This window comes from Stegostoma tigrinum, unplaced genomic scaffold (assembly GCF_030684315.1).
Source record: "Stegostoma tigrinum isolate sSteTig4 unplaced genomic scaffold, sSteTig4.hap1 scaffold_162, whole genome shotgun sequence".
NCBI lineage: Eukaryota > Metazoa > Chordata > Chondrichthyes > Orectolobiformes > Stegostomatidae > Stegostoma > Stegostoma tigrinum.
Window position 1 is genome coordinate 390,223 of NW_026728103.1, and position 144,179 is coordinate 534,401.

Genomic DNA, 144,179 nt, shown 5'->3' on the forward strand with positions numbered 1-144,179 from the left:
ATTTCTCCAGGAGACATGATGTTAGTTAACATGCTGTTAATGACCTACGTTTTCTTTTCAACGTGTGAAATATGGGGTTGATCAGAGGAATACAGTTCATGTTTGTCCAAGACTTCCAGATAGTATGTGATTCAATGTTATTGAGCTGACCCGTGAGCTTATGTATTTGGGGAAAATAACTACAATAACAATACATGTACAAAATTGGCTGAGAGAAAGGAAATACAACAGTGGCTTTGGATATTTTTTGGGATAGTTGAATGAATCTATTGAAATTCCCTCGGTGGCAATGTTGAGACCCTTGTGTTTTCCAAATATATATTAATGCTCTAAACATAGGACTACAGGGAACAGGATCAATATTTGTGCATACGTTAGGATTTGGAAACAGAGAAAAATGTGAGCAGAATGGTACAAAGAAGAACAACACAGCAAAGGAACAGGTGCTTTGGGCCACCAAGACTGTGCTGATACATGATGCCTTTCGAAACTAAAAACCTTTTGTTTCTGTGCAATCCATATCACTCTATTCTCTGCCTATTCACCTATCTCTCATATCCACCTTTACCACCCCCTCTACTAGTGTATTCCAAGCACTTACAACCCACTGTCTAAACGCTTGCCTCTTACATCTCCTTTAAACATACACCCTTTTGCCTTAAACTTAGATCCCATAGTAATCGACATTTTCACCTGAGAAAATACTTCACTCTCCATTCAATCAATGCCTCTCGTAATTTTCTGGAAACTTGTGTAAAGTTAGTGGGGTGTGTGGATCAGAGGTGGATGAATTTCAATGTGGAGAAGTGTCAGGTCATACATTTTAATGGGATGAATGTACTTCAGCAATATAAAATAAAGGGTACATCTCTAAAGGGGTTGCAAGGATAGAATGACCTGGGTATATATGTGCATAAGTAATTGAACATAGAAGGACAGATTAGAAGAGAACTTAATAGAATCTACAATATTATATTATTTAATTATTTATTAATTACATGGTTTATTAATTTACTTATTTTTTCTCAACGGCAATGACCTGGGTTCTGTTTCTAGGTTTCATTCAGGCACATTAGGATTGCAGCACGAGCAAGTGGCCAATTTCTGGTTGGGTGGATGGAGAAGCCTGATTCATTCATATGAAAACCTAGGATAGAAACTTATGGCCCTGAGGAGACGCTATCCTGAAATTGAGTGACTGCTGGCCACGCTGAGGGATATTGTACAGCAGGGAGAATAGTCAGTCATCCTGAGCTATGAAGAGGGGATGTTGTGAACATCTGTACTGGACTGATGGATGGATTTTTGAAACTCCTTTTATCAGAGCTCAGAGTGGCTGGTACACACAGCAAAACCCAAATCAATTGAAATGATTATCTCTTCTGAATGGCTCGCTCTGGCTGATGGAGATTGATTTTACAAACTAACTCATAGAATTTCCACGGAGTAACCTCAGTTACATCAGCCAATTCCAAGGGATTTCCTTAATTTTGAAACTATTCTCTGACATGGAACTTTTGAAATCTTTCCAGCTGCAGGTTCCAGCAGATTGTAATATTGTAATCAATAAGACTGTTTCAGGGCTAAATATTTTTTAATGAGTCATTAATAATTTAAGGATTTTATTGTTGTCCTGTGTTATTTGGGAGAGGTTCAATGTCTCTGCATCTGGAGTGACACCTTTGCTGTGGGATCTGAATCCATGTTCATCTATTGCTCTCTTTCACTGATGTTTGATGACTAGCATCGGAATGGTGGGCAGACGGCACACTCTGTGCTGTAAATCTGTATAACTCTGTCCATCTGTATGGTTTTATGACCCTTGCTTTCCTTGATCACCTCTCTGCCATTGTCGAACTTCCACTGCCTCCAATCCTGCATGTATTTTAGATTCTGTTTCAGGCTATACATTTACTGTGTCTTCTCCCACTGCCCATCCCCTCACTATGTGCGACTGGCTTACCAGCATGATGTTCCCACATTATCTTTCACAGGAATTGTTTCTTAAGTGCAACAGTTCACCTGTTTTCCACTTCGCAGACAATATTAACAATCACATTCTGCAGCATTCCTCACCTCCACCTAAAGTTTGGGAGATTTTGGCAAACAGCATTTTCTTTTGTCTCTTCACAATAGATAACGCATTAGCCACAGCCAACCAGTTTGTGCTTACAGTGCTCAAATATTAATAGTGCCCAATTAATATTAATAACACCTCCTTCAACTCAACCAGACAGGGGCCAGCCCTTCTTTAGTTGAGGTCTCCAGTGATACTTTGAAAAATCAGAGTCAATCTGTCTGCGTGAAATTTAAACAAAGTTTGGTCATCATCTAACTGGTGCATTTTCCTTTGCAATGCCTTGACCAATCAGAGTCTATTATTCGCCCAGGTCAGTACAGTATAAAACGTTTGCTCCCTTTCCATTGGTGCTTATTGTGAATGAACCGAAATGTGCAAGACAAAAAGCTTTGATGAAACTTGCCTTTTTTGCATACAGTTGGACATTATTGAACTGTTGTACATTGTTGTGGCTCGGCCTCTCTCACAATGCCACCACACAAGGCCTTATAGATGATTATGGAGGAACAATGTGTATTGTGGTTGATTAATTATTTCAATAAATAAAGAGAGGACAGAACTGTGAGCATCGGCCCCTTATAAAATGAGCTTTGTAAAGGGTAACATTGAGGAGCTAGGAAAGGGCAGGAGAGTTAAACAAATACTTTTCAACAATATTCACATTAGGGCATTCTTGCAACTTTAAAATCCACAAATATAGTCAAGCAGCAAAAAGGGGAGGAAATAACCATAACAGGAGAAAACATACTGTGGTCAATGAAGTATTTCAAAAGATAAAAAGAGAAGAGAGCTGTGAACATCGGCCCCTTAGAGAATGAGATTTGTCAGTGATAATGAGGAGCCAGGAAAGAGCAGGGGAGTTAAACAAATAATTTTAATCAATCTTCACAGTAGGGAACACTTACAACATTACAAAAAAATTAAGCAGTTCAGCAGCACAAAAGGGGAGGAAAGAACCATAATATTGATCAGAAGAGAAAAAGTATTTGGGAAAATAATAACCATTGACAAAGAAAATAGAGGTCGGCCGTTTGGTCATTCAAACCTGCTCCAACATTTAACACGATCATGGCTGATCATCCATCTGTTCCTGCTTTCTCTCCATACTCTGATCCCTTTCACCCCAAGGATTATATCCAAATCCTTCTTAAATACATTCAATGTTTTGGCTTCAGGTGCTTTCTGTGGCAGATAATTCCAGAGGTGAGGAAATTTCTTCTTATCTCAGTCCTAAATAGCTTGTCGATGACAGGTTAAAGAGACACTAGGATCCCATCTTTATGCTCCCATGTATGCCCATATCCTAAAAGTCATGGTTCTGGACACCCTGTTTATTGAGAACAGCCTTCCTCTGTTTATCCTGTGTAGCCCTGTCAGAATTCTTTTGTTTCTATGAAAGACCACTCTTCTGAACTCGAGTGAATATAGTCCTAACTGATCCAGTCTTTCTTCACATGTCAGTCCTGTCATCCCAGGAATCATTCTGGTCAACCTTCATTGTACTCCCTTCACAGCCAAAGCATTCTTCCACAAGAATAATGAGACCAAAATTGCACACAAGAATCCAGCTATGGGCTCACTGAGACCTGTGGAATCACAGAAGGACGTTCCTGCTCCTGTATCTGAATCCTCTCGTTAAGAAGGCCAAAAGAAACTAACTTGTGCTTGGGACATTTGAAAACAAAGTGTAAGTTTTGTGTTAAATACAAAGCTAATTTATTTGCCTTTTACTCAGAAAATAAAAACCTATATTTTCAGGAAAGTCAATTTAACATCAGTAGAAACAGACAACAATGAAATGTGTTCATTACCGAACATAATTAATAGCAAAATGCAACCACTGTGGTTATTTGTGAATTCACTCATGTTTTTTTTTGGGGGGGCAGCAGGGGGCGTTGTCGGGTGTTTGAGTGAATCCCTTCCCACATTCAATGCAGGCGAACGACCTCCCTCCAGTCTGAACATCACTGGCATACAATGAGGTGAAATGATCACCTGAACCCAGTTTGAAAGTGAAAGCACTGGAACGGTCTCTCACCTGTGTCAACACATTGATGGATCATCAATTGTTGAGGACTTTTAAAGCATTTTCTGCAATCTGAACATTCAAAGTTATTTCAATAATGTGAGCAAGTTCATGGAGGCTAGTTGTTCAGAATCTTTATACCATTTCCCACATTCTCTGGTCAGAATGAACTTGCTCGTGTTTCAGCAGGTACAATGATCTGACGAATCTCTTCCTGCACATGAAGCAAGTGAACGGTATCTCCCCTGTGTGGATGCATTGGTGTACAGCGAGGTTACATATTCATCTGTACCCAGTCCCATCATGAGAGTATCTTATTGGGCTCTCAACAGTGTGAACATGTTGATGGGACATCAGTTCTCCAGAACATTTACAGCATTTCCTGCAGTCTGAACATTGAAAAAGGTCGCTCATTAGAATGAACTTTCTGGTGTTTCACCAGGTCAGATGAGTGAATGAAACACTTCCTACATATGGAATAGATGAACGGTCTCTCCCCAGTGTGAATGTGCTGGTGTATTGGGAGTGTAGATGATCGCTTGAACCGAGTCGCACAGTGAGAGCACCTGAATGGTTTCTCACTAATGTGAGATATTAGTTCTCTCGAACTTTTCTCGCAATTCCTAGAGTGTGGATATTTTAAAGGTCTCTCCCCAGTGTGAACGTGCCGGTGAGTCAGCAGATGGGATGAGTGAGTGAATCCTTTCGCACACTCAGAGGAGATGAACTGCCTCTCTCTTATATGAACTTGCTGGTGTGTCAGCAGACTGGATGATCAAATGAATCCCTTTCCACAGTCAGGGCTGGTGAACGGTCTCTCTCCAGTGTGACCACACTGATGACTTTCCAGGGAAGATGGATATTTGAATTCCTTCTCACAGTCCTCACATTTCCATGGTTTCTCAGTGCGAACACTGGTTTTGGCTTCCATGATCAAAGCCTGATGATATTCAAGACATGATGAATTCAACATTTCGTTAGAATCTGCAGCGAGATTTGAGTTCACTGACTGCAAATGCTCCAACTTCCTGTAAAATGAATGACAGACAGTAAGAACGAAATGTGGCCCAGAGAGAAAAAGGCAGAACTTTAAAACTGGACTGAATACATCTGATCATTTGTGCGATAGACAGTGGACAATGCGACCATGAAAGCTCTTGGATTGTTATAACAATAGGACTGGTTCAGCATTAAGCGTCAGTGAAAGGAACTGGCTGCCAAATCTGGGGCTGCATAAAGGTGTTCTTTGTGGGAAAACTGAGAAATACGGAGAGCATTAATGGAGATGGGCTTCATATGGGCAGCACAGTGGATCGGTGGTTAGCACTGCAGCCTCACAGCACCAGGGACCTGGGTTCGATTCCAGCCTTGGGCGACTGTCTGTGGAGTTTGCACATTCTCCCTCTGTCTGTGTGGGTTTTCTCCCACAGTCCAAAGATGTGCAGGCTCGGTGGATTGGCCATGCTAAACTGCCCATAGTGTTCAGGGGGGTGTGGGTTATTGGGGGATGGGTCTGGGTCTGGGTGGGATGCTTCAAGGGGCGGTGTGGACTTGTTGGACCGAAGGACCTGTTTCCACACTGTAGGTAATCTAATTCATCTGCCAGTAATTCTAACAACCTCCCAAACTCACCAGACAGAAACACAAGATCAGGTGGTGCATGGGAAAACCATCACTTCCAGGACTCTTAGCAGCAGATTCAGACTGGAAAAGATTATTGACTTGCTCAATATGTCAGAATGCATTTTATTAAAAATTAAACCTGCTGAAAAAATAGGGACTCTGACAGTCAGAGTTTATTTTAGCCTCTAGTTCAGTTAGAATGTAATACTTTGCCAATGATTTTCTGTATCATATAACCTACTCTGCAAATAACATCTTTCTTCAGGCTATTTTCAAGGTTTTGCAAGAAGAAAATAAATGATGAATCATTTGTACCTTACACATTTTAATTACTGTCCTCACTGCTTATGACAGGGACTGTACCACATAGTGAATAGAAAATACAGATTGGGCTATTATTCTGCAGAAAAAAAATCCATTCCGTTTGCAAGCTGCGCCATGACTTTCATTTTAGCTTCCCAACCCAGACAAAATCCTCTGTTGAGAACAAAGAACAACATAGCACAGGAACCAGCCCTTCAGCACTCCAAGCCTATGCCTGCACATTCTAACCCTCCATGCTAAAAATGCCTTGATTCACAGGATCCACATTCCTCTCTTCCCTTCCTGTTCATGTATTCAGCCAGGTGCTTCTTGACTGCTGCTGCTGCGTCTGCTTCCATTGCCTCCTGTGGCAACACATTTCAGGAACTCAGCAACCTTTGTGTGAAAAGCTTGTGTTGCTTATCTCTTTCACACATTCCCCCTGCAGCTTGAACTTGTGTCCTCTAGTAATTTATCCCTCTGCCCTGGGGGAAAAAAGTCTCATACATTCCGCTCTATCCATGCCATTCACGATCTTATAAACTTCTCTCAGGCCACCCTCTCAACCTGCTGCGTCCCAGTGTAAACAAACCAAGTCTTTCCAACCTTTCTTCAATGCTAAACTCCCCCATAACCATGCAACATCCTGGGAAACCTATTCTATACCCTCTCCAAAGCATCCACATCCACATGTGGTGTCCAGAACTGAATGCAATATTCTAAGTGTGGCCTAACTAGAGTTCTACAAAGCAGCAGCATAACTTGCCTGTCCATATCGCCATTGCACCTTCCAATGAAGGCAGTCATCCCAAAGGCCTTTTATACTAAATTATCTACCTGCACCATCACTTTCAGTAGCCTGTGGACCTGCACACCCAGATCCTTCTGCATATCAATGTTCCTAAGAGTTCTGCCATTTACTCTATAATTTAAACCTGTACCTGACTTTCCAAATTACATCCCCTCATATCTGTCCAGATTAAACTACATGTCATCTTTCTGCCCATAACTCCAATTTATCTATACTCTGCTGTATCATCTGACAATCCTTCTCACTATCTGCAACTGTACCAACCTTTGTGTTGTCCGCAAACTTATTGATTAGACCAGCCACGTGTTCTTCCAAGTTATTCATATAGACCAGAAACAGCAGAGGTCCCAGCACTGATTCCTGTGGAACACCACTAATCAAAACCCTCCATTCTGAAAAGTATCTTTCCACTGCTACACCCTGTCTTCGATGTAGCTATCTCTCCAGCTCATGTGACATCATCCTTTGTACCAGTTTGCCCTGATAGACTACTACGCCATTCTAATGAAGCTCCCACGACTTGAACGCACAGCTTTCTTTCAATTTGACACTTTCCAATCTTCCAGATTGAATGTGGAATTCTGCAGTCCCTGAACCATCAAACAGTTATAAAGATCTGGAAAACTTGACCTGGAAATATGCTGGTACTGATGTCATGTTCAGACTGTTACTGCTCGTCGTCAATTCCCCACTCAGTGGAAATAGTTTCTCTGTAACTCCGCTAACAGTCACTAATCATATTCCCAAGACTTTGATCAAAAATATTTCTTATTAATCAATTTCCAGGGATACCTCTCACAGAATGAAGTGATGTGTTTTAGCAGAAGGGATAGGAAGAGGCAATAACACAACACTAAAGAGTGTGCAGAGTCTGAGGGATTCACATGCACAGATATTTGAAAGTAATAAATAGATTAATTCATCAAAGCAAATTTGATGTTGATTGATTTCAAAAAAATACTGAATCAGCATTTGAGAGAAAAATGCAAAGGTGCAGGGATAAAACAAGGGAATAGGACTGACTGGATTGCTCCAGACATTTGGCATGGGCTAAATGGTTTGCACTTTTTGATTTTTTTTAATATGGGCCTTCTTGTATTCTAAACCTACAGATTCAGTTATCAATCAGGTGAATCTGTGCTACATCCACTCCATAGTTGTTAGACCGTTCCTGACAGCAAGTCCGAGAACTAAAAACAGCTAATCAACTGTAATCTAACCACAGATAGTGTATCTCATTTTCTGATATCTCAAATCTTTTCCCACAGGCGCACACACACACACACACACACACACACATACATACATACCTGAAAGCTACCACATTCAGATGCTGATAACATTCAGATCCTCATCAATCGAGTTACTCTTTCACTCTTTCTGAGGTTCAAGTCTGCCAAATTCCTCTGCTGACAGTGATCTGTAAGAGTGTAAAATCCATCACGATCAATCCAGGACAGAGATTCAGAACAGAAAAAGAAAAGCATTTCTCTTGGTTTGAAGTTGCTGTTCGTAAATCCTGCTCCCCTTCCCCTCGCCCCGTTCCCAACAAGTAAAGGACATGCGCACTCTCCGCTTCCAGTTGGCCCCGGATAAAGATGGCGGGCTCACACGGCTCAGAAAACATTCGCGGCGCCCAGCCCTGCCTCGGCTAACAAAGGAATTCAGCAATTCCAGTCTATTCGTGACAAAACCGGGGTCGGTATTTTTCAATTCAGTGACGGTAGCTACTGTCAGATTTTATAAAGCCTCTCCGCCCACTTCGTGGAATACTCACTCACTTGATTTCTAATTTTCACCTTTCAAATCCTTATCGCGCCTGCTCCTCATTCGATTCCTCCGGCTCTCCTTTGCCTCCGGTACTGCGCATGTTTGAAACGCTTCAGATTGCGCGCGCACAAGTGGGCGTATACATTCAGAGATAATGGGGACTGCAGATGCTGGTGAATCCGAGATAACTTGTGTGGGTCTGAAACATCAGCTCTTGTGCTCCTAAAATGCTTCTTGGCCTGCTGTGTTCATCCAGCTCCACACTTTTGTCATCTGGGCAAATGCATTCCCGCCCAGAATGCTGGGAAAAAAACACGCTGCCATTGAGCAGCAATATTGATATAACGAAGATATGAAGGAATATGCCAGGACGAAAGATACAGGAATCCATTGATACAAGTGCATGGTCCCTGTCTGTCCTGGTTCTAATAAACAGCAGAACAAAGAGATATGAACACACACTCAACGGATAAAGTGAACAAAATATACACCTTTCCTGTGTAGAATATTTGAATTTCGCCGCAAGAAGAATTCATTTATTGGTGATAAAATCATTACAAATTTCAAAGCTGAACGATGTCAGGTAGAAAACTAAATAAATCCGTTCTCACACTGAAGTGTGAAGAGTCTTCCTGTGCGGTGACTGTGCTGATATGTCAGTAGTTTAAGATGTTCAGGCAAGCGTGAAATGTTACACACGAGCTTCAGAAGAGACTGAGATGTCAATCACTTCCTGTAATGAGTTTCATTGTCTCAGCACTCTTTGAATAAACAAAAGCAGACTCAATCAACTCGAAATATTCAGCAACAGTTGAAAGAGAAATGCACTTTATATTACATGACTTCTCTGCATCAGTCCACAGAAAGGGAAAATTAACTCTTTTTCTCAAGCCAGGGACTTATCATCGAGACTGAATATTTCCAATATCTTCTTGTTTTATACTCAGTCAAAGAACTGATTTCTGAATTGTACAATCAATTCATTTGTGACTCGTATCTTTTTTTTGTGTCCACACATTAGTGGAAACATCTTCCGTGTTTAATCTGTCCGTCAGGCTTAGCACAGGAGTTAGATGACAGCTCCAAGAACAAATCAAATCAGCACGGCTATCCTTTGTTTTAAGATGTTACTTTTCTTTTCTCTGCAAAGAGAAAGAGCGTCCAGAAATGATGCTTGCCTTGTGGGGAGAGAAGATTTCGGAGACACAGTAAAGGAATACAAGTCCAAAGAACTGGACACTATCGTGGCTTGGGCTAACAAGTGACAGGTATCATTTGCTCCATATAAATGGCAAGCAATGACATTCTCAAATAAGACAAAATATAATCACATTTCTTTGACATTCAATGGCATTACCGTCACTAAATGCCCCACTGTTAACATGCAGGTGGATCCCATTTACCAGAAACTCAACTAGACTTACCACATATACACAGTGAATACAAGTGTGGGTCAAAACCGATGAAATACTGCTGTGAGTAACTCACCTGCTGACTTCCCAAAGCCTGTCCATCTTCCATAAAAGTGAAATGGAATAACTTCCCACTGGATGGGTGTAACTCCGTTAAGACTGAAGAAGCTTGAGACCATCCAAGACAATGCAAACCACATCACTGGCACTACACCCATAAACATCCACCCCCTCCACCACCAACCTTCAGTTACACCAATGGGTTTTGGGTCAGCTGATACACAGGAAAACCAATGACCACCATTCCCCCTGCTGATCGCTCAGTATCCTGACTTGGAAATGTATCACAATTCTTTCACAGTTGCTGTGTCAAAATTCTGGAATTCCCTCCCAAACAACATAGTGGGGCGAATTATAAAACTAAGACCGCTGCAGTTCAAGAAGGCAGCTCACCACCACTCCCTCAAGGACAATGAGGGATGGGCAATAAATGCTGGCTAGCTACCAACATTCACATCCCACAAACAAATTAACAAAAAAACATTGGTGGGCTGCTATCTAAGATGAAGGAGTAGTTTTTTTATATTAATGCTAAATATATTGATGGTCAACAAGAGAGTCAAAAGGTTATTATGATAAATAGCTTGTGGAGTTGAAGCTACACTCAGTTCAGACATGATTTTATTTAATGACCAAGCAGGCGAGAGTGGCTAAATGGCACATATCTGCTCCTAGTGCTGACATGTACATGTATAGTCATATTGAAGCTATTCACAGACATTCGGGTGTAAGCTCAAAAGATCAAAATTTAAGTAAAAGCTGAGACATTTGACTGAATGAAATGAGACGTCTGTTATCTGCTTGGGATGCTTTTCCTAAATGGGTCCCTGTTAAGCAAGTGTGGTGTCAGGAAGAGGCCGTGAAAACAAGAGCTGGAGATCAATTTATTTTGAAAGGGAGAGAAAAAAGGAATGCACTTCCAGGCATTCTCCAGGTGATGGTGTTTCTCCTCATCTCAGTCCTAAAATATTTACCCCATATCCTTAAACTGTAGCCCCTTGTTCTGTAATTCCCCACCATTGGAACATCCTTCCTGCATCTAACTTGTCCAGTCCTGTTTGGAATTTGGAGATTTCAATGTGATCCCCTCATTCTTCTATACTCCGTTGAATACAATTTTAACTGACTCAATCTCTCTTCATACGTTATTCCTACCATCCCAGGAGTCAAGTTGGTAAACACGTGCTGAACGCCGTCGAAAGGAAGAACACTTTTTTTCAGATAGGCATGCCAAAACTGTACACAATATAACAGGTGTGGACTTACTTAGGCCCTGTGTAACTGCAGCAAAGCATTCTTGTTCCTTTATTTGGATCCTCACTCTGTGAAGGCCAACAGATAATTTGTTTCCTTACTGCCTGCTGCACTTGTGCACTTACTGTCAGCAACTGGTGCGCAAGGATCCTCTGGTCTCATTGACACTCCCATGTGCCATTCACACGATAATCTGCCTTGTTTTTTTTATTGCTACAAGATGGATAAGCTTACATTTATCCAAATATAACGTAACCAATATTAATTTTCACTTACAAAGCTTCTCCAAATCACACTGCAACATGCATGCACCCAGCTTTGTGCCATCTAAAAAGTTTGAAAAATTATATTTAGTTTCCTCATCTAAATCAGCAACGCACATTGTGAACAGCTGGGGTTCAAGAACAGATCCCTGTTATACCCCACGAGTTACTGTCTGACATTGTGAACAGCTGGGGTTCAAGAACAGGCCCCTGTTATACCCCACTAGTTACTGTCTGACATTGTGAACAGCTGGGGTTCAAGAACAGACCCCTGTTATACCCCACTAGTTACTGTCTGACATTGTGAACAGCTGGGGTTCAAGAACAGACCCCTGTTATACCCCACTAGTTACTGTCTGCCATTGGGCAAAAGACACATTTACTTTGAATCCACGTTGACTACGTGCTGACCAGTTTCATAACCAACTCATTACACTCACCCCAATCCCCTGTATTTCAACCGTACACATTAATCTCTAATCGCTTCTTCAAAGGTCTTCATAAAACCTAAGAAACACATCTACTGGGTCACCATGATCAACTCCACTTGTGACATCCTGAAAGGCAGTCATCAGATTTGTCAAGAATGATTTGCCTTTTGCAAATCTATGGAGACTGTTTGCTTCTGTTATTGTATTCTGCGTACTGTGCTCCAAAATTCTTTGCAATGGAATTGTGCATCTTCCATAAGATTTATCTCAAACTCACTGGTCCATAATTAAAGGGTTTTTCTCTTCCCTTTTAAATCTTATGATTACAGTAACTACCCTGTAGTCTGGAGGGACTGTCAAAGTGTCAAAGAAATTGTGGAAGAGAGCCAGCAATGCATCCATTATTTTGAAGACCCCTTCTTTCAGTCAACTGGGAATGTATGAGCTTTTGATCCCATCAATTTGTCTAAAATCATTTCTTGTGCCATTATAAATTCCCCCGTTTCTGACTGGAATAGACCTATATTAGTTACAACCAATCCTTTCCCCTTTATATACACACAGAATGTTTCCAGTCAGTTGTTACATGCCTGCAAGTTTACTCTCATACTCAACTTCCCCTTTTTATTTAATCTCTTGGTCTTCCTTTGCTAACTTCTAGCCCGGTCCCAATTCTGAGATCTATTTGTTTGCTTGCCAATCTGAATGCCTTTTTTTGCATCTAACATTGACTTTAACTTGCCACTTACGCCATGGTTTGGCTGTTCTTTTTCCTTGTCCTCTTGCAGCATACAGGAATGACATTTTTTTGTCGTTCACTGATTCACTCTTTGAATGTTTGCCATTGTTGTATCACTATCATGTGAGAAACATTTCTCAATCCATTATACCCAACCTCATGAAGAATTCTGTTATTTTATGGTCATTCATCCCCAAATGGTCTTTCACGATGACATTGTCGATTATTCATTTCTCATTCTTTAAATACCCCAATCTAAATGTACTTTTCACTCGTTGGTTCCACAAACTATTCATCAAGAAAACCATCCTGTACACACTATACTAATTGCCCATCCATGGTATTGTGGCTATTTTTATTCACCATATGTGTGAAGAGTAACATCTCTGACAACGATAGATATTGTTTTACCACATGCATTTCTGATTTCCTGCTTAAAGCCATCTCAACATCATCACTACAGTTTGGTGCTCCATATAACACTCTTACTTCCTTGTTTCTCAATTATCCACACGTTGATTCTATCATGCATGAGTTAGTATCTTTCATCAATAATATGTGCATGTCCACTTTAAACAGTAATACAATTGCATCACCGTTCAGGAACTGGATTGCAATTACTCTGAACGAATTACACAACTTTGGAGACATCAACAAGGCATACTACCAAAAAAAAATTGAAGCCAGAGGGATCCAATACATCCCGATTCTATGGACACCCCAAGGTACACAAACCAGGGGTCCCTCTCAGACCCATTGTCCCACTATCAGGCACACCAACATATAGACTTGCCAATGAACTACAACAAATTGAAATACTTTGTGGGCAATGCTACCCACTCACATTCACTCATCCCAGGAATTCCTCAATATCATTAAGGACAGCAGGAGAGAAGATGATAAAGTAGGCAGGCACCCCAGAGACCGACAACCTCAATAAAGAAGCCAACATGAAACTACTAGATCTGTGCCTCACAACACACTTCACCGTCAATGACAACATATGCAAAAAAAAAATCAGGACTGATTGCAGAAGCAGTAATGCAAAGGTTAAAATGGACAGCACTCCCCATTGGTTCGAACTAATTGGCTGATTCCAGCTCGTTGCCAAAACATCAAAACAAGCCTAAGGTTTCCTATCACACAGTTAATTGATACACGTTTCCGTTTTAGAACTGGCTGTGCATCATCAGCTACATGCAGACACATTTTTTTCTCTCTCTGTATATATCCCTAAGCTAAGAAAAGCACTTTACCTCTTAATGAGGCCATGCACACTTGACCCATCCATTATTTTACAACAAATTCCAGATGCCTGCCTTCAAATTCACGATTTGAGTTGGTGAGCTTTCAGCTGTGATGAGTGGAAAAAAAAATCCACACTCTCTCCACTGTGGCTGCATTGGTGTTTTGACATTTTAGACGAATCTTCACAGACTCTTCCACACAGAGAGAAAACGTGTGCTTCTCCCCAGTATGAATGGTGTTTCTTCCTTCAGTGTTCAAAATCTTTTAACAATTTGGTTATGATAAAGACAGAGACTGTCAGATCTGGATATGGTTTCATCTGCATCTTAAATTGCAAACCAACCTTTCAAACAGAAAAGAAAAAGACAGGAGAAAACAGAAGAACACACACGGGTTGCGAAATTGAGAGAAATTAATCTGGCCATTTGTGAAACCAAGACTTGGGGAAAAAATTAAAATTTAAACTGTATGAGTACCATAAAAATCAGTCAGTATTTACAGAAAACTACAGAGGTGGGAGATTCGGAAGTCAACGAGCTTTCTCCCCAAAAATTTGATCCCTTTACTCCTCAGAACTAAGAACAAATGGAGAAACAAAATGCTGTAAATACTCAGTAGTTCTGGCAGCATCTGAAATTGTCCTTTTCCATCGATTAATAACCTCGAGCTTCAGTCTCAAGTTCTGTAGTTGCCTCCTTAAACATCTCCAACTCTCCCTCCTTTTCAAAATTGCCCTTCAAAAGCTGATACATGGAACAAAGTTCTTGATCATCAGCTTTATGTCTCTTGGTGGCAAATCCTGCGATATCATATGTCTGTGAAATTCCAGCGAGCATTTCGTTGTACTGAGATTGCTACATAAATGTCAATTTTGTTGGGTAACTTATACACCTATCAGTGTTCGTTCATCATTACGGTGTGAGAATTCTCAAAAGAATGTATATGGATGCTCATCGTTCACGTGGCCCGCTCTTACCTGCTCAACAGACTCCTGGTGATTGACCATATTCCCTGGTCTCTTGCTCCTTAAACTTGTCCACATTCAAGAATGGAATTTTATTTAAAAAATGAACTGGTGGAGCAAAATGGAGTTAGCAGTTCTTTTATTTTTAAAGATTTGTTACAATAACTGCAGAAGAAACATTGATAAAACATCACCCGTTTAAAATTCTATTACTCACAGTGACCACCTACAGGTACTTTAGAAGGATGCAGGGAGAAAAGAGTTTAGAAACGCTTACCAACACAGGTCCAGTAAAAGAGCCATGAGAGGAGGAGGAAGAGGAGCAGGGAAGATGCCTACTCTTATATCACTCAAAACCTGTTCCTGGACCCACTTCAACCCCGCCCAGCTGAGAGAGCCATTTATCAGCTGGCAACTTCCTGAAGCTTGACCCAGTTCTGTTCAGGAGTGGGTCAGACCAAGATGAGCCTCTGTAACCAGTTAGGTGGGACGGAGGAGTGGGGGGGAATCGGTGTTGGATAATCTCCTGCCCTGTTTCTTATCCCAAATTGACCCTCCCTCACCATCCCGATGGCCCTGTAAACACAGACTGTAGATACCTGATGGGCCTTGGTGTGCAGACTCAGTCTGGGCATTTCTGGTACAGAACAACAACAACTGTTCTGTCCTCATTCTCTGGATTGTTCCCATTTCTCCATTCCCAGTGAGTTATACATTATGCTGTTGCTCCCCCCCCCCCTACTTATTCTGGCCGCTCTTCTCCATTTCTGTGGTAGTCATAGAAACTTCAAAACTAGCAGCAAGTACAGACCACTCGTCCCTTCATGCCTGTTCTGCTCACCAGTATGATTATGGCTGATTGTCCAGGTCAGGAACCCCATATCCTTCGATTCCTTTGGCCTTCAGAACTATACCTAACTCCTCCTGGAAAACAGTGAGTGTATTCGACTCAGCCATGTCCTGTTGCAAACAATTTCACGCACTCGGCATTTTCTGAGTTAAAAGAAAATCTTCTCACCTCAGTCCAAATGGTTTTCATCTGGTCCTTTTCTTTCTGTTTTTTTCACTGATTGTCTTTACTTTGCATTCGGGGTTGCTAACGGCCTAGTCACGGCCTTCATCTGGACACTTCTTTTATCTCTTTACTTCTGCACCATCATCCCCTCTGATTTTGCAACGTGAACCCTTTTGTCAGTCAATAATTCCTGCTCTTCACCCACTCATTCCTTTTGTTCACTGTCACCCTCCACTCCTTGCTCACTGGCCTGAACATTCACCCAGTTTCTGTTCCCACAGACGTGGCTGGATTCATGGTCCACATATCCAGAGCCACAAAAGGGACCCTTCGACCCATTGAGTCTGTCCCAGTAAAAACGCCAACAGCTAACTGCTCTAATCCCTTTTCCAGGACCTGACCCGCTGCCAATTCTTTGGCATTTCAAGTATATACCTGAATACTTCTTAAGTGTACTGAGGATTTCTGCACCTACCATACTTGCAGGCAATGAGTTCCAGATTCCCATTGCACTTCGGTGAAAAAAAGTCTCCCATTTTTGCTAAACTTTCAGTCCTTTACTTCAGTTCATGCCCCCAGTCATTGATGCCTCCAACAAGGGGAGCTATTCGTGCTGCCTCTTCTGTCTATGTCCCTCATCACTTTCACACATCTCAATTATGTCCCCTCTCACTTCTCTCTGCTCCAAAGAAACTAACCCCAAACTTTGCGGGCTGTGTAGTTCCCTGCTGATGGAGAGTGATTCGATTCTACCCTGCCAGACATTCTGGGGAGGAGGATCTGCCATTGCCAATAAATACTTCCTGCACACCCAAATCAACGCTGAGGTAGGCCATAGTCCCTCATTCGCTAGAGACCTCAAGTCTGCATCCTGTAAGTGGGAATGGGAGAAACGGCAAGAAAAATGGGGAACGAAATAAATTAACATTTGCAGACAAGTGAAATCCATCAACCCGACCAAAACAGGGCCAGACAGTTCAAAAACGCTCACCAATTCGAAATCCCAGGCTCAATATCCCCACAGGCCTGTCACCCACACCCGAATTCCCGCCCAGTTCAGAGCAAACCTCCATCTCCCAGCTTCCAGATCCTCAATGCAGCCATGCCGAGGAGTGGGATAGTTCAAAGTGAGTACCTCAATACCTCACTGTGAGATCTTCTTTATCTGAACCAATCATGTGCTTTTTTTCCCCATTGCTCCCTTCCTAGTGATTCCAACCTCCTGCAGTTGTCCCTGTCTCGCAGTTTAATAAAAGAAAATCCTCCCCATTCCTCTGGTGATCTTGTTGGAGTCGGGGGAGAGGTGCATCAGACTGTGTCTTGATTTGCTGATTGTCACTCAAATTCACGATTAGTCTTTCAGATTTAAACCATCGGCAGTGTTTTCCAGTTCTCTCATTCTAAAAATGGCCTAAATCATTTAATTTGTCCATAATTTTTAGCCTCCTCAGAAACTGTGATTAATTTTCGAGCTCTTTCTCAGTTGGAAGATGATTCCGATATCGTTGGAATGTAACCACCACCCCGATTCGATCACAATCTTTGCTACTAATAGGAAATCCTCAGTAAACATAAATGGAAACTGTGTGGAGGGTAGAAGATAGATAGAGAACAGATATAATGCAAAATAATTTTTTTAAAAACTGGAGGAACTGTGGATGCTGTAAATCAGGAACAAAAAGAAAAGTTGCTGGAATAGTTCAGCAAGCCTGGCAGCATCTGTGAAGAAGAAAAAGAAATCAGAGCTAACATTTTAGGTCCAGTGACCCTTCGCAAAAATCTAAACAACTGCAGATGCCATAAATCAGGAACAAAAACAAGTTGCTGGAAAAGCTGACCAGGTTTGGCAGCCTCTGTGAAGAAGGGTCAGAGTAAACGTTTCGAGTCTGCTGACCAGAGAAAGGGTGAGTATGGATGGACAATGCTTTTCAAAATGTGAAATATCTAAGTGGGTTTGTATCGTGCTGATGAAGATCAACAGAATCCTGACTCGTGTGGAATTCTGGGTCAAAAATCAAGCTCTGATCAAAATACGAGCTGGAGCAGAACAGCTACTGTAATAAACTGAAACAATTTCATTTCTGACAAAGAGCCACTGAATTTGAAATTGTAACTTCTTTCTCTGTTCTGATGCTGCCACACTTCCAGTATTTCCCTGGCAATTTCTTTTTCTGTTCCAGCAAAACGTTTGCTCTGTTATTGATAATTGGCCAACAGCTTCATAAATGCCTTTGGTTGGAGAGAGACCTTCACCTGAATAATGCTGAAAAATGATCCATTTTCTAGCTTAAGATGCAAATACCAAGTCATACTGGCTGATGGCTGCAGAAAAACCCACAATTCCAAAAGGCACAGAAACCGCTCTCAGTACAATAGTCGGCTTCCTGTGTGGGTAGCACATGCTCAAAGCGATTGCAAACCGTGCGGCTGGATCTGCAGAGAAGGTTATCAATCAATTAGCCCAACCAATGGGAGTGAAGGAGAGGCGGGACTGTATGGCCGCGCGGGAGCGGCTGGTCCTCCAACCAATGGGAGTGAACGAGCTGTGATTTGAATGACAATTCAGCCGCTTTCACGACAAATTTCACGACGACCAGCCCCGCAAATATCGTTTCATTCAGCTCCATTTCACAACCTGCCCTTTGCTTTTGTGTGCTCTCTTGCATTCTATTTTCTAGTTTTTTATTAAATTTCAGATTAATAAGCTACAGACAATATTAGAGGAAGGCAGCACGGTTTTTCAATGTTTTGCCTTGCTGCCTCAGACGGCCAGGGAACCGGCTTCGATTCCTGACTTGGCTGACCGTGTGGGTTGTCACACTCACCCCGTGTCTGCGTGGGTTCTTCCCACAGATCAAAAATGTGCAGGCCAGTGGATTGACCATGCTAAATTGCATATTAATCCCAGGAGTGTACAGGTTAGGTGGTTTAACCATGGGAAATGTAGGGCTATGTGAATGGGATAGGAGGTAGATCTGAGTCGGATGACTCTCGACGGGTTGGTGCAAACGTGATTGGCCAAATGACCTCTTTCTGCATTGTAAGGAATACATGATTGGATGTGCAGTTGGGAAACTCAATCCAAACAGCAGATCAGAATCTGACAGACAACCAATTCATAGTAACCTGAATATTCCTGGATTTTGAACATTAACGAAATATCACTGTTCACTTTGGAGAGAAGCTATACACATGTTCTACGTTTGGACAAGAATTCAGCCGGTCAGGAAGCCGATCAGAACATAAATGTACTGTTGACTCAGAGAAACCATGGAAGCATAAGGTATGTGGAAAGAGATTCGCGTTCCCATCTGAAATTGGAAATTCACTGACATAGTCACAGCAGAAACTGTGCTTTGACTGCAGGGAAGGAGTCACAGTGAGTCAACCTGCTGATACACCAGAGCTTTCACAATGGGAAGAGACCATTCAAGTACTCTGACTGTCAGACTGGGTTCAAACTTTCATTTCAACTCACTGCATACAATTGTTGTCAGACCGGGAGCAAAATGGGAAATGTTTGCCTGTGATATGAAGGAAGCATTGGATGGAGTGTCGTATCCAGGACCAAAATTTGAATGAGTGTGAAAATATTACATTGGTTGGAGTACTCCTGATCAAAAAAAAAGGATGATTGTGCTTATTGGAGTCCAATCATCTCAGCCCTAGGGCATCTCTGCAAGAATTCCTCAGGGTGGTGTCTTCAGCCTCTCACGCCTTCAGCTGCATTATCAACGAGTTTGCCTCTTTCAGATGGTCAGACATGGAGATATTCCCTGATGATTGTACAATATTCCAGGCTATTCAGTTTGCCTCAATCACTGAAATGGTCTATATCCATGTAGAGCAAGACTTTGACAAGATCCAGTCTTGGAATGATTACAGGCAATTGCCAGGCAATGGTCATCTGCAACAGGAATGAATCTAAGGAACTTGCAATGACAATCAAGGGAATTTTCATCATTGCATCCTGCACGATCAACATTTTGGAGTTTTCTTTGGCCACATACTGAACGTAACCAGTCATATAAACTTTGTGACTACAATAGGTCAGAGGCTAGGAAATTTACAATGACTTCACAGTCCGCCCACCATCGACAAGGCATGTGTCAGCAATGTGATGGAATACTCCCCACTTGCCTGGATTAGTGCAGCTTCAAAAATACTAAGCAACTCAAATCCATCCTGCACAAAGCAGACCATAATCTTTGTCCATGAATCAAATGATTCAATAAGGGAATTAGTCTATTAGCTGCAAAGGAACAATGTACAGGTTTAGAGGCAGAAGGCAGGAGAATGGTATTCGGTGAGATATTCTCATTCTGAAGGCTAGTGCAGATAGTATGGTCAAATGGTTTCCTTGTGTGCTGCATCAATTATGTGATTCAAACTCCAATGACAACATTCAACATTCTCTCCCTTCAACACTGGTGGAAAGCAGCAATAGTTTTGACCAAGACCAATATGCACTGAAGTAACTTCTCTCGGATCATTCAACACCAATTCCTGAAACCAAACTGCACTCAGTTGGTTTGGTTGTAGAGAGAACCGAATTCCCTGTGTCCTCCATCACTCCTCCCTTGGGGAGCAGTTACCTCAATGTCCCCACTCTGCTGCAGACCTTTTCCTTTTCCAAAAATATACCTTATTCTTAAAAAAAGTCTTGTGTGTGTGTATGTGTGTGAATATGTATTTACACAGCAGCACGTCAACCAAACATACATTACCCAACAAAAGGATACTAAAACTTTCACTAAACTAGTGACTGTGGGATATACAGCCCATTCGAATGATGCAACTTCAATTTATGTGAAGGTTGAGCCAGAAACTGATCTAATTTTCAGACTGCATACACTTTTTGTAAAGACTCAGACTTTAGTCAGGCTCTGAATTTGACAAATTTCCAACATTCATGTTGCATCTTCATAACTGATAATACATTTGATAAAATAGCGTGAAAAATTGGAATGTGAGTTTTTAGTAATTATGATTGTTGGATACCAATCATATTATTCACATTCTTTTTACATTGTGAATTCTGAATTACAATTAACTTTACAAAAGCAATTTGAATTCCAAGGTGCCACACTGAAATTAACCTGAAACTCAAACTTTGAATCATGTTGATGTTTGGCACAAGGCTGTGGTGTGATATCACAAAATGGGACTCACTTGAATTTGCTTGGCATCAGGGAACACTAGTAAAACTGAAATTAATGATGATACAGGATTAAACTAACAAGTGGCTGGTCCATACTGGACATTAAAGATGAGGTTCGTAATTTTGAAGACCAATTGCCTGAGAAAATTGCTTCAGATGAACCTAAGGGCAGTATAGTGAGGAAGGTGTTTGCTACACTTGCTGTTATTAGTCATTGCCTTGAGTATAAAATTTGGAAGGTCATGTTGTTGCTTCACAGCACATTGGTTAGTCCACTTTTGGAATACTGTGTGCAGTTTTGTTCTCCCTGCTACAGGCAGGATATTGAAAGGGTTGAGGAAAAAAAAATTGCAATGATGTTGCCACAGTGGCTAGGTTTAAGCTATAGGGAGAGACTGAATAGCCTGGTTGGTGGGGTATGTTTGTCAGAGAGGCATCAAAGACTGAGGGGTGACCTTATCGAGGTCTATAAAATCATGAGGCTTATGGATATGGTAAATAAACAAGGTCTTTTCCATGGGGTGAGGTAGTACAAAACAAGACTGTATCCGCTAAAGGTGATGGGGAAAGAAATAAAAGGTACATATGGGGCAATTTTTCGTGCAGAAGGTCTGCTTGTATGAAATGAGATAGCATGGGACATGGTAGAAGCTGCGGCAAGTACATTCAAAGGCATCTGGATGGGTACATAAGGAGTAAGGGTTTTGTTGTGGGCCAAATGGGGGTAGTTTAATTTAGGATATCTGATTGGCATGGATGGGTTGATTGAAGGGTGTGTGTCCATGCAGCACAACTCTATGTCTGTATCCAAACAAACCAAAGGCATTATTTACTTCACCCAACCTGTATTTACATGCATTCCAGGCACCAGGAGGGTCCACTACCTGAATGGACACCCATTTAACTTTAGCAGGTAGCCCTGTACAGTGGCTGTTGCCCACTGCACCTTGGCAGCAGTTCCCCCCAAGCTTTATTGAGTCCTCATCATGAAGTCCTAGACTTTGATTGTGCCAGTCTACAACGTTGTGTGGAGGTCAACACCCTCTTCTGGAACACCAGTAAGTACCGATCAGACCAAGACCTCTTTGCCAGAAATCAGTGACAATTTGTAAGGGCATGATGCAGTACCTGTTATTAACACAAAAACAGAATTTGCTGGAAAACCTCAGCAGGTCTGACAACATCTGTAGAGAGAAATCATGGCTAAAGTTTCGGTTTGACTGACCTGTCCTCCGAACAGTATCCATCACATTGTTTCAGGCAGCGGACACCTCCTGTACAGCTGTGGCGTCTGTTACAGTTTCTCTAAACTCCTCCGGCCTTAAGGCCCAATGAGTTCCTGGCAATCCCTTCAAGTACACTTGCTACAAACATTGTCCGAAACCCCATTCTAACACAACATTCACCATTTTCAGCTGTGGAGAGTACAAGCTCTGGAATTCCCTCCTTAAATGTCTTTAAACTTCTTTAAGATAGACAATGTAAAATAAACCTTTTTATTCAATGCTTGAAACATTTTAGCTTGATAAATATCTGAAACTTTCCAAAATAATGCAAATCGTTGCTTTTATTGGCTTACACTGAGAGGAACAGGATTATCACTCAAAGGCTTTACATTCTCAGACCATCACGGCCACAATAAATTTCAAACTGGAAACTTAATCTTGACAGCCCGTTTTCAGCATTCCCGTTGTTCTAACTGTCTGCAATGTTCCGAGTCTAGGAGCTGTGAACCATGGACGAGAGCAGCTGAGACACATTTCATCCCCACCTCACAATGAACCGTCACTCCTGAACAGAGATAATGGGAACTGCAGATGCTGGAGAATCCAAGATAACAAAGTGTGAAGCTGGATGAACACAGTAGGTCAAGCAGCATCTTAGGAACACAAAAGCTGACATTTTGGGCCTAGACCCCTCATCACAGAGCGGGATGGGGAGAAGATAGGGGGAGGGGAGAGTGGAGGGGGGGAGGGGAGAGATCAGTCTGGAGAGGACGAACAGGTCAAGGAGGCGGGATGAGGTTAGTAGATGGGAAATGGAGGTGCGGCTTGAGGTGTTCGTCCATCTCCACACTTTGTTACCCTCACTCCTGAAGCTGAGCTACAACAGGGAAAACGGGAAACAAGAAGCATACACTCCACAATAATAAGATAAGAAAATGTGAGGCTGGATGAACACAGCAGGCCAAGCAGCATCTCAGGAGCACAAGAGCTGACGTTTCGGGCCTAGACCCTTCATCAGAGAGGGGGATGGGGAGAGGAAACTGGAATAAATAGGGAAAGAGGGGGAGGCGGACCGAAGATGGAGAGTAAAGAAGATAGGTGGAGAGAGTATAGGTGGGGAGGTAGGGAGGGGATAGGTCAGTCCAGGGAAGACGGACAGGTCAAGGAGGTGGGATGAGGTTAGTAGGTAGATGGGGGTGCGGCTTTGGGTGGGAGGAAGGGATGGGTGAGAGGAAGAACCGGTTAGGGAGGCAGAGACAGGTTGGACTGGTTTTGGGATGCAGTGGGTGGGGGGGAAGAGATGGGCTGGTTGTGTGGTGCAGTGGGGGGAGGGGACGAACTGGGCTGGTTTAGGGATGCAGTAGGGGAAGGGGAGATTTTGAAACTGGTGAAGTCCACATTGATACCATTAGGCTGCAGGGTTCCCAGGCGGAATATGAGTTGCTGTTCCTGCAACCTTCGGGTGGCATCATTGTGGCAGTGCAGGAGGCCCATGATGGACATGTTATCTAGAGAATGGGAGTAGGAGTGGAAATGGTTTGCGACTGGGAGGTGCAGTTGTTTATTGCGAACTGAGCGGAGGTGTTCTGCAAAGCAGTCCCCAAGCCTCCGCTCGGTTTCCCCAATGTCGAGGAAGCTGCACCAGGTACAATGGATGCAGTATACCACATTGGCAGATGTGCAGGTGAACCTCTGCTTAATGTGGAATGTCATTTTGGGGCCTGGGATAGGGGTGAGGGAGGAGGTGTGGGGGCAAGTGCAGCATTTCCTGCGGTTGCAGGGGATGGTGCCGGGTGTGGTGGGGTTGGAGGGCAGTGTGGAGCGAACAAGAGAGTCACGGAGAGTTTGGTCTCTCCGGAAAGCAGACAGGGGTGGGGATGGAAAAATGTCTTGGGTGGTGGGGTCGGATTGTAAATGGCGGAAGTGTCGGAGGATGATGCGTTGTATCCGGAGGTTGGTAGGGTGGTGTGTGAGAACGAGGGGGATCCTCTTGGGGCGGTTGTGGCGGGGGCAGGGTGTGAGGGATATGTTGCGGGAAATGCGGGAGACGCGGTCAAGGGCGTTCTCGATCACTGTGGGGGGAAAGTTGCGGTCCTTAAAGAACTTGGACACCTGGGATGTGCGGGAGTGGAATGTCTTAACGTGGGAGCAGATGCGGCGGAGGCGGAGGAATTGGGAATAGGGGATGGAATTTTATTCCAGTTCCCTCTCCCCATCCCCCTCTCTGATGAAGGGTCTAGGCCCGAAACGTCAGCTTTTGTGCTCCTGAGATGCTTCTTGGCCTGCTGTGTTCATCCAGCCTCACATTTTATTATCTTGGAATTCTCCAGCATCTGCAGTTCCCATTGTGTCAGCATACACTCCACAGCCTCCTCTGCTCGAGGGACGTATCTGTGCTCGGGTTCCCACAAATTCAGCCCTGGTTTCCCAAACGTCCTCAGATACGCTTCATCAAGCTCTTCTTGACCTCCAACAGCACTCTTCTGTCGTGTGGACTCTTTTTCAGACATCGCTCTTTATTTCCCTGAATTTACTCGTCCTTCCGTCTCGATAAGGCAGAGGGTTGTGGGTCTGCACAGTCAGTACTTCTCTCCTGCCCAAGCACAGCGCACGTGTGATGGCGGTGGCTTCGGTCCAATAGAAAGGAGGGGGAAGGGCTGGAGGACTGAGTTGGAGAGGTCTGTCCTCTAGCCAATCGGATACAGCAAGGGGCGGGGCCGTGCGGCGACACGTGATCAATCTTAACCGAAACAACTGTGGATGCTGTAAATCAGCAACAAAAACACAAGTTGCGGAAAAAGCTCAACAGCTCTGGCAGCATCTGTGAAAAAAGAAAAAAAATTAGAGTTAACGTTTCGTGTCCGGTGACCCTCAGAACAGCAACGTTCCGGCCGGTGTTTGCACGCAGGCGCAGCGTCTTTCTGACCGCCGTAAGCTGCTGATTGCCGGTTTTGTCGGAGCTGTTAAAGGAACAAAGAATAAGCTGCTGGGGAAAACAGTGAAGGTTAGTGTGGTCTGGGAGACTTTATCACCGCATGTGTACAACTGTAGATCCCAATTAGAACTTCTTGGTCATGCGTTTTTAGTAAACTGACAAGGGCTGCAGGTTTCAGGCCGCGAGAGGCCCAGGTTACCGCCAGAATATTTGTTGGCCCCAAAGCCTCGCGTGTTTCGGACAGAATGGTCCCTGCTTTGCACTGAGGACCTGTGGGTTGGAAGCGTTTTCTTTCTCAATGAACGACCACGGTAAATCTGTACTCCACAACTTAAAGGGCTCTCGTATCTTTTCTGACCAGAATTGGATGCAGTGATTGACTGTGACCCTCACCAGAGCTTTATCAAGGTTCAGCATCTTTTCCGTGAGTGTGTCCTCATTATCTCAATCATTTCTTGAAGCCAGAGTCATAGAGCCTTCAGACCCTCTAGAAACAGACCCTTCAGTCCAAGCTGAACATAATCCCAAACTGAACTAGTTCCATCTGCCTGCTCCTGACCCTTCAAACTTTTCCCATTCATACACCTATCCAAATGCCTTTTCAATGTTGTAATTATACTTGCATCCACCACACCCTTATGAAGTTCATTCCACACACAAGCCACCCTCTGTGTAAAAAAAAAGCCTCGTGACTTTATTTAAATGTTTCTCCTCTCACCTTAAAAGTATGTCCCCTAGTTTTGAAATTCCCCATCTAAAGACAACTACCATCAACTCTATCTATAGCTCTCATTATTTTATAAACTTCTATCAGATTGCCTTTCAACCTGCTACACTGCAATGAAGAAAGTTCCAGCCTATCTTTATAGTTCAATTGTTCCAAGCCAGGCTACATCCTGGTAAGTCTGTTCAGAACAATGTACAGTTCGATAATATCCTTCCTATAACTGGACACAGTATTCCAGAAAAGGCCTCACCAATGTCCTGTACAACCTCAAGATAACATCCCAACTCTTGATACTCCAAGGACTGAGCAATGAAGGCAAGAATGCCAAATGCCTTTTAACCACCCTGTGGGTATATGTGATGCAATCTTTTAAAAACAAATGTACCTGCACCCCTAGGTCCCCTGTTCTCAAACACTACCTAAGGCCCTACCATTAATTGTATAAGTCCTGCCCTTGTTTGTTACACCAAAATTCACCACCTCACGTTTATTCCGATTGAATACAATGTGCCATTTTTTGAGCCCATTTGATCAAGATCCCTTTGTAATCTTAGATAACCTTCTTCACTGTCTATTATGCCCCTATTTTGGTGTAACCCATAAACTTACTAACCGTACCTTCTATATTCTCATCCAAATCAATTATATAAAATGACAAAAGAGGATCCAGAATTGATCCTGCTGGAACCCTGCTGGCCACAGGCCCCCAGTCTGAAAAGTAACCCTCTGCCATTACTCTCTGGCTCCTGCTGTTAAGCACACACATGCACACACACACCCCCTTTCTATTGTTCCTACATCACCTAAAACCTAGAACAGTGAGCTGCCGGTTTTGTCCATCTCACAGACAAGTTTCTGTCATAGCTATGAGTTCATCAGCTTTAACTTTTAAGACTCGTCGCATTGAAAAGAAAAGTTCTTCAGAGTTACTACATATTCTGATTCTCTCGTCTTTCTTTTGTAATTGCTGTGCTCTCCTCACATTCAGAACGTTCCTCATCAATCCTTCTGTTTATGCTGGTATGTGTAATTCCCCCACTCCCCATCTCTGTCAGTATAAAGTCTCCTTTAATGGAATGAGCAAAGCTCCTTGCTGAGATATTGATCCCTTTCCAGTTTACATTAGACCCATTCTTTGTCTTTTCTACCCCGAAAGACATTCCAATTGTCCAAAAACCTGAATTTCTGAACAATACACAAGATTTTCATCGATTTTGTCTCCTTTAACCTTGTTCTCCCTACCTCGTTTGGCATTGGGTGTAAACAAGAAAGTATGACTCGTCAAGTTTTTAAAAAAAATATTTTACCGAACCGATCAAATTCACTTTGTAGTGCTTTTAACCTTTTCCCAAAAAATGTCATTGCTATCAATGTGTAGAATAATTTCTGGCCTCTCAATCTCACCTTTGACAAGAGATTTGAAATGTTTAGCGACGTCCTTAATCTGAGCACAAGGCAATTAACAAACCATCCTAAATTTACACTCACTGCTATAGAATTTCCTGTTTAAGCCTCTGACAGGAGAGTCCCCTACAAAAATAATTCTATTAAATCTCCTGAAATTCTGCATAACAAAAGAATCATTCCAAGTGTCGAAAAAGTGACTGGCCATTCCGTTTTCCTCAGAGAGACCACGTCCTTCAACAGTTCCAAAAGCTGAATATCTGGCAGAGGGATAGCCACCGGAGACATTCTTACTTATCCTAACAGTCTCTCATCTCTCCTAACAGTGCTGGGTCGTACAGCCGAACACATGTCGAACTCTGAAACTGCAGGTTCCATTAATGAAGCCCAAGATCCTAGACAGTCTCCTCAATGCATTTTAGTTATGTTCTCTCTCCGATAAAGATTTGTACATAGTAACTCCCCGCTCCCTGCTCTTTGCATCTGTGCCATTCAAATATATATTCCCCTTCCACGTTGTTTCCCTCAAGATGCATAAACTCACTGTGTGTTCTAAAGAAGAGATGTTCACTCAAAATATTAACTGTGGCTCCACTATTCCTGCCACTTGGAAAACAGGACAGTACAGCACCGGAAGAAGCCCTTTGGCTCACCACATCTGTTCTAATATTGATGCCACTCTGAAGTAATACAATCTGCCTGTACATGATCTATATCCCTCTCTTCCCTGCCTGTTCATATGTCTGCCTAAGTGCCTCTTAAATGTCGTGATTGATCGTTTCTGCTTCTATCACCTCCCAAGAGAGTACATTGTGGCCGCCTATCACTTCCTGTATAAGAAACGTGCCTCATACAACTCTTTTTAACCTTCCCCCTCTAACCTTAATCCATTTGCCCCTAGTATTTGTCATTTTCACCTAAGGAAAAAGGCTCAGACTGTCCACTGTCTCCCTTTCAGGTCGCCCCTCAGCCCCTCGCTCTGTATAGTGATAACGATCCAAGTTTGTCCAAGCCAGGCAAAATCCTGGTAAACCTCTTCTGCAACCTTTCCGAAGCCTCCACTCCCTTCCTGTAATGTAGTGATCGAAACTGCACACATCACTCCAAAGGTGGCCGAATTACAACTTTCTATTCAGCCCCCTGACAGAAGAAAGCCAGCATGCCATAGTCCTCCTTTACCACTTTATGCATAGGTGTTGCCACTATCAGAGAGCTATGGACTTGGACGTGAAGCTCCATCTGTATATCAGTGCTACTCAGGGTTCTTCCATTTATTGTTTACGGTCCCCTTGCAATTGGCCTCCCAGAATGCATCCCCTCATAGTTACGTGTGCGTGTGTGTATGGTCTCAGGTCTGATCCTTGTGGGACAGCGCCAGCCCCGACCTTCAGTCAGAAAAACACACTCCACAACTGTTGGGTGAAATATCAAACAGGAGTCTTGTGTTCTGTGTTCAGCAGCAGGGGCAGCCTTTATGCGGAGCTCCTCAGCAGTGCATTGTGGGAGATTTTCTGGTGCTGTTTCACTCCCCCTAACCAAGTGCAGCATTTTTATGCATTTCACATTACAGCAATGACATGGAATGTTATAATGTAACTGTTAGCCACATTTGCCTAAGCGATACATCCAGTCCAGTAAACACATGGTTAATGGCTCTACAGAACTTGGTGCTCCCACATTCTGTTGATGTTTACCTGATTCCTTTATTATTTGCCTTTAGAATACCTGTTGTTAAATCACATTTCAATCCTGACAGTTTTATACTCCTTCCCAAACATTTACCAGCTGCACCACATTAATTACCAATAACCTCAATACTCCCTTATCACTGAGGGCTCTTCCAAATTTTGTTGGGCTTTATTTTCGCTGTTAACCCGAACGCATAAGATTAGAAATGATATTAATTTCTACTACTTAGTGTAAGTTCTTCCAATTGGGAACATCCGCTCTCTCACTTGGCCTGAGAAATCAAACAAACAAACAGTCTCTCTGAATTGCAGTTCCAGTTACACACCCCAGCACTCAGATGTGGCCAGTGAGTTTTGAATCAGTATTTAACTCATGGATAAGTCTTTACTGCCTCTTCTCGAAACACTCTGCATCACTAATTTTCTTTACTTAGTGAGAGAGCATCAATTAGAATTCCACAGATGAGAGTGAAATTCAATCTCTTCACAAATTTACCAAGTCATTAAAAGAAATTTGTTTATATTCTTCAAATTTCTAGGCACCATAACCGCATCTTCACTCTATTTTGTAATCTGTTTCTGCCACTTTTCCGTTGATCACTGGGTGGTTATCCTTCTGCAGTCCTAATTACTGCGTTTTTACAGCCATCTTTTGTCCCCACTCCTGGCTATGTAATGAGAAGGTTAAATTGTGAAATGTGTGCAGCACATGACTCTAGGAGTGATAATGATAGAAATAGGCTTCATGGCAGTATGGAAAGGGAAGGGGTGAAGCTGGCTGTGGCAGGCATGCAGCAAACTGAAATAAGAATGAAAGTGAATTGATTAATATGGACCCCAATAAGTATTACATATAATCAAGCCTGAATTATGGGCTTAGGACAAAGGCCATTGAGGTTTGAATATGAATAATTCCCAAAACGGGTAATGGCGGTGGCCACCAGCCTGTAAAGAACAGGAACCCAACGCAACTTGCCATAAGGGTGAATGATCGTGTTTGGACTTTGTATATCTTCACTTGGGACCACTGCTTCCACTTTGGCCCCCACTTTTTCATATCTACAAGAGTGCATATCTCACTGTAATAATCACCTAGTAGGGTCTGACCCATCATGGTCACAGTGGCACATGATGGGATAATACTTTCACCAGGACCTGATCTCCTGGATTAGGAATGCCAGCTCGAATGTTGCTATGCTCCCTTTCTAAATCTCTGATTCTCTGTCCGTCTCCGACTTCCCCTCTCAGCTCATGCAGCTGTTTTGCCAGTTCGCTCTCAAATTGTTTCACCCTATTATTTCCTTCGCACATTTCCAGTTGTTCTCCTACCACACCCTCCCGCAGCTGCATAGCCTGTCCAGTCACAAATTCAAAAGGGGGTCAACCTCAGCCGCTTTGCTGGGGTTAACCTCAGTTTCATTAGAATGGTGGGGTGTACTCTAAACCATCCTTACCTGGTCTCTTTCAGGGTCTTAGACCAGTTTCCAGTGTTAGGTTAATTTGTTCGACGTGAACTTTGGGGCTGGTATGGGAGATGGAACCTCCATTCAGTACCGAGCAGCACACATACTGTTTAATTACTTTCCCTGTAAATGTGTCCCTTTTTCAGAATTTGCAGGGGAATGCTTCCACCCACCCAGTAAATCTCGGGTGAGGCGGCCATGCAAAATTACTGATAGCGTGCGGGGATGTGCAGGCTCAATCGGTTAACCATGGTAGTTGTGGGGTTACAGGGTGGACTGGGTCCCTCTTCAAAGGGTCAGTGTGGACTTGATGGGCTGAATGACCCATCCCAAATGTAGGGATTCTACAATCTATGATCTAAGAAAAGACTGGATCAGCTGGGTTAGAGACCGGATCGACAGGATGTGTACTCATTGGAATTTAGTAGAATGAGGAGGGTATGGCATAGAAACATAAAATTCTCATGAGCTTGGACGGACTAGGTGCAGGAAAAGTATTCCGGATGATGTGGAAATCTCAAACTGGGGGTCACAGTCTAAGAATAAAGCCTTTGGGACCGAGATGCAGAACAATCCCTTCACCAAGAATGTGAACCTGTGGAATTCTCTCCCACAGAAAGCTATTGGGGCAAATTAATTAGATATATTCGAGAGGGAGCTGGTCGTTTCCCTTATGGCTAAAGGGAGGAAGGAGTATGGAGAGAGGGTAGGAATGTTATGCTGAGATTACACAATCAGCCATGATCATACCGAATGGTTGTGCAGGCTCAAAGGGTCAAATAGCCAACTCCTGCATCTACTTTTCTGTTTCTATATGCTTAGACATTTAGCATTTATTTTTCTGGGGTACGGAACCCGTTGAATCCATCTGCAATTGTTCCCATGAGCCCCCTGGGTTATGGCTGCTGTCTGCATTTAATCTTGATTTGTTTTCCCTGACACTGTGTGTCCAGAGTCTTTGATTACATTTTATTATATTATCCCCTACTCCAGGTCACTACCAGCAATGAGGCATCTGATATTGCATTTTATACCACCCAGCATGGGCCAGCCGATGGTATGTGGTGGCACTGTCTGATCCTATGTCTTCCTGATTCCATCTTGTCCTCTCAATGCCCCACCCTTTTCCCATTCACATTTTTCGTGTTGTGGGGCTGTTTCTTGAAATGTCTTCAAACTTTCTTCTCTTCCTCCAGTAACTGCTGCCACTGCCACTTCCTCAAATATCTGTACTGTTTCAGTAAGTATTTTAGCTGCCTGACCCGCACACTCATTGCCCTGTTGTGGGGTTTCTCCTTTCCTGTGAGCTCGAATCTTCATTACTGCTGCTTCAGTCACAAAATTAGCTGCTTCCATCAACTCTTTAATCTGGCCTTCGTGCTGTATGTGGCCCCCAGACAAGGTGACATACCCATGCTGAGGCCAGGCCAATGTATGATCGTGAACTATACCAAAGACATCAGGACTGTGTGTGTATATGTTGACTCTCTGGCTCCTGGCTGATATCAGGTCTTTTAGTAGTTGTGCCAGTTCTGAACATTTTCCGTATAATTCCTACAATAATTAAACAACCCTCAAGTTTGCCTTACTCCTTTCACGGTGTGTGACTGGGTCGTTTAAAATCACATTCTTTTGTTTTTACGGGACTATCCTGTGTCCCTACCTGACTGATATCGCAGACACATCATTCCCTGTCATTCCAATTTGCTTTGTGTGGTTTAATTTTAAGCCCTGCCTAGCACATGTGACTCAATACTCTATTGAAGATCCAGATATGCTCTTTCTGACTGACTAAGGTGATGAGGTCTTGGTAAGATCAATTTGGCGAATTCCATGAGCCATACGTCAGTGGAATATGGCTGGATTATTGTGGAATTGCCAGAACAACTGGGAACATGTGTGCTGTTTTCCTCAGAGTAAACAACAGCTTATTCTGGGATTCCAGGTCCACGGGAACGGACCTGGACTGAGATAGTGCCCTGTTGCGATTTCAGCCCATTAAGTACAGTGTGCTTTTGCTACTATAGGATACACTTCAGTGACAGATGTGTTCAGGGAGGTATAATCAATAGGGAGGCAATCTGAGTCATCAGGCTTCAGTGAATTAGTTTGGGATGCTGTCGGCCTGACCATTACCTGCTTCAGCCAATTGTTCATGATCACAATTGCTGCCTCCTCAGCCCCAGCTTTGATGGGGTATTGTTTTTGTGGTGGAATGAGAGGCCCCTTGATCTTTTCCAGGGTTTACAGATAATAACCCATGTTCCTGCTTGTGAGTGGGTCCCAAGTGGAACTTCCCAGATTGCCTGACTGTCCCAGTCTCCCAACAGTGTCGCTACTCTGGAGACGCAGCCTTCTTTTTCCTCCTTCCCATGTCCTGGCTGGAGGGTCCCCAGTCGTATTTCAGGAAGCTACAACATGAGATGCTTCTCATTGTTTTCAGAGATCAACCCCCAGAATGTCACATTCCCAATCTGCATCAGAAAAGGTTCGCTTCCTCTATCACTGAGTCATCGAGATGTGCCGCATGGAAATGGACCCTTCAGTCCAAGTCTTCTATGCCAAGCAAACATCCTAAATTCATTTAGTCCCATGTGCCAGCATTTGGCCCACATCACTTTAAACCGTTCTTGTTCATATACCCATCCAGATGACTTTTAAATGTTGTAATTCTACTTGCATCGACTGCTTCCTCTGGCAGCTCATCACATACATGCACCACCCTCTGTGTGAAAACATTGCTCCTTTAAATCCCTTTTAACTCTTTTCCTCTCATCTTAAACCGATACCCTCCGGTTTTGGACTCCCAACCCTGGGAAAAAGATCTTGACCATTCACCCAATCCATGCCCATCATGACTTAGAAGCCTCCGTAAGCGCTGCCCCCCCCCCCCCCCCGCCAACCCCAGCCTACAACATTGCAGGGAAAATAGCCCCAACCTATTCAGCTTCTCCCTTCAGATCAAACCCACCAATCATGGCAACGTCCTTGTAAATATTTTCTGAACCTTTCAAGTTTCACAACATCCTTCCTGTAACAATGAGATCAAAATTGAATGCACTATTCTAAAAGTGGCCTAAGCAATGCCCAATATGTCTGCAACGTGACACACTAACTCCTAAATTCAAGACTCTGACCTATGAAGGCACACGTACCAAATGCCTTCCTCCCTCCCTTGTCGACCTGCAACTCCACTTTCAAGAAACTATGAACTTGCACTCCAAGATCTCGTTGTGCAGCAACACTCCCAGGGCCTTACCATTAAATCCATAACTTCTGCACTGATTTGCCTTCCTAAAATGCAACACCTCACATTAATCTAAATTAACCTCCATCTGCCACTCCTCAGCTTATTGACCCATGTGGTAAAGGTCCGATTGTACTCTCGAAATAACCTCTTCACTATCCAGTACACCACTACTTTTGATGTTATCTGAAAACTTTACCTCCTATATTCACATGCAAATCATTTACGTAAATGACAAAAAAAAACGTCCTTTTGTCCGTCACTGTCTGTCCAAGGTTTAACTTTGATCCACAACGGTGCCATAGGCACTGCCTTCTCATACTTCCAGGTCATCCCACCCATTGTTGTCCCTCTGTCCATAAGTGGGTGTTTTGTCATCCAACCCATTTGAGTCGGTGTCATCGTCCTTCCCTTCCTATAACTACCATCATGACCTTTCGCTTTGAGCCCTCATGTAAGAGCTGCCACCTTTGCTTGTTCCCAATTCTCATTGGTCATATTTCTGATGGAGGCTGTCAGAGTTACAGCTGCCTTCTCATATTGACATATTTTTCTTGTCTATTCCACCAGGGTCTCTGCTCTGGTTTTAGGGCACCCAGGTCTTAACCCTTCCTGATCATCTTCATGATCAGTTTCTTTTTGCAATCCAATACAATTTGTAACAACCACCCCTGGAGGCCTTTTTTTCTTTTTGTTGTTGTCCTTAGATAGGGCCCATTCAGAATCCGTTTTGGCCGCCTTGGGCTTATGCTTCCCCTCGTGCACCACTTTTCCACCACGATATCCTGCTGTGTGGTTCAACACCTCCCAGGTGTGGATGAGGTCTGTCAATTGTCCACTGAATTCAGCACAGCTCCCTTCTCCCTCGTTGTTCTTTTTATATTGCCGAGAGCAATTCTGGGGTTTACTGTCTGCCTAAAGTGTAGTAAATATTGAACGTACTTAAGTGATTAGGATCCACACAGCTGATCACTGACCGGTTTAATAAACTGCTCACAGAGCAGATTGTTGGAGGAGAAAATAAAAGAGGGGCCGAGAGACAATGAGTTGATATTCATGGTGCCTGTTAAACTGTACAGTGAAAAATATTTACTTTGATTCGTGGATTTGATAATAATGAAACATATTCTATGATTTTTAGAATACAGAAGAAAAAAGTGTGACATTTTAAACTTCACTTAATAATAACTTGACATTCATTTTATATATCTACAGAGCTGAAAGTAGACTGATTATTAAAGTGATATTAATGTGATCACAACAAAAAAAATCATTAGGAGCTAACAATTATTAATAAAATAAGCAATATGATTATTTGCACTAATTCTTGTATTGAAAATCCAGCCTTGTTTAATGCTTCTAAAATACTACGCTAGTCATTGTAATTCAAGAATACAGTAACAATGATGTCAATTTTAAAAAAAGACTTTAATTTTAGCTTCACTGTGATAATGGACCAATGCAATAATTGGATGACTGCACTGTAAACTGTAAAGATATATAATGTCGGCTCTGAGAAAAATAATTTGGTTTACAAGGTGTTCTGTACTTGGAATAATTAGAAATTATTTGTGATTATGAATGAGCCATTTAAAAGATCATTACTGTAATTGGCTAAAAATATTTACATTTTGCTAAGATAATTGGACCAAGGAGCATACAGGTTGAAAATGTGTTTATTCAACAGAATACACGAGAGAGTTTTCCCCAGGAACTAATTGTAAATACACAGCTCAAAGTAGCTTGAAAAATATATAGAAGCCAAATGATCATTGAATTGAAAAAGATTACATAGTTATAACTGACAGTTTAAAAGTCCAAGTATTTTGGCTACATGTTCATGTTGTTGTTCATAGAGGCAACATGTGGATCAAAGTTAAACCTGGATGGACAGTCGGAGACAAAAGGATGCTGCTTTTTGTCATTTACATCAATGGTTTGACTGTGAATGTCGGAGGTAGGTTTGCAGATGACATCAGAATAAGTGGCAGATTTTCATGTTGGGATTCTTGTCTGTTTAACTATAATCTGTTCTGTTCTCAGTGTAAGAGGCTCTTCTTGTGCATGTTGGGCTGTCACTAACAGTGTAATTTACCTGAGAGTCCTGGGATCAGGTTTCCTTTGCCTGCAAATCAGGCGGCCAGTAAACTATGCACCGGCTTTTCTTTGGCGCAGCAGAGATTCATTTCTCAGTGAATAAGTGTTCGATCACAAAGTTATTTCACTCAGAATGGTTTCTAGCACACACCATCCACCAGTGTATCTGGAAAGTTTTTTTTTCTGAACAATTCCAATCTCTACCTGTCGATCTGATGGTACTTGTCAGTTTTATGAGAATTCAACCCTTTGTTGCCGAGCTATTTTTGTAAATGATTCGGTAAATCTATTGCTTCACTGTGGAGTCTGAAGTCGTTATGAGCCGGTTTCACCAGTTCGCCACACTAACTTACCCCGTCTGTCTGTATTATACTTTTTTTAGCATTATCTTATCAGCAAATTCTTTCATTAAAGTGACGAGGAGTGATTTTTTTTTTACGTGACTTTTTTTTCTGTTTAGCATTTTGATTTAAAACATAAGACGATGGTTTGTATTTGTGAGGGGGTGATATTGCTGTGTGCAACAGCCTGTCATTTATGGGATTACGTTGCCTAGAACACAGTGTTCTTTTGTCTCCAAATTACACATGATGTTACTGGAGCACCTGGAAGAAGGATGTGTTCATTGCCGTGTGAATTCCATCAATGCACTTTGTGGAACCTTCTGAAGCCAGAGATACACAAATGTGTGTAGATTTGTTTTCCACACTTAAGGAAGCAATCATTTGCATTTGAGTGATTGAGTCTGGTGCCCCAGTGTTACATTCTTGCAACTGGAGACTGTAATGAAGTGCGACTGAGTCGGCTAGATCTGGGTATCCTGTATTGCATGTGAATAAAGAGGTGTTCTCTTTGCACTGTATGTTATTACCAAAGACAGTGACAGAATACATGTTTGCAGCTATCTTTCTGATAGGAATGTAGCGTAATGGATCAGTCTGAAAGTGGTAGAACAGCCTGATTGCCTGAGATAAACCGAAATATCTTCACTCAAATACCTGTGAATCTGTGATCAGTTCCACCTCAAGAAGTGGATCGCTGACTACATTCCAGAAAATGGTTTGCAACGTTTGTGATGCCAAGGGGATCAAAAAATGTTGCAAAAACTGGATGAGTGCTGAGAAGTCAACAATGATGTGACTCAAATGAAGTGTGGATGCTGGCAAATTGAAACAAAACAGAAAATGCTGCAGAAACCTCGCCAATCTGGCAACACATGTGGAGAGAGAAACAGAGTTCAAGTTTGAGGTCTGATGTGACTATCCTTTGGAACAAACAATGTTGTTAAACTGCAAGATAACAAAATGTGAGGCTGGATGAACACAGCAGGCCAGGCAGCATCTCAGGAGCACAAAAGCTGACGTTTCGGGCCTAGACCCTTCATCAGAGAGGGGGATGTGGAGAGGGAACTGGAATAAATAGGGAGAGAGGGGGAGGCGGACCGAAGATGGAGAGTAAAGAAGATAGGTGGAGAGAGTATAGGTGGGGAGGTAGGGAGGGGATAGGTCAGTCCAGGGAAGACGGACAGACGGACAGGTCAAGGAGGTGGGATGAGGTTAGTAGGGAGCTGGGGGTGCGGCTTTGGGTGGGAGGAAGGGATGGGTGAGAGGAAGAACCGGTTAGGGAGGCAGCGACAGGTTGGACTGGTTTTGGGATGCAGTGGGTGGGGGGGAAGAGCTGGGCTGGTTGTGTGGTGCAGTGGGGGGAGGGGACGAACTGGGCTGGTTTAGGGATGCAGTAGGGGAAGGGGAGATTTTGAAACTGGTGAAGTCCACATTGATACCATATGGCTGCAGGGTTCCCAGGCGGAATATGAGTTGCTGTTCCTGCAACCTTCGGGTGGCTTCATTATGGCAGTGCAGGAGGCCCATGATGGACATGTCATCTAGAGAATGGGAGGGGGAGTGGAAATGGTTTGCTACTGGGAGGTGCAGTTGTTTGTTGCGAACTGAGCGGAGGTGTTCTGCAAAGCGGTCCCCAAGCCTCCGCTTGGTTTCCCCAATGTAGAGGAAGCCACACCGGGTACAGTGGATGCAGTATACCACATTGGCAGATGTGCAGGTGAACCTTTGCTTAATGTTGAATGTCATCTTGGGGCCTGGGATAGGGGTGAGGGAGGAGGTGAGGGGACAAGTGTAGCATTTCCTGCGGTTGCAGGGGAAGGTGCCGGGTGTGGTGGGGTTGGAGGGCAGCGTGGAGCAAACAAGGGAGTCACGGAGAGAGTGGTCTCTCCCGGAAAGCAGACAGGGGAGGGGATGGAAAAATGTCTTGGGTGGTGGGGTCGAATTGTAAATGGCGGAAGTGTCGGAGGATGATGCGTTGTATCCGGAGGTTGGTAGGGTGGTGTGTGAGAACGAGGGGGATCCTCTTGGGGCGGTTGTGGCGGGCCGGGGTGTGAGGGATGTGTTGCGGGAAATACGGGAGACGCGGTCAAGGGCATCCCTCACCTTCCTGGACCGTCTCCGTCACATCCCTCACCTTCCTGGACCATCTCCGGCACATCCCTCACCTTCCTGGACCTCTCAGTCTCCATCTCAGGCAACCAGCTTGTAACTGATGTCCGTTTCGGACCCGCCGACTCCCACAGCTACCTGGGGTGCACCTCCTCCCACCCACCCTCCTGCAAAAATTCCATCCCCTATTCCCAATTCCTCCGCCTCCGCCGCATCTGCTCCCACGATAAGACATTCCACTCCCGCACATCCCAGATGTCCAAGTTCTTTAAGGACCGCAACTTTCCCCCCACAGTGATCGAGAACGCCCTTGACCGCGTCTCCCGTATTTCCCGCAACACACCCCTCACACCCTGCCCCCGCCACAACCGCCCCAAGAGGATCCCCCTCGTTCTCACACACCACCCTACCAACCTCCGGATACAACGCATCATCCTCCGACACTTCCGCCATTTACAATCCGACCCCACCACCCAATACATTTTTCCATCCCCTCCCCTGTCTGCTTTCCGGAGAGACCACTCTCTCCGTGACTCTCTTGTTCGCTCCACACTGCCCTCCAACTCCACCACACCCGGCACCTTCCCCTGCAACCGCAGGAAATGCTACACTTGCCCCCACACCTCCTCCCTCACCACTATCCCAGGCCCCAAGATGACATTCAACATTAAGCAAAGGTTCACCTGCACATCTGCCAATGTGGTATACTGCATCCACTGTAGCCGGTGCGGCTTCCTCTACATTGGGGAATCCAAGCGGAGGCTTGGTGACCGCTTTGCAGAACACCTCCGCTCAGTTCGCAACAAACAACTGCACCTCCCAGTCGCAAACCATTTCCACTCCCCCTCCCATTCTCTAGATGACATGTCCATCATGGGCCTCCTGCACTACCACAATGATGCCACCCGAAGGTTGCAGGAACAGCAACTCATATTCCGCCTGGGAACCCTGCAGCCATATGGTATCAATGTGGACTTCACCAGTTTCAAAATCTCCCCTTCCCCTACTGCATCCCTAAACCAGCCCAGTTCGTCCCGTCCCCCCACTGCACCATACAACCAGCCCAGCTCTTCCCCCCCCCCCCCCCCCAACCCATTGCATCCCAAAACCAGTCCAACCTGTCTCTGCCTCCCTAACCGGTTCTTCCTCTCACCCATCCCTTCCTCCCACCCCAAGCCGCACCCCCAGCTACCTACTAACCTCATCCCACCTCCTTGACCTGTCCGTCTTCCCTGGACTGACCTATCCCCTCCCTACCTCCCCACCTTTTCTCTCTCCACCTATCTTCTTTATTCTCCATCTTCGGTCCGCCTCCCCCTCTCTCCCTATTTATTCCAGTTCCCTCTCCCCATCCCCCTCTCTGATGAAGGGTCTAGGCCCGAAACGTCAGCTTTTGTGCTCCTGAGATGCTGCTTGGCCTGCTGTGTTCATCCAGCCTCACATTTTATTATCTTGGAATTCTCCAGCATCTGCAGTTCCCATTATCTTTGTTAAACTGCAAGTCAGGCTCCAGGTATGAAATAATGTACATCTGACTCAGTCTCTGAAGAAGTCTCTAGGCCCGAACCGTCAGCCTTCCTGCTCCTCTGGTGTTGCTTGTCCTGCTGTGTTCATCCAGCTCTACACCTTGTTATCTCTATCTCTGAAGTTCTTTTTCAGCGAAACAATCTTCCCGTTTGTTTGATTGTGGCACTGAGAGTGCACTACTGAAACAGAAAGGACGCTTTCTGTGTCTCGGTATAAATTAGTGTCTATTGTTCATCGCTGAGACTGGAGGGGAGTTCTGATACACTGGAATCTTCAATTGAAAATGCTGTTTTTTTTTGTTGATCAGGAAGGCTTTCTCCTACGCAGGGAATCAGGGCCACGATCAGGGCATTTCTGGTTGCAGCAGCAGCGCGAGCGGGAGCTTGGAGCAGGGGCCTGTCGGGAAGCCGGTGAGTCACGGTTTTTGAATCTTTAAAAAGCTTACCTCGTGAATAGGCGGAGGTACGCTGAGCAGGAGCCAATACGGGACTGGTGAGTGAGTGAGGTAATATATTTGTGTGGTTGTGTTACCGAAAACACTACCCGGGTTGTGTCTCCCACCCATCCTCCTCCTCTAACCAAATAAAAAAGGTTCTGTGTGCCTGATTGGTAAGGTAACAAGTTTATTTCTTATATTTTTTAAGTCTTGGGAATTTAGAATAATGGGAACGGAGGTCAGGGCAGTTGAATGTTCCTTGTGCAGAATGTGGGAGATAAGGGTCACCACTAGTGTCCCTGCTGACTGCATCTGCGGGAAGTGCACCCAACTCCAACTCCTTGAAAACCGCGTTAGGGAACTGGAGCTGGATGAACTTCGGATCGTTCAGGAGGCAGAGGGGGTTACTGAGAGGAGTTACAGGGAGGTAATCACTCCTCAAGTACAGGAGAAAGGCAGATGGGTTACAGTCGGGGTCGGAAAGGGAACCGGCAGGCAGTGCAGTGATCCCCTGTGGCCATTCCCCTCAACAATAAGTATACCGTTTTGGATACTGTTGAGGGGGAACGACTTCCCAGGGTAAAGCAGTGTGGCACAGGTCTGTGGCACAGAGTCTGTCCCTGCTGCTCAGAAGGGAAGGGGGAAGGGGAGCAGAGCATTAGTCATTGGGGACTCCATAGTTAGGGGGACAGATAGGAGGTTCTGTGGGGACGAAAGAGACTCACGGTTGGTGTGTTGCCTCCCAGGTGCCAGGGTGCGTGATGTCTCTGGTGTTTTTGGGATCCTAAGGGGGGATGGGGAGCAGCCCCAAGTCGTGGTCCACATTTGCACCAACGACATAGGTAGGAAGAGAGACGGGGATTTTAGGCAGAAATTCAGGGAGCTAGGATGGAAGCTGAGAGCTAGGACAAACAGAGTTGTTGTCTCTGGTTTGTTGCCCGTGTAACGTGCTAGTGAGGCGAGGAATAGGGAGAGAGAGGAGTTGAACACATGGCTACAGGGATGGTGCAGGAGGGAGGGTTTTGGATTCTTGGATAATTGGGGCTCTTTCTGGGGTAGGTGGGACCTCTACAAGCAAGATTGTCTTCACCTGAACCAGAGGGGTACCGATATCCTGGGGGGGGAAATTTGCTAAGGCTGTTCGGGTGGGTTTAAACTAATTCAGCAGGGAGAGGGACACCAAAATTGTAGTTCAACTATAGAAAAGGATGAGAGTAGGGTGGTCCGAAATAAAGTTTCAGGGAAGCAAGATGGCACCGGCAATCAAGAAGTTGGATTGAAGTGTGTCTACTTCAATGCCAGGAGCGTCTGGAATAAGGTGGGTGAACTTGCAACATGGGTGAGTACCTGGGACTGTTGTGGCCATTTCGGAGACATGGATAGAGCAGGGACAGGAATGGTTGTTGCAGGTTCTGGGATTTAGATGTTTCAGTAAGAGCAGAGAAGATGGTAAAAGGGGCGGAGGTGTGGCATTGTTGGTCAAGGACAGTATTACAGTTGCAGAAAGGATGTTTGGAGACTTGTCAACTAAGGTAGTATGGGCTGAGGTTAGAAACAGGAAATAAGAGGTCACCCTGTTGGGAGTTTTCTATAGGCCTCCGAATAGTTCCAGAGATGTAGAAGAAAGGATAGCAAAGATGATTCTCAATAGGAGTGAGACAGACAGGGTAGTTGTCATGGGGGACTTCAACTTTCCAAATATTGACTGGGAGCACTATAGTTCGAGTACTATAGATGGGTCAGTTTTTGTCCAGAGTGTGCAGGAGGTATGTCGATAGGCCAACAAGGGGCGAAGCCACATTAGATTTGGGACTGGGTAATGAGCCCGGCCAGGTGTTAGATTTGGAAGTAGGTGAGCACTTTGGTGATAGCGATCACAATTCTGTTATGTTTACTTTAGTGATGGAAAGGGATAAGGTGTATACCACTGTGCAAGAGTTATAGCTGGGGGAAAGGCAATTACGATGTGATTAGGCAAGATTTAGGGAGCATAGAATGGGGAAGGAAACTGCAGGGGATGGGCACAATAGAAATGTGGAGCTTATTCAAGGAAAAGCTCCTGTGTGTCCATGATAAGTATGTACCTGTCAGGCAGGGAGGAAGCTATAGAGTGCGGCAGCCGTGGTTTACGAAGGAGGTGGAATCTCTAGTCAAGAGGAAGAAGAAGGCTTATGTTGGGATGAGATGTGAAGGCTCAGTTAGGGCACTTGAGAGCTATGAGGTAGCCAGGAAAGACCGAAAGAGAGAGCTCAGAAGAGCCAGGAGGAGACATGAGAAGTTGTTGACGGAGAGGATCAGGGTAAACCCGAAGGCTTTCTATAGGTATTTTAAGGAATAAAAGAATGACGAAAGTAAGATTAGGCCCAATCAAGGATAGTAGTGGTAAGTTGTGTGTGGAGTTAGATGAGAGAGGGGAAGCGCGAAATGAATATTTTTCAACAGTATTCACTCTAGAAAACGACAATGTTGTCGAGGAGAATACTGAGATACAGGCTACTAGACTAGGTGGGATTGAGGTTCACATGCAAGAGGTATTAGAAATCCTTCAGAAGGTGAACATAGATAAGTCCCCTGGGCTGGATGGGATTTATCCTCGGATCTTCTGGGAAGCCAGGGAGGAGATTGCCGAGCCTTTGGCATTGATCTTTAACTCGTCATTGTCTACAGGAATAGAGCCTGATGACTGGAGGATAGCAAATGTGGTTCCCCTGTTCAAGAAGGGGAGTAGAGACAACCCTGGTAATTATAGACCAGTGAGCCTTACCTCAGTTGTTGGTAAAGTGTTGGAAAAGGTTATAAGGGATAGGATTCATAATCATCTAGAAAAGAATAAATTGATTAGGGATAGTCAGCACGGTTTTGTGAAGGGAAGGTCGTGCCTCACAAACCTTATTGAGTTCTTTTGAGAAGGTGACCAAACAGGTAGATGAGAGTAAACCAGTTGATGTGGTGTATATGGCTTTCAGCAAGGCGTTCGATAAGGTTCCCCACAGTAGGCTATTGTAAAATGCGGAGGAATGGGATTGTGGGAGATACAGCAGTTTGGATCGGAAATTGGCTTGCTGAAAGAAGACAGAGGGTGGTAGTTGATGGGAAATGTTCATCCTGGAGACCAGTTACTAGTGGTGTACCGCAAGGGTCGGTGTTGGGTCCACTGCTGTTTGTCATTTTTATAAATGACCTGGATGAGGACGTAGAAGTATGCGTTAGTAAATTTGCAAACGACACTATGGTCAGTGGAGTTGTGGATAGTGACGAGGGATGCTGTAGGTTGCAGAGAGACATAGATAAGCTGCTTAGCTGGGCTGAGAGGTGGCAAATGGAGTTTAATGCAGCCAAGTGTGAGGTGATATGCACTTTGATAGGAGTAACTGGAAGGCAAAGTACTGGGCTAATGGTAAGATTCTTGGTAGTGTAGATGAGCAGAGAGATCTTGATGTCCATGTACACCGATCCTTGAAAGTTGCCACCCAGGTTGACAGGGCTGTTAAGAAGGCATACAGTGTTTTAGCTTTTATTAATAGAGGCATCAAGTTCCGGAACCAAGAGGTTATGGTGAAGCTGTACAAAACTCTGGTGCGGCTGCACTTGGAGTATTGTGTACAGTTCTGGTCACCGCATTATAAGAAGGATGTGGAAGCTTTGGAAAGGGTGCAGAGGAGATTTCCTAGGATGTTGCCTGGTATGGAGGGAAGGTCTTTGGAGGAAAGGCTGAGGGACATGAGGCTGTTTTTATTAGAGAGAAGCTGGTTGAGAGGTGACTTAATTGAAACATATATAAAATAATTAGAGGATTGGATAGGGAGAGCCTTTTTCCTAGAATGGTGACGGCGAGCACGAGGGGGCATAGCTTTAAATTGAGGGGTGAAAGATATAGGACAGATGTCAGAGGTAGTTTCTTTACTCAGAGAGGAGTAAGGGAATGGAACGCTTTGCCTGCAACGGTAGTAGACTCGCCAACTTGAGGTACATTTAAGTCGTCATTGGACAAGCATATGGACGTACATGGAATAGTGTAGGTTAGATGGGCTTGAGATCGGTATGACAGGTCAGCACAACATCGAGGGCCGAAGGGCCTGTACTGTGTTGTAATGTTTTCTGTTCTATGTTCTATGATCACTGATCCTCACAGACCATGACAGGACTCAAACCTAGAGGTTATTTTTTGTGATTAACACAGTCAGATGTGCTCGACTGCACTCACAGTCCTGTCTTTCCCCACACCCCAGCTTCATGATTCTGAGTAAGAGGACAAACCAGCATAGATCCACTATCCACATTTTCCCTCAGAACACATTCCTGACGAAATATTTATAGTGAAGTCTAGACTGCTTGAAGTGCCTTCACTGTTCTCACAGAAGTAATTGAACTGTGTTGTCTGGATAGTTCATTTTAATCATTTATGGATGTGCCTGTAGTTTTCATTTCAAGTGGGAGCTGGAATGTATCAGTCCTTAGAGGTGTTTCTGAGGAAACATGTCACTGTTTTCGGGGAGCTCCTTGGGAAATGTATCAGTGTTTTCTCGGGGTTGGGTGGGGGGGAATGTCAGTATTTATGGGGACGATCAAAATGTGCCTGGGGAAAGGTGTCAGTGTTTATTGAGAATCTCCAGTGAGTGTATGAGCATTTACAGAGTGTCTGTGGGGAATGAGTATCGGATTCTGGTCTGCAGAACTTTCCTGATGTCTAAGCGGCTCCCAAACCTGTGATTCTGAACACTGGGTTTATTTATGGGGATGTGAATGAGGAGACTTTAGACAAGTATTTAAGGGCAAAGGAATCTCTTTTTATTTAGTAGCATAAAGGTAATTAGAATTTAAGAAATAGGTATCTCAGTAAATTCTATGAAGTTAATACAATACACGATGGAAAGAGACCACCACTATTAGACATTATTTACTGACACACAGAAAACAAGCATTTACACTGTCTGCCTGAATTGCTCCCAATAGGGTCCCAATGCACTGCCACCGATGTTGGAATTTGGGATCTCGGGGTTTATGCTCCCATCCCAGAATGTGATTTTTGAAGTCCCGGTGGTCCCTCTGGATTACCACACCTAGAGCCTGGATGAAGACTTGGGACTGTGTGGGTTTGTACGTTTGGGTTGAGTCGGCTGATGCGCAAAGGTGTGTTTTGGTGAGTAGCCGTTTCTCTTCACCTTTTGGGTTTTCACCTCAGGTTGTGACTGAGGACTCGTGGCTTCGGTGAAGTCAATGATTGCTTGTGCTAGTCAGTGTCCGGTTTGGATGGCCTGGGTCAGGTTTTTGCTGATGGTGTTCTCAGTTCAGAAAGTTTGGATCCCGTGTTCGGAAGCTCTTTGTTCAGTTTCCTCCTCCCATAAGATCGGGGCTGGCAGTTGTACTGACTGAGAGTCCCATTATCTTCACACCAGATTTGTAGTTTTCACTCTGCTCTTGATGTTCTTTTCTGAGGTTAATTAGCTTTCCAATGGATGGTTAGAGCGTGTGTGAATGGATTGGAATGTCAAGTATCTCTGTAGGCTCCGTACTATCTGTGCTGCATAGCCCGAGGTGTAAAAGCTGTCTTGGATCAGTTCCTTTTAGATCAGGGTCTGTTGGTTTTGGTTAATTGTCCTTTAAGTGAGGAGGTGCAGCATGGGATTCCAGGCCGAACAATAATTTTCTGAAGAAGGGTCTCGGCCCGAAACGTCAGTTTTCCTGCTCCTTTAATGCTGCTTGGCCTGCTGTGTTGATCCAGCTCCACACCTTGTTATCTCAATAAACCCACACAGCAATCTCCGTTCCCAGGCATGATTATTGTGTTGTGTATTTCTCGCAGATTCAGTCCAACTGTCTTTGAAAAGTTTGGAAGTCTAGGATTCTGCCCAAAAACGCAGGATTCGTCAAAATGTTTTACAATTGGCGATTTTTTTAAAAAAAACCTGGGTCCTGCTTGAACCAGTACTTGTGCAGGTTTCCCAGTGAGTGTGTCAGTCTTCACAGTGAGCCTGTGGTTAATGAGTCAGTATCCATAGACTTTTTCCAGTGATTGTGTGGGGTGCTATTTACAGAATGATCACTTGGAACTATTTCAGTACCCCAGGGAGTTGCTGGGGAGTTTGTCCTCACTGCAGTGAGTGAAAGGTATTTAAGGTATCCTTGGAGAGTGTGACAGTATTGGCAGTGTGCCTGGGGTATTCATTCAGTATTCACAGTGGGTCCAGAGGGACTTTATCATTATTTACTTGGGGGTCCCTGGTAGTGTATCACTATTTATAGGGGGGTGTTTGGGGAGATTCTGATGTTAATACAGTATCCCTGGGGAGTGTGTCAGTATTTACAGGGAATCGTTACAGCATTTTGATGGATCCCATGCAGAGGAGATTGAGGGGTAACCCGGCAGGTTTAAAAGTCCTGAGCGGTATTGATAAAGTGAATGGCAGATTGCAATTCAAGAGGGTGGGGATTTCAAGGCTGGGTCATACTTATCAGGGGAGAGGAGAAAGATTTTAATAAATGCATGGAATTTTATTTTTGTTTACACAGGGTTCATGTACGGGATGGCCTTCCGGAGGAAGTACTGGGTGCGGGTATTGTTACAGCATTTAAAAGGCAGTTGGGTAAGTACGTGAAAAAGAAATATTCAGAGGGGCATGTTCCACCTTCCTGTGCTTGGCCCCAGTTCAGTTTGGGTTAATGGTCGGTGTGGACTGGTTGGACTGAAGGATCTGATTCTAGGCGATGTGGCTCTGTATCTCTTAAAAGCAGTATCCACAGGGAATCCAGGATGAGTGTGTTAATATTTACAGGGGTCCAGAGGGGATGCATCAGTATTTACAGCATGTCCTGGGGAGGATTTTCAGCATTTCCTGGGTGTTTCTGGGGAGGGCATTGATATTTAAAGGGCATTCCTGAGAAAGGTGACGGACTTTTACAGGAAATCCCAGGAGAGTGCATCAATATTTACAACAAATCCATTGGGAGTGTGTTAACAATTTCTGGGAACCTGACTGGGAGTGTTTCAGTATCTACAGGAGGGACTGGGGAGTGAGTAATGTTGACAGGGAATTTGTGCACGATGTGTTAGTATGTTGAGGGGTCTCTGGGCAGTATATCAGTATCTGCAGCGAATCCAAAGAGAACGTGTCAATAATTACTGGGTGTTCCAGAGGGAATACAACAGTCTCTGCACTGCATCTCCAGGGAAGTCTGTCAGCATTTACAGCCGGTCTAGGGTGACGTGGTGATAACATGGTGTGAGGCTGGATGAACACAGCAGGCCAAGCAACATCCAAGGAGCAGGAAAGCTTGACGTTTCAGGTTGGGACCCTTCTTCTGATGTTGTTTACTTGAGTTCAGTGGGACTGTCAGTATTTACAGGGGATCTTTGTGCATGTGTCAGTATTTTAAAAAAAGTGTTCCAATGTAATGAGGTAGAGTTCACCAGGAATCACCAAGAAGTGTGTCAGTTTGTAGAGGCTTCTCACAAGGAAATTGTTAGTATTTGCCAGGATTCTCGCAGGGTGTATTTCACAGAATGTTGTTGACAGTGTGTCATCATTTACATAAGTTGGTGTCCACGTTTACATGGGTCTGGGGGTGGTGTGTCTGTGTAATAAACTTCCACAGAGAGACCACAGTGAGTCTCCAGTGACTGACCGTAATTTTCAGGTGTGTCCAAGGACAGTTTCGGGAATTTGTGCCTTTGGGAGTGTGTTCCTAATTATAAAGGATTTGTGGGGTAATGAGTCAGTGTGTATAGAGATTCCCCAGTGAGCGTGTTCATATTTGCACAGTGGGTGCAGGTGCAGCAGGGGTTGAAGAAGGCAAATGGTATGTTGGCCTTAGTAGGGAGAGGATTCAGGGAGGTCTTGCAGTATTTGTGCAGGGCCATTGTGAGACTGTATGTGGAGTACTATGTACAGTTTTGGCTTCTGTTATCTGAAGAAAGATGTTCTGACCATAGAGGCAATGCTTGCCAGACTGATACCAGGTTGGACTGACATATGAAGAGACGTTGGATTGATTAGGAGAGTATTCAATGTTGTTTATGAAAATGAGGGTGGATCTCATGAAAATGTATAAAATTCTAACAGGTCTAGACATAATAACAGTAAGAGCAATATTCCCAATGACTAAAGGATCTGGAAGCAGGGCTCACAGTCTGAGGACACAGGATAGGCCACTTAGAACTGAAATGAGGAAAAATGTCTTTGCCAGAGATTTTGTTTTTCACTCTTTCATGGGACGAAGACGTCTCTGGCTAGGCAGCATTTATTGCTCATCCCTAATTGCCCAGAGGGCAGTTAAGAGTCAACCACATTGTTGTGGCTGTGGAATCACGTGTAGGCCAGCACAAGTAAGGATGGCAGTGTCCTTCCCTGAAGGACATGAATGAACCTGATGGGTTTTCTCAATAATCATCATTAAACTCCAAATTCCAGGTATTTGTTGAATTCAAATTCTGCCCTGTGCCATGATGGGATTTGAATCCATGGCCCCAGAACCAATATTCCCCAGAATATTATCTGGGTCTGTTGTTTGATAGTCCAATAATAATGCCAATAGGCCATTGCCTCCAAGTCTGTGGAATTCACTGCCACAGAAAGTGGTTGAGGCCAAACCATTCAACGTTTCCAAGAAGAAGTTTAATCGAGTTACGGGAATAAAGAGAGCACATGGTATAGGGAGTCAGCTAGATGAGAGGACTGAGTTCGAGAACCAGCCATGGTCATAGTTATTGGTAGCACAAGTTTGAGTGGGCAGATATCTTCTACTTTTGCTCCTCATTCATATTTATGATCTTACGTATGTTTAGGGGCCCCAGTGAGCAGGCCAGGATGAAAAAGGGACCATGGGGAATGTGTTAGTATTTACGGTGGGTCCCATGGTGTCCTGGGGTTTGCATCAGTTTTTACTGTGGGTCTCGGGGAGTGCGTTGGTGTTTCCAGTGGGTTCCGGGGGTCCTGGGGATTGGATCAATATTTTTGGCGGGTCCCAGGGGATGCTTCGGTCTTTCATGGGTATGTACAGAGTGTAGCACCATACTGGAAGTACTGAAGCTGTTTCCACTTTTACAAGGGTCTCAGCTTGTGGTAGGTGGGTGTAGTGTGTGACTTTAAAAGGGTTACTTTGTCGTTTTTTTTTGAAGATTGCTTGTAAATGCAGAAGTGGGAAGTGTTCGGGGGTTTTAGGCCTTTGGGTTTTTTGTTTGAAAAGCAACTTAACAATGGAAGAGGAGTGGCCAGTTCAGGCTGTCTACTTCTATTCCAGCTACAGCAGCCATGAGATTTGTGCGTCCAGAAGGTTTGCAAGCTTCAATAAATAATTTCTAACTGGCTTTCTCGGAAATCTCTCTCTGGATGTTGTTCCCTCCTGCCTTTAAGAATCTGTGTTTGGAATTTCCTTTTAACCAACGGGTGTGTTTATGGGATGTGACAAGATTGGAACAGTTAATTCGTAATAGTTACTGTATTGGGTGTGTTAGGCTTTCCGATATTTTGTTATTCTAAATTCCACTTTCTTCTGTTCATGTTTTAATTGGCGTGTTTAAATAAATTTGTTTTGCTTCAAACCAAGTGCATCATACTTGGAACACCCACATGACATCTGCCTCTTTAAAATAAGAAAGTTAGGGTCGAAAGGTAAGTGTGGAGTTGGAAGAACACAGCAGGCCAGGCAACATCAGGAGCAGAAAAGTTGGCATTTCAGGTTGGAATAATGGGAACTGCAAATGCTGGAGAATCCAAGATAACAAAGTGTGGGGCTGGATGAACATAGCAGGCCAAGCAGCATCTTAGGAGCACAAAAGCTGACGTTTTGGGCCTCGACCCTTCATCAGAAACGGCCCCTTTTCTGATGAAGTTTCTCGGCCTGAAACGTCAGCTTTTGTGCTCCTAAGATGCTGCTTGGCCTGCTGAGTTCATCCAGCCCCACACTTGGTTATCTTTCAGGTTGGGACCCTTCTGACTATCTCAAAATTAGGGTTTCGGCTACTTTGTTAAAATCTTGTGAGGAAATTCCCGCCTGGCCCATAACAGATTGGGCGCTCTTGCCACAATAATTCTACAATTCCACTTTGGGTTTCGGGTTAATTGACTCCAGGGTGGTGAGTGGTTGTTGTCAGTGTCTTTTGTTTCGGGTGTTGCATTCCCTTGGTTTAAACAGGGCGTGCCTTGTGTAGGAATGGCTCTTTCAGTCATCACTCAGATTTCTGGGGGTGGAAGCATTGACTTCGGCGTCTTTGCAAAAAGTGACCACGGCAAAGCTGTTGGAATTGGCAGACAGGCTGGAGTTGGGGTTACCCTCATCTGTGAGGAAAGGAAAGGGACTGACAACACTCTTTGGAAATGGCTAGGATTCAGTTGCAGATGAAGCAGCTTGGACAGGAAAAGGAACTCAAACAGCCTGGATTCTGGTTAAAAGCAGAGGAAGGAGGAAAGAAAAGAATCACCCTAGCTGATAATGTGGATAGTCAAAATCTCTTTCTCCAGTGAAAAAAATGTCAAATACTTGGGTGCCCGGCATGGAGGAAATTTCAAATGAGATGTGTGGGGCGCATGAATGAAGTTGTGTGGGATTGAGACAAATGCAATAAACAGGCAGAGGATCGAGGGATATGGACAATGTGCAGGCAGATGGCATTAGTTTAGAATAACATTGTGGTAGGCACAGCCGTGGTAGCCTGAAGGGTCTGGTGCTGAGCTATACCGTTTTATTTTTAATGCCGTTTGGGGAAAAGAAACACTAAGAATCTCAAATATTTCATTATATTTCTCCCTCCTTCTTCTAAATGACAATGCGACAAGCTCAGACGACTTAACCTCTCCTCGTTAGAAAATCCCTCCATTCCCAAGATAAGCCCAGTGAACCTTATCTGGCCTGTCGCTAATTCAAGGATATCTTTCCAAAGGGCTGTCATACTGTTCATAATATTCTTGGTATCGTTTGACTCAACTTATTTATTTTAGCAAGGACTCCCTATTTTTAAACTTCATTCCCTTTTTAATAATTGTCAGAATTTGATTTGCCTTCTCTATTACCTGCTGAACCTGTAAGCGCCCTTTTTCAGATTGATACTTATAAATTCCCGAAAAGCTTTGTGCAGTCAGTCTGAAGCCAACATTGAGCCTGACAGTAAGTTAGAAATGTACTGGACTGTATTATAAAGAATATGACAATAAACAATAATTGCACCCTTTGAAACAACAGAAGATACATGAGTTTATGAAAGGGAATTTTTTGATGATCCTGTTCGATTGCATTTTTTTAGGTGTGGCTATCAATTGCAGAATAAGTAAGGGGAGGGAGGGGATTGGCATTAGGGAGATATGGTTAACTTGAATTTTCAAAATCATTTTGACGAGTTTGAACAGGGGCTGGAGAGCATGTTGGGACTGAATAGGGCCTCTTCACGATCAACAAAGCCATTATATGTGGGATAACTAGAGATGGATACAATCCTAAACAAGTATTCCACTTCAGTATTTACTGTGTAGAAAAATATAGCACCTCAGGAACTTGGTGAAATAAATTGTGATGACTAGAAAAGAGTCCACAATTGAGAGCATGAGGTGTTAGGAGTCTTAAAATGCACAAAGGCAGATAAATCCTCAGGCCTTGATCAGGTTTATCCCAGGACATTGTGGAAGGCGAGGTAAGAAATTGTGAGCTGCTCCAGCAAGATATTTATATCATCAACAGCCACAGTGAGATGTCAGAAGACTGGAGGGTGGGTAATGTTGTTGCATCACTCAAGGGGCTGCAAGGCAAAGCCTGGAAACTACAAACCAGTGACACTGGCATCAGTGGTGGGTAGTTTGTTGGGGGAGATCCTGAGAGACTGGCTCTTCATGCATTTGGAAAGGCAAGGATTGATTAGGGCTCGTCAGCACAGCTTTGTGTGTGGAAAATTGTGGCTTTGAAAGTTGATTCATTTTGCTTTGAGGAGGTAGCCAGGAGATAGATGAAGGCAGAGTGGTACTTGGTTCTCAGCAAGTTTAGATCACATGGCGTCCTATGAAAGCTTGCCAGTTGTGTACAAGATTGGCTTGACAGTGGGTGCTGGCAGAGATTTGTTCTTCCTGGAGGCCTATGCGTGTGCCACCAGGTTCGGTTATGTTATGTGTCATTTATATTGATGATTTGAATGAGAATATAGGAGTCATGTTTAGTAAGTTTGTGGGTGACAGTAAAATTGGTGGTATCATGGACAGTGAAGGAGGTTATCTAAGAATTCAGTGAGATCATGATCTATCACGTTGATTGGATGAGGAATAGCAGATGGAGATTGAGGTGGATAAATGTGAAGTGTTGAATCTTGCAAAAACAAACCAGTGCAGAACACAAACAGCTAATGTTCAGGCCCTAGACGGTGTTGTCAAGCAGGGAGACTTAGGGGCACAGATACATAGTTCCCTGAAAGCGGTGTCACAGATAGATGGGGTGATGAAGGTGACATTTGGCATGCTTGCTTTCATTGGCCAGAGCATTGGGAATAGGAGATTGGGATGTCATGATGTGGCTGTACAGGATATTCATGAGGTCACCATAAAAGCATTCTTAATTATCAGGAAACACTTAACTGGTTCACTTGTGTCCTTTAGTGAAGGTCATCTGACATTCTTAGCTGCTCCAACTGACATGTGATTTCAGACCCACAGCAACATGGCTGACTCGGAGCTGTGCTCTGGCAGTTAGTGTTGGGCTATGATTGCTCGACCAGCTGGTGACATCCTCATGCCATGAATGATTTAAATAAAAGTACATATTTCCCTCCCTACCTCTACAGACACCTCCAGATCTGCAATTCCTCCTGGATTTGTAACATTGTTCAGGCCCTTGCCACTTTCTGTAACACACTCATCACCTCCAGCACCTTCAACTTTCCCTGTTCCTATCATCTCAATAAATCCCGACAATGTTTCATGTTCCTAATACATTCCTCTGCTAGTAAATCCCTTTAATACCTGCGTCACTACTTTGGTAATAAAATGTGAGGCTGGATGAACACAGCAGGCCAAGCAGCATCTCAGGAGCACAAAAGCTGACGTTTCGGGCTAGGCCCGAAACGTCAGCTTTTGTGCTCCTGAGATGCTGCTTGGCCTGCTGTGTTCATCCAGCCTCACATTTTATGATCTTGGAATTCTGCAGCATCTGCAGTTCCCATTATCTCCATACTTTGGTAGCTGTCTTTTGCTGAACAGTCTCTTTCTTCTGATTTTGTTCTGCTTATTTTGTCGTCTTCTAGGGCTCTTTCAATTGAATATATTCCTTTACACCCTGCGTGAGACACAGCTAGGAATTTCTTGCTGAGCTTTTGTCAATGGAATGCCCTTTTTGTTGGATATTTTACAATGTTCTTTCAAATGTTTTCCACTGTTCATTTGCATTTCAGTTAGTTTACTCTGTCTACACTGGTCACTTCCCCTCAATGTCATACAATTGGCTTTGTTTCTGTTTCTATTGTTGCTTGTTCTTTGTCTGGTCACATTAAAACTTCATTATACCTTTGAATTCCACTTTTTTCATAATTTCCCTTTGGATCTCTGTGTGACATGACTCATTTATTCAGCTTCATCACACAACAGTCAACCTGGGATAGTTCTGTCCCTAGCCAGTTGCACAACATGTTATTCAAAGAAACACTGACAAAAATATTCTCCAAGCTCCTTTTCGAATGCCACCATTTTATTGCACATACTTTGAACATTCCAAAAAGTAACATTATCATGTACTTTATACTACAATTTCCTGTCACAAACTTATGTATAGTTTCTGTGAAGCTCTGTGCTTCCTGTCCCTTTCTGCTTGTCTTCAGCCACATCACCATGCTGTTCCAATCACATTTTCTGTTTGGATTTGGACATCTCCTTTCCCCTGAACCCTGTCCCTGCATCCTCTCTGTCAGTTGAAAGCCCTCTCCATAAACATTATAACATGATTGGCCAGGACACTGGTCCCAGCACGGTTCCAGTTATTATTTATTCACTCACGAAATGTGGGTGTCTCTGGCTGGCCAACGTTTATTACCCACCCCGAGCTACCCTTGAACTGAATGGCTTGCTGTGCCATTTCAGTGTGTAGTTGTGAGTCAACCACGTTGCTGTGGGTCTGAAGTCACATGTAGGCCTGACCAAGTGAGGGTGGCAGATTTTCTCCCCTAATTACAGTCAGACTCAATCACACGTCATCATGGGAGGCCTACTTTCAGCTTTGAGATACTGTACCTTCCGAAGACGACAGAGGAAGTTCACAGTTATCAATCCAGGCCTGTGCTGTCTTTGTGAGGATCAGCCCAACAGAAGTGAAAGCAAATCTCCCACGATAGGGCGGTAATGCTGTCTCTGATTTTCCTGTTCTGTGCTTTCCCTCCATGACTGTGTCTGTGTCATGTCTTGTGGACCAGTGTCTTCAATCATTCTAGCTCCTATTTCTGTCACCGCCTCTCCTCTCTGCAATCCCTCCATAAATTTGAAACATATTCCAATCCTGACCACCATCCTGACCTCTGTAAATTGCTTCAGTCTGTGCAATATGCCTTATCTCGGGAGTCTCCTCCTCCAGTAATTGGAGTCGTCGAGTTGTGAAGCACGGAAAGAGACGCTTTGGCCCAACTTGTTCATGCTGACCGGGTTTCCCGAACTGAACAAGTCACATTTGCCTGCGTTTGGCCTGCATCCTTACAAACCTTTCCTGTCTGTGTACCTGCCCCAATGTCTTTTCACTGTTGTAATTGTACTTACCTCCACCACCTCCTCTGGCACCTCGTTCCATATTTGCACCATTCTCTGTGGGAAAACGTTACCCCTCAGGTCTGTTTTAAAACTTTCCCCTCTCACTTCAAGCCGATACTCTGTAATTTTGGGCTCCCCTACCCTGGGAGCAAAGACCTTGTCTATTCACCATTTATATGCAGTTCAGGCATTCATGAACCTCGAAAATGTCACTCCACAGCCTCCTCTGCTTGAGGGACATATCTGTGCTTGGGTTCCCACAAATTCAGCCCTGGTTTCTCAAACGTCCTCAGATACACTTCATCAAGCTTTTCTTGACCTCCAACAGCACTCTTCTGTCGTGTGGACTCTTTTCAAGACATCGCTCTTTATTTCCCTGAATTTACTAGTCCTTCTGTCTAGATAAGGCAGAGGGTGGTGGGTGCCTGGAACGTGTTGCCAGCGGAGGTGGTGGACGCAGACACGTTAGCGCCTTTTAAGATATATTTGGACAGGTACATGGATGGGCAGGGAGCAAATGGACACAGACCGTTAGAAAATAGATGACAGGTTAGACAGAGGATCTTGATCGGCGCAGGCTTGGACGGCCGAAAGGCCTGTTCCTGTGCTGTAGGTTTCCTTGTTTCTTTGTTTGTTTCTGCACAGTAAGTACTGATGAGAAACTGTTTAGAATCTCAAACACCTTGCTTCTCCATATCTATTCTGGGACCTGTGCACTTTATGAATGACTTGGGTGAGTAAGTGGAAGGGTGGGTTAGTCAGTTTGTCGATGATACGAAGGTCGGCGGAGTTGTGGACAGCATCGAGGGCTGTTGGAGGTTGTAACAGGACATTGACAGGATGCAGAGCTGGACAAGGAAGTAGCAGATGGGATTCAATCCAGAAAAGTACAAAGTGATTCGTTTTTAAGGTCGAATTTGAATGCAGTGTGCAGAATACAGGCCAAATGGCAGGATTCTCGGCAGTGTGGGGGCATAGAGGGATCTTGGGGTCCACGTCCATAGATTCCCCAAAGTGGCTACCCAAGTTGATAAGGTTGTAAAGGTGGCATATAGAGTGTTGGCTTTCATTGAGCTTAAGAGCCGTGACGTTATGCTGCAGGTCGATAAAACTCTGGTTAGACCACGCTTGGAATATGGTGTTCAGTTCCGGTCACCTCATCAGTGGAAAGGTGTGGAAGCTTCAGAGAGGGTGCAGAGGAGAATTCGGCATTCTGCCTGGACTGGAGGCCAGGTCTCCTGAGGAAGGATTGATGGAGCTAGGGCTTTTTTCATTGGCGTGAAGAAGGATGAGAGGTGACTTGATAGAAGTGTGCAAGATGATGAGAGGCAAGAGAGAGAATGGATAGTCAGAGACTTTTTCCCAAGGCAGAAATTACAATTATGAGGAGGCATGATTTTAAGGTGATTGGAGGAAGGGAGAGGGGAGAGGTCAGAGGTAGATTCTTCACACAGAGTGTGGTGGGCGTGTACAATGCGCTGCTGGCAATGGTCATGGAGTCAGATAATTTAGAGACTGTTCGGCGACTCTTGGATAGGCACATGGAGGATTGTGAAAGGTAGGGTATGCAGGGTAGATTGATCTTAGTTGGATAACAGGTTGGCACAACATTGTTATCTCGTGTCCTGTTTTTGCCCTCCGGATTTCCTTCATAAAGTGTATTTCTAAACTTACATACTCCTCAAGGGATGCGTTGATCCAGTTGTGTCCCCTCTTTCTTGACCACAGTGCCTCTATCACCAGTCATCCAGTGTTTCCTATTTCTGTCAGCATTGTCCATCACACTAACAAGAACATGCTGGCCCTGATCTCTTGTTTTATCTCACTTTTTAAAAGCTTCCAACTTGCCAGATGTCCTTTTTATCTGTCAACAGCCTCCCCAATCATCTTTTGAAAATTCCTATCAAATACCATCAAGATTGGTCAAACCTCAGCTTATAACTTTAGCTTGTGGACCAGGCCAATCGTTTTCCATAGCTATTTTCAAATTGATAAAATTGTGGTCAGTTTCCAAAGTGTTTCCCTAATAACACCACTGTCCTTGCCCGACCGTGTTTCACACGTGCAGGTCAGGTTTTGTTCCTTCTCCAATCGGGCCATCTACATATTGTTTGAGAGAGTTTTCTTGAACACACTTAACAAATTCCTCCCATCAAAGCGCTTCACACTTTGGCAGTACCAGTCTAGGTCTGGAAAATTCAGAATCCCCGACCATTACACCCTTATTATTCTCACAATTATCTAAGATCTCTCAACATATTTGCTCCTCAATTTCTGACCGACTGTTGGGGGCCTGTAGGACAATTGCATCAAAGTGATCACCCGTTCTAATTTTTCTGTTTTGCTAGTATAGCTACACTGGGCAAACCCCAGGAATATTCTCTAAGCACAGCCATCATGTTTTCCTGATTCCTCCTATCTTGTCTCCTCTTCTATCCTCCCTGTAGCATTGAGCTGCTTGTCCTTTCTTTCCCTCAGCTGTGTTTCTGTAATATGTTTGATATCCCAGTCCCATGCCCCCATCCATGCCCTTAGTTGATCTGCCTGACCTGTCAGGTCCATTGTGTTGATATAAATGCAGTTTAATTCATCAATTTTCCCTCATATTCTGCCCTGCTCTTCCCTACCTTGTCTATTTAAATTGTTGTGTTGAACTTCTGTGCCAGCCTCTCTCTTGCCTCACTGCTGTTTCGGTTCCCACACCCCTGACAGACTGGTTGAAATACTTTCAATGCCTCAAACTATTCACCTTGCCAGAACATGTGATCCCCCGCCCCCCCTGTACAGGTGCTTTCACCCCTGCCCACCCCCCCCCCCCCCCCCCCCCCCACCGTCTATCTGTGCTGACACCTTCAGTGATCTCTGGACTTTTGTGCCAAGGTCCTTTTTTGTTTTTTCAGTATTCTGTGTGTACCTACTGCCCATTATGTATGTCCTTCACTGAGCATACCTCCCACAGTGTATTACCTCACGCTTCTTAGAAGTAATGTCCATCTACCATTACTGTGCTCAGTTTATCAGTTGATCAATATCAGACTGTAGTCAGAGACCATTCACCTCACTATGGACAACACCCCCAACTTTTGTCTGAACACGTTCTAGATCCTCAGCATCCTAACTGAAATCCACAGCTACAACATGTTTCTCCTTTGTGAGCACAGATGAGAAGTGTTCATTCAAGACCTCACTTACTTCTGACTCTATGACAATTTGCCCCTTGGTTTCTAACAGGCTCCACTCTCCTTGGTAATTCTCTTACTCTAAGTATACGTATAAAACACCTTGTGGCTTTTTTCCTGAACAGTACTTGCCAAAGACATTTCATGGCCATGGTTTGCTCTCCAATTTTAAGGACCTCCTTTTGTAAACTATAATTTTGAAGGGCTTTACCCTTTTTCGTTGTGCTATATTTTCTTTATGAAACTCATGATATCGCTGCCTTTGTCGTTCATGCTCATTCATCCTCATGTCATTCATTCATGGAACACAGTGACCCTGGATTCTCATTGTATCTCTTGAAAATAGTCTCACTTTCCAAAATAGAATCACTGCAAGCAGTTCCTCCCCCAGTCTATATGTGCCAGCTCCTGCCTCGTGTGTGATAATGTCGAGTGATAGAAGTGGTGTAATGATAGGTGGTTTTCCTCAAATTTAGACACTTCTGCACTATCCTTTTCACTTTCCATAATGACATTCAAACTTCGAGTTATTATCTCTATCCCCAAAAAATTGGAGGTAGGAGGAAACTTTATTTGACTTTTCAGATCCATTTTAACAGGGTCCCACTGAAGAAGCAAATCAGCATATTTGACCACATGGACTTGGAAGTGATGTGCTGGCATGCGTTGAGAATTGTTTAACAGACAGAAAAGCACATGCTAATAAATTGTTGATTTGTGAATTTGCAGGTTGTACTTTGTGAATTTGAGGAAGGATTCATGTTTGGGTTCCAGCTATTCGTAATCTCTCGACCAATGAGATGTACAGATCAAAACTAATGTTTCTGTGTTTATTGATGGCCAAACCATAGATGGGATTGTGAGCTGTGCAGAGAATGCAAAGGGGATGAAGGGAGACATGAATTGTCTGAGTTTTGGCACACATTCATGCATGTGATGTGGACATAAGTGGCTTGGCAAACATTTACTTCCCATCTCTAATTGCCTGGAGAAGGTGGTGGTGCTTCTGAGCAATGTTAACTTTGATTTCTTTTCACATGTTGAGCTTTTCCAGCAACTTCTGTTTTTATTTGTGAGCTGCCTTGATTGACCCACTGCAATCCGTTGGCAGTGCAGACAGCCACAGGCGCTGGGAGGAAGGAGCATGGCTTGGAGGAGCCCTTAGAAATACTGCTCATGTCATACACCTGTTGTTTTTCTTCCAGGCTGTTTGTGGTCTTGTGAAAAGCTGCAGCTGCTGAACCTTGTAGATTGTAGCCACTGCTGTCGCAGTGTGTTACGCGTGAAGTGAGTAAATATCATTGCAAACATGAGACTGCTTTGTGCTGGATAGTGTCAAGCTCATTGAGTATTGTTGGAGCTGCATTCACCCAGGCAGGGGGAGCATATCCTTTGACATTGACCTGTGCACTGTAGATGGGCAGCGTACATCCTATGAAATGTTGTTGTTTCTAAAATTCCTTTTCATTGCAAAATATCAGTCCTGTGTTTGGGAAGATTTATTTTATCCTGTGAATGATGAATGGCCAGTTCTGTACACGGAGCAGTCTGTTATTTTCTTGTGGATTGTGAGTGCCCAGGTCTCTGCTTGTTCGGTTGTGATTGTTTTCATTCTATGGACTGCCAGCAGTTGTTCAAGTGTGAAGTGTTACTTTTTTTTTTGAAAGAAGCACTTGGAGAGCGAACAGTTCATTTCCTGAGCGGAGAAAGTTTTTTTTTAGTCCTGTACACTGATTTTTCGCTCTTGTGTGTCTGCAGACTGCATATGGTCAGTTCTGCGTGAGGACTTGTTTCCAACCTGTGTGCTGCCATTGGTCAGTCCTGTGTTGTAAACTGCTATTGTGTGTATCCGAGCCTTTGGCATTGATACTTAACTCGTCATTGTCTACAGGAATAGTGCCAGATGACTGGAGGATAGCAAATGTGGTTCCCCAGTTCAAGAAGGGGAGTCGAGACAACCCTGGTAATTATAGACCAGTGAGCCTTACCTCAGTTGTTGGTAAAGTGTTGGAAAAGGTTATAAGGGATATGATTTATAATCATCTAGAAAAGAATAAATTGACTAGGGATAGTCAGCACGGTTTTGTGAAGGGAAGGTTGTGCCTCACAAACCTTATTGAGTTCTTTTGAGAAGGTGACCAAACAGGTAGATGAGAGTAAACCGGTTGGTGTGGTGTATATGGATTTCAGCAAGGCGTTCGATAAGGTTCCCCACAATAGGCTATTGTACAAAATGCGGAGGAATGGAATTGTGGGAGATAGAGCAATTTGGATCAGAAATTGGCTTGCTGAAAGAAGCCAGAGGCTGGTAGTTGATGGGAAATGTTCATCCTGGAGACCAGTTACTAGTGGTGTACCGCAAGGGTCGGTGTTGGGTCCACTGCTGTTTGTCATTTTTATAAATGACCTGGATGAGGGCGTAGAAGGATGGGTTCGTAAATTTGCAGACAACACTAAGGTCAGTGGAGTTGTGGATAGTGACGAAGGATGCTACAGGTTGTAGAGAGACATAGATAAGCTGCAGAGCTGGGCTGAGAGGTGGCAAATGGACTTTAATGCAGACAAATGTGAGGTGATGTACTTTGGTAGGAGTAACCGGAAGGCAAAGTACAGGGCTAATGGTAAGATTCTTAGTAGTGTAGATGAGCAGAGAGATCTCGGTGTCCATGTACACAGATCCTTGAAAGTTGCCACCCAGGTTGACAGGGCTGTTAAGAAGGCATAGAGTGTTTTAGCTTTTATTAATAGAGGGATCGAGTTCCGGAACGAAGAGGTTATGGTGAAGCTCTATAAAACTCTGTTGCGGCCACACTTGGAGTATTGTGTACAGTTCTGGTCACCGCATTATAAGAAGGATGTGGAAGCTTTGGAAAGGGTGCAGAGGAGATTTCCTAGGACGTTGCCTGGTCTGGAGGGAAGGTCTTACGAGGAAAGGCTGAGGGACTTGAGGCTGTTTTCATTAGAGAGAAGAAGGTTGAGAGGTGACCTAATTGAAACATAAAATAATCAGAGGGTTAGATAGGGTGGATAGGGAGAGCCTTTTTCCTCTGATGTTGATGGTGAGCACGAGGGGGCAGAGCTTTAAATTGAGGGGTGAAAGATATAGGACAGATGTCAGAGGTAGTTTCTTTACTCAGAGAGTAGTAAGGGAATGGAACGCTTTGCCTGCAATGGTAGTAGATTCGCCAACTTTCGGTACATTTAAGTCGTCATTGGAAAAGCATATGGACGTACATGGAATAGTGTAAGTGAGATGGGCTTGAGATCGGTATGACAGGTCGGCACAACATCGAGGTCCGAAGGGCCTGTACTGTGCTGTTATGTTCTATATAACTGCACCGAGGCCGGTATGCCATTACTCAGTCACCCTTTATTCACTCCTGCACAGAACTTTGCCAATGCCCAGCCAGCTCTCAGTCATTCTCCAGCACTCAGGAGATTATAAAAGTGCTGTTTTCTTTTTGCTATCTTTTTTCTTTTTTTTTTAATTTCTTTTTTTCTTCTTTGTTTGTTTTCCCCAACACTGCAGAAGTGGGGAGTGGGTTCACACCAACAAATTGTGTTTCACTAATTGTGTCTAGGGTTTGGGTTTAATCCCTGGATTTTGAATGGTTAGGTGGATCAATTGAGCTGGTTCTCAACCGGTGACCTGAGAATGGCCAATACTGTCTGGGAAGCTTTTATTTATCTTGCGGACTGTAAGCAGGTAGTTTTGTGTATGGCATTGGTTAATCCTACACATTGTAAATGGTCAGTTCTGCCTGTAGAGCTTGATTTTATTCTGTGGACTGTGGTCATTTCTGTTTGAAGGCTGCAATTGACCTTGTGGACTCTGGTCAGTCGTGTGTGCAGAGCTGGTTTTAATTTCTCTGCGGGGAACTGAGTTTATTCTTTGTTTTTTTTTAATGGCTAGACATGTCTCTGTGTGTGTGCATCTGTATGTCTCTCATTTCTGAAGAGCTCAATTCTCTACACAGACGCTGCCAACCTACGTACTTTGTGCACCAACTTCTGTTCTGTTTCAGATCTTCAGATTTCACAGTTCTTTGTTTAATTTTAAAGCTTTAATTTCACCTGTTAGGGTATAGGGCATACAACAGTCATGAACCAGAACAGGTCCTTCAGCCCATCATTTCTGCAATGACCATGATACTATTTGAAACTAATGCTATCTGGCTGCACATAATCCATATCCCGCTCTTCCCTGCCCATTGATGTATCTGTCCAAATGTCTCTTAAACATTGCTCTCATCTCTGCTTTGACCAAATACCCTGGCAATCTGTTCCAGGCACTTACTCACCTCTAAAAACTCTCATGCCTGCTTTAAACTTTCCCCTCTCAGCCTAAACTTATGACTGTTGTATTTGATATTTTTCACCTGAGGGAAGAGACTCCGATTATTCACTATCCTTGCTTCTCAGTTTTATATATTTCAACAAGTTGCCCGCTCAGCCACTGACCCTCAAGCAGAAACAATCCAAGTCTGTCCACCCTGTTCTTTCCACTCATACACTCGCACCCATTTAACATCTCGTTAAGCTCTTCTTCCCTCCTCTTTAAATCCTCCCCATCCTTTCACGCCTGCGTCTCGGTAATTCTGTGTGGACTGCTGGTTCATATGTTGTGAATTACAAATTGTGCATGATCTGTGGGGAGCTTTTATTTATCCTGTGGACTTCAAATGGCCGGTTATTTATGATCTAATTTTCATCAAATGAATTGTAAATAGTCAGTGTTGTGTGGAGAGCAGGTTTTATGCTGTGGTGTTTTGAGTAGTAAGATCACACACAACTGACATGAATGTGGAGCTGATCTTTATTGTGATTATTCATATGTGTGGTCTTTGTGTGCTCGGTGAATGTTCCATTTTTGCATTTGTGTTGGCACCTCTTCCTCAAATAACAAACACACCCTCATTACTGTGACTTCATCCAGTCCCTACAGCATTCCTTATGTCTGTAAATGACAGAACCCCTAACATCCTCCTGTTGTGACATCTCCTCACAATATCGAACCTGTTTCATCGCCACCTGCCCTGTTGGTCTCTGGTATATCTCATACCGCTTTGACAGTTTCCATTTTTGAAACCTGTTATGGATTACCCAACGTGCTTTGCAGTTGTAATGGTCTCCATGTTCTGTAACACTCCATATCACTTCAACCAACTCCATTGTGGGGTCGGCCACAGTCTAGTGATAATACCACTGGGCTGTTCATCCAGAGACATAGATAATGTTCTGGGGACCTGGGCAGATTGTGGAATTAGAATTCAATAAAAATAATCATGAATGGTATGTCCGTTGTTGATCATCTTTTTGTAAAAAAAAAGTAATCTCAACTCAATGACGAATGCCCTTTGGGGAACAGCATCTGAACAGGCCTGGCCGACATGTGACTGCAGACCCACAACAAAATGGCTGACTCTTCACTCAAAAGTGCAATCGGCACTGAATACTGGCCCATCCAGTGATAGCCGAGTCCCAGGAATGAAGAAATAAAAGGGTGTATTTCCCTCCACACCCTTTGCAAACAGTGCAGCAATTCGTACTGGGTTTGTGACATTGTTCAGGCCCTTGCCACACTCTGCAACGCTCTCACTACCTTCAACACTCCTTGATCCTGCCATCTCACGGAACCCCAACAATGATCCACTTCCTACCACGTTCCTCCTCCGAAGAGACCCCTTACAATCTGTTTAACACCGACTTCTATACTTAGGTAGTCTGCTGTCATTTTTTGATCCACATTGTTCCTCTTCAGAATTTTAGGGTATTTTTTGGTTGTCTTCTCAGCCTGTATTAATTGCATCTGATCATTTATTCCGAGTGACATGCACATAGGAATTTCTTGCTGAGGTTTTGCCTGTTTCAGTGGAATATCTTTTTAATATTTTACACTGTTCCTTCAAATGTGTTTCTGTGTTCATTTGCGGCCATACATGACAGTCTCTTTACACTGTTTAACTTGGCCGGTTCTCCCCCCCCCCCCCCCCCCCCACAAAACTCATGTAACTGGCCTTGTTTCTTTTTGTTTGTAATTTGTATGATCACTTCAAAACTTCATACTTCCTTTGAATTCCACTTTTTCCACTATTTCCCTGAGGATCTCTCGGTGTGACATTACTCATTTACTCAACTTCATGATACAGCGGTCGATCTGGGACAGCTACGTCCCTAGCCTGTTGCACAACGTGTTATTCAAAAGAACGCTGACACAAACAATCTCCGAGCTCCCCTTCGAATGACACTATCGTACTGCATATACCTTGCCCTTCCCAAAAGGAACATTGTGAGGTATATTTTACCAAAATTCCCCAACACATACCAATTCACAAATGTACAGTTTTGTTGCTTCCTATCCCGATCTGCTTGTCTTCACCAACATCACCGTGCTGCTATAATTCTTCAGCTTTTGCTTTGGTCTGGGAATCTCCTTTCACCTGACCCCCGTCTCAGCATCCTCTCTGTCAGTTTACAGGCCTGTCCATAAACCTGCCGGCGTGATTGACCAGGACAGTGGTTCCAGTTATTATTTATTCACTCATGAGATGTGCGTGTCTCTACCTGGAGAGCACTTATTACCCAGCCTAAACTGCTTTGAACTGAATGAAATGGCACAGCAAGCCAGAAGGTAGTTGAGAGTCTGCCACATGCCTGTGGGTCTGACCTGACCAAGTGAGAATGGCAGACTTCTTTCCCTAATTACTGAGCCAAACTCGTTCACTACTGTCATGGGAGGCCTACTTTAAGCATTTTTGTAGTATGCCTTCCAAAGATAGCATAGGAAGTTCAGTTATCATTGCAGGCCTGTGCTGTCTTTGTGAGGATCAACATAAAAGTGAAAGCAAATCTCCAACAAGAGGGCGGTAATGCTGCCTCTGATCTTTCTGCTCTGTGTTCCTCCTCCATGGCTGTGTCTATGTGGTCAAATGTAGACTCTTGTGGACCAGAGTCTTCAACTGTTCCAACTCCACTAACTGCTCCTATTTCTGTGACCACCTCCCCGCTCGACAGTCCCTCCATACATTTGAAATATACTCCAATCCTGACTACCATCCCTATCTCTGTAACTTGCTTCAATGTCTGCAACATGTCTCGTCTTAGTCGTCTCTTTCTCCAGTAATTGGAGTCATAGAATTTTGCAGCACAGAAACAGACTATGTGACCCAATTCATCCATCAGGCCCAGGTTTCCTGAACGGAATAAGTCACATTTGCCTGAGTTTGGCCCATATCCTTTCAAAACTTTGCTGTCGATGTACCTGCCCCATTATCTTTTCAATGTTGTAGCTTTCTCTGGCAGCTCGTTCCATATATGCACCATTCACTGTTTGGCAAATGTTACCTCTCATGTCTCCTTAAACCTTTCCCCTCTCACCTCAAACCTATGGCCTCTAGCTTTGGACACCCCTACCCTGGGGGAGAGATGTTGGCTATTCATCTTATTGATGCTCCTCGGGCATTAATTAACTTGTAAAAGGTCACCCCACAACCTCCTGTGCTTGAGTGAAATATCTCTGCTCGGGGTCCAACAGATTCATCCCTGGTTCCCCAAAAGACATCAGGTACACTTGATCAAGCTTTTTAAGACATCCAACATCACTGTTCTGTCGTGTAGACTCTTTTAGGATATTGCTCTTTATTTACCTGAATTTACGGGTTTTTCCCCACAGTGAGTACTGATATGAAACACTGTTTAGCGTCTCACCCATCTCCTGTGGTTGCCTATATTGGTGGCCTGTTTAATCTGTATGAATCCCCATTTTCTGCCCAGTCGCTCTTTTGCCCTTAATATCCTCATTGAATCTCTTCGGATTCTCCTTAACCTTATCGGCCAAAGTTATCTCATGCCCCATCTTTGCTCTCCCAATTTCATAGAACATAGAACATAGATAGTACAGCACAGTACAGGTCCTTCGGCCCACAATGTTGTGCCGAACCTCTACCCTAATCCTGAGGTCTATCCAACCTCCACCCCTAACTTATACTATCATCCATATGCCTGTCTAATAGCTGCTTAAAAGCCCTGGTGAGGGCGACTCCACTACCCTCTCCGGCAATCCATTCCACACCCTAACAACTCTGAGTAAAGAACCTATCTCTGACGTCTCCCCTATATCTATCTCCACTCACTTTAAAACTATGTCCCCTCATAATAGCTACCTCCACTCTAGGAAAAGGTCTCTGGCTGTCTACTCTATCTATACCTCTGATCATTCTGTACACATCTACCAAGTCACCTCTCATCCTTCATCGTTCTAAAAAGAAAATGCCTAGCTCTCTCAACCTTTCCTTGTAAGACCTTCCCTCTATTCCAGGCAACATCCTGGTAAATCTCCCCTGCACTTTTTCCAACGCTTCCACATCTTTCCTGTAATGAGGCAACCAGGACTGGACAAAATACTCCAGATGTGGCCGAACCAGGCTTTTGTATAGCTGGAGCATAACTTCACGGCTCTTGAATTCAGTCCCTCTGTTAATGAAAGCTAACACACCATACGCCTTCTTAACAACTCTATCCACCCGGGTGGCAACTTTCAGGGAATTGTACACATGAACCCCGAGATCCCTCTGCTCCTCCACATAAAGTTTATTCCTACACGCCCATAGTCCTCAAGGGATTAATTTGATCCAGCAGTGTCCCATTTTTCTTGATCAGAGCCTCTATATCATGAATCATTCAGAGTTTCCTACTTCTGTCAGCATCGTCCATCACACTAACAGAAATATGCCGGCTCTGACCTCTTGATTTTGAAAGCTTCCAACTTGCCAGATGCCCCTGCAAAAAGCCTCCCCAACCGTCTTTTGAAAATTCCCGTCAAATACCATCATAATTGCTCTTGACCTACTTTATAACTTTATTTTGTGCACCAGGCCAATCTTTTTCCATAGCTGTTTTCAAACTAATAAAATTGTGATCTCTTTGCCAAAGTGCTGCCTCAATACCTCATCAGTCCCTTGCCCGACCTTGTTTCGCACGTGGAGGTCAGATTTTGCCCCTTCTTCAGTCGGGCTGCCTACGTATTGTTTGAGGGAGTTATTTTTCAACACACTTAACAAATTCCTCCCACTGAAAGCACATAACACTGTGTGGTATCAGTCTCAATTTGGAAAATTATAATCCCCTACCATTACACCCCCATTGTTCTGATAGATAGCTCAGACCTCTGAACATATTTGCTCTTCAATTTCTCACCAATTGTTGGGTTGTCCAATTATACCAAAGCAATTGCCCACTCTTATTTCTCAGTTCCACAAAAATAGTTTTGCTGGGCAAACCCCTGGAATATTCTCCCTAAACGCTGCCGTCATGTTTCTCCAATTCAAAAATACCTCTTCCCCTCCTAACTTGCCTCCCCTTCGAACCTTCCTGTGGTGTCTGTACCCTGGTACATTGAGCTCTCGCCTTTTCTTTCCCTCAGCTTTTTTTTTTCTGTAATACGTTAGCTGTCCCAATCCCATGTCCTCATCCATTCTCTGAGTTTATCTGCCTTTCCTGTCAAGTCCATTGCATGGAAATAAGTACAGTTCAATTAATCACTTTTACTTCATTTCTTGCCATGCTGTTGCCTGCCTTGTCTATTTAAATTGATGTCTTCAACATCTTTGCCAGTCTCTGCTGTTTCGGGTCCAACACCCCTGCTCGGCTGGATAGATCCTTTTGGGTACATCTACTAATTCACCTTGTGAGGACGTGGCCCCAGTTCATCTGTCTTCACCACGCTGTCACTCTGTGTACCAAGGTCCTTTTTGTTTCTCAGTACTCTGCCTGTACCTCCTGTTCATTATGTATGTCCTTCACTTGCCATAACTCGCACAGTGTATTATTTCAAACTTATTAGAAATAAGTTCCATCTGTCATTGCGGTGCTCAGTTTATCAGCCGATCAATATCAGACCGTCATCTGAGACCATCCACCTCACTGATGATACCATCTACTTTCACAACCAAGACATTAATGTACAGAATAAACAGTAATGGGCCTTGCAGCGATCCCTGCAGTCTGCTGATGGTCAAAGGCTGTCAATCACAAAAAATTACTCTCCTCCAGTTTAGGATCTATTTTTGCCGACTTGTCTCAATCTCGTGGGTTCCTCCCTTTTGAACCAGCCTTCCATGTGCAATATTGTCAAAGGCTTCACTGATTTTCATTCAAACCATTTCATTTGCACTGACCTCATCAATATTTTTAGGCACAATTTGAAAGAACTCAACTGAATTCATCAGACAGGATCTCTCTTGACCAAATCTCTGCTGATTAGCCCAATGGTTCCTTCCTTTGCAAGTGTTGATTTGTCCTTTCCCTCAGAATTTCTTCCAGTAATTTTGCTGCGACCGATATCAGGCTATCTCTTCTGCAATTACCTGGCCAATCTTTGCTCCCCGTCTTGAACAAATTAAACACATTAACTATCCTCCAGTCATTCAGCACTACACATGTGGTCACTAAGCGATTAAATATATCTGCAAGGCCTCTGCAATCTCCTTTCTTGCCTCTTATAGTACCTGGGATAAATTTCAATGGGCGCTGGTAATTTATCCACCAGTATGCTTGAAAAGCATTTAATTCTTGCTCCTTATTAATCGGAACATGTTGGAGATCCTCACCATCCTGAGCCACAACAATGCCACCTGAAGGTGGCAGGAACAGTACCTCATATTTTGCTTGGGAGCCCCGCAGCCCAATGGTCTCAGTGTGGACTTTGCAAGCTTAAAAATCTCCCCACCTCTGACCTCATCCCAAAACCAGCGAAGCTTGTCCCCCTCTTCCTTGACCTCTCCGTCCTTTCTCCCAACTTTCTGCTCCTCCAACCTCACTGACCACTCCCCACTCCCACCTCCTACCTACCAGCCTCATCCACGCCTCTGTGACCTGTCCATCTTCCCTCAACTGACCGACCCCATCCCAACTCCCTGCCGACACTCACCTTGACTGGCTCCAGATCTGCCTCCATGGCCTGTCCATCTTCTCTCCACTAATCTGCTTTTTTAGCCACCTTCTACCACCACCTCTCCCCCCCCCCCCAATTTATTTCAGAATTCCCTTCCTCTCCCCCTTTTCTGAAGAAGGTTCCAGACTCGAAACGTCAACTTTCCTGTTCCTATGATGCTCCTTGGCCTGCTGTGTTCATCGAGCTCTACACCTTGTTATTTTATCATGCATTCTCATTGTATCACTTTATAACAGTCCCACTTTCCGAATACAGACTCAAATGCAAGTAGTTCCTCCCCCCAACTATATGTGCCAGGCCCTGTCTAATGAAAGTGATAATGCCTAGTGGTAGAGGTAATCTAATAATAAGCTGCATTCCTCAAATTTAGGCACTTAACTTCCGTACTAAATTGTCATTTTCCATAACGACATTCAAACTTAGAATTATTATATCTATCTCCAAAAAAATGATGGTAGGAGGAAACTTTATTTGCTTTTTCAGATGCATATTAACAGGTTCCCACTGAAAAAGCAAATTAACAAATTTGGACCACGTGGACTTGGAGGTGATGTGCTGGCATGTGTTGAAAATTGTTTAACAGATGGTAAAGCACTTGCTTATAAATTTGTTGATTTGTGAGTTTGCAGGCTGTTCCTTGAGTTAGAGGAAGGATTCATGTTTGGCCTCCAGCTATTCACAGTATCTATGGATCAGTTAGATGCACAGATCAAATAAATTTTTTCCATGTTTTGTTGTTGGCACAAACGTAGATAGGATTGTGAGTTGCATAGACAATGCAGAGCCAATCTACCATCCCCTGAGAAAAAGAACAGGAAATGACATCACCAACCCAAAGAAACCTAACCAGATAAATAGAAAGCGGGACATAACACCAGCACTTCGGAGGCGCACTAATGATGTTACCTAGAATGGTGACGAAACGTCTGAAAACTAACCTTCCAGCTCAGTGAGCAAACTCGTTGAGCAAGATGTTGAAGGGACATGAATTGTCCCTGAGTTTCATCGCATGTTCATGCATGTGATGTGGCCATTATTTACTTCCCATCTTTTATTGCTGAAGAAGCTGGTGGTGGTGGTTCTAAGCAATGCAAACCTTGGTTTCTCTTCACAGATGTTGACCTTTTCCAGTAACTTTTTTTGGTGAGCTGCCTTGCTTGACCCACTGTAATCCTTTGGGTGCAAGACAGCCACAGTTCTGTTAGGAAGGAGCGTGGCTTGGATGGGACCTTGTAAATGCTGCTGGTGTCATACACCTGCTGTTTTCCTTCCAGGTTGTTTATGGTGTTGTGAAATGCTGCTGCTGATGATCCTCGTAGATTGTGGACACTGCTGTCACGGTGCGGTACGAGTGAAGTGAGTTAATATCGTTCCAAACATGAGGCTGCTTTGTGCTGGATGGTGTCAAGCTTATTGAATATTGTTGGAGCTGCATTCACCCAGACAAGTGAAGAGAATTCCAAGACAGTGCTGACCTGTGCAGTGCAGATGGACAGCATGTATTCTGTGGGATGCTTTTGTTTTTAAAACTCCTTTTCATTGCAAAATATCGTTTCGGTGTTTGGGAACATTTATTTTGTCCTGTCAATGATGAATGGCCAGTTCTGGACAGAGAACTGTGCTTTATTTTCTTGCAGATTGAGAGTGGCCAGGCCTCTGCATGTTCAGTTGTGATTGTTTTCAATCTGTGTTCTCCCAGCAATTGCTAACGTGTGCAATGAGAGCAAACAGTCAGTTTCCTGAGTGAAACGAGTCTTTTTTTTAAATGTTCTGTGGACTGTGATTGCTCACAATTGTATGTGTGCAAACTGCACTTGCTCAGTCCTGTGTGAGCAGTTGTTCCCAACCTGTGACCTGCAGTTGGTCAATCCTGTGTTGCAAACGGCTTTTGTCTGTGTACATGAGAGATAACTGCACAGAGGCCGGTGTCCTATCATCAAATCACCCTTTATTTACCCTTGCTGAGTACACTGCCTATGGCCAGCCAGCTCCGAGTCATTCCCCTGAATTGAGGAGATTGTCAATCCACTGTTTTCTTTTTCCTTTCGAATCCCACAGTGGCAGATAGTGGAATTAGAATTCAATAAAAATAATCTGTAATGATGTGTCCATTGTTGATTATCAGTTGAAAAACAAAATCCCAACTCCTTCGCGAATGTCCCTAAGGGAAGGAAAACTGACCATGTCTGACCAAAATGTGACTCCAGACCCACAACAAAATGGTTGACTCGTAACTGTCCCTTAGCAATTGCCCAATGCAGTTATCAACGGGCACTAAATGCTGGTCCTTCCAGTGACACCCTCATTCCACGAATGAAGAAATAATAGGGTATATTTCCCTTCCCACCCTCTGCAAGCATTGCAGCAATTCGTACTGGTTTTGTAACATCATTCAAGCCCTTGCCACTCTCTAACGCTCTCACCACCTCCAGCTCCTTCAACTCTCCCTGGTCCTGTCATCTCATTGAGCCCCGACAATGTTTCCTCTTGCAACTACACTCCTCTTGCAAGGAGCCCATCTGCAGTCCCTTTAACACCTACTTCCATATATGATGGCCCGTTGTCATTTGCTGAAACGCATTCCTTCACTTCAGAATTTTTTTTTTCTTGGTTTCTTTCTTTGGTTTTCTTTGAATCCGATACTTGGTTCCCTGAGTGAGAGAGAATGGGAATTTCTTGCTGAGGTTTTGTCTGTTCCAGTGGAATGTCCATTTGTTGAATGTTTTACACCGTTCCGTGATTATTTATTCACTCGGGATGTGGGTGTTTCAAGCCGGCCAGCACTTATTTGCCACCCAAGCTGCCTTTGAACTGAGTGCCTTGCTGGGCCAATTTGGAGGGAGTTGGGTGTCAGGCATGTTGCTCTAGGTCTGAAGTCACATGTTGGCCAGACCAGGTGAGCAGAGCAGATGTCCTTCCGTGAAGGATATCGTGGAACCAGATGGGTATTTCAGACATTGTCATTAATTTATGGATTAATAGTCTAGTGAGAGGAACACACGGCCATTGCCTGTCCCACTCGAAGCTCGTGTATCCCTGAGTACTGATACCAGTGCACCATGAATCAAAACTCCTTCTTCCTGACCATTGGGTGATCCTGACACCTTCCTGGTGATATCAGCCAGTATCTCTTCAAACAGTAACTGTCACAGTGTGGATCTAATGATTGCCGCTACAATGAGATCCGACTCCAGAGATGTGGCAGCAGAGGCCAAGGATGGAGACGGGGATTGTCCAGATGTCTGCGGTGCTCAGCCCTCTTCCACATCTGTAGTCCTCACTGCATCAGTCTAATTTCTCAGTCTGTTTATGCTTCTGTCTTTGGCAGCTACTGAAAGTTGCTGACTGAGCAGAATTCCTGACTCCAGTCTCGTCCATCACCATGTTGAAGTCAACTGGAAAATTCAAGCGACGACGGACAGGGAGATCTGGAGCATTCGTCAGATCTTGCAGTCAGGTAAGACGCTCAGTGAGCAGAGCAGAAGGCTTAAAACATTGACCCATGAGATGTCATGTAGCTGCAGTGCAGAAGGGGGCGCACAGTGTAGAAAGACCCCAGACTCAATCACAACCCTGCTGATGTTGTCGGCTTGCTCACCGAGCCAGTACCAGGTAGACCAACATATAGGCTAGCCAAAGAACAATAACGGAAACTGAAATACTTCATGGACAACACTATCCACCCAATACACTCTTCCCAAGAATTCCTCAACATCGTCAAGGACACCAGAATAGAAGAGGAGGAGATGATGATATTCTTTGATATTACAGCACGATTTACATCCATAAACACTGACTGAGCCAAAGAGACAATGGCCACTCTGCTGGATGAACCAGGATGGCAGGCGCTCCAAACTAACAGAATCAACAAGGACAGCATCCTGAAATTGCTGGATATGTGTCTCACCTCCATCTATTCAAACAAATCAATGGAACACCAATGGGATCCCCGATATCAGGACTGCTTGCAGAAGTGGTAATGCAAAGATCAGAATGGAGAAGCTCCCCACTATCTAACCCAAGCTCTGGGTCCCCTGTGGTAGATGACACCTTGATGATCACATCTAGAAGACCAGAAGAAACCCACTGACAGATGAACAACATCCTCACTAGAATAAAATTCATAAAAGAAGAGGACAATAACCCTTCCTCAGCTATGGTGGAATGTAAGAGCAACAGGGAACTCCAGATCATTGTGTACAGAATGTGTACAGCCCATACGCACCAGATATTTTATCACACCAGCAACTATCCACCAATACCTGTAAACGGAGGTACATCAGGACATAATTCAAACGAGCCACAACACACTGCAGCAACCTGGAACTGCTCACAGCAGACGTGGAGCACTGATACGGAGTTTTTAAAGGAAATGGATACCCAAAAGGCACAATCCACTGTTACCCACAGGACAGACCACAACAATAAGGCACAATACAGCCAGACACACCAGTCATCCTACTGCAAATCAGAGACCTATCAGCGGTGACCACAAGACTATTCAGATCCTGAGGTATCAGGCTCACCCACAAACCAACAACCACCTACGACTGCTCTTGACAAATGTCTGGGATCCCACACCCAAAACCAATACAAAATACCATGCAAGGACAGTGAGAAACATTATGCAGACCAAACTGGAAGAAAACTGACAACAAGGATGCACAAATACCAACTATCCACCAAGAGACATGACCAGTTCTCACTGATGTCAGTACACACTGACAAAGAAGGACACCAATTTGACTGGGACAACACATCCACAATCGTACAAAGCAAACAGAGACATGCTAGGGAATTCCTGGAGGCCTGGTATTCCAACTGGAAATCCATCAACAAATAGATTGATCTGGACCCGATATACAAACCACTGGAAAACAAAACCGGAAGTGATGCCAACCACCCCAGCAAACCGAGGCGCACAAATAACAAGTGGGACAGAACACCAGCCCTTCACTGGAGGCACACTGACAACGTTACCTAGCAGGGTGATGAAACATCTGCAATCAAACACACTGTCTCAGCGAGCAAGTCTAAAACATCATCCACAACCTGAGCTGCAAATCTTCTCAAAAACTTCACCACCCTACTTTCAGCTCTGTTGTACTGAACTTTCCGAGGACTGCATCGGAAGTCCATAATTCTCAATCCAGGCCTGTGCTGTCTTCGTGAGGATAAGAACAGCAGAGTTAAAAGCGGGCCTCTCTCAAGACAGTGGCATTGAACCCTGGGATGTTTCCGTTCCGTGTTCTCTCTCTAACAGTCAGTCATACAGCAAGTCTACAGATCCTTTGTTGCAACTCATCGTCATCAGTGCGTTGAATCCTTCTAACTCCTTGAACATTAGGTATCTCTGGCTCCTCCAGTCCTCGCTAAGATCCCTCTGTGTATTTAAAACCTCTGCCAATTCTGACTCCCCTTCCCATCTTTGCAAATTGCTCCAGTCTTGACAATGTGTCCAATCCTGGTATTGTCCTCCTCCTCAAGTCATAACAATAATTTTGACACTTGTCATCTTATCCACTACTTACAGTCCATCATGTCTCTGTGATATCCTCCGGCCCCGACTCACCTCCCCATCTGGACATACATCATCCTCATGCCCCTGCAACACATGATATCACTGTAACTTTCTCCAGTCCCAAGAACACTCCTGCCTCCCGTAACACAGCACCACATGACCTCTGACAATTGACCATTCCTACAGACCTCCCTATCTCGCTAAATTTCTCCAGTCTGATAGCTGTTCCTGCCTGTGTAAACTGCTCGAATATATTGCATTCTGAAGCCATTTTAATCCTCCTCATGTTTGCAACTTCGTTCAGTGTGCAATCTCTCCTATCGCTACAATGCTCCTCATTCTCCATCCTTCAGGCATTAATTAGCCTTCCTAACTCTTTAACCTCTTGAAGCCACTAAAATCATCCATGTACCTGTAAAATCCTCTTGATTGCCTTATCTAACTCCAGCCCCGACACCTCTCTTTCTTTCTCTAACGTCCTTCAGTCTGAAGATCCATGCGAACTGTCACCTCATCCAGTGTCTACAATACTTTGTATTACTCACTTCATCCAATTGCAAAAACCATCCTGAACTCTGTAACCTGCAACATGTGAATCCCTCCCTATCTCTGGAATTGGTTGCAGCCCCCATAGCCCTTCACATTCCTGGAACCTTCTTTTGTTCTTGTAACCTTATCCCATTCCAAACCTCAACTTATCTGTATCCTCCTCCTGTTCCTATAACCCTTGTGAACTTCTAGATCTTGTCCAAACTCTGTAATGCTCTGTATGTTGCATCATCTTACAAAGCTGTCAACTGTCTTTCTCTCTCAAACCTTATCTAGTTCCTGCTCATCGCCCTCTCTCTGTCAAGTCCCTCGGTCTCCAAAGTGCTACTTGCAAATGTAAACTTCTGCTGTCTAAACAAAGGGCCGTATGACTGTCACCTCCTTTTTGCCACTGAAATTCTCCGTGAATGTTACCTTCTCCATTCGTTATAGCATTCCCTTTCACAGTTACCTCCTCCAGCCCTGAGAACCATTCCTGTCTGTGTAAACTCATATTGCCTGTACAAACCTCTCTTGTACTGTAACCTCCACAGATCCTCTCTATGTCAATTATGCCAATTGATCACAATCAGTCCCCCCCCGTCCTTAAAACACCAACCGTCTTTGTAACCTCTTCCCCACCCTACAACCCTCCCTTTGTCTGTAATCCCCTCTAGACCCTGTAATCCTTGCTCTGTTCATAATCATCTTTAGTCCGTAGAATGCATAGTGTCTCTGTCAGTTTCTTCAATCCCTAACATTGTCTGTACCAGTGTAACCTTCTCAAGGAGATAGACAGGGAGAGTTCTATGTAAACCCCTACATATCACCCAGGTACTGAAGTGATTCATGAATGTGAGGCACGTAACCAAGACACAAAACTAAGAAATGGCCCGACAACAGTCCCTATCCCTGTAGCTTCTCCCATCAACACAACCCTCCGTGCCTGTGTATTCGCTTTGACTCCTTCAACCCTCTCGATCCTTGTAACCTTCACCAGCTCCATTGACTCTCCATATCTGTGAAAAAATCCAGTCGCTTGAACCATCGCCATCCATGTAGTCTCTTCCATTCAGGAGAAACCTCTCTACCTTAACTTTTTTCATCCCCCGAACCCCTCACTATTGATGTAACCATCCCCCATCACCACAAACTCACTATCACCATCACCTCTTGCAGCTCCTCCCTATCTCTGTACACCATCAAGTCTCTACTAACCTTGCTATCATGTCGTTTCATCACTACAACCCTCACAATCACAATAAACTCAACACACTCATCAGTGACAACACACTCCATCTTCCTCCACCCTTCCTTGTGCAAGTAATCTCCTGAGTCGTTCAAAACCTTTGTCTGTTATCTCTTTCAAAAACAAAGATGATAATTACTTTTATAACGAAGAAAAGCTTCTACCATCCTCCCTGTCACAGTAACCTTCTCTAACCCCTACATACCTCTAGTTTTGTCACCTCTTTCAGCCTGTACACTTCTGTGTAACATTGTAATCTTCTCCAGGCTGAATGACTCTCCCGGTGTCTTTAACTTCGACAGTGCTCCACAGCTCTCTTTATCTCTGTAACTTCCTCCACTCACTCCAACACTCCCTATCATTGTAGATTGCTCCAGTCATGACAGTTTCCGTATGGGGAGAAAGCAGGAAGAGGGAACTGAGCTAAATGATCAGTCGTGATCTGATTGAAGAGTGGAGCAGGCCCATGGGGCTGAATAGCCTACACCTAACCCATTTTCCTATGTTTCAGCGTAACACTGCCTCTCTCCATAACCACCTCTGGCTCCTACTATCCTCCCGATCTGTGTAACTTACACAGCCTCTTATCACTGGAACTTTGTTAGACTGCAGAATATTGCCTGTCTCTCAAACCTGCTCCAGTACCTGCAGTACTCATGGTCTGTTTCCTCCTGCAGCCCAATAGCCTTCCATGTTTTCTTTACCTTTAGCTGCTGGAATTCTCCCTATTGTGTAACATTATATCCTCCAGTGTCCCGACCTCCGTGTGCTCCTCCAATCCCTGTAGCCACCCCTGCCTCTGTGACCTTGTCCCACACGCTCATACCTCTTACAACATTGAAACTTTCCCTATCTCTGTTACCGTTTCCTGCTCCTTTAAACCTGTCTGTATGATGCTGTATAGCTCATCAGCCCACCCTGTGTATGCAATCTGAACCAGCCTCTGTTGCCCTCCTTTTATATCTGTAAACTCCTCATTTTCCTGCAAACGTCTATCTCCAGTAAATTCCTCCAGCCCCTGTCTCACTCCCCATCTGTCAGGCCTCCTCCAGTCCCTGCAGACTCTGCAGCCCACAGTCTTTCTAACCTCCTTCAGGCCCAATAAATCTCCCTACACTCTGTACACTTTTTGTAGCCGTTGCAATGTTCCATTTCGCTGTTTGCTCCTCCCCTGCCTAGAGCCCTGCCATTCTTTGTAAACCAGCATCTCAAACACTGTCTCTTTGTGTAATGCTGCAATGTGTTCCCTATTACTGTAGCTTAAAAATGCCCCCCTCTCTGTAGATAGCTCTTCCACCCCTGTCAATGCAAATTTCACCCACCCCTACAACCCTCCGTGTCTCAGGAACCTATCCAGTTTGTTCAATGCTACTTTATCTGTATAACTGTCTCTTTGAAGACACTTTTGGACTCCAGCCTTCCCATCTATCTAAATTCCAGAAGCTAAGTCTTGCTTCATCTGTACATTTCTTCAGTCGCTATAAGCGTCCATTTCTGTTTTCGATCCTATTTTCTGTGTACAATGCACCATTCCATAAAACATTCCCTGTTCGTGTAAAGCACCGCCATCCTATAAGCATCCTTATCCCTGCAAACTGCTCCAGCCCTCCTAACTTCCCTCTCTCTATGAACTCATGCAGCCCCTACATCTCTTTGTCTTGATGTGACCTCCTCTTAGTTCTAAGGTCCTGTCTACCTATGACATCTCGTCCACTTAGCACAGCCTTCCCAAACTTGACATGTATTGACGTCTGTGTAGTCTCCTCTACTCCTGACAACCGTTTCTATTTATATTACTGCATTCAGATCACATGCTTTTTAGCTCCCTGAAACCCCTTCCTGTGATTGCAACCCTCCGTATTTATGTAAAATTTTCATGTGCACAAAATCATCCCGATCTCAATCACCTCCATTTACCTCCGGTGCTGTTCTGGGGATGTTTCAGAGATAGGAAGGTTATAGAACCTGGACATGTTCCAGAGAAAGGGACATTTGCAGACATGGGAGAATAGTGCAAATGTAGGAAAAGGTGGGATCCTGCAGAATGTTAGGGATTGGGGAATGTATATTACCTGTAGGACGGTACCGAGGTAGAAAGGGTGTGGAGTGAGAAGGAGGTTACTTTTTGTATCACGGATTTTCCTCATTGCATCATGAAATTGTAAAACAAAATAGTTTGTATCTGCAAATGCAATTGTGAGATCTTGCTGAGCTGATATTGAGGCTCATTACTTGAATGTCTGAGCACTGCCTCAGATTCCCAGGCTGGGAGATGTGAGCTCTGATGTGAATCTATTTGCCCAGTCTGTCTGTGTATCTGACACTCATCTGCTACAGCTCTGGTCAGAAAGCACTCTCCATGCATCAGGTGATACCCACATCTACATGACTGGTCAGAACTCCCCTCATCAACGCATTCATTTGGACTTTTTTTTGATGTTACTTTGAAGTAGCAGTTTTGTGAGCTACAAGAATTGTTCTCCAATGGGACAGAATGAAAAATGTAGTCTAAAGTTTTGGCAAAGATCAATAGCTCGGGTTGTGGATAAGACTGTTGACTTGCTCACTGAGCTGGCTTATATTTGTTCAGGAGTTTTGTCACCGTGCCCGGAGACAGCCTTTGAAGCAATGTTATTCTACTGTGCTGGGAATTTATGCTTTCCAGTCCATTATGGTGAGTACTGTCATTTCCAGTTTTGATCTGTATGGGTTTGTAAATAGGGTCCAATTCTATAAATTTGTTGATTTGAAGTATGGATGGAGAATCATGCCTCCAGGAATTCCCATGCATGTGTGTGTTTGGCGTGGGCTACTGTGGCCACTTAGCCTCAGTTAAATTGACGGCCTTCATTGTCTGAATGCACAGATATTAAGGAGAATTCATTGTGCCATTTTGCTGCTAGCTGATGTTCACATATTCTGATGGCTAATTTCCTTTCTGTCTGTCCAATGCCATGTTTTGTGGTAGTTGTGGCATGGTATTACGTTTTCGAATAGACAACAAGACTGGATGTAAATTTGCTCACCGAGCTGGAAGGTTCATTTTCACACGTTTCGTCGCTTTTTTTGAATTTAAAAAAATATACTTTATTCATAAGATGCACAAAATAAAACATATTTATACACCTACCCAGTCATGCAAGCCGCTCCGGATTACCTAGGGGGTACGTACACCAACTAAAGGAAAAAAACAAAACAAAGAAGACAAAAAAAGCAAAGAAAATACCCCGGCAGTCGTCTCCCCGCACAGTCCGCATTGGCCCCCTGACCAGTTGGGGAAGGCGCCAGCTGGGCCCAGTTACCAGATAGGGTCCAAGATAATAAAATGTGAGGCTGGATGAACACCGCAGGCCGAGCAGCATCTCAGGAACACAAAAGCTGACATTTCGGGCCTAGACCCTAGAAGGGTCTAGGCCCGAAACGTCAGCTTTTGTGTTCCTGAGATGCTGCTCGGCCTGCTGTGTTCATCCAGCCTCACATTTTATTATCTTGGATTCTCCAGCATCTGCAGTTCCCATTATCTCTGATACCAGATAGGGCCCTTTTTTTTCTATTCTGGACAAGGGGTTTCATACGGTGGTCTTTCCCCACCGCACCTTGGCGGCGGCTGCCCCAAGCTTTAGCGCGTCCCTCAGCACGTAGTCCTGGACCTTGGAGTGCGCCACTTTGCAAAACGCGGTCGGGGTCAGTTCTTTCAGCTGGCAGACCAGAAAGTTGTGGGCAGACCAAACAGCGTCTTTCACCGCATTGATGGTCCTCCAGGCGCGGTTGATGTTGGTCTCGGTGTGCCTCACGGGAAACAGCCTGTAGAGCACGGAGTCACGCGTCACGGAGCTGCTCGGGACAAACCTTGTCAAATATCACTGCATCCACCTCCAGACCTCCTGTGCAGAGGCACACTCCAGAAGGAGGTGATCAACAGTCTCGTCAACCCCGCAGCCACCTCGAGGGCAGCTTGCGGTGGCGCAGAGATTCCGGGCATGCATAAAGGATCTCCCTGGCAGAACCCCTCTCACTGCCAGCCAAGCAATGTCCTTATGTTTGTTTGAAAGTTCTGGCGATGAGGCATTCTGCCAAACGACTTCGGCCGTCTGCATGTGGAACCACACGACGGGATCCACCCTCTCCTTTTCCCGAAGGGTTTCGAGGTTACTATGTGCTGACCACTGCCTGACGGCCTTGTGGTCAAAGGTGTTTCCCTTCAAAAATTTCTCCACGAAGGACAGGTGGTACGGGACGGTCCAACTACTTGGAGCGTTCTGCGACAACAAGGCCAAGCCCATCCTTCGCAACACCGAGTACAGGTAGAACCTCAGTAAGCAGTGACACTTGGTGTTTGCGTACTGAGGATCTACGCACAGCTTGATGCAGCCGCACACACAGGTAGCCATCAGGGTGAGGGTGGCATTTGGTACGCCCTTTCTCCCATTTTCTAGGACTTTGCACATGGTGTCCCTGTGGACCCGGTCAATCCTCGACCCCCAAATGAAGTGAAAGATGGCCTGGGTGACCGCAGCGGTGCAGGTCCAGGGAATAGGCCAGGCCTGCGCCACATACAACAGTACCGAAAGCCCCTTGCACCTGACAACCAGGTTCTTACCCGTGATGGAGAGGGACCGGAGCGTCCACCTGCCCAGCTTCTGCTTCAGTTTGGTGATACGCTCCTCCCAAGTCTTAGTGCACGCCCCAGCTCCACCGAACCAAACACTGAGCACCTTCAGGTAGTCTGTCCTGACGGTGAGGGGGATGAAGTTCCCAAAGAACATGGCCTCGCTCTTACCCCTATTGACTTGGGCATCCAAAGCCAGTTCAAACTGGCCACAGATGTCCAACAGCCTACTCACCGACCGATCGGTGCAGAAGCCGGCAACATCGTCCATGTACAGGGAGGTCCTGACCTGAAGGCCTCCGCTGCCTGGGATAGTCACGAACTTCAGGCTCACGTCCTTCTTGATGGATGCGGCGATGGGCTCCACACAGCACACAAACAAGGCAGGAGAGAGGGGGCAGCCCTGCCTGACTCCAGATCTGACGGGAAAACTGTCCGATTCCCACCCGTTCATCGAGACTGCGCTAACAATGTTGGTGTAGAGCAGCCGGATCCCGTTGTGGATGCCCTCCCCGAACCCCAATTTGGCGAGGACGTCCCTCATGTAAGCATGAGAGACCCCGTCAAAGGCCTTCTCCTTGTCCAGGTTGACGAGGCAGGTGTCCACCTGCCTGTCCTGCACGTAGGCGATCGTATCCCTGATGAGCACGAGGCTCCCAGCGAGCTTCCTGCCTGGCACAGCACAGGTTTGGTCAGGGGCAATCAGCGACTCCAGGACAGACCTGCCCTGGTTGGCTATGACCTTGGCCATGATTTTGTCGTCCACATTCAATAGTGAAATGGGACGCCAATTCTTAATTTCTTCTCTCTCCCCCTTCCCCTTGTAAATGAGGGTGATGATGCCTTTCCTCATGGACTTGCACATTTCCCCTGCCCGAAGCACTCTGTCATACACCTCCATCAGGTCCTGACCGACCAGGTCCCACAGAGCGGAATACAGCTCAACCGGTAAGCCTTCGCTCCTGGGAGTCTTATTCCTCTCAACGGACTTGAGTGCTCTGGTCAGCTCGTTCAGGGATATTGGCCGGCCCAGCCACTCCCTCATGCCATCGTCTAAGACCTCCGTGATAGACGACAGGAACGACTCGGAGGCCATGCTGTCCGTGGGCTTCGTGTTGTTCAGTCCGGCAAAGAAGAATCTGCTGATCCTCAAAATGTGGGGCCGAGACGACATCACCGAGCCGTCGTCCTCCTTCAGCCGGCTAAGCACAGAGCTCTCTTTGTGCACCTTCTGAAAGAAGAAACGCGAACACATCTCAGCCTGCTCCACGGAGTGGACCCTGGACCGCAAGATAATCTTGGAGGCCTCTGCGGCGAAGAGCGAGGCTTGCTGGCCCCTCACCTCGCGGAGGTCCTCTGTGAAATCGACCCCCATTGACTGCAGGAGGAGCAGGTTCTGCATCCTTTTCTGGAGTCATGACAGATTTCCCCACCTCTCTCTCGCCTTCCGAACGCCCTTGAGGACAAAGAACCTCTTGATGTTCTCCTTCACCGTCTCCCACCAGTCGCCCAGAGATTCGGAGGGGTTTCACGGTTCTCCAACCAGCGTACTCCCTCTTAAGCTCCTTGAAGTTCTCTGTGGTCAACAGAGTCGTGTTGAGGTTCCACGACCCCTTGCCGGCCTGCTGGTCGTCCTGTAAGTGACAGTCGGCCAGCAGGAGGCAGTGGTCAGAGAAGAACACCGGCTCGACGCCGGTGGACCTGACTGAGAACGCCCGCGACACAAACAGGATGTCTATCCTTGAGCTGATAGACCCGTCTGGCCGCGACCAGGTGCATCTCCACTGCACTCCGTCTGCACGGGTGCTGAAGACATTGATCAACTTGGCGTCCTTCACCGTGCCCACCAGGAATCTGGATGTGACGTCTGGTTGACTTCCCCCCCACCTACTGTCCCCAGGCCGGATGTTCCATCTGCATCGATGATGCAGTTGAAGTCTCCGCCTAGGATGACCGGCCTGGACGTAGCCAGCAGGGGTGGAAGCCGCTGCAGGACGGCCAACCGCTCACTCCGCTGGGGTGTACACCTTGATCAGCCTCAGGGGAGCGTTCCTGTAGGTGACATCAGCCACTAGGAGGCACCCCCGCCACCACCTCCTGAACTTGAGAGATGATGAGTTTGCGCCCCCGCAGCAGAATAGCCAGGCCCAAGGAGCAACAGTCGCTTCCCCCCCACCCCCCCCGACCAGATCAAAGGCCCACAGGTCCAGGCACCCGACCACTTCCTGTACCTGCTGAGCTGCGGTATCCCGTACTCCTGCAGAAACAGGAGGTCTGCCTTGACGGTGGTCAGGGAGGCCGACGTGGACACACATCTTGCGGTGGACTTGACCCTGCGCACATTAATGCTCGCAACTCGTACCTGCAGTGACCGCAGTACCCTCCCCGATTCCAAGGTCCAGCCCCTCCATCTGTCCCTTCATGCCCATTGCCCGGGCTAACTGCTGGACGCTCTCCGGGTTCAGGAAACCGTCCGTGCTGCCTTCCGGGTGGCATCCCCCCGTCGGGGGTATGGAGTCAGGAGAGTCCAGCTCTGGGTCAGGCTGGGGACACACTGCTTCCTGCTTCCCGCCTGAAGGTTCGGGGGGGCCTCCAGGGCCAAAGCAGTGCGTGGCTGGGTGTCGGTGGGAGTCTCAGGGCGCCTCCCATCACCTGGAAGCGGTGTGCTGCTTTCCTTCTCCCTTGAGATCTTTAGCTTCTGCTTTGGGCGGGTCCCCTCCGAATCTTCCCCCCCCTGTAGCTGCCTCTTCCTGCCTGATGGTTGCGGTGCCGGGGCCCACCGGCACACCTTCCTCCTCACTTTCCGGACCGTCGTCCACTCCCTTGGGTCACCTGTCGCCTCCTCCATCGACTCTGGGTTGTCCGGGGGGAGCAGAGCCTGCAGAGGCGCTTTGCTGGCCTCGGGTCCATCCTGTGGGGCTGGGCCCGCCTGCACGACCTGGCTGTCCTGCAGACTAGCGGGGTCCTTGCAGGGGCCTGGTGCCTTCCCCTCCTCTGGGGGGGCTCGCCCCGCATTGCCTCTGCTGGCGACCTGGGCATAGGTGTTCCCCTGATGCGGGCATGCCCTATAGATGTGGCCCGCTTCCCCGCAAAGGTTGCAGCTTTTTTCTTGTGGGCAATCGTTTGCCAAGTGTCCCTCCTCCCTGCAGATGGTGGCTTTGCAGTCGGCCGCCACGTGACCTGACCTACCAAAGGCCTGGCACACTTTAGGTTGCCCTGCGTAGGTCAGGTAGCCTTTGCTCCCACCGATCGCGACGCTGGATGGTGGGTGTATGATGTTCCCGTCCACGTCCTTCCTCAGCGTCACCTTGACCTGCCTCTTACTGGTCCAGATCCCGAAGGGTCCATGATGTTGGTTCTTTCCCCTTCCACCTTCACATACCTTCCGAGGAAGGTCAGGACATCAACTGCTGGCACATGCGGGTTGTATATGTGTACAGTCACCATACGGCTCCTCTGCACTGACATCACGAACAGCGGGACAGTGGTCAGTACTGTGAGGGGGCCCTTACCTCCTTTCTGCTTGAAAAACTCCAGGAAGCGCTCGCAAAGCTTGGCACTCCTGAAGGTTACATCATATAAACCTCCTCCAGGGAAATACTGCAGGCAGTAAATGTCCGCAGCAGTGAACCCACAACAGTCCAACAGGACCCTCTTCATGAAGAAGTTGCAGTCGACAGGTGCACCTTCATCCACCTTCTTCACGGAAACATGGATGGTGTTCTGGACCCCCTGACCCAGGGCACGAGCACTCATCGCAGCCATCGTTGCAGGTTGGCTGCTCCCCTGACCCAGCGCTAGGCTGAATCCAGCATTAAGATCCACCGGTTGCAAGGGTGCACAGCCAACCCGACGTCTTCTTTCCACCTCCAACACGGTCACACTGTCCTCCTCTCGGTCCACAAAAGAATGGGTCTTTATTTTTACCGGATGTAAGCTGGTTCACTGAGCTGGAAGGTTTGTTCCCAGACGTTTTGTCGCCATTCTAGTTAACATGATCAGTGGGCCTCGGGTGAAGCCCCCGTGTCATGTCCCGCTTTCTATTTATATGTTCAGGCTTCCTTGGGTTGGTGATGTCATTTCCTGTGTTTTTTCTCAGGGGATGGTAGACTGATTTTGGAGCCAATGTGTTTGTTTGATGGAATTTATTCCGGTTGGAATGCCATGCTTCTAGGAGTTCTCGTGCATGTCTCTGTTGGGCTTGTCTTGGGATGGATGTGTTGTCCCAATCAAAGTGGTGTCCTTCCTCATCTGTATGTAAGGATACGAGTGATAGTGGGTCATGTCGTTTTGTGGCAAGTTGATGTTCATGTATCCTGGTGGCTGGCTTTCTGCCTGTTTGTCCAATGTGGTGTTTGTCACAGTTCTTGCAAGAAAAAACCTGGCCAAAGAAACACTGACTGCAGTATTATGAGAAGAACAGAAGACACATACACCAGACACCACCAACCTCATCAGCAAGGACAACATCAGCAAGCTAGTGGACCTATGCCTCACCACCCACTTCACTTTCAATAACAAAACCTACAGACAAACCAACGGTACACCCATGGGATCTCCGATATCAGGGTTCTTAGCAGAGGCAGTAATGCAGAGACTCGAACAAACAGCTCTGCCAATCAGCCAACCCAAACTTTGGGTCTGCTACGTGGATGACACCTTTGTCATCACTAAACGAAACAAATCAGAGGAAACCTTCAAGACCATCAATAATACCCTTACTGGCATAGCATTCACAAAAGAGGAGGAAAACAACAGCAAACTGCCATTCCTAGATGTCACAGTAGAGCGAACAGCCAATGGGGAACTTCAAACCAGCGTCTACAGGAAAACAACACACACGGACCAAATACTGAAATACAGGAGCAACCATCCCAACACCCACAAACGAAGCTGCATTAGAACATTATTCCAACGAGCCACTGCACACTGTGCAGCACAGAGGAACTACGAAGAGCAGAAGAAAATCACCTATACAGCGTATTCAAAAAGAACGGGTACCCAATGAACACCGTCCGCCGATTTCTCAGCAACAAACCCAAACAAACAGACAAAACAGGCTCAGAAACCATAACCACGCTCCCCTACATTAAAGACATTTCTGAAATGACTGCCAGACTACTCGGACCTCTTGGCATCAGGGTAGCCCACAAACCCACCAACACACTAAAACAGCAACTAATGAACTTAAAAGACCCTAGACAGACAACGAGCAAAACGAATGTCATTTACAAAATACCTTGCAAGAACTGTGACAAGCACTACATTGGACAAATGGGCAAAACGCGAGCCACCAGGATACATGCTGCAAAAAGAAAATCGGAGATGGCAAAACCGATCTGCAGCGAAAGTGATCACACATGAAAACGCAAAAGCAGATCACTAAGCAAAGACACAATCTTTTCGGTCGCGTTCCCTGGTGGACTAGTGGTTAGCATTTGGCACTTTCGCCGCTGCGGCCTGAGACCAATTTCCCCGTAAGGGAATGGAAGCTCTGTAGTACTACTCTATGTTGGTGATAGCGCTTCTGACTGATTTTTCAGGAGCTGACACCCGATCTGTTTTGTCCCAAAAGTTATCATTTAAGATAAAAAATCTGACAATCTGACACAAAAACAGTAACCCAAAGAGAAACTCAGCAAGCATGGTAATATCTGCAGAGGGAAACATTTCGGATCCACTGACCATTCGTCACTGCCAGGTTAACTGTGTTTCTATCGTAATATGCTGGGAGACATTGTTAACTTTATCTTTTGAATCATTTATTTATCAAAATCACACTTGCTCCTTAGCTTACCAGCATTAACTTTTGAACTTTAAAGGGACTTGAACAGCACTAATGCTCCTTCTGTTGCCCTGAGGTAATGCGATCCTCTGTTTTTTTTTTCTTTTCTGTCAGCAGCCATGTGAAGTGGAGAATTGGTCCTTCCAGTGTCTACCCCAGTAAGCTTCTACTTATCTCTCTTTGTCTCTGTGTATCCACCTGGCCGTCTTTCACATTATCTAACAGTCCATCTGTATATACCCCTCATTTCCTGTTTATGCTCTGTGTAAAGTCTGACATTCGGAGACACTCTGAGAATGGGATGTTTTGTACTGGACTTACATTCCTCAGATAATGTGTCTTTTGTTATGGCTGAGGTAAGGAGACATTTCTTGTCTCAAAAGATTATGAATCTCCAGAATTTAAATTGGAATTCCTAATCCACCAGGAAAAAAAAAACAATGTCACAATTATAGGATTATAGCGATTGTCTTTACTGTTGGTGTAAAATGTTTGATTGATGACACCAGAGAATGAGAGGGATTGGCTTGTGGTCTCTGTGCTAAGACCACCACATTCCTGGTAAGGGTGCAGTTTATCCTGCCTCACCTCGTTACTCCTGCCAAACTGTGAATGAAGGGATGAGAATACAAGTAAAGGTGAAGCAGAAGTGCTTGTGGAAGAGCAGAAAGGAACTTTATGATGAATCCAGCAGTAAAAGAGACCCTGAAGCAGACTCGTGATGTCAAATGTGTTTTCTTTGCCAGTAAAACTCACTCACTGTCACTGCTTCAATTCAATGGTCCCTGCTTTGTGAGGCGGTATCTTTGCTGGTTGTTCACACTGTGAATGTTACCATTGTTGCTCATGTTCATGCTAACTCCACAACTCTAATGCATGTAAGCATCACACATAAACTGGAGATTGGAGCTGAAAACCGAGAGACCTCCAGCTGTGCAACAAGACTGGCTCCCTGCATTAGGAGCTTCGGCAAAGCTTCATGCCAATAGCTTCGGTTTTGCAAATAGCCAGTGCATTCAGTTATTGAGAGAAAGATTGGCGTTTCAAGGCTACCCAAGAGCCCAGCTTCTTTTATTTTGCTACCCTGTGATGTTGCCGGTGATACAGAAAATCGTCAATCGGGATTATGCCTTCAGGAGATAGCTTCGAAACTTTGTCAGCTCCACTGTTTTCTAGTCAGACCTCCAGACATCCAGGTTTCAAAGCAGTTATTCTCAACATTGTGATCCGACAATAAACCAACTATGTACCTGCATTTAGTTAATTGAAGTTTATGAAGAGATTGGAATCAAACAAACCCATCAACGATTGTGTCTTCCCCAGCTCCACGCTCAGTGAGACAGGGACAAGCAGCAGGATTTTGTCATCACACTGTCCATGGCCACTGCATCTTCAATCAGCTGCTTGCTGCACATCCCTGGCAGGCAAGATCCTACAACCAGGGCCAATCTTCTCCATCCACCAAGCACAAGATCAAGAAAAAAACAGGAAGATTTCTCCCGCTCAGTAAATCCCAGAGCACCATTGACACAATCTCCGCGTGAGTGGAATTTTCTCTTAGCTCCACTTGGGAAAACTTAACTGACACTCCGTATGAACGTCTCTTCTCCTGTGAAAAATGACATTTCACAAGGTATGCAGCAGATTCTTCTTGATCTTTGAATAGTTTTTAACTGAAGTGTGAAAATCCAGCCCCCAAATGCGAAGCTACAGAAGTTGCTGATGTACTGATCAAACAAAGTGCTGAAAGTATTAAGTGAGACTGGGCAGACAGACACACATCTCACACAATCTGTAACAGAAATCACTGGGTTTATTGCAGCAGATTCACCATCCCAGAGTGACTGACAGTCACATGGGCAGCTAAAGGATGAGGGCACCGACATTAAAATATGAGTTTTGAATGTTAAATGAAAATGGGTTATTATGGTCTGAAGGAGTGACAGCTGAAAAGTGGAAGATGTAAATGATATTATTTGTGATTGAGCAGAATAAACTGGGAACTTGTGATTTTCGAGGTGGATCATCTTTGGCACATTGAAATGAGGTTGCAGGGGCTTTGGTGTGAAAAGGGAAAATAAGGATTTTAGATAAATAACAAGACAACCAAGTCAAGCCTGGCTGGCTCAGTTGGTAGAGCGTGAGACTCTTAATCTCAGCATCGTGGGTTCGAGCCCCACGCTGGGCGTCGTAGCTTCTTACTGCTTTGCTTTCTGTGATGAAGCATAGCTTTCCAACGTTATCAGTGAAACGAGCAGCTGCAGCTATGCTGAAAACATGACTGCACTTCTGCTGCTTTGAAAATCCTGGTTTCCAGTTTTGCAGTGAAATTTGATTCCACTTCACTGGAAATCGCAGAGATCGTTTTGGACGTGCAGCCGCTTGTGTAATAAATGACAGGACTTGCAAAGGCACTAACGCAACTCCAACCCTGCACCAATAAGATTGTTCAGAGTCACAAACTGAGAATGGTCACGTCCTGGGCAGCTCCATGTTAAATGGAGCTGAAACAGAACGAACTAACTCTGGGGATACCACGGAAAACATCGATGACGTCTACTTGAACTCAATGGCTATCCTCCTCGCCCATTTTCTTGGCTGCTCGATAGTGCCCTGCTACAATATTAATTTCACACCAAATGCTGATAGTTCTTCAATCAAAACAAATACCAACAGAAAGCTTCGGTCCCTCTCCATTGTGGGTAAGAACCTGGTTGTCAGGTGCAAGGGGCTTTTGGTACTGTTGTATGTGGCGCAGACCTGGCCTATTCCCTGGACCTGCGCCGCTGCGGTCACCGGTCCATCTTCCACTTCATTTGGGGATCGAGAATGGACCGGGTCCGCAGGGACACCATGTACAAAGACCTGGAAAATGGGGGAAAGGATGTACCGAACGCCACCCTCGCCCTGATGGCTATCTTTGTGTGTGGCTGCATCAAGCTCTGGGTAAATCCTCAGTACGCAAACACCAAGTGTCCTTACTTACTGAGGTTCTACCTGTCCCCGGTGTTGCGAAGGATGGGCCTGGCCTTGTTGCCGTGGAACGCTCTGAGTAATTGGACCGTCGCATACCACCTGTCCTTTGTGGAGAAGTTTATGAAAGGAGACACCTTTTGACCACAAGGCTGTCAGGTAGTGGTCAGCACGTAGGATCCTCGAGACCCTTCGGGAAAAGGAGAGGGTGGATCCTGTCGTGTGGTTCCCCTCGAAGACTCCCAAAATCGTTTGGCAGAATGCCTCATCGCCAGAACTTTCAAACAAGCACAAGGACATTACTTGGCTGGCAGTGAGAGGGGCTCTTCCAGTGAGATCCTTTGTGCACACCTGGAATCTCTGCGCCACCCCATGCTGCCCTTGAGGCGGATGTTGGGGTGATGAGACTGTCAATCACCTCCTTCTCCCTGCTCTACGGGCTGTTCCTGGGATGCACACCTAGACCAAAATCAGCTGCGCCTGGAGGACCATCAATGCGGTGAAAGATGCTCTTTGGTCTGCCCGCAACTTGCTGGTCTGCCAGCTGAAAGAACTGACCCCGACCGAGTGTTGCAGACTGGCCCACTCCAAGGTCCAGGACTACGTGCTGATAACGCGCTAAAGCTTGGGGCAGCCGCCGCCAAGGCGCGTTGGGGAAAGACCACCGTATGAAACCCCTCGTCCAGAATGGGAAAAAAAGGGACCTATCTGGTAACTGGGCCCAGCTGGCGCCGTCCCCAACTGGTCAGGGGGCTAACGGGGACTCTGTGGGGAGACGACTGCCTGGGTATTTTCTTTGCCTTGTATTTTTTTCTTCTTTGTTTTGTTTTTGCCTTTCGTTGGTGTCCGTACCCCCTGGGTAACCAGGAGCAGCTTGCATGACTGGGTCGGTGTATAAATGTTTTATTTTTTGTACTTTCTATGAATAAAGTATATTTTTTTCAAATAAAAACAAGTGATGAAACGTCTGAAAATGAACCTTACAGCTCAGTGAGCAAACTTGCATCCTCGATATTAGTTCTGGTGAAATGGAGTTTAGGTACAGTTTAGAAACAGCAAGGGACTGAAATTGACCGTGGTCCGTGTACACACACCCCAGTCAACTATCGTGGTAATTTTAGCAGAAGGCACTAAACAGGAAGTTGAAGACACCAGGAGAAAGGGGGAGCTCTAATTATGATGAATGGCCATTGACTTCAAGAGTCAGGTGACTTCAGTTGGCATAAAGGTTGGGCAAAGCGAATCAGTTATCATTCCAGACAGGAGGAATTTCTGACGTACTTTTTAAATTCATTCACGGGATGAGGGCATCACTGGCTAGGCTAACATTTATTACCCATTCCTAAATGACCAGAGAGCAGGGAAGAGTCAAACGCATTGCTGTGGGTCTGGAGTTACATGTAAGCAAGGAAGGCAGTTCACTTCCCTTAACTGATAACGGTTCGTATTGAATTTAAATTCCGCCGTCTGCTGCAACGGGATTCAAACACAAGCTCCCAAAATACTATCTGGGTTTCTGGATTAAGTGTCCAATGATGACGACCTCAGGCCATTCTCTTCCCCAATGAAGTGTGTGCAGTGCGGGTTTCTGGATCAACACTTTGAGGAACCAACAAGCAAAACTGAAGTTTGGGGTGGGAAGACTGTGCTCATGCCCCCTCGGGGAAGTGAACCTCATTTTCACCCACAGAAGGAAACTGACAAGGACACCTTCCACCGAGAGTGCCAGAGGCTTTCGGAGAGAGCAACCTCCAGAAAGCAGAATGTCACTCACTTGGCTCTATTGTCCCATTCCAGACTCCAAAACTAGAACCTGTTTACAGCAACAAATGGAAGGATTTGACGGATGCCCTGGGTTTGTGCTCCTCCCCCATTGCTCACCTACAGTTTTCCTGCTTCACCTTGTACTTCCAGCCAAACATCACTGATGTCAGCTGCTTCCTGCCATTCCAAATGCTCCTCCTCAAGTGGAAGGACAAACAGCAATGTGGAAATTCAAACACATTTCCGGCCTGTGGAGGAAATGATACTGTTATAATTTCAGATAATTTTTAAAGGGCTCTTTTTGCCCTTTGAAGCAGGGGATGTACAAACACTATCACAGGCTCGAACTCACAACCACTGGTTTATGAGGCCAGTGCTCTGACCACTGAGCTGTGGGGCCAGGCACAAGACATGGAAAGAGGGTCTCATGTATTGGAAATAACAAAAGAATAGATAACTGGAGACTATTATATATCAAGACGTAACAAAACCGAAACAGAGCAGAGGGGCATCATGTGCAGAAGGTTGGGAGAATGCAAGGCCGAATCAGACAGTGTCCTGAGTGCCATAAACTGATCTTTCCTGCTGGTCCAGAGATTACTATTCAGTGCCTTCACTGTCGTAGCCCGTTCATGGTTATCATTTAAAATAATAAATCTGAAATATTGACTGATCTTGAGAAGCAGAATTATGTCATTGATCAGTCAAAATCAATTCACTCCATGTTACAGTTCCACATCAGCAATGCCAGCTGAAACTGCCTGATGTGCAATCAGTTTAAAACAAGAATAGAGGGGAGGTCAGGAAAAGTGAAGGGCAATGGTAGTTTGTGAGAGTTGGCTGGAGGCCAAGTGGAGTCAGGTTCAATGTGGGTGCTGAAGACCAGTCTTCACTGTTACCGTGTTATACAGATCACATTGGATCAATCACACAAGGACCCTCCTTTGTGTGTTGTCCTTTGCACATCACAACTCGGGTCAGTGCCTCGAGGGGCTCGGATACTTTTAATGTGGCAACTAACTCAGGTCAGTTTTGCACAAACTAAGCTGTGTCGGGACACTATTTAAACGGACCACCACTCATTGCAATGACCCAGAACTATGCAGAAAGAGGAAGAACACCAATACAAAATCTTCGCTTTGAATGGATATCCCTGCAATTTCATCCGCAGGTGCTGACTAAACAGCAACACGAAGAGGACACATTATGCCCTAACACACTGGACACACTGCCATACATCAAGAACATATCAGAACTGACAACTCCTATGAGCACTAGGAGTTACGGTAGCACACAAGCCCAAAGCCATGCTACGACAAACATTCTCAAGGATTAAAGACCCCATACCCACGACATGCAGAACTGACATTGTTTACAAAATACCGCGCAACGATTACCGCGAACATTATATCAGACAGACAGGAAGGAAACTAGCCATCAGTGTACATGAACATCAGCTGGCAGCAAAATGACATGACAAACTTTCCCTAATATCAGTACACCCGGATAATGAAGGCCATCAGTTTAACTGGGACAACATAACCATAGTATTGCAAACCAAACACAGACACACATGGGAATTCCTAGAGGCATGGTTCTCAATCCATAATGCAGTCAGCAAACATATAGAATTGGACCCCATATGTTACCCATACAGAACAGAATGCACAATGACAGAAGTCGCCGGAACGGACCAGGCAGTATAAATTCCAAGTGGAGGAGGACAACATCACTTCATCGGAAGTCTCACCCATGACGTTACCTCGCATGGTGACGAAAAGTCTAAACGAAAACAAGCTCACAACTTTACTTGTTAACTTTACTGTTTTATGTGTGGCTCAAAGTCAGTCTTTGTGATATTATACACACACTGTTCTACCTGCTTATCCCGCTGTACACAAGGTTTCCCAACAAAAGGCAGCTTTATGTGGAACATAAGCAGTTTCTCCTGACAATGGGCACCGTTGCCATGAGCTGGGATATGAAATAGACTGTGAGCTGAAGTAGCCCCACACTCATGTTACTCATTTACCTTTCACTTTCAATTTTCAATTTCCAACACCCAGCGATCCATTCACTTCAGCTGCTGGGAACCTGACAAGAACAGCGTTGGGCAGACATTCCTCTTCGGGAGATTCTGTCAATTTGCAAGGGTAGAAAAGCTGTCAACTTTACTCGAGTGAGACAGGATACAATATTCCAATCCAAATTCCGACGCAGTATCAATGACACCACTGGCTCCACATGTCTTGCTGCAGCTTTCATCCCGTAGATTGTGATGTAATCAGGGATACTGGCAGAAAAACCATTTGCAAGGTGAATATCCAATAAAATAATCACCGTCACTGCTGCACTTCAATGTTCTCCCCTTTGTGAAGCAGTGAATGTCACTGGCAAACGAAACACATTAGCCCTCACATGCCTGCTTCACTATCCCGTGTTTCTTTGCCACCTGTTTCTCTGCTGGAACTTGCCATTGTTTTATTCACAGTCATTGCAAAATTCTGCCTCACATATCTTTTTTTATTACATAATCTCCTCGCAACTTAAAAACATCCCCCCAGTCTTGAAATCTCCCACCCTTGGGAAATGATGACCATAATTCATACTATCTACATGTCTCATTATTTTATGAACTTCTAACAGGCCGCCTCTCAACCTCCTAAGCACCAGCGAGAAAAGTCAAAGTCTATCCAACCTTTCTTTATAAATCAAACCTTCCATACCAGGCAATATCCTGGTAAACCTCTTCTTAACACTCGCCAGCTTCATAATATGCCTCCTGTAATTGTGCGACAGAAACCGCGCACTGTATTCCAGAAGAGGTCTCATCAACATCCTGTGCAACCTCAATATGACTTCCCAACTCCTAAACTGAAACGATCGAGCAATGAAGGCTGGCGTGCCAAAAGCATGTTTAACGACTGTCTAAATGTGATGTAAACTTCAAATAATCATATACCTGGATCCCCTAGGTCCATGAGTAGACACCTTAACAGTGAGACAAAGTCTGTGGGAGGATGGGGAATAGTTTTGAATTTCTTTGACCTCACATCTAAAGAAATTATTTGTACACATGCAGCCGAATAAGATCAACAATTCATTCTTCGTGAAGAACTATAAATGAACCTGAACATTTTTCCATTAAAAAGTTAGACCCTCTCGAGTCAGAAGAAAGACGTCGCTGTTCTGTTTCTGAGCTTATGTTATCCAACGAGTTCTGTACCATGTCATTCATTCACCATATCCTGATACATGAACTTTGGATCACTCTCCAAAGGTATCAGTAACTATTGCCAATCCTCAGTTACATCTGGATAATTTGATGTTTGACCTTTCTGAACCAGTGCAGGTCATGTGGTGAAGTCGCACTTGCAATGATATTAGGTAAGGAGTTCCCAAATGATCATGAAGAATTAGTGATGTTTTCCAAAAGGACAATTTAAATGTTTTCACATTTTTGATTCAATTCAATGATCTGACATATTACACAAGATTGTCATAAAACAATATTTGATACCAGGCACTTATTAGGACAAGTGACCCAAAACTGGCCAAAGAAGTAGGTTTCAAGGAATATCCTGAACAAACAAAGGGCTTTGAATCCAGGGATGTTTAGGGAATAAATTCAAGAGCTTATGGCCTTGGAAGCTGAAAACATGAAAAAGGTGGGAGAGTTAAAACCAGAAATCTACTGGCGGTTGGAAGTCAGGGAGAACAAATGTCTTGAAGGAAAAACCAAAAGAACAGTAGATGCTTGAAAGTAGTAACACAAGCAGAAATTGATGAAAAACTCAGCTTATCTGGCAGTGCTTATGGAGAAAGAGCAGCATTATTGTTTTATGACCAGTAACCCTTCTTCAGATATACCTCAGAGGGTTTTGCAGCTGGAGGGACTATCAAACGAAGGAGATATAATGACAAAATTTCTAAATAAGGATATGAATTTCAATACCTTGGTGCTTTGCCACCCAGAAAATGTGCATGTTAATGAGCACAGGATGGCAAAACTCGAAGATGCTGAAATGGGTGAGAGTAAACACATGGGCAGCAGATTTTTGGATCATCTCAAGATTTCAGGGAAGTCGTATTAAGAAGCCGGCCAGGAGTGTGTTTGGGGAGTTAAGTCGAGAGGTAACAAAGGAATGGATGAGAGTTTCAGCAGCAAATGAACTAAGATGCTGTTGAGGTTGAAATTGTATGTGGCCTTTGTGATAATGGGCGGGGTGTGAGTAATGTGGTTGGAAGCTCACCTTGGGGTGAAATATTGCACCATGACTGTGAGCAGTGTGTTACCAGCCAGTTACCAGGGGCAGGGATGGAGTCAGTGGTGACGGAGTGGAGTTTGGCTGCCAGCCTGGATTGATATTTAGCATTTTCTATTTAAATGTGATCTATACCCCTTTTCAAACAGGAACAGACTTGGCAGCAGAACTAATTTGTGAACCAACTGTCGGCTTTATTGAGACAAAGTGTGGAGTTTATCTGTTATGAAGTAAACTACAGTGACAAACTCAGACAGCTATTTCCAGGTCCACTGTACCAGGTGTGGCTTCCTCTACATTGGGGAAACCAAGCGGAGGCTTGGAGACCGCTTTGCAGAACACCTCCGTTCAGTTCGCAACAAACAACTGCACCTCCCAGTTGCAAACCATTTCCACTCCCCCTCCCATTCTTTAGATGACATGTCCATCATGGGCCTCCTGCAGTGCCACAATGATGCCACCCGAAGGTTGCAGGAACAGCAACTCATATTCCGCCTGGGAACCCTGCAGCCTAATGGTATCAATGTGGACTTCACCAGCTTCAAAATCTGCCGTTCCCCCACCGCATCCCAAAACCAGCCCAGTTCGTCCCCTCCCCCCACTGCACCACACAACCAGCCCAGCTCTTCCCCCCCACCCACTGCATCCCAAAACCAGTCCAACCTGTCTCTGCCTCCCTAACCGGTTCTTCCTCTCACCCATCCCTTCCTCCCACCCCAAGCTGCACCCCCATCTACCTACTAACCTCATCCCACCTCCTTGACCTGTCCGTCTTCCCTGGACTGACCTATCCCCTCCCTACCTCCCCACCTATACTCCCTCCACCTATCTTCTTTACTCTCCATCTTCGGTCCGCCTCCCCCTCTCTCCCTATTTATTCCAGTTCCCTCTACCCATCCCCCTCTCTGATGAAGGGTCTAGGCCCGAAACGTCAGCTTTTGTGCTCCTGAGATGCTGCTTGGCCTGCTGTGTTCATCCAGCCTCACATTTTATTATCTCTATTTACAGTTGAATGTGGATTATACTGCTTATGCCAATAACTAGGCAGTAGAGCAGTGATACAACTTATTGGAGTTTTTGCAGCCTCGGCCTTCAAACTTTTTCTTCTGTCATGGACTTTTATCTTCTGATTCTCGTTGCTTTCCATTACACAGACCTTTCTTGAGAATCTCGTTTCTGCTTGTTCTTTTTTGATTAACCTCCCTCTCTGCCCAATCACGGTTCATATGAACAACACTCACCTCACTTAACCACGTGGTGTTCTTCATATTCATAATTATTCTCTTTACATCTTACCTGAGGACTGCTATACCTGTATTTATCACCCTTATTTCACTGCTATTTCTCTATTCGCTGCCAGAGCGGTATCAAGAGCTATCTTTAGCTTTGAGCTGCAGGAAGCCTTTTCAATCGCGACTTATTAAAAATAAACAAAAGAACTGGGATGTTATAAATCAGGAACAAAAACAAAGTTGCTGGAAAAGCTCAGCAGGTCTGGCAGCATCTGTGAAGGTAAAAAGACAGAGTTAACGTTTCGGGTGCAGTGCCCCTCCCTCAGAGCGACTTATTAAAACCCCAGGATCGCTAATGTAACAATCTTTCTCATCCAGTTCTCAGTCTCATTTGTCTCAAAATGCAACATTGTGATGACCATCATTAGCTTCTCACAATGACAACATGAAGCACTGCGCATGCTCCAGATCACAATGGCATCTGGGTGATTGATGTCAGCGATGGGCCAATAGGGCTGCCGTGCATGACTGGCGGATGTCGCTGCCATTCTAACCAATCAGAATGAGGAGGGGGGGGCGGGATCGGTGAAAACCACATGATCATTCACGAGAGCAGCGCAGAGTTGCTCAGATAATTTGAACCACAGATGCTGGAGAATCCGAGATAACATGGTGTAGAGCTGGATGAACACAGCAGGTCAAGCAGCATCAGAGGAGCAGGAAAGCTGACGTTTTGGGCCTAGATCCTTCGCTGAGTCCAAGATTTGTGCAATTGAGGTAAGAGCAGGACACAGTAAAGAAAGCAAATCGGCAGAAAGCGGGAGGGAAGTGATATTCGTATGGGTTTGGAAGTTGTACAAAGACTTAGTGCACGTTGGAAAACACACACATTTAAAACTCCCAGACTCATGTTTGCAGAAAACAAATCAATGCCTCAGATGGCGATAGGCCTGTGTGACCGTCACCATCTTTATTGGGGGCAATGATCCGCGGGGCGTATGTGCGGCAGCTTTGAAACTTTAAAAGGGCCGAGGTGAAGCTGGGCGCATGCGCGGCCGCCTCTGGCTGAAAGTGAGAGAACAAGGTGTGGGGCTGGAGGAACACAGCAGGACAGGCAGCATCAGAGGGGCAGGAAAGCTGGCATTTTCGGGCCTAGACCCTTCAGAAATGGGGAAGGGGCAGGGGATACTGAAATAAACAGGGAGACAGGTGGAGAGGAGACAGACAAGTTAAAGAGGTGGGGATGGAGCAGGTAAAGGTGAATGTAGGTGGGGATAGGTCAGTCTCGGGAGGAGGGGATAGGTGAGAGGAAGAACATGTTAGGGAGGCGGGGATGAGCAGTTGTTTATTGCGAACTGAGCGTAGATATTCTGTAAAGTGATCCCTAAGCCTCTGCTTGGTTTCCCTGATGTAGAGGAGGCCACAACGGGTACAGCAGATGCAGTACAGCACATTAGCACCTGCATTCCCCACACAGATGGCCTAAAAGCCCTATACTATTTCCTGTCCTGCAGGTCTGACTAGTTCCCCTCCACTGACCCCCTTATGCGCTTAGGTGAACTCATCCTCACCCTCAACAATTTCTCTATCAACTCCTCCCACCTCCTACAGACAAAGAGGGTGGCCATGGGTATCCGCATGGGCCCAAGCTATGCCTGCCTCTTTGTCGGAACAATCCCTCTTCCGTACATACACTGGCCCTGAACCCCACCTCTTCTTCCGGTACATGGATGACTGTATTGGCGCTGCCTCGTACTCCCATGAGGAGCTCGAACAGTTCATCCACTTCACCAACACCTACCACCCCAACATTAAGCTCACCTGGGCATCTCTTAACACCTTTCTCACCTTCCTGGACCTCTGTTTCCATCTTGGGCAACCGTCTGGAAACCAATATCCATTTCATGCCCACCGACTCTCTCAGCTACCTAGAATACACCTCCTCCCACCCACCGCCCTAAAAAAATGCCATCTACTATTCCCAATTCATTCACTTCTGCCGAATCTGCTCCCAGGATTCCACTCCCGTACATCTGATGTCCTTCCTTTTCAAGGACCGCAACGCTGCCCCCCTCCCCCCCGCAGTGATCGAGAATGCCCTTGACCGTGTCTCCCGCATTTTTCCACAACTCCTCCCTCGCGCACCGTCCCTGCAATAACAACCGAAAAAGAATCTCCCTCATCCTCACGTACCACCCCACCAATCACCGGATCCAACGCATCATCCTCTGACATTTCCGCAATCAGGAATCCGACCCCAACACCAAAGACATTTTCCCCTCCCCACCCTTGCCTGTTTTCCGGAGGGACCACTCTATCCGTGACTCCTGTGGCTCCACACTCCCCTCCAGCCCCACCACACCTGGCACTCTTCCCTGCAACCGCAGAAAGTGCTACACTTGCCCCCACACCACCTCCCTCACCCCCATCCCAGGCCCTAAGAAAACTTTCTACATCAAGCAGATGTTCACCTGCACATCTGCTAATGTGGTATACTGCATCCCCTGTACCCGTTGTGGCCTCCTCTACATTGGGGAAACCAAGCGGAGGCTTGGGGACTGCTTTGCAGAACACCTACACTCGGTTCACAATAAACAACTGCACCTCCCAGTCGTGAACCATTTCAACTCCCCGTCCCATTCCTCAGACGAAATGCCCATCCTGGGCCACCTGCAGTGCCACAACGATGCCACCCAAGGGTTGCAGAAACAGCAACTCGTATTCTGCCTGGCAACCCTGCAGCCCAATGGTGTCAATGTGGATTTCACAAGCTTCAAAATCTTCCCTCCCCCAACTGCATCCCAAAACTTGCCCAGGTTGTCCCTGCCTCTCTAACCTGTTCTTCCTTTCTCCTATCCCCTCCTCCCACCTCAAGCTGCACCCCCATTTACTGCCTACTAACCTCATCCCACCCCCCTGACCTGTCTGTCCTCCCTAAACTGACCTATCACCTCACTACCTCCCCACCTATACTCACCTTTACCTGCTCCATGCTGGCATCTTTGACTTGTCCGTCTCCTCTCCACATATCTTCTCTCTCCATCTTCGATCTGTCTCCCTATTTAGTTCACAACCCAATTATCTCAGGATTTTGAACGTTGAAGAAGAAAGCAGCACTCACACTTTGGACAAATGCAAATGGTTTGTGTGTAAAAGAGTCTGAAGATTCATCTGAAATGTTCTAACACCATCGCAGTGACACTTGGGAGACACTGTGGAAATGGGCAGATTGCAAGAAGGAATTTCTTCATCCATCCCAGCTGGAAACTGACCACCAGAGTCACACTGGAGAGAAACCATTCACCCGCTCTGATTGTGGTATGGGATTCACTCAGTCATCTAACCTGTTTAAACACCAGGGAGTTCACACTGGAGAGAAACCATTCACTTGCTTGGAATGTGGGAAAGCATTCACTCAGACAACTCACCTACTGATACACCAGCAAATTCGCACTGGAGAGAGACCATTGGCCTGTTCTGTGTGTGGGAAAGTTTTTCTGACTCGAATTCCCCTCTGACACACCAGCGATTTCACTCTGGGGAGAGACCATTCGTGAGCTCTGAGTGTGGGAAAGCATTCACTCAGTCATCCAAACTGTCACAAAGAACCACAGTTAAAGGATTTTGCTATCACGCTCACGATCAAATGAACCATAGTTTTTGGCTGTTTGTACTGATGTTACTAATCTCTGCTCAATTAAAGGTGCTGATGTTGTGAATAAAATGTTAATAACAGTTGTATATTTGTCAGGTGGAGCTTGGAAATAGTCACGTCACGACACATTCACACTGACTAAAGACTATCCACCAGCACAGTGTGTGAAAAGGGATTTCCTGGTTCATCAGGACTGGTTAACTAGCAGCAAATTTGAGTAACTTTTTTTAAATTCTGCTGTTAGCTGTTTCCAAACCAGGTATTTTTGGGCTTGTTTCTGGAGATCGTAGAATCCCTCCAGAGTGGAAGCAGATGACTTGGCCCATCAAGTCCACACTGAACCTATGAAAAGTGTCTTACCCAGACCCTGTCTGCGCTGGTTTCCTCCCACAGTCCATAAATGTGCAAATTAGGTCGATTGACGATGCTAAATTACCCTTAGTGTCTTGTGTGCAAAATGCAAGGACAGTGTGAGACTGGATGGGATGCTCTTTGGAGGATTTGTATGGACTCAATGGACTGAATGGCCATCTTCCACACTGTAGGAATCCTATGATGATCTTGATGGCCCTTTATTTATTAGTTATGTCTGCACACCTTTTACAATTACGGATCCTATTGCTCTCCACAGACACGTTTCGACTTTTAATAGGTATTTGTTGATTTGTAAACAATCGTAATGTTTCCTTTTGATTTTTGCCCACAAAATGAAAGTTTTAAGTCTAAACAAAAGATTGGGAGGAGTCCAGTACTATATCCCCGATTGCATTTTCCCAATCGGCTATGAAACCTGGTGTCCATTGTGACTCTGTTCGCGGGGGGCGGGGAATGCAGTCTCTTCAGATCTTTACCTGATGTCCATGGCAGTGATGGATTTCATGATGAATACGTATGCGCTAGATATCATACAATGTCTTGGTTTATTTTCTATTTAGTCTGCTGTACTTTACTCCATAGAGACCGAGATAATGGTCTGGGGACCTAGGTTTGAATCCCACCATTCCAGATGGTGGAATTTGAGTTTGAAAAAAAAATCTGGAAATAAGAATCTAATGATGACCGTGAATCCATTGTCATTGTTGGAAAAACCTATGTCCATTAGGGAAGGAAACTGCCATTCTTATCCAGTAATATCAAGATCCCATGAATGATTTTTTTAAAAAAAATTTTTTAAAAATCTCCCACAAATACATTTATCTCTGTCTTAATTTATTTGACAACCGACAGTTCAAACTGGTTGATGGCTACTTTCACTTTTGATCAAGTTGTGGCCATTTCATGGTTGAAACAAAAAAAAGAGCATGAATAACCACAGTTGCTCTCGTAGGAACAATGCATGCTCTGCCATGTTTGAAAAAAAAGCCTCATCTCACTTATGAGCCAGATATCAAAGCTGACCAGATCCTGATGCTGTGGACCGTGAAAGTGAAATTCTTCACCGTCTTATCCACTTGTGTTGCTATTTCAGGGAGCTATGAAACTCCCAATCTCCTGAAAACCTTTGAGAATTTCATCAAACTGACCCCCAATGGCAAGAATGGAGAGGGTCAGCTTGGATTGATGATCATAATTCAGGCTCAACCAATCTCCTGGAGCATTTTGAGAATGTAATTAGTAGTGAGTGTGGCCACCTCTCTGTACTATAGTGATACAGATCCTCTGATCGTGCTTGCCCCACATGGCTGATATTGAGTAATTTCTTGGACATGCTGTGTCAGGATCTCCTGACTTAATCCTGTCTCCCTTGCCCTGACTGAGAACTTTCCCTGAGACTTTGTGACGCGACTATTTGGTCGAAACATATGTTTGTTGCCACAGCTGCTGACAAATCCTTGACTGACTGCTGGTAATAACAGTGCTAAGCTGCCTGGCTTATGCCTGTGATAAACAACCAGGCAAGACAGGAGTACTGTGAAACATTAAGTTCTAGTTGAGACATCAAAGTGCAAAAATGCCAGAGAAAGGCAGAGATATTGTGGCAGAACATGTCTCAGGTGCTGAAAAGCTTGCAGAGTTCTTTCAGAAAGCATGTACTTTGCAGACAGGCAATTCTGCATCTTGATGTAGCATTTTTATCTAACTTCTGGCTCATTTTGCTACATTTGCAAATATCTCATGAGTTAGACATGAGTTGGGAAGCATGGACTGGGAGCAGTTGTTCCACGGTAAGGGAACTATAGACATGTGGAGACTGTTTAAGGAACAGTTGTTGGGAGTGATGAGTAAATATGTCCCTCTGAGACAGGCAAGAAGGGGTAAGATAAAGGAACCTTGGATGACGAGAGCGGTGGAGCTTCTTGTGAAAAGGAAGAAGGTAGCTTACATAAGGTGGAGGAAGCTAGGGTCAAGTTCAGCTAGAGAGGATTACATGCAGGCAAGGAAGGAGCTCAAAAATGGTCTGAGGAGAGCCAGGAGGGGGCACGAGAAAGGCTTGGCGGAAGGAATCCGGGAAAACACAAAGGCATTTTACACTTACGTGAGGAATAAGAGAATGATCAAAGAAAGAGTAGGGCCGATCAGGGATAGCATAGGGAACTATGATAACATAGGGAACATCCTTCAATTCCCTCGTCCAAGTCATTAATAAAAATTACAAACAGTAGAGGCCCAAGGACAGAGCCCTGTGGAACTCCACTCACCACTGACTTCCAGGCAGAATATTTTCCTTCTACTACCACTCGCTGTCTTCTGTTGGCCAGCCAATTCTGTATCCAAGCAGCTAAGTTCCCCTGTATCCCATTCCTCCTGACCTTCTGAATGAGCCTACCATGGGGAACCTTATCAAATGCCTTACTGAAGTCCATATACACCACATCCACAGCTCGACCCTCATCAACCTTTCTAGTCACATCCTCAAAAAACTCGATAAGGTTTGTAAGGCATGACCTACCCCTCACAAAGCCGTGTTGACTGTATTTGATCAAGCCATGCTCTTCCAGATGGTCATAAATCCTATCCCTCAGAATCCTTTCTAACACCTTGCAGACGACAGACGTGAGACTTACCGGTCTATAATTGCCGGGGATTTCCCTATTTCCTTTCTTGAAGAGAGGAATTACATTTGCCTCTCTCCAGTCCTCAGGTACGACTCCAGTGGAGAGCGAGGATGCAAAGATCTTCGCAAGTGGCGAAGCAATTGCATTTCTCGCTTCCCAAAGCAGCCGAGGACAAATCTGATCCGGGCCTGGCGACTTGTCAATCTTAATGTTTGACAAAATTTTCAGCACATCAGCTTCGTCTATCTCTATCCATTCCAGCATGCACACCTGCTCTTCAAAGGTTTCATTCACTACAAAGTTGGTTTCTTTCCTAAAGACAGAAGCAAAAAACTCATTTAGGGCTTCCCCTACCTCCTCAGACTCCACACACAAGTTCCCTATGCTATCCCTGATCGGCCCTACTCTTTCTTTGATCATTCTCTTATTCCTCACGTAAGTGTAAAATGCCTTTGTGTTTTCCCGGATTCCTTCTGCCAAGCCTTTCTCGTGCCCCCTCCTGGCTCTCCTCAGACCATTTTTGAGCTTCTTCCTTGCCTGCATGTAATCCTCTCTGGCTGAACTTGACCCTAGCTTCCTCCACCTTATGTAAGCTACCTTCTTCCTTTTCACTAGAAGCTCCACCGCTCTCGTCATCCAAGGTTCCTTTATCTTACCCCTTCTTGCCTGTCTCAGAGGGACATATTTACTCATCACTCCCAACAACTGTTCCTTAACCGTCTCCACATGTCTATAGTTCCCTTACCATGGAACAACTGCTCCCAGTCCATGCTTCCTAACTCATGTCTAATCGCATCATAGTTTCCTCTTCCCCAATTAAATATCCTCCCATTCTGCCTAATCCTCTCCTTCTCCATAGCTATGTAGAATGTGAGGCAGTTATGGTCACTATCACCAAAATGCTCTCCCACCACAAGATCCGACACCTGCCCCGGCTCGTTTCCGAGCACCAAGTCTAGAATGGCCTCTCCCCTCGTCGGCCTGTCAACGTACTGCGTTAGGAAACCCTCCTGAACACACCTTACAAAAACAGCTCCATTCAAATCTTCTGCTCGAAGGAGGTTCCAATCAATATTAGGAAAGTTAAAGTCACCCATTACAACAACCCTACTGCGTGCACACTTTTCCAAAATCTGTCGACCTATGCTTTCTTCAATCTCCCTGCTGCTATTGGGGGGCCTGTAGTAAACCCCTAACGAGGTGACTACTCCCTTGCTGTTCCTAATTTCCACCCATACTGACTCAGTAGGCAGATCTTCCTCGACAAAGGAAGCTTCTGTAGCTGTGATACCCTCTCTGATTAGTAGTGCTACACCCCCTCCTCTTTTCCCCCCTCCCTATTCTTTTTAAATGTTCTAAACCCTGGAAGATCCAGCAACCATTCCTGCCCATGAGAAACCCATGTCTCTGTTATGGCCACAACATCATAGCACCAGGTACCAGGGTCAGCAAGTTTGCAGATGACACAACGGTCGGAGGTGTCGTTGACAGTGTAGAGGGCTGTTGTAGGCTGCAGCGGGACATTGACAGGATGCAGAGATGGGCTGAGAGGTGGCAGATGGAGTTCAACCTGGATAAATGCGAGGTGATGCATTTTGGAAGGTCAAATTTGAAAGGATAGGATTCTTGGTAGTGTGGAGGAACAGAGGGATCTTGGTGTGCAGATACATAGATCCCTTAAAATGGCCACCCAAGTGGACAGGGTTGTTAAGAAAGCATATGGTGTTTTGGCTTTCATGAACAGGGGGATTGAGTTTAAGAGTCGTGAGATCTTGTTGCAGCTCTATAAAACTTTGGTTAGACCGCACTTGGAATACTGCGTCCAGTTCTGGGCGCCCTATTATAGGAAAGATGTGGATGCTTTGGAGAGGGTTCAGAGGAGGTTTACCAGGATTCTGCCTGGACTGGAGGGCTTATCTTATGAAGAGAGGTTGACTGAGCTCGGTCTCTTTTCATTGGAGAAAAGGAGGAGGAGAGGGGACCTAATTGAGGTATACAAGATAATGAGAGGCATAGATAGAGTTGATAGCCAGAGACTATTTCCCAGTGCAGAAATGGCTAGCATGAGGGGTCATAGTTTTAAGCTGGTTGGTGGAAAGTATAGAGGGGATGTCAGAGGCAGGTTCTTTACGCAGAGAGTTGTGAGAGCATGGAATGCGTTGCCAGCAGCAGTTGTGGAAGCAAGGTCATTGGGGTCATTTAAGAGACTGCTGGACATGCATATGGTCACAGAAATTTGAGGGTGCATACATGAGGATCAATGGTCGGCACAACATTGTGGGCTGAAGGGCCTGTTCTGTGCTGTACTGTTCTATGTTCTATGTTCTATGTTCTATCTCCTGGTCTGGCTAATGTGAGAATTGGCTTGGTCATTTGCAGTTGTATCCCATGTTCGTGAATTGGTAATCTGATTAAACTCACAGGCCTTGACTTGAGAAAAATAAAGCACATATTTGATTGGTTGCTGTTGCACTCAAATGAAAAACGTGCAGTGTATATGCCATATCTTTTCCTAGCTCACAGTGTTTCCAAAATCTCTAGTTCAATACATCCCAAGTCGTCACCATCAAAGTCAAAACTAGTGAATACTTCGATCGCTTCATCTTTTGTTTTTTTTTTCTGAAATGCTATTTGTAATGAGGTAGTATTGGCAGGCAATTTTCTTTTACTTCTGTTGCCATGTGTGAATATTCAGGGATGGTGTTGGTGGGAAGATGCGACATGCACCACAGATGAGGCACGAACATTAGAACAAGTGCTGAGCATGCAGAAAAGGAGAGATTAACGGTTACCTTGGAAAAAGCATATTTGGAGAAAGTTGGGTGAGAGTGCTGAGAGAAAGCACTTTGGCGGCATGGTGGCTCAGTATTTAGCACTGCGGCCTCACAGCACCAGGACACGTGTTTGATTCCAGCCTTTGGTGACTGCCTGTGTGGAGTTTGCACATTCTCTCTGTGTCTGTGTGGGTTTCCTCAGAGTGCTCTCACAGTCCAAAGATGTGCAGGCTAGGTAGATTAGCCATGTTAAATTGCCTGTTGTGTTAAGGGAGAGTTTGATTAGGTGGGGTGTAGGTCTGGCTGGGATACTCTGAGGTTTGATGTGGACTTGTTGGGCTAAGGGCTGTTATGGTTCCAGAGTGCTGATCTGCTGGAGATTACAAGGTCCAGAGCTGGATGAACACAGCAGGCCAAACAGCAAAGGAGCAGGAAGTCCGATGCCTCAGGCCTAGACACCCTTCTTCAGTTTTTGATAAGGCTGTTTTTAAAATTGGTTTAACGAGACTGCACCATTCCTAGGAACACTGCAATACCAGGATGATGCATGGAGAGGACAGAGCAAGCTGCTGTTCTTAAAAATCGGTTTAATATAGGGTCCTTAAGTAAAGAACATATCAGATATTAAAAGCTGATAAGAACATTTTTTTTAATTTGAAAAAATATACTTTATTCATAAGATGTATAAAAAAACACATTCATACACCTACCCAGTCATGCAAGCTGCTCTGGGTTACCCAGGGCATACGTACACCAACTAAAGGGAAAAAAAAAACAAAACATCGAAGAAAAAAATCAAAGCAAAGAAAATACACCGGCAGTCTTCACCCCGCACAGTCCCTGTTGGCCCCCTGACCAGTTGGGGAAGGCGCCAGCTGGACCCAGTTACCAGATAGGGCCCTTTTTTTCTATTCTGGATGAGGGGTTTCATACGGTGGTCTTTCCCCACCATGCCTTGGCGGCGGCTGCCCCAAGCTTTAGCGCGTCACTCAGCACATAGTCCTGGACCTTGGAGTGCGCCAGTCTGTAACATTCGGTCGGGGTCAGTTCTTTCAGCTGACAGACCAGCAAGTTGCGGGCAGGTCAAAGAGCGTCTTTCACCGCATTGATGGTCCTCCAGGCACAGTTGATGTTGGTCTCGGTGTGCATCCCGGGAAACAGCCCATAGAGCATGGAGTCCCGCGTCACGAATCTACTCGGGATGAACCTCGACAAAGACCACTGCATCCCCCTCCAGACCTCCTGTGCATAGGCACTGTCCAGAAGGAGGTGATAGACAGTCTCGTTCCCGCTCATGCAGCCGCCTCGAGGGCAGCGTGCAGTGGCACAGAGATTCGGGGCGTGCATGAAGGATCTCACTGGCAGAGCCCCTGTCACTACCAGCCAAGCAATGTCTTTGTGCTCGTTTGAAAGTTCTGGCGATGAGGCATTCTGCCAAATAACTTTGGCAGTCTGCGCAGGGATACAACAGGACGCGATCCACCCTCTCTTTTTCCCAAAGCGTCTCGAGGATACTACGTGCTGACCACTGCCAGATGGCCTTGTGGTCGAAGGTGTTTCCTTTCAAAAATTTCTCCACAAACGACAGATGGTACAGGACGGTCCAACTACTCGGAGCGTTCTGCGGTAATGAGGCCAGGCCCATCCTTCACAACACAGGGGACAGGCAGAACCTCAGTCAGTAGTGACACTTGGTGTTTGCGTACTGAGGATCTACGCACAGCTTGATGCAGCCGCACACAAAGGTAGCCGTCAGGGCGAGGCTGGAGTTCGGTACATACTTTCTCCCCATTTTACAGGTCTTTGTACATGGTGTCCCTGTGGACCCGGTCCATCCTCCACCCCCAAATGAAGTGGAAGATGGCCCGGGTGACCACAGCGGCGCAGGTCCAGGAAATACGCCAGGGCTGCGCCACATACAACAGTACCGAAAGCCCCTCGCACCTGACAACCAGGTTCTTACCCGTGATGGAGAGGGACCAGAACGTCCACGTGCCCAGCTTCTGCTTCAGTTTGGTGATATGCTCCTCCCAATTCTGAGTGCATGTCCCAGCTCCAACAAACCAAACACCCAGCACCTTCAGGTAGTCTGTGCTGACGGTGAAGGGGATGAAGGAGCGGTTGTCCCAGTTCCCGAAGAATATGTCCTCGTTCTTACCCCTATTGGCTTGGGCCGCAGATGTCTGCTCACCGACGTCTACGCACACTCACCGACTGACGATCGGTGCAGAAGACGGCGACATGTTCCATGTACAGGAGGTCTTGACCTGAAGGCCTCCGCTGCCTGGGATAGTCACGCCCTTCAGGCTCACGTCCTTCCTGATGGATGCGGCAAAGGGCTCCACACAGCACACGAACAAGGCAGGAGAGAGCGGGCACCCCTGCTTGACTCCAGATCTGACGGGAGAACTGTCCGATTCCCACCCATTGATCGAGACTGTGCTAACGATGTTGGTGTAGAGCAGCCAGATCCAATTGCTGATGCCCTCCCCGAACCCCAATTTGGAGAGACCCTGTTGAAGGCCTTCTCCTGGTCCAGGCTGACGAGGCAGGTGTCCACCCGCCTGTCCTGCACGTAGGCGATCATACTGATGAACGCGAAACTCTCAGCGATCTTCCTGCCCGGCACAGCACAGTTTTTGTCAGGGTGATTCAGCAACTCCCAGACAGTCCTGACCCGGTTGGCTATGACCTTAGCCAGGATTTTGTAGTCCATGTTCAATAGTGAAATGGGACGCCAATGCGTAATTTCTTCCCTCTCTCCCTTCCTCTTGTAAATGACGGTGATGATGCCCTTCCTCATGGACTTGCACATTTCCCCTCTCTGAAGCGCACGATCGTACACCTCCAGCAGGTTCTGGCCGACCAGGTCCCACAGAGCGGAATACAGCTCGACCGGTAAGCCGTCGCTCCCAGGAGTCTTATTCCTCTCAAAGGACATGAGGGCTGTAGTCAGCTCGTCCAGGGATATCTGCCGGTCCAGCCACTCCCTCGTGCCGCCGCCTAAGACCTCCGTGATAGACGACAGGAGCAACTCGGAGGTCATGCTGGCCGCGGGCTTCGCATCATACAGTCTGGCATAGAAGGATCTGCTAATCCTCAAAATGTCAGGCTGAGACGACGTCACCGAGATGTCGTTCTCCTTCAGCCGGCTGAGCACAGAGCTCTTTGTGCACCTCCTGAAAGAAGAAACCCGAGCACATCTTGTCCTGCTCCACTGTGTGGACCCTGGACCGGAAGATTATCCTGGAGGCCTCCGTGGCAAAGGGGGAGGCTTGCTGGCCCCTCACCTTGCGGACGTCCTCCGTGACATCGACCCCCATTGACTGCAGAAGGAGCAGGTTCTGCGTCCTTTTCTGGAGTTGCGACAGCTTTCCCCGCCTTTCTCTCACCTTCCGAACACCCTTGAGCAAAAGTACCTCTTGATGTTCTCCTCCACCTTCTCCCACCAGTCACCCGGAGACTCAAAGAGGGGTTTCACGGTTCTCCAACCTGCATACTCCCTCTTAAGCTCCTCGACATACTCTGTGGTCAACAGAGTCGTGTTGATGTTCCACGTCCCCTTGCCAGTCTGCTGGTTGTCCTGTAAGTGACAGTCGGCCAGCAGGAGGCAGTGGTCAGAGAAGAACACCGGCTCGACGCCAGTGGACCTGACCGAGAACAAACAGGAAGTCTATCCTTGAGCAGATAGACCCATCTGGCTGCGACCAGGTGTATCACCGCTGCGCTCCGTCTGCAGGGGTGCTGAAGACGTCGAGCAACTTGGTGTCCTTCACCGTGTCCAGCAGGAATCTGGACGTGGCGTCCAATTTACTCTCCCCACCCACTGTCCCCACACTGGATCTTCCATCTGCATCGATGATGCAGTTGAAGTCTCCACCTAGAATGACTGGTCTAGGCATAGCCAGCAGGGTTGGAAGCCGCTGCAGGATGGCCAACCGCTCGCTGTGTACCACTGGGGCCCTCCAGCGTGCCTTCCTCCTTGGCTTCCGGACCGTTGTCCACTCCCCTGGGTCACCTGTAGCCTCCTCCATTGACTCTGGGTTGTCAGGGGGTGGGTGGGGGCAGTGGGGGAGAAAGCGGAGCGTGCAGGGGCGCTTTGCTGGCCTCGGTTCCATCCTGCGGGGCTGGTCCCTCCTGCACAGTAGGACAAAGGTCCTTGCATGGGCCTGGTGCCTGCCTCTCCTACAGGGGAGGGTGGGTGGGGGGGCTTGCCCCGCATTGCCGCTGCTAGTGACCTGGGCGTAGGTGGTCCCCCGCCACAGTCACGGCCTGCAGATGTAGCTCACTTTCCTACAAAGGTTGCAGACTTTTTCTTTTGTCAATCCTTTGCAAGGGGTCCATCCTCCTTGCAGTTCCATCAGATGGTGACTTTGCAGTCGGCCACCATGTGACCTGACCTACCACAGGCATGGCAGACTTTGGGTTGCCTTGCGTAGGTCAGGTAGTCCTTGCTCCCACCAATCGTGAAGCTGCCTGGTGGGTGTATGATGTTCCCGACCACGCCCGTCCTCAGCATCACCCTGGCCTGCCTCTTACTTGTCCAGATCCCAAAGGGGTCCAGGATGTTGGTTAGGTCCCCTTCCAAGGAAGGTCAGGACATCAGCTGCTGGCACATGCGGGTTGTACATGTGTACAGTCACCATACGGCTCCTCGGCACAGGCATCACAAACAGTGGGACAGCGGTCAATGCAGAGAGGGGGCCCCTCACATCCTTTCTCCTTGAAAACCTCCAGGAAGCGCTCACAAAGCTTGGTGTTCCTGATGGTTACATTGTAAAAACCTCCTCCAGGGAAATCCTGCAGGCAGTAAATGTCAGCAGCAGCAAACCCACAACAGTCCAAAATGACCCTCTTCACACAGAAGGCGCGGTCCACAGGTGCACCTTCATCCACCTTCTTCACAGAAACACAGATGGTGTTCCGGACCTCCTGACCCAGGGCACAAGCACTTGCCACAGCCATCCTTGCAGGTTTGCTGCTCCCCTGAACCAGCATTAGGCCTTAACCAGCATTAAGATCCACCAGTTGCAAGGGTGCACAATCAACCTGACATCTTCCTTCCACCTCCAATACTCGCTCTATCCTCTTCTCAGTCCACAATGATAAGAACAGGTATAAACACACCTTTTTTTTTAATTTGAAAGAAAATATACATTATTCATAAGATCTACAAAAAAAACATATTTGTACACCTACCCAGTCATGCAGGTTACCCAGGGGGTAGATACACCAACTAAAGGGAAAAAAAACAAACAAAGAAGAAAAAAAAACAAACAAAGAAGAAAAAAAGACAAAGAAAACACCCCAGCACAGTCCCCCTTGGCCCCCTGACCAGTTGGGGAAAGCACCAGCTGGATCCAGTTAACAAAGATAAACACACCCTCAATTTTAACCAAAGAAGGCCAAAAAGTAAAGACATTGTAATACTGGACTACCTTAGGTCCCAGTTACCTTCCATATTTTCCATCAGCCTGACTGAGTGCAAAGACTTGTAAGTCACTGCTGACAGTTTTTACTGTTGTTCCCGGACTCCTGGGTTTCCTAACCGGGGAAAACCGATAGTCGGTTTACACCAGTACTTTTTCAAGACCTTTTCTATAAAAATCTCTTTGCAATGAATGTAGATCATTGGAAATGTACCAATCAGATGAGGTGGGGCATGTCACTAACAAGCCTCATCAACCAGCTCCATGACTAGCGGATGGTCAGTGAGATTGCAGCAACAATCGGTACAGAACCGCACACTCAGAGAATGACCCAGCACAGAGGAAGGTGTTTCAGCGTGTCACTGTCTGCATCAGCTGTCTGTACAGGTAATTTCACCAGTCCCACCCATCATCGTCTTACCGATGCCCTGTAAATCTCTCATTGTTCAACTCTCTCCTGAGGGTCACGAATGATTCTGCCTCCAGTGCCCTCTCAGGCAGTGCGCAGCCAGCAGGAACCACTCGCTGATAACAGTGGGTCTATCTCCCTCGATATATATGACTTTTTGTTGCAAAAAAGGCAAATCACCACGGCCTCCCTCCAAACCCATCCCACTCCATGATCTGGGCTCATCCTTCCCCCCACTGCATCCCAAAACCAGCCCAGCCTGTCTCTGCCTCCCTAACCTGTTCTTCCTCTCACCCATCCCTTCCTCCTATCCCAAGCCGCACCTCCATTTCCTACCTACTAACCTTATCCCACTTCCTTGATCTGTCTGTCTTCCTGACCTATCCCCTCCCTACCTCCCCACCTAAACTCTCCTCTCCACCTATCTTCTTTTCTCTCCATCTTCGGTCCGCCTCCCCCTCTCTCCCTATTTATTCCAGATCCCTCAACCCATCCCCCTCTCTGATGAAGGGTCTAGGCCCGAAACGTCAGCTTTTTGTGCTCCTGAGATGCTGCTCGGCCTGTTGTGTTCATCCAGCTTCAGACTTTATTAGCTTGGATTCTCCAGCATCTGCAGTTCCCATTATCTCTGATTGCTGCAACTTGTCTATTCGAACCAGATATCCTAAATTATTTTAGTCCCATTTACCAGCATTGGGCCCGTATCCCTCTGTCCCTTTCCTGTTCATTTCCCAATCCTGATGCTGTTTAAGAGCTGTGACTGTACCACCTTCTCCATACATGCAGCATTCTCTACATGTAAAACTGTCCCTCAGGTCCCTTTTAAATCTTTCACCTCTCAACTTAAACCCATGCTCTCAGGTTTGGATTCCTTTCCCTGCAGGAAAGGTATTGCCAATTCACCCCATCCAAGCCCCTCGTGATTTTATAAACCTCTGTAAGGTCACGCCTCAGCCTATGACGTTCCAGGGAATCAGCCCCAGCCTATTCAGCCTCCTCTCCCTGTAGCTCAAACCATTCGATCCAAGCACCATCCTTGTAAATCTTTTTTTTTCTGAAACCTTTCAGTTTAACAACTTTCCTGTAGCAGGGATATTATAACTGAGTGCAGTATTCTAAAAGTGGCAATGTTCTGTACATCTGCATCATAATGCCCAAACTCCGATACTCAATACAATAAAAGCAAGTATGCCAAATGCCTTCTTCGCCACCCTGTCTAACTGTGAGTCCACTTTCAACGAACAATGCATCTGCACCCCAATGTCTCTGTTTGGTGACACTCCACAAAGTCTGACCATTAACTTATAAGTCCTGCCTGAGTTTGCCTTACCAAATTGCAACACCTCACATTTATCTAGACTTTATCTGCCACTCCTTGGCCCATTGGCCCATCTGATCAAGGTCCCGTTGTACTCTGAGATAACATTCTTCACTATCCACAACAACATGAATTTTGGGGCCATCTGCAAACTTACTAACCATCCCTCCTCTGCTTCCATCTAAATCATTTATATAAAGTTATGGATAAGCAGTGTCCCAGCACTGATTCTTGTGACACACCACAGGTCACAGGTCTCCAGTCTGATATATAACACTCTACCATCACTCTGTGCCTCCTGCCTTCAAGCCAGTCTTGGATCCAAACCACTAGCTTCCACTGGATTCCATGTGATCTAACCGGTCTACCATGAGGAACCTTTTCAAACACCTTTCCGAAGTGCATCCAAACAATGTTTACCCTCTCTGTCTTCACCAACCTTCTTTGTCACCTCTGCAAAATCCTCATGTTAGTGGGACTTGATTTACATCACACCAACACCAGAGTCAGATAACTGGGAACAGCATATGAAGCAAAATGTGTACATGAGATAACAAAGTGTGGAGCTGGATGAACACGGCAGGCCAAAAAGCCAGCAGCCCCAGAGGAGACAGCCACGCTGAGCCCTGCTGAGTTTTCACCATCACCCCTAGACCTCCCCCTGACTGAGGTCAAATGGTCAGTCCTCAGTAAGGGGCTCACCTTTATCCCCCTCCACACACACATCAATGAATACCACTCACGTTTGGACATCGAGCAGTTTTTCGGCTGCCTTCACCGCTCCACCTATCTTCTCCTCTCTCCCTCTTTGATCCGCCTCTCCCTATTTATTTCAGAACCCTCTCACCATTCCCCTTTTTCTGATGAAGGGACTAGGCCCGAAACATCAGCTCCTAAGCTGCTGCTAGGCCTGCTGTGTTCATCCAGCTCCACACTTTGTTATCTCGGATTCTCCAGCATCTGCAGTTCCTATTATCTCTGATACAAAATGTGTACGTTACTGGTTAAAAATACTGAAATAATTTCATTGTCTTCAACTTTAAAATCAAATGCTGGAGTCTGCAGCTCAAAAGATATCAGAAGCACTGGGGTGAGAGGAAACCCACAGTTCAGGAAATGCTCAGGAATCAGGGTGACATCATTGAGCAATTGCCCGTGTGTGATAACATCACCCACTTGAACACAGAGCATTCGGGTCTGCACAAACAGGTGATGTGCACAAAGGATGTGAGGGTCTGTGGAGTGATTGAAAGGAGATTGATCAGAATGATTCAGGAACTGACGGATATTAGTTGTAAGGTCAGGTTGGAGAAACTGAAGGTGTTCTGCACAAAGCAAACAAGACTGAGGTGATCTTTGACAAAGGTGTCTAGGTTTATGAGAGATTTAGATAAGGTAGATAAAGAGCAGCTGTTCCTCTTCACTTGTAGTAAAATTCTTAGAAACACAGATTTAAGATATTGGGCAATAGTAACTGGGAGATGTAAGGAAGGAACTTAACGTTACTTTTATTTGACTCAATACTGACATTCAAAGACCAATAATATCCAGGGCTGAATGATTAAAAAATCAAGTGACACGCTTAGATCTTGCTGTATCTAAGCAAGTTTCTGATCTGCAAATCCTTTTCTAACACTGAAGCTCTGAAATTCATTTCCTTCGTCTGCTCAAACACTGTTCTACAAAACAAAATCCTTGCTCCTTGTTGAAACATGCAGGTTTTTTGGAGGATTAATGGGTTGGTTGCAGAAAGGTTGGTTCCCTTCTGGACCATCTAGGGCCAGAATACCTCATATCAGAAAGGGGTTTCATATTTAAGCCAGAAATGAGGAAGAAATTATTCTCTCAGACAGTTGTGAATCAGTGGAATTCTTCAGAGCAGAGGTTTCTTGTGGCTGGGCCAATAAGTATATTTAAGGCTGAGATCAACAGATCTTTAAGCAATAAAGGTATCAAGGTTTATGGGGAAAGGCAACAAAGTGCAGATCAGACAGGATCTTATTGAATGGCAGAGCAGAGTTGATGGTCTAAATGGTCTCTTTCTGTTTGTAAACTCAATGGTCTTGAAATGAGGCTGCAAAACTCTCCGCAGTAAAATGTGCAAAATGAAAATTGCATGGAACCCTTCAGAAAGCTGAACCAAGGTGAGACATGGAAAGGGCAACACACAAATGATAGTCAATGTGGGTGATTGATCCGGAGTGATCTGTGTACCAGGGTAAACAGGAAAACTGGTCTTCAGCTCTCACATTGAGCTCGGCTCAAAGTTTTGGCAAAGATCTATAGCTCAGTTTGAGGGTGAGTTGTTGACTTGTTCGCCAAGCTGGCTTGTTCTTGTTCAGATGGTTCATCACCATGCTAGGTGACATCATCAGTAGAGCCTCCGTTGAAGCAGTGTTTTTCTCCTCTGCTTAGAATTTATACTGTTTGCTCTGTTATGGTGAGTAGTGTCATTTCTGGTTTTGATCTGTGTGGGTTTGTATAGGGGTCCAATTCTTTATGTTTGCTGATTGCATGACGGGTGGAGAACAATGCCTCTAGGAATTCCTATGCATGTCTATGTTTGGCTTGGGCTACTATGGCTACCTTGTCCCAGTTAAACTGATGGCCTTCATTGTCTGAGTGTCTCGATATTAAGGAGAGTTTGTCATTCCGTTTTGCTACTAGTTGAAGTTTTTGAATTCCAATGTCTAGTTTCATTCCTGTCTCTCCGATGTAACATTTACAGTCATAATTGCATGGTATTTTGTAAACCACATTGGTTCTGCATGTTGTGGGAATGGGGTCTTTAATTCTTGTACGTGTTTGTCATTGAGCAGCTGTGGGAGTGTCCACCACCATGACTCTGAGTGGTCTGAGGGGTCTTGTTGTCACTTCCAATATATTCTTGATGCATGACAGTGTGGCCAGTGTGTGAGGGCATACTGTGTCCTTCTATTGTTGTCTGTTTAACATCCGCAACCTCACCAAAATTCCCTCACACAAGGTACTGCTGCAGAAGACCAGATAATCCCAGTTCCCAGGCCTGGAATCAGAGTGTCAGTGGCCCAGCCACGAAGATACAATGGGAAATGTGGGATGGCAATGAGCGCACAGGGCTACTCTGTGGTTCCTGTCACACAATCGGTGAGCGTGCGGTCCTTCTATGATGGTACAGAGGTGCGTAAAATGCCGAGGCTGTGAGCTTGAACCACACCCAGAGATGCTTTTATTGACATGGAGCAGGGATTATTGGGTCATCTGATCTGTGATATTTCCCACAGCCCATGTTGGTCAAAACAGAATTTGTAAAAAGACTAGCTTCTTTTGTTGGTTCTTGAACTTTCCCAGGGAAATGTCTCAATTATCAACCATATTAGAGATTGCTCTCCCATCCCCTGAGAGACTCCCCCTGCCTGTTAAATTCACTTTTTGTATGTCTATCTCTGTCTTTGAAAACTTGATTTTAATTTCATATCCACGACCTTTTCATTGGAACCAGTTGAATTTTCATGTGTTTAACACCATTATGGAGAGGAAGTGAAACAACCTACCAGCTGTGGGGTGTGACAATGGAAGGCAGAAGGGTGAGAAAATGATGATAAAGAGAGTGGGGAACGATGATAGCCTTCAGATGAATTTGAATGTCATTGTTCACAACCCGGGGAAAGTTATCACCCACTGATAAATAACAATCAGAAAAATAACAATGACGGAAATTGCTGGTGAAACTCTTGAAGTCTGACGGCATCTGCGGAGAGAAAGCAGGGTTAATGTTCCCAGTTCAGTGACCCTTCTTTGGAATGAGGCATGTAACTGTTGGTTTTGCATTTACCAAAAGTTCGGTCAAATCATGAGTCTGCCCACCTGTGTGGGTTGCTGGTCTGCTTGGTCCCTTCGACGTTGTGTGTCTGTTAGTCAAACATTTATTTGTGTGTGTGTGTGTGTGTGTGTGTGTGTGTGTGTGTGTGTGTGTGTGGCGGAGAGGGAGCATGCTGGGCCCATTACCCAGAAGGTCACTGGATTGAAACCATTCTCTGCTGCTTACACCAACAAATTGATGTTTGTTAGCAGCTAAGTTAATTTTGCTCACATTGTCTCTGCACCAGCTTCTTGCTCTCAGTAACCACTTCAACCTACATTTAAAACACATTTATCCTGACATGGACGCACACTGTAAATGTTACAAACATGCACCAGCTGGTACTTTTTCCTTTCACTCAATCCCTTTCTCAACAGGAACCAACACCGGTGTGATGGTCCAAATGGCCTTCTCCTGTCTCTGTCACTCTGGGATGATCTGAACAGTGAAAGTTATCCTCTACAGTAAGGCAATACAGCGAAGAGATAGCAGTGCAGTGGTGATAATCCCTGGGGACTGAGACACAGCAGCTGCTGGAGTTTGAATTCAATGAATAAAATCTGGAAAGTAAACCTGAATTTCAGGAACAGAGGCCATGACTTTAATTTCCTGAAATCCCATTCATTCATGTCCCTTTGGAAGGGAAGTTCTTGCCTGGTCAGACATACAAGTGACTTGAGGCCCACAACAACATGGTTGATCCCTATCTGCTGTCTGACATCAGTTGAAGGTAAATTAGGGATGAACAACAAATGCTGTCCTGACCAGCAATACCCACATTCTATGGGAGAATAAGGAAGAACAAAAACACATTCACAACAAGAAAAAAATAGGCCTTCTCTCTGCATTGACTTGAATTCACCTGATCGCCCAATCTGGACAGAGACAAGGATACCCACAGCACAGAGAAACCAGGGAAATTGCAGAATGAAGGAAGGATTCAATTACCCACTGAGGTGGAAACTCATTTAGTCAGGTGTACTGGGGAGAGGTTGTTCACCAGTCCCATGTGTGGGAAGGGATCATTCAGAAAAATAAACTCCGGAGCCACCCACAAATTCACATATAGTGATACTCTGCTGTTATAGCTGCTGCGAATCCCCACCTCAGAAGGAACCATATCTTGACACCGGTTTCCAGTGGAATTCTGAGGGTTACTCACCCTGCAATGTTATCTCTGATTTCTCTCCACAGATGCTGCCAGTTCTACTGACCTTTTCCAGTAATTTCTGTTTTCTTATTTGTTTCTGATTTACAGCAATTGCAGTCCTTTCAGTTTTTAATCCAGTGGAGTTCCACTGCTTTCTGATGTATAACCATCATTAAATCCTAGTTGTAGAAGCCATAATTTAGAATAAATAATCATGTAGTTGACCATGACGAAGAAAACCGTGGACTGCAGGGAGTTATCAATCAAGTGGAAAGATAAAATGGTGAAAGGAATTGAATCCACAGGAGTGAGTGATAATGAATTTAGGGAGACTGAACTATGAAAGTGAGGAATAGTGAGTGGTGTAGAGGGACAAACAGACCTTGGAACGAACATTCACAAAAACCTGAATGTGGTTAGATAGGAAGATCAGGTGGTTGAGAGGGTTTGATATATTTTGGATGCACATTATTCAGCTGATAGTTCCAATTCAGCTTCTCATCAATATTAGCCCCCAGGATGATGATAATGGGGAATTCCATAAAGATACACCCAGTGAATGTCACTTGGCTGTGGTTAGATTCTCATTTCTCAGATTTGGTCATTATTTGTTGGTACTTGTTGGTGCAAATGTTCTTTGTCACATGGTAGGGTCACTTCAATGTTGTCCAGGCTCACTGCATTTAGATATCTACTGCTTTGGTATCCAAGGAGCCACAAACGGTGCTAAAGTATTGTGCAAGCATCAGCAAACATTCCCACTTCTGACCTTATGGCGCAGGGAAGGTCATTGATGAAACAGCTGAAGGCGGTTGGGACTAGAACCTGATCCTGAGGAACTCCTGCAGCTGAGACGATTGCCATCCTACAATCACAAGCCTCCCCTTCTGTATTCAGTATTATCAAACCAGGGTGAAGTAGAGTGAGGAGGGTAAGAGAATGTACATTGGAAACAGAGAAGGAAAAGGAGAACATTAAAACACAGAACAAGTAGAAAATAAACGTGTCCCAGCAGTGCAGCACAAGGTAACTGTCAAATACAACCATATCAGGTCAGAATTATTGTTGCTCAGACAGTTTAACTGCAGGTCCATAACAGTGAACCATCAACAGTTACTTAGGGCTCAGAAACTATCTGTATGGCTTAAGATAGTCACGTAAGTGTTACTCACCCAGCTGTGAGCTGACGGTCGGATAGAGAAGCTCTGAAGATAGTATGGAAGTGGAAGTCCTGTTGAAATTAGAGGACTCAGAACTTTGTCAGAAACTGAACAGCATCCTGTTTTTATAGTAAGTAAGTGAAATAATTTATTTTATATCAATGTCATATGCAACCATTTTTACATGAAAATGCCTTCATATGCTGTTTTGAGCTGTAAAAGGTGTAGTGTCTCCGAACTAAACTTACAGACCTCTTCCACAAGTATGTGGTACAAGTTTGAATAAATTCACCTTGTTTCGATTTACTGAGGTCTGAAGATGCAATCTTTTCAAAAACCAGCTATCAAAGGAAGAATAATATTCTCTGGTTCCTATTGAACTTAGCTTTGTCATGATTCCTTAATACAATGCTCTGTCAAATGGAGCCTTAAGATAGTGGATAGTCACTCTCACATTTGGAATTCAGCTGTTTGGTCCATGTTTGCACTAAGAATGTAGGGAGGAGAGGAGATGAGTGGCCCTTGCTTAACTCAAACTGAGATCCTTCACTATGATATTACAAAGCAAGAGCTGTTTGATGTTATGGTTGTCACCCTGTTTTGACTGCATTTACGTACTGACAGGCCAGACAATTGACTGAAGGCTTGTCCACACAGGCCACGTATATGGTTTCTCTTCACTGTGAATGACACTTGTTCCTTCCATATTCAAAGCTCCTGAGAATTAAGTGTTCCCGGCAGTTCTTGATCCAGTGTTTGAGTTGAGCAGCCTGTCAGTAAATGCTCCCTTTCCAATTCCCTGAAAAAATAAATTTACAACAGTTAAAAGTAGAATGAAAGCTGCTAGATTGTCACCTGGATCATTAAAAACTGCAGATGCTGTAAATCAGGAATGAAAAATAATTTGCTGGTAAAGCTCAGCAGATCTGGCAACATCTGTGAATGAAAAAAACAGGTTAATGTTTCAGGTCTGATGATCCTTTCTCAAGTTCAGAGGAAGGGTCACCGAACTCAAAACATTAACTCTGTTCTTTCCTTCACAGATGTTGTCAGTCTTGCTGAGCTATTCCACTTGGATCATTTGATATCTTTGAAAGGACAGAAGATGAAAAATACAGGACAAATCAGGCTGTGGGAACTGGCTACAGAGCCAATCATTATTTGTGCAGAGCCAGAGTGGGAGGTTTAAGTGAGACCACAACAATGCTGTCGGTGTAACAATACAAACCGTACAACTATCTGACCATAACCTGTGTCAGTCTGTAACTGGATACGTGTAAATGACCGAAGCTGGCTGAAAATGCATTCCTGCAAGCAGGTGGGAATTCATGGTCCTCCTTTCGATAATTAATTCCCCCTTTTGCACTGGTGGGATTTGTATTTGGAGTACTGTGTTCAGTTCTGGTCACCCGACTTAGAGAAGGTTGTTATGAAACATTCCAGGGCAGATTCAATAGACTAATACCTGGAATGAGTGGATTGCCTTAAAGGAACATCTGGAGGAAAATACAGGCTAGGTCTGTATTGTCTGGAGTTTAGAAAAGAAAGAGGATACTAAATTGAAACATGAAAGATCCTGAGGGGACCTGACCAGATGCATGGTGAAAACATGGTCCCTCTTGTGGAAGGATCTAGAACTGAGGTCATTGTTTAAAGGGAAGGGTGAGTCCATTTGAAATAGTGAGGAACATTTCTCTCAGAGGGCTGAGAATCTTTGTGACTCCCTTCGGCAAAAGGCAGTGGATGCAGCATCTTTTTTTTTAAAAGGCAGAGACAGATTCTTGCTGACCAAGACAATGAAAGATATTCTGCGATATGCAGGTACATAGAACCGAGGTTGAAATTAAATCAGTGATTTTATTGAGTCGCAGAGCAGGCTCGAGGGGCCGAGTGACCCACACTTGTTCCTCATTCCTACGTTTGAATAAACCGCAGGACAAAGAAGCTCAGGTCTTGTCTGATGACTGCGGGTGAGGAGGGTGTTTGAGCTCCCACTTCACTCACCCAGTGGATTAGTTCCTCTCTACACCCCGACCAGCTTCAATTAACATTTGAAAAGTTTTAATCACATCAGCTGTCATCCTTCTAAATTACAGGGAATACATCATTCCTGGTGAGATGATGCATTTTAATAGGAGAAGAGATCAGAAATTCGGAATCAGTTATCCATTCTGCCTCTCAAGCCTCAAAAAGGTCAAAGTTGATCTATTTCGGCTTCAATTCCACATTCGCACTTGGCCTTGATAGTCTTTTTAAAAACACATCCTGTGGGCATTGCTGGCTGTGTTTAACTGTCATTAAGAAAGTGGCAGTGATCTGTCTCCATGAACCACTGTAGTCCATGAGCGGTAGGTGGACGCATAATGCTGTTAGGGAGAGAATTCAGGATTTTGATCCAGCAACACTGAAGGTGTAGCGATACATTTCCAAGTCAGGATGGTGAGTGGTGTGGAGGGAATTCACACCCAACACAGAGTCTACAGCACGGAAAACCGTTCTGCTGACTCTGTCTGATCTTGACACTATCTTGCAAGTACTCTGTCATTCCATCTTTTATAGTGGACACGAACATATTTTTCCAACCAACAATTTTATGCAAATTCCCTGTTTTCTTTCTGACTCCCTTCTTACATATTGGGGTTACAGTAGCGATTCTCCAATCCATAAAAACTGAGTCTATAGAATTTGGAGGAAAACTAGTTGTGAATCTGCTATTTCTATTGCCACTTCCTAAGGTACTTTGAGATGAAGGTTATCAGTGTCTGGGGATTTATCTGCCTGTTATCCCATTAGTTGTCCCAATATCATTTTCCGACTAATTCTGATTCCACCTTCCCATTAGACCCTGTGATCCCCTTAATTTTGGGAGGTTATTTGTACCCTCCTTATTGAAAATCTCAGTCATATTTAATTGTTCCGCTATCACTTTGTACCCCATTATAAATTCCCTGTTTCTGCTTGTCAGGAGACCCTATATTCTTCTTGACCAGTCTTTCATTACCAATCTTCAATTAAGAGTTTAATGATGATCATGAAACCGTTGTTGATCGTCAGGAAAAAGCCATCTGGCTCATAAATATCCTTCAGGGAAAGGAACTGTTATCCTTACCTGGTTTGGTCTGTGTGTGACTCCAGCCATACAGCAATGCAGTTGACACTTGATAGCCTTCTGGGCAATCACAGATGGGCAATAAATTCTGGCCAAGCCACCAAAGTTCACATCCTGTGAATGAATATAAAACAAAATTCTGTTGGTTTGTATGGTCCCTGCAGCATGCACTCATGTTCTGTTTTCTCACTCTGATTAAATCCCTTTCTTTCCCTTTGCAGAAACCTAAACTGCTCCCAATCCTGTTGTCAGTTGTTTTATTGACCTAATTGTGTATGCTGCTTCCTTAAATTTAACACGTGTTCATTTCCCTTTCTGTGCTGTGGTTTGATCATGTTTCCCATTTTGTTCTTATGCCAGGCTGCGATGAAGAACTTCCACAGCTTGTCCACGTCCTCTTTCAACATTTGCCATTACCCATTTCCCATCATCCATTTAAACACTGATTCACCATTTATCACAACTAGCTCGTGCCTCATATCATTTTTACTTCTTTCATTTAAATACAGGACCCAAGTCTCAGAAACAACATTCATCACTCTCCAGCTTTGTGAAGAATTCTATCCTATTGTGGTCCCTCATCCTTAAGGGCCCGTACTCAACTCGATTGTCAATTATTCCATCCTCATTATACAACACCCATCTGCTTCTTCAACATGTTGATTCATAAAATTGTACCATATAGATACTAAATATCCCTCCTGCACTGTACTGCTACAGTTGTGATTTGGACAATTTATAAGTAGGTTGCAGTCACCTGTAATTAAAGCCATAACTTTATGCCTTATATCTCTCAATTCCACCCTAATGCCTTCCCTAATATTACTGCAGCTTGGGTTCCATATGCAGCACTAAGGTCATTTTCTGTCCATTGGTGTTTCTCAGCTCAACCCAAACAGACTCTACTTCACTACACCCTATATCCTGGCTCACATAAGTTTCCTGTTTTAATCAGCAGCTCCTGACAAATCCTTTTCCCTCTTTCCTGCCCAATCCATCTTCCTCAGACAACCCACTTATTCCAGGTTTCAATCTTGTAAACCTCCTCTGAGCCACTTTGAATAAACGAACAGAAGACCAAAACCTGCATACGGTATTCGAGATTTGGTCTGACCCCTTCCTTGTACAAATGAAGTGAACATCTTTTCATTGATGATTATTTGTTGTCATAATAAGGGAGATGGCCTAGTGGCTTTCTGGATTTCAGAGAGATCTTGATCAATTGGGGCAATGGGCTGAGGAATGGGAGATTGAATTTTATTTGGATAAATGTTTGTTCTACCAAAACGCAATACTTCACAAGGGCAGGACTTACACAATTAATGGTTGGGCTCTGGGTAGTGTTGCAGATCAGGAGAAAAAACTAGGGTTTCAGGTACATCATTCTTTGAAATTTGCATCACAGATAGACAGGGTGGTTAGGAAGGCATTTAGCACACTTGTCTTCATTGCTCAGGCCTTTGAGTACAGGAGTTGGGAAGTGATGTTGGCGAGTCCTCTTCTGTCGGACTGTGCGCTGCTCTGGTCGTCCTGTTATGGGAAGATTATTATTAAACTGGAGTGGGTTTGGACAAAATTACCAGGATATTGCTGGGAATGAAGGGGTTTGAGTTATAAAAATACGCTGGATAGGCTGGGACTTCTTTCACTGGAAGCTAAGTGGTTGAGAAATGGACTTATGTAGGTTAATAAAATAATGAGACACACAGATAAGGAATAGTAAAGGTCTTTTCCCTCAGGTGGGGGGGGGTTATCAAAACCAGGGGAATTTTTTTTAAGATGAGGGGAGAAAGATTTAAAATGGACATGACGGACAACTTTTTGTTTTACACAGAGTGCTCAGTGTGTGGGATGAACTGCCAGAGGAAGTGGTGGATGTGGGTTACAATTACAATGTTTAAAAAACATTCAGATAATACATGAATTTGAAAGGATGAGAGCGAATATGGGCCAAACGCAGGAAGATGGGACTAGTTTAGTTTGGGAACATGGTCGGCATGAACTAGTTGTATCGATGGGCCTGTTTCCATGCTGTGTGACCCTCTGATAACATTCTATATCTGCACACTAACTCTGAAATTCAATTTCTTAATTTTCATTCTTCTGCACTTCAGAACTCCATTTAACAAATATTGTGCTCCATTCATTTTGGTAGGAAGAATTTTTCCACATCATCCACCTCCTGCAAGATATTTTGCCTGTAATAATGTTCCAGATTTCAGAGGAAAGATCGAAAGGGAGGCAAAACAGGTGAGGGAGTAGCTTTTATTAATAAGGAAAACATTGCTGCTTTCACCAGAACAGATATTTTAGAAACACCATTCAATGAAAACATATGTTGAAATTAGAAATAAAAAGGAACGATCATCTAATGGGATTGTACCATAGGCTTCCTAATAGTCAGAGGGAAATTGAGGAACAAATGTGCAGAGAGATCTCGGATAGGTGTAAGAATAATAAGATTATAATAGTTGGTGATCTTCAGTTTCCAAACATTTACCTGGACTAACAGAGTGTTAACGGTTTGGATGGTGAGTAATTTGTGAAATGCGTTCAAGAAAATTTTCTTTACCAATAAATCAATGTTCCTATGAAAATAAAAAGCTTTTCTTGGTTAATAAGGCAGAGCAAGTGACTGAAGTGACAGAACAGAGAAACTTTGAATCTTGTGATAGTAATTCTATCAGTTTTACAACAGTTGTGGAAAAGGATATGTCTTCCAGAAAAATTAAAAGTTTTCAATTGGAGGAAGCAATTTTTAATGGTATAAGACAAGAACTTTCAAAAGTTCTGAGGAAGGATCAACAGACCCGAAATGTAAACTGATTTTTCCTCACAGATGCTGCCAGACCTGGTAAGCTTTTCCAGCAACTTCTGTTTTTATAACTTTCAAAAGTTATCAGGAGTAGACGGCAGGCATAAGGGTGTCTGATAAGTGGGAGGCTTTCAAAAGTGTGATAATTCAGAGTCATTATGTCCCTGTTCAAGTGACAGGTATGGCTGGTAGGATTAGAGAGCAATGGTGAAAAAGATACTCAGGTTTTAGTCAAGAATAAAAATAACAATAATAAATTATTAGATGAAAACAACTTGGCTCAAATGAATATCTTGAACAGTGTAAATAGTGTTAGGGGAATTCTGAAACAGGAGATCAGGACGGCAAAAAAGCAACTTGAAACTGCCGTGGTAGATAAGCTGAAGAATAATTCAGAGTTTTTACAAGTGCATTAAGAGGAAGAGAGCACCGAGAGAGCAAGCAGGGCTCCATAAAGATGAAAAACGTCAACTTTGTGTTGAACCACAGGAGGAGAGAGAGATCTTAAAGGAATATATTGCATCAGTTTTTACTGTTGAGAAAGAAATGGAGGCTAGACAAACCAGGAGGAGAAATATTTTGGTTTGAAAACAGTTCACAGAAATGGGGGAGATTTTTAATGAATTTCTTCTCAGTGTTTACTAAGCAGAGAATCATGGATGCTAAGGACAAAAAGGGAAGCAAGTGGGGATGTTCTGGACCATCGCGGAGGTGTTTACAGCCTTAAAGCACATTAAGGTTGATAAATCCAATGGACCTGATGAAGTCCAGCTTCAGACACTGCGGGAGGCTGGGGAAGAAATTGCAGAGATTTTTGCTTCATCTTTTGCCACTGCTGAAATTCCGGAAGACTGGAGGGTGACTAATGTTGTCTCATTATTTAAGAAAGGTAGCAAAGACCCATGGGGAACTGCAGGCCAGTGAACCAGTGCTAGACAAGGTATTGAAGATGATATTCAGGGAGTGGATGCACAAATGTTTGGATATTCAAGGTCTGATTTGGGATAGGCATCATGGCTTTGTGCACAAGAATCATGTCTGACAAATTATTCATGCTTTTCGAAGAGGTAAGCAAGAGGATTGATGACAGTAAGGCAGAGAATGCTGTCTATGTGGACTTTAGTAAGGCCTTTAACAAGGCCCCGTACAGCAGGCTAGTCATGAAGGTTCGGTTGTGCGGGATCCAGGGAGAGCTACTCATGGGATCGATGGTAGGAAGCAGAGCGTGATGGCCGAAGGTTGGTTCTTGGACTGGAGTCCTGTGGCTCATGGTGTGACACAGGGGTCAGTACTGGGACCTTTGTCATTTTTCACTTACATAAACGATCTGGATGTGAATGTACACGGCATGATTAGTACGTTTGCGGATGATACAACATTAAGAGGTATCACTGATAGCAGTGAAAGTTATCAAAAATTACAGGGGAATTGTGATCAGATGGGGAAGTGGGCTGAGGATTGCCAAATGAAATTCAATACGGCTAAGCGTGAGGTGTTGGCCTTTGGAAAGTTCAACCGAGGTCAGAGTCATACAGTGAATGGTATGTTCTGAGGAGTCTTGTGGGACAGAGACAGTGAGGAGTACAAGTACATAGTTGGTTGAAAGCAGCATCACAGATAGACAGGGTGGTGAGCAAAGCATTTAGCATGCTGGCGTTCTTCAGTCAAGGCAGTGCATATAGGAGTTGGGACATTAAAGATGTACAAGTCATTGGTGAGGCCACACTTGCAGTGTGGTGTACAGTTTTGGATCACCCTGTTACAGGAAAGGCATAGTTAAACTGGAAGCTGTGCAAAGAGCCCGGAATAGTAGGCCTGAGTTCTGAGGAGAGGTTGGCCAGGATTGGGCTTTATTCCTTGGAATGGAGGAGAATGAGCGGTGACCTTACTGAGGTCAATAAAATCATGAGGGGCATAGATAGGATGAATGCATGTAGTCTTTTTCCCAGGGATGGGGAATGGAAAATTGGAGTGTACAGATTTAAGGTGAGAGAGGGCAGATTTAAGGAGGATGTGAGGAGCAACTTCTTCACACAGACAGTGGTGCATATTTGGAATGGGCTGCCAGAGAAAGTGGTTGAGACAGGCACAAAAACAACGTTTAAAACACATTTGGGTAGGTACACGGATGGAAAGTGTTTGGAGGGGGACATAGACCAAATGCAGGCAATTAGAAATTGCTAAGTGGGCACCACAGTCAGCATGGACCAGTTTGGGCCGAAGGGCCTGTTTCCATGCTGTATTACACTCTGACTTTAAACCTCCAGGTCCTGCTCTAGTGCATCAAATCATGTTGAGGGAAGTTAAAGAGAAAACATGGGGCCCCTTTGCAGAAATATTTGTATCATCTATAATTACGGGTGAGGTTCCAGATGACTGGAGAGTGGCTAAAATTGTGCCTTCGTTTAAGGGACGTAAGGAGACGCCTGGGAACTATCGAGCTGAGAGTCTGACTTCGGTTTTGGATATGTAGTTGAAGGTAATCGTGAAATGTAGGATTTATGTGTTTGGAGAGGTAGGAATGATTAGTTGATTGATTTTTTTTGGAGAAGTAACAAAGAAGATAATTGAGGCAGAGTGGTGGAAGTCGTTTATATGGCTTAGTGACAGGACACAGGGTCTGGTGGTGGAGGGTTGCTTTTCAGACCGGAGGCCTGTTACCAGAGGTGTTCCACAGGGGTCAGTGCTCAGTCCAATTTTGTTTGACTTTATATAAAAAAGTGATTTAGATGAGAATAGTGGAGACATGGTCAGTAAGTTTGCAGATGACACCAAAATAGGCAGGATAGTGGACAGCGAAGTAGGTTGTCCAAGATTACTAAGAGATCTTGATTTATAGGGTTAAGAGGCTGAGGAATGGCAGGTGGTGTTTAATTTGGATAAAGGCGAGGCATTTCATTTTGGTAAAACAAACAAGATCAGGACTTATACAATTAAACGTAGGGCCTCAGGGTTAGTGTTGTCGAAAAGAGAGACCTCAGGGTTCAGGCCCTTAATTCTTTGAGGTTGGCGTCACATGTTGAAAGTGTGGCTACTTCAGATCTCCTGTTATATGAAGAACATCATCAAGCTGGGGAGGGTTCAGAAAGGATTTACCAGGATGTTGCCAGGAATGGAGGCTTTGAGTCGTAAGGAGAGGCTTGATCGGTTGAGACATTTTTCCATTGCGGTCTAAGAATTGGAGGCGTGGACTTGTATGTTTATAAAATCATGAAGAGTACAGATAAGGTGAATGGAAGATCCCTTTTCATTCACGTGAGGTATTTCAAGACTCGGGGGCTGGAGAAAACCAGCTGAAACGTTCACTCTCCATGTATGAAGTTGGACGGTTCTTATTGCCAGACTATTTGACGAAGGGCCAAAGAGATGGCGGTTAGGTGATACTTCTCGTGGTTGGATTAACTTTCTACTCTGGATGGCGTCATGCTACTCTTACAGTCTATAGGTTACCAGTACTGGAGGGTATGAGTTATGAGGAGAGACTGGGACTTCACTGGAAAATAGGAGGTTGAGGGATGACTTTAGAGAGGTTTATAAAATCATGAGGGGTATAAAGTGTACAACAAGTGTCTTCTCCCTTGTAGAGGGGAGTCCAAATCTGGAGGGTATATTTTTAAATGGAGAGGAGAAAGATTTAAAGGTAAACAAGGGGGAGCTGTTTCAAACAGAAGGTTGTTTCTATGTGGAATGAACTGCCAAAGGAAGTTGTAGATGCAGGTACACTTCCAATATTTAAAAGACATTTGGAAAGGTACATGAATAGGAAAAGTTTAGAGGGATATGGACCCAACACAAGCAAGTGGGACTCGTTCAGTTTGGGAAGCCTGGTCGGCATGGACAAGTTGGAACAAAGGAGGCTAAAGAACTCAAATAATTTTTGATATTTTGGAAACAGTTCATGTTGCAGGAGAGGAAGTGTTAAATATCTTGGAAATATGAAGATGGATAAATCTCCAGCACCTGATCTAATGTATCCCAGGACATTATGGGAAGTAAGGGATGAAATTGCAAAAATGTTGGTATCATCTATAAATACGTGTGGGGTGTCAGATGGCCAGAAATGGCTCATCTTCTGCCTTTGTTTTCGAAGGGATGTAGGGAGAAGCCTGAGAACTATAGACCTTAACGTAATACTGGAAAACAGTGACAGAAGTAGAGTCAGTATGGATTTATGAAAGGGAAATCATGCTGGACAAAACTGCTGGAATGTTTCAAGAATGCAACATTTGGAGTTGAAAAGCCAGTGGATGTGGCTAATGTGCGCTTTGAGAAGGCGTTCAAAAGGTCCCACAGAAGAGATTAGCAAGTAAAGTAAGAGCATGTGAGATTGGGTATTCAGGGGGATACAGAACTGATTGCTTCTGTGTGCCAGTCATTTCTTGTGTGCCAGCCAGTGACCAGTGTGGTACTGCAGGGGTCAGTGATGGGCGCCAGGTACTCACATCATCTATTAGTTATGTAAATGAGAAAACTCGAATATTGTATCTGCAAGCTTGCAGGTTTAGGACAGTGATCTGTGAGGAGGATGCAAATATGCTTCAGTGTGACTTGGAGTTGAGTGAGTGGGGCGAAAATGCAAGGCAGATGAAATATAATGTGGATAAGTTCAAGACTATCCAGTTGGATTACAAAACTAGGAAAACACAAGTCACTGACAGTAAGCATGCAGGTGCAACAGTGGACGAAGAGGGCTAATGGTATTTTGACCTTCAGGGTGAGAGCATTTGAGTGCAGGAGCAGTGATGTCTTACTGAAATTGTACAGGATCTTAGTGAGACCACACCTGAGGTGGTACGTGCAAATTTGGAATTCTTGTCTGAGGAAGGATGTTCTGGCTATGGACGCTCTTCACACAGTTGATGAGACTGATTCCTGGAATGGCAAGGCTTACGTGTAAGGACAGCACTGATTGGTTAGGATGAAATTCACTGGAGTTTAGATTAGATTAGATTCCCTACAGTGTGGAAACAGGCCCTTCAGCCCAACAAGTCCACACCACCCCTTGAAGCATCGCACACAGACCCATCCCCCTCCAAACCACATACCCCCGAACACTACGGGCAATTTAGCATGGCCAATCCACCTAGCCTATACATCTTTGGACTGTGGGAGGAAACCGGAGCACCCAGAGGAAACACACGCAGACACGGGGAGAATGTGTAAACAAATGTGGGGTATGGATGCTAGGGCAGTTGCTTGCTCCTCCTGCAGAATGTGGCAGTTGGGAGACGTGGCACACGTCTCCGCTGGCTACATCTGCGGGAAGTGCACCCAACTACAGCTCCTTGAAAACCGTGTTAGGGAAATGGAGCTGGAGCTGGATGAACTACGGATCATTCGGGAGGCAGAGGGGGTAATTGAGAGGAGTTACCGGGAGTTGGTCACTCCTAAGGCTCAGGACAAGGATAGATGGGTTACAGTTAGGGGGAGGAAAGGGGACAGACAGACAGTGCAGAGATCCCCTGTGGGCATTCCCCTCAGCAATAAGTATACCGTTTTGGATACTGCTGGGGGGGATGACCTACCAGAGGAAAGCCATAGTAGTCAGTTCTCTGGCACTGAGCCTGACACTGTGGCAAAGAAGGGAAGGGGGCAGAATAGAAAAGTACTCGTGGTAGGGGACTCGATAGTTAGGGGAATCGACAGGAGATTTTGTGGTCAGGATCGGGATTCCCGGAAGGTATGTTGCCTCCCTGGTGCCAGGGTCCGGGAAGTCTCCGATCTGGTGTATAAGGTTCTAAAAGGGGACGGCGAACAGCCAGAAATCGTGTTACATATTGGCACTAATGATATAGCCAGAAATAGGGTTGAGGATATAAAAAGTGATTTCAGGGAGTTAGGATGGAAGCTGCAAAGCAGGACGAACAGAGTAGTGTTCTCTAGCTTACTACCGGTGCCATGAGATAGCGAGGTGAGGAACAGGGAGCGGGCGCAGCTTAACACGTGGCTACGCAGCTGGTGTAGAAAGGAGGGCTTCAGATATGTAGATAATTGGGATGCCTTTTGGGGAAGTGGGACCTGTACAAGAAGGATGGGTTGCATCTGAACTGGAAGGGGACCAATGTCCTGGGTGGAAGGTTTGCTCGAGTAGTTCGAGAGGGTTTAAACTAGTATGGCAGGGGGGTGGGAACCTGAGCTGTATACCAGAGGCGAGAGTTGATGCAGGTGAGGCAGTAGCAAGAGGTAGACCAGCTAGTGGAAAGGAACCAAGGGATCGGTTAAAGTGTGTTTACTTTAACGCAAGGAGTATCAGGAATAAAAGTGATGAACTTAGAGCATGGATCAGTACCTGGTGCTATGATGTTGTGGCCATAACAGAGACATGGGTTTCTCATGGGCAGGAATGGTTGCTGGATGTTCCAGGGTTTAGAACATTTAAAAAGAATAGGGAAGGGGAAAAAGAGGAGGGGGTGTAGCACTACTAATCAGAGAGGGTATCACAGCTACAGAAGCTTCCATTGTCGAGGAAGATCTGCCTACCGAGTCAGTATGGGTGGAAATTAGGAACAGCAAGGGAGTAGTCACCTCGTTAGGGGTTTACTACAGGCCCCCCAATAGCAGCAGGGAGATTGAAGAAAGCATAGGTCGACAGATTTTGGAAAAGTGTGGACGCAGTAGGGTTGTTGTAATGGGTGACTTTAACTTTCCTAATATTAATTGGAACCTCCTTCGAGCAGAAGATTTGAACGGAGCTGTTTTTGTAAGGTGTGTTCAGGAGAGTTTCCTAACGCAGTACATTGACAGGCCGACGAGGGGAGAGGCCATTGTAGATTTGGTGCTCGGAAACGAGCCGGGGCAGGTATCAGATCTTGTGGTGGGAGAGCATTTTGGTGATAGTGACCATAACTGCCTCACATTCTACATAGCTATGGAGAAGGAGAGGATTAGGCAGAATGGGAGGATATTTAATTGGGAAAGAGAAAACTATGACGCGATTAGACATGAGTTAGGAAGCATGGACAGGGAGCAATTGTTCCATGGTAAGGGAACTAGAGACGTGGAGACTGTTTAAGGAACAGTTGTTGCGAGTGATGAGTAAATATGTCCCTCTGAGACAGGCAAGAAGGGGTAAGATAAAGGAACCTTGGATGACGAGAGCGGTGGAGCTTCTTGTGAAAAGGAAGAAGGTAGCTTACATAAGGTGGATGAAGCTAGAGTCAAGTTCAGCCAGAGAGGATTACACGCAGGCAAGGAAGGAGCTCAAAAATGGTCTGAGGAGAGCCAGGAGGGGACACGAGAAAGGCTTGGCAGAAGGAATCAGGGAAAACACAAAGGCATTTTACACTTGTGTGAGGAATAAGAGAATGGTCAAAGAAAGAGTAGGGCCGATCAGGGATAGCATAGGGAACTTGTGTGTGGAGTCTGAGGAGGTAGGGGAAGCCCTAAATGAGTTTTTTGCTTCTATCTTTACGAAAGAAACGAACTTTGTCGTGAATGAAACCTTTGAAGAGCAGGTGTGCATGCTGGAATGGATAGAGATAGAGGAAGCTGATGTGCTGAAAATTTTGTCAAACATTAAGATTGACAAGTCGCCAGGCCCGGACCAGATTTGTCCTCGGCTGCTTTGGGAAGCGAGAAATGCAATTGCTTCGCCACTTGCGAAGATCTTTGCATCCTCGCTCTCCACTGGAGTCGTACCTGAGGACTGGAGAGAGGCAAATGTAATTCCTCTCTTCAAGAAAGGAAATAGGGAAATCCCCAGCAATTACAGACCAGTAAGTCTCACGTCTGTCGTCTGCAAGGTGTTAGAAAGGATTCTGAGGGATAGGATTTATGACCATCTGGAAGAGCATGGCTTGATCAAATACAGTCAACACGGCTTTGTGAGGGGTAGATCATGCCTCACAAACCTTATCGAGTTTTTTGAGGATGTGACTAGAAAAGTTGATGAGGGTCGAGCTGTGGATGTGGTGTATATGGACTTCAGTAAGGCATTTGATATGGTTCCCCATGGTAGGCTCATTCAGAAGGTCAGGAGGAATGGGATACAGGGGAACTTAGCTGCTTGGATACAGAATTGGCTGGCCAACAGAAGACAGCGAGTGGTAGTAGAAGGAAAATATTCTGCCTGGAAGTCAGTGGTGAGTGGGGTTCCACAGGGCTCTGTCCTTGGGCCTCTACTGTTTGTAATTTTTATTAATGACTTGGATGAGGGGATTGAAGGATGGGTCAGCAAGTTTGCAGATGACACAAAGGTCGGAGGTGTCGTTGACAGTATAGAGGGCTGTTGTAGGCTGCAGCGGGACATTGACAGGATGCAGAGATGGGCTGAGAGGTGGCAGATGGAGTTCAACCTGGATAAATGCGAGGTGATGCATTTTGGAAGGTCAAATTTGAAAGCTGAGTACAGGATTAAGGATAGGATTCTTGGTAGTGTGGAGGAACAGAGGGATCTTGGTGTGCAGATACATAGATCCCTTAAAATGGCCACCCAAGTGGACAGGGTTGTTAAGAAAGCATATGGTGTTTTGGCTTTCATGAACAGGGGGATTGAGTTTAAGAGTCGTGAGATCTTGTTGCAGCTCTATAAAACTTTGGTTAGACCGCACTTGGAATACTGCGTCCAGTTCTGGTCGCCCTATTATAGGAAAGATGTGGATGCTTTGGAGAGGGTTCAGAGGAGGTTTACCAGGATGCTGCCTGGACTGGAGGGTTTATCTTATGAAGAGAGGTTGACTGAGCTCAGTCTCTTTTCATTGGAGAAAAGGAGGAGGAGAGGTGACCTAATTGAGGTATACAAGATAATGAGAGGCATAGATAGAGTTGATAGCCAGAGACTATTTCCCAGGGCAGAAATGGCTAGCACGAGGGGTCATAGTTTTAAGCTGGTTGGAGGAAAGTATAGAGGGGATGTCAGAGGCGGCTTCTTTACACAGAGATTTGTGAGAGCATGGAATGCGTTGCCAGCAGCAGTTGTGGAAGCAAGGTCATTGGGGTCATTTAAGAGACTGCTGGACATTTACATGGTCACAGAAATTTGAGGGTGCATACATGAGGATCAATGGTCGGCACAACATTGTGGGCTGAAGGGCCTGTTCTGTGCTGTACTGTTCTATGTTCTATGTTCTAAGTTCCACACAGACAGTTGCCCGAGGCTGGAATCGAACCTGGGTCCCTGGTGCTGTGAGGCTGCCGTGCTAACCACTAAGCCACCGTGCTGCCAAAGTTTAGAAGAATGAGGAAAGATTTCACAGAAGCCAATAAAATTCTAACAAGCCTAAAAATACAGGAAGGATGTTGTCAGTGACCAGGTAGTCAGAGCTGAGGGGCATGGGCTAAGCTGTTAAGGACTGAAATGAGGAAACCTTTTCAAAAAAAAGAGAGACTGGGGTCCCTGTGAAATTTGCTGCCACAGAAATCAGTTAAGGCCAAACACTGATACTGATAATGATGATGATGATATGTATAGTTGTGAGGGCTTAAGGGATCAAAGGGTATGACTCTCAAGTGGGAAGAATATGAGTAGAATGATCAGCCATGATCAAAGTGGCTCTCAGAGAAGGATCGAAAGCTACAATGGCCTGCGCCTGTTCCTATTTTCTATGTTTCTAATATGGTGAAGGTGGAATAAGAACAAAATGACAACAACTGACACAAATATCAGCACAACCTTATCACCACTGGATGAAAATCCTGTAACTCCTTACCAAACAGCAACATGGGAGCTAAGATAATAAAATGTGACGCTGGATGAACACAGCAGGCCAAGCAGCATCTCAGGAGCACAAAAGCTGACGCTTCGGGCCTAGACCCTTCATCAGAGAGGGGAATGGGGAGAGGGAACTGGAATAAATAGGGAGAGAGGGGGAGGCGGACCGAAGATGGAGAGTAAAGAAGATAGGTGGAGAGAGTGTAGGTGGGGAGGTAGGGAGGGGATAGGTCAGTCCAGGGAAGACGGACAGGTCAAGGAGGTGGGATGAGGTTAGTAGGTAGCTGGGGGTGCGGCTTGGGGTGGGAGGAAGGGATGGGTGAGAGGAAGAACAGGTTAGGGAGGCAGAGACAGGTTGGACTGAGCTACTTCACCATGTGGATTGCAGCAGATCAAGAAGATGCAGTGCAATTTTGGAAGCTTCTGGAGTGGCTGCTCTGTCTATCATTTTCAATCCAGTTTTCAAGTTGTTGAATGCTGTGAGAAAAGTAACAGAGTATGAAGCTGCCCTCCCCTTTAACCTGTACTCACCGCTTGTGGCTCTCATGGAGGACCGTTTCATTCCGGATATCCCACCCAGTACGCATGCTCCGTGGCTGAACGACGTTGAATGACCAATAGCAAGCAACAGGCGGAACAGGAAGAAGGCACCGGACGTGCTTGTTCTCCAACCAATCAGAGGACGAGGCCACAATTCTGAGGGCGGGTCACCGGACCTGAAACGTTAAACTCTGCCTGATCCTTCACAGATGCTGCAAACAGGCTGAGCTTTTCCAGCAAAACAAAGTGTGGGGCTGGATGGGCACAGCAGGACAAGCAGCATCTCAGGGGCACAAAAGCTGGTGTTTCGGGCAGTTTTAATGCAGTTCCCATGATCTCTGAGCTTTTCCAACAGAGATAGTAGGAACTGCAGATGCTGGAGGATCTGAGATAACAAGGTGTGGGGCTGGATGGACACAGCAGGACAAGCAGCATCAGAGGGGCAGGAAGGCCAACGTTTGGGGCCTAGGCCCTTCATCAGAAATGGGGGAAGGGGGCTCAAATAAAGGGAGAGAGGGGGAGGTGGATAGAAGTTTTATTTGTTCTGGTGAGGTGAGTTTCATTGACAAGACCAGCATTTATTGCCTCTGTCTAATTCCCATTCAGAATACGATGGTGAAACCCAGGCGCACTAACAGATATGTTTCATGGAGAAGTACAGGATTCTGAGCAAGTGACAGTGAATGGACAATGATAAATATCCAAACGAGGATGCTGTGTGGCCTTGGACAGCGTAATCCTCAACATTTGATGCTCACAACATATGGAAATTGTAAGACTGTATTTTCTGTTTTCAAAAATTAAGGTCAGAGAGTTATTCAGTTGACAAACAGGACCTTCAGCTCAGCATGCCTATTCCAGTCAAACAAACAAAACTACATTGATCATACTTACCTTGAAGCCTACAGCCACTAGGCTCTGGCATTTTGAATGCTCCTCCAGCTGCTTCTCAAATGCTGAGTTATCTTGAATTATCTGTGACCTGAGATTTTGTTTTTTTTATGCATGGACTGCGTTTTGCAAATATATCCCACAACATCAAAGACAGTGATTAGCTCGATAGATCATTACAAATGTCTACATTGCTTTATAATCTTCGGGAAAATCAGACTTTCTTTTGAATCCATTTGGGATTTTAATGTAGCTAGATCAGCCCTAATTGACCTTGAAAACTTCCAGCCCGAATTTCACCAAATTGGAAATGTAGTGGATACTGAAAAAGGTTACTTCAGAGTACAATGGGATCTTGATCAGATGGGCCACTGGGCCAAGAAGTGGTAGATAGAGTTTAATTTGAATAAATGTGATGTGCTGTGTTTTGGAATTCAAATCAGGGCAGGACTTATACACTGAATGGTAAGCCCTTGGGGAGTATTGCTGGAAAATGTGTCCTGTTAGTGGGCGCATAGTTCCTTGAAAGAGGATTCAGAGGCAGCTAGGATAGTAAACAAAGAATTTGGTGCACTTCCCTTTATTGGTCAGTACATTGTGTATTGTAGTTGGGAGGTCCTGTTGCAGCTGTACACTGGTTAGGCCACTTTTGGAATATTGCATGCTATTCTCTCTCCCTGCTATCGGAAGGATGTTGTGAAACTTGAAAGGGTTCAGAAAAGATTTTTAAGGGTGTTGCCAGTGTTGGAAGGTTTTAGCTGTAAGGTGAAACTGAATGAACATTTTCCTGGAGATTTGGAGGCTGAGGGGTGACCTCACTGATGTTTGTAAATTCAGGAGGGGAATAGATAGGGCATCCAGACAAGGTGTTTTCACTGGGGTCGGGGAGTCCAAAATTAGATGGTGTGGGTTTAAGGTGAGCTGGAAAATATTTAGAAGGGACCTCAGGTGTAATTTTTTCACACAGAGGCTGGTGTGTGTGTGGAATGAGTTGCAAGGGGAAGTGCTAGATTTTGGTACAATTACAAGATATGAAAGGATGGGTATGTGATTCGGAAGGGTTTAGAGGGATATGGGCCAAATGCTGGCAAATGGGACAAGATTTATTTGGGATATGTAGTTGGCATGGACGAAGTGAAACTGAAGCCTGTGTTTCTGTTCTTCACAACTTTATGACTCTATGATTTGGTGAATTTCTGATGAATAGTTACATGCAGGATATTTGTTGCTGGAAGTTGATTATCTCATTGAATATCAAGGGAGGGCTTTTGGATTGCCTCCTGTTGGAGATAATTCCTGCCCGGCAACATTGAAGAACTGTTCTTGTTAGCCATTCATCAGCTAAACCTGAATGGTGCCACATCTTTTGGAATAACGACATAGACGACTGCAGTAACTGAGGACCATGAAATGGTGCTGAGGACTCGGTTTCAGTACAGTTGGGCTGCTGATGTTTTAATCTCCTGCCAATATGGTCTATTAGTTTGTGAGCATTCAGAATCCTGGCTCAAACAGAAACATTTTCTTTGGCAATGCATATTCGAGTGACACAAACATGGAACCAGATCATGGAAACAGCACTGGAAGGGAGTGGAGGTTAAGAACTGGCAGGAAAACAAATACATCATCAAAATATGCACATGGGAAGAAGGAGTTTATTGTTCTTTTGAGAAATGACACCATAACAGCTAAAATACATTATTCTAATGAAGGGAAAGCTGTATCCATTTTATTGGTTTCATGAAAATAATGGTGATAAAAAGCTGGAATAATCTGGCACTGACCATTTGAAAAAAGCTGGATGTTTTCCGAGATAGCTGGGCTGTCCCAGGTTGAGTAAGTGCTGATACTTTATGAGAGATGCGGTTTTGAAAAACTTTCTGAACACAGTTGATGGAACAGACAAACAAGTGCCATTGGCTAGTACTTCGGAATATATCAGACCTTTCAATGGCTGCTACCACATAGAATCAGACAATTGAGAAAAGACTCATTGAGACTGCACCGCCTGGTGCTGATCCAAATGCTTTTTATAGTTTGGCATGTTACCTGCCTCAGCCATCCTCCTAAGCAGTGCATTTCATACACCAAATAGCCTCATCACAATCGGACAAATATCTCCTGACAGAATTGGAAGTCCATACCGAAAATTCTTCGGAATTTTCTGAGGACAGTGAGCACAGTGTTCTGTACTTTCGCTCTTTATTGTTTCAGCTGGTGTTCCAATATCATTTGAAGTGAGATCAGAGTAACTTCCCATGCTGACCATGCTACTTCACTCATTATGGCATCATGGACCCAAAGCAAAAATGTGGTCAATGCAAATTGGAGACAATCCTGCACAATCTTGGAACCACTTATAAACAGCTCTGTGTGTACTTCTGCACCACTTGGATTGGAAGCGTTTCAGGAAGGCAGCTTCATGTTACGTTCTCCAGAGCCACTGGTGATGAAAAATAAACATAGCCTTTGCTCGTGCCTGCTAAAATCCATGGATGAGTGTGTCTTATTAAGAATATCAAGATACTTTATGGTTTCAAAGTTGAGTCTAAAGTCTTGGAAGGTAAGACTTTGCCAAATGAGTGTAAGCCCAGCAACATCAGAAGCATGGCATGACATTGAGGTAAGGATCCTCATCGTTTTCAATCAGAGGACTGATCATGCGATATCAGTGCCACTGAGTTCAAACCATTCTTGGCAATTTATCTCAATGCGACATGGCATAAATATTAGGGATCTTTAATATAGAAACTTTGCAATGTCTCCTTTAATGATCATTCACAAATACTTGAAGGCCAACTCAAATGGCAGCTTTGTTGTTCTGATCCAGATCATACAAATTGTGACAGTCCAAAAGAAAGAAAGAAATTCTGGAATGTAACTTATCCAGTCCAGCAGCATCTGTAATATGACTTTTTCAGAACAGGTTCATAACAGACTAGATATGTTAACTCAAAACCTGTCTCCAGATGTTGCCTCATCTGTTGTGTCTCTCCACCAATTTCTGTTTCTGTTTCAAATTTCCATAATCTCCAGCATTTTGCTTTTCTGGACCGGCCCAGCTTGGTGAGATTTTGACAGTATCATCCATTTCTGTTTCCGTTAGTGTCATTGTGCCGATTACACTCATCATGCCCCAGTATCTGTTTCTTCTTTTAAGTTCCAAAAAAAATTGCGAATATCATCCTAAATGCATAAATATCTGGAAATCAATTTTGATTAAAAGTAATTTTAGAGGCAGCTGCACTTCATGAGACAACAGAAATAGATGACGGCACAATCCGTGCCCTTCACTGAAAGCATCTCCCCTCAGGCTCTGAAAACTTTTCATACAAATCTCAGAATATTTACAGCAAAGCTGTGGTCACTCAGCCCATCATCTCTGTACCGGCTGGGGATGAACTATATTCCTACTATTATTATTCTGTCATCTCGCGATACACCTAACATTTTGAAATCTTGATCTGCTCTTAATTTTGAATATCCTGGGCATACCCCATGATTAAAAAGTGTATACATAATACATAATTTCCTACATCACATTTAAAGTTATCATACTATGATCATATTGTTGTTTGGCACTCCGTCTCCCAAGTATAACGTATTGACTTGCTCTGCTTTGCATTTCATTCTGTTTGTCAGAATAGGTGCTAGTTAAATACTGGTGACATTGGGATATCACTGTCCTCCTCTCCAGTCACTGCAGCCACTGCTGCCATTCCACTGTGTCTCTGAACCATTGTCACATTCACTCTGTCCCTGACTATTTAGTCCATGCTCTTTAATGAACAACGTCATTGTACACGCTGCATTTGTTATTAGTTTTGGTCAATTGAATCAAGAAATGTAAATGTTACTGCTTTAAAGCACATAAACTGCAATGAAGAACTTTGCATGTTGAAGATACATTGTTGTTTTATTACAGCAGCGAGGAAACCACACTTACTCTGCAAGGTCAGCCTGACTATGCCCAGCAATTTTTTTGTTGTTGTTGTTGGCTGTGTCAGAGTAATCAGCACAGGAATAACATTTTGATTGTGTTTTTTTTTGGAGGGGGAGGGTGTTGGTGCAGGTGGTTACAGCATTGCACATGGACAACAGGGCAGAGCCATTTAGCCTAAAAAATGAAAACATCCATCATTCTCCCTCACAGCAGACATCGTTAGAGCAATTGCTGATGGTATATAAGACCTATCGCCAATGATGTTAACATATGCAATCCAGTCCAGTTTTAATTGTGAACTGAAGGCTCACTGAAGGTGTATTGAAAGGGGTTAACTGGAACTGTTTGTTCGGTGACTGTGATTGATGTCAGTCTCCATGGATTCGAACTGTGTCACAGGAGGCTTTACCTCTCCTATTACTAAGGGGCTCCATTCAGTTTGTTATCCCACAGTATAAGTGAGACATCAGCAACAGCGCTAACAGGGATCAGCAGCTGCAGAGAGAGGGGGCGGACAGATCAGAATCTGAGAACAATAGACTGGAATGTTACAACAATGGATAAGAATCTGACAACAAAAGACTGGAATGTTACAACAATGGATCAGAATCTGAGAACAATAGACTGGGATGTTACAACAATGGATCAGAGTCTGAGAACAATAGACCGGAATGTTACAACAATGGATCAGAATCTGAGAACAATAGACTGGAATGTTACAACAATGGACAGGAGTTTATCCTCGGGTCTTTACTTTCTTACCAACTATAGGTTGACATTACCATATCGGATACTAGGTCTACTGTGGGTTATTCAAGTTGGTTACTATCCCATTCTCGCTATTATTGGTGTTCCTGGTAAGTCTCTCTATCTCTGTCCAGTCATTACTTCCATAAAGTATATTCAACTTTATTGTTGTTTCTGTTGCCTACATTTGGAAAAGATGGAATCTATTATCTTCAGTTTAATTAAAACCTCACTTCATTGTCCATGAATTTCAGACTCATCCTTCACAAGCATCTGAGAACAAGAATTGTTCACATCATTGAAGGCCTTTATTGATTTATGTTTCGCTATTGTCTCCATCGCCAAACCTGTCCAACACCAGCTCCATAAAATCCCCACTCTCCCCCTCTGCCTCTGTACTGTTACTGAATAAACCATTATCTATGACGTGGTAAAATTCAGACTTTATAGTTCCAGCTCTTTTCTGACCAGTCTTCTAAGTTATAAATAATTTGATCACACCCTTTGTTCTTGTTTCTGAAGTAATTAACGTAAGAACATCATGTCAGAGCAGTTAAGTCACTCAGCAGGTAATTCCAGAGACACAGGCTATTATTCTAAAGATACTGTTTCAAATCACACCACAGTTGGTGGTAGAACTTAAATTCTAATGATAAGAATTGTAACGAAAGTGAATTTCAGTAATAACAACCATAAAATCAGCACCATTTTGACTAAAAAAACCGATCTCATTCCACTGATCTCCTCTGATAAAGAAATTTTGGTCTGGATTAAGTGTGAATTCAAACCCACAACAATGTGTTTGGCTCCAAACTGCCTTGTGGAATGGTCACAGTTAAAGGTAATTAACGATGGTTAACATACGCTGCTCTTGCCAGTGATTCTGATATCCCATGAAAAAAAACGTTGAAATCAAAGAAAGAAAGATGTCAGAGATCTGAAACAAAAAGAACCAAAGTGCTGACGGAAATGAACAGGTTTGACAGTCTTTAATGAAATGTAAACAGAGTTAGCATTTCAAGTTCACTGAACAGACATCAGAACTGAAATCAGCTGGTAACTATTGTGATTTATTTTGTTGACATGGATGTTTGTTTTGAAGGGGAGAAGGAATGAGTTGAATAAATGCTGAAAGATAGAGCTAGAGGAAAACAAGAAACAAAGAAAGGGATTGTTGATGATCAGGTGGGATGGAAATAAAATGTGAAATAAATTACATTTATTTTTCACCTTTTCCCATATTCCTGAATGTCGTGCCCATGTAGATATACTTCAAAGTCCCTGTCTGAAATAATTAATGTCCCCTCAGTCTGTCTTCCCTAAGTGTGGTCATCTTCACTTATTCATTAATGGGATGTGGGTGTGACTGGCTGGGCCAGCATTTATTTCCCTTTCCTAGTTGCCCTTGAGAAGATATCTGTGAGCTGCTTTCTTGAATCACGACAGACCACGTGCTGTACATTGCTGGTATATAGGTCTGTCCTGTGTCATTTCTTTGAGAGTTTGTGGTGATTGATACAAGTGAGTGGCTGGCTTGGCCATTCCAAAAGGCAGTTGAGAGGTAACCACATTGCTGTTGGTCTTGAGTCACATGTAGGCCAGACCAGGTGAGGGTGGCAGATTTCCTCCCTTGAAGGCCATTCGTGAGCCAGGTGGGTTTTTCCCAATGATCAATGATGGCTTAATAGTTTCATCATTCCATGTAGTTCATTGAATTCAAATTCCACAATTTGCTGTGGTGGGATTTGAATCAGGGTGTGGGTCATTACCTGGATCCTTGGATTAATAGGCTAGAAAGAATACCACAAGGTCATCTCATCCCCAACATCCCCAGTCACCTCCAGCAGCAATAGTGGTGTTGCTGCTATCGCGACTGTGGTGCAGAAAATTGTGCAATTATATTATCAACTGCTTCTATTAAGAGCAGACTCATTAATATTTCAGGCCATTGCGACTGTGTAGAGATATGACGTTTATCAGCCAGGAAAATAAACTAAGCACAGGAAGACATTTCCAACACTGAGAGAGTACACGATGTATGCATCAGGGAGAGGGCAGTACTGACAAAGGGCATCAAGGGAACTGGTTTCATTCTAGAACTTACTTAGAGATACTAGGAACTGCCGATGCTGGAATATGAGATTAGGTATAGAGCTGGATGAACACAGTTGGCCAGGCAGCATCAGAGAAGCAGGGAAGCTGATGTTTCGGGTCTGGGCACTTCATCCAGCTCTTCACATTGTTATCTCATTCTAGAACTTTCTTTGCAGCAGTGGGTGACTTATCCATCATGTGCCAGAGTGCCGACCTCCAATATATTCACGACATGACACACGACGGCTCTGCCTGGTGTAGTGAATGTGATGTTCTGTTTCCATGAAGGAAGGAACAGAAACTCTTCCAGAAATAGCAGGGAACATGGTGAATAGTGAAAATGAGGACCTGTGGGAAATTCAAATCAAATTTTACTCTGACATAACTTGCTTCATTGTTCATTACATCACCAATTTTAGTGTCATCTGCAAACTTACCAACTATACGTCCTGTTTTAAAAGTGAAATCATTATAGAATGACAAAAACAATGGCCCATTACTGGTCCTTGTAGCACACCATTGGTCACAGGTTTGCATTTCG

General features: G+C 44.9%; 4 long non-coding RNA genes, 1 other non-coding gene and 1 pseudogene across 7 annotated transcripts; 3 read left to right on the forward strand and 3 right to left on the reverse strand.

The window, feature by feature from the left end:
• Positions 1–2,936: 2,936 nt before the first annotated feature.
• LOC132207805 (uncharacterized) lies at positions 2,937–8,818 on the reverse strand. 2 transcript variants are annotated; one of them, XR_009443849.1, is made up of 3 exons: positions 8,625–8,752; positions 8,154–8,263; positions 2,937–5,134 (listed from the first exon to the last, which is right to left on the reverse strand). It is a non-coding gene; the product is annotated as an uncharacterized LOC132207805 (long non-coding RNA). The 2 variants fall into 2 exon arrangements; XR_009443850.1 differs by lacking the exon at positions 8,154–8,263 and having other exon boundaries at positions 8,625–8,818.
• A 16,329-nt stretch (positions 8,819–25,147) lies between these two features.
• Positions 25,148–79,164, forward strand: LOC132207806 (uncharacterized). Of its 2 annotated transcripts, XR_009443851.1 has the most exons (7): positions 25,148–25,390; positions 35,707–35,807; positions 40,235–40,337; positions 45,317–45,503; positions 46,874–46,947; positions 70,467–72,649; positions 79,081–79,164. It is a non-coding gene; the product is annotated as an uncharacterized LOC132207806 (long non-coding RNA). The 2 variants fall into 2 exon arrangements; XR_009443852.1 differs by lacking the exons at positions 35,707–35,807; positions 79,081–79,164 and having other exon boundaries at positions 25,150–25,390; positions 70,467–74,116.
• Positions 79,165–88,999: 9,835 nt separating this feature from the next.
• On the forward strand, positions 89,000–89,072 carry trnak-cuu (transfer RNA lysine (anticodon CUU)). Its single transcript has one exon. It is a non-coding gene; the product is annotated as a tRNA-Lys (tRNA).
• Positions 89,073–97,719: 8,647 nt separating this feature from the next.
• Positions 97,720–100,842, forward strand: LOC132207807 (uncharacterized). Its single transcript, XR_009443853.1, has 2 exons — positions 97,720–97,895; positions 99,994–100,842. It is a non-coding gene; the product is annotated as an uncharacterized LOC132207807 (long non-coding RNA).
• Positions 100,843–107,045: 6,203 nt separating this feature from the next.
• LOC132207808 (U2 spliceosomal RNA) lies at positions 107,046–107,209 on the reverse strand (annotated as a pseudogene).
• Positions 107,210–119,972: 12,763 nt separating this feature from the next.
• LOC132207804 (uncharacterized) lies at positions 119,973–136,046 on the reverse strand. The gene is made up of 3 exons (XR_009443848.1): positions 135,955–136,046; positions 122,960–123,073; positions 119,973–120,649 (listed from the first exon to the last, which is right to left on the reverse strand). It is a non-coding gene; the product is annotated as an uncharacterized LOC132207804 (long non-coding RNA).
• Between the last annotated feature and the right edge of the window lie 8,133 nt (positions 136,047–144,179).